The 144,179-nt window shown below is 50.1% G+C and overlaps 1 protein-coding gene across 6 annotated transcripts; it reads left to right on the top strand.

The window, feature by feature from the left end:
* The first annotated feature begins 58,482 nt into the window (after positions 1-58,482).
* LOC140393977 (uncharacterized) lies at positions 58,483-114,447 on the top strand. Of its 6 annotated transcripts, XM_072480690.1 has the most exons (7): positions 58,487-58,650; positions 58,747-59,396; positions 74,678-74,801; positions 86,241-87,798; positions 103,404-103,715; positions 104,784-105,305; positions 113,632-114,447. In XM_072480690.1, exons 4-7 carry the CDS (start codon positions 86,254-86,256, stop codon positions 114,004-114,006), a joined length of 2,754 nt encoding a protein of 917 aa, XP_072336791.1. In that variant the 5' UTR covers positions 58,487-58,650; positions 58,747-59,396; positions 74,678-74,801; positions 86,241-86,253; the 3' UTR covers positions 114,007-114,447. The 6 variants fall into 6 exon arrangements, with proteins under 6 accessions (XP_072336790.1, XP_072336791.1, XP_072336789.1 ...); XM_072480689.1 differs by lacking the exon at positions 74,678-74,801 and having other exon boundaries at positions 58,483-58,525; XM_072480688.1 differs by lacking the exon at positions 74,678-74,801.
* The last annotated feature ends 29,732 nt before the right edge of the window (positions 114,448-144,179 follow it).

Raw genomic sequence — 144,179 nt, 5'->3', positions numbered from 1 at the left:
CTGATGGACCGAAGGGCCTCTTCTGCACTGTTGTATTCTGTGATTCTGTGATATAATGCCTATGTCTGACTCTAGCCCACTGTCCCATTTTCGCCAACAATACTTTACCCGTGCAGTTCCTATCTTCTCTTTCTCTGTTTGCCTTGTTGAATTTCATTTGCTTTTCTTTTTCCGACCAGCATATCCTGCTGTTCTTTCTCATCTGCCCTTGCTCCAGAGTCTCCTGCCCTTCCTAACTTGCTGTCATCTGCAAGTGTAACTAATTGGCTTTCGGATCCAGACTCCAAGTCATTCATGTGAAATGGAAACAGTGGTGATGGGCGCTCGGGCGACAGAATCATATTTGCCGCTTCCCGTCCCAACCCCAAAGCGACTCCTCCAACCAAACACATTTCCTACCTTTCAGTTCTTCATTCTCCGCAACAAAGATTGGCTTCAATTGCAGCAACTTTGAAGTCAACTGAGAGCCGTCCTTGTGGATCTTTGACAAAGGCTTCATTCCAGTTGCCCAGTTGGGAGGCATAGTGGCCCACTGGTTAGCACTGCTGCCTCACAGCTCCAGGGACCCAGGTTCAATCACAACATCGGGTGTCAGTCTATGCGGAGCCTGCACCTTTTCCCCGTGCCTGCGTGGGTTTCCTCCGGGTGCTCCAGTTTTCTCCCACAGTCCAAAGGTGTGCAGGTTAGGTGGATTGGCCATGCTAAATTACCCATTAGTGTCCAAAAAGGTTAGGTGGGGTTACGGGGTTACAGGGATCGGGTGGAGGCGTGAGGCTTAAATAGGGTGCTCTTTCCAAGGTCCGGTGCTCTTTCCAAGGGCTGGTGCAGACTTGATGGGCCGAATGGCCTCCTCCTGCACTGTAAATTTTATGATCCTCAATTGGAAGAGACTGACGTAAAATCCCGCGCCGCACATTAATTTCATGGAAGCTCAACGGGGAGAATATCTTTGTGGCTTCAGACCGGCATAACAATCGTTCAGGCGAAGCAGGGCGAGAATCCGGAAGGAAATGGACGCACCAGTCTCTCCCCAGCACCCCCTCCCTTCCCTCCCCATCTCCACCCCCTCCCTTCCATCCCCATCTCCATCCTTTCCCCCCGGCCCCATCTCCACCCGCGTCCCTATCTCCACCCCCTTCACCCGTCCCCATCACCATTCCCTTCCCCCAACCACATCTCCACACCCTTCCCCCGTCCCCATCTCCATTCCCTTCCCCCAACCCCATCTCCACCCTCTTCTCCCGTCCCCACTCCCTGCCCCCATCCCCACCTCCACCCCGTCCCCATCTCCACCCCCTTCCCCCGTCCCCATCTCCACTCCCTTCCCCCATCCCCATCTCCACCCTCTTTGCCCGCCCCCATCCATTCCCTCTCCCCGTCCCCATCTCCATCCCCGCCACCCGTCCCCATCTCCACCCCCTCCCCCGTCCCCGTCTCTACACTCTTCCCCGTCCCCATCTCCACCCCCTTTCCTGGTCCCCATCTCCACCCTCTTCCCCTGTCCCCATCTCCATCCCCTTCCCCCGTCCCCATCTCCACCCCCTTCTCCCATCCTCATCTCCACCCCCGTCCCCATCTCCACCCCCTTCTCCGGTCCCCATCTCCACTCGCATCCCCCGTCCCAATCTCCAGCCTATTCCCCCGTCCCCATCTCCACCCACTTCCCCATCTCCACCCCCTTCCCCCGTCCCCATCACCACACCCTCCCCTGCCCCCATCTCCACCCCCGCACCCATCTCCACCCCCTTCCCCGGTCCCAATCTCCAGCCCTTTCCCCTGTCCCCATCTCCACCCCCTTCCCCCGTATCCATCTCCACCCCCTTCCCCCGTCCCCTTCTCCACACCCTTCCCCCATCCCCATCTCCACCCCTTCCCGATCTCCACCCCTTCCACCGTCCCCATCTCCACCTCCTTCCACATCTCCATCCCCTTCCCCTGTCCCCATCTCCACCCCCTGTCCCCACCTCCACCCCCTTCCCCTGTCCCCACCTCCACCCCCTTCCCCCGTCCCCATCTCCACCCCTTCCACCGTCCCCATCTCTACCCCCTGCTCCCATCCCCATCTCCACCCCCGTCCCCATCTCCGCCCCCTTCCCCGGTCCCCATCCCCACCCCCTTCCCCCGTCCCCATCTCCAGCACCTTCCCCCGTCCCCATCTCCACCCACTTCACCATCTCCACCCCCTTCCCCCCCCCCCCATCTCCACACCCTTCCCCCCTCCATCTCCACCCCTTCCCCCCCCCCCCAACTCCACACCCTCCCCCCCCCCCATCACAGAAGACCAGAAAATGCAGGTCCTGCATTCAAGGGTAAGCCTGGAAATTTACCCTCTCATAGAAGGCGCAGAGGATTTCCCGACGGCGCTCGCATTGCTGATGGGCATCTACATTCGGCCCATTAACCAGGTCTGCGCGCGCCACCAACTCGCGACGAGACGGCAAAGTCCCGGAGAATAGCTAGAGGAATTCTACTCCGCGCTGCTAATTTTGGGACGAGGCTGCAGCTGCCCACCGGTGAACGCGATCGAACACACGGACCTGCTAATTTGTGATGCATTTGTGGCAGGTATGAACTCTCCCCAAATCCGCCAAAGACTTTTGGAAAGAGAGTCGCTAGGACTCTCAGAGGCACGGGTCCTTGCAGCCTCCCTTGATGTGGCCTCGCAAAATGCCAGCGCCTACGGCCCCGACCGCGCGGCAGCCCCTTGGGCTCCGTGGACCCCCGTCGCGACAAACTTCTCCCCCCCCTCGCAAGCTTGCGCGCTTAAAGCGCCAGACCATCCCGGGGGGGCCCGCTGCTATTTCTGCGGACAAGCGAAACACCCCCGGCAACGCTGCCCAGCCCGCGCAGCTATTTGTAAAAGCTGCAGCAAAAAGGGCCATTACGCGGCAGTGTGCCGGTCCCGGGGGGTCGCCGCAATCCCCGGAGAAGAACGAGCCCAGCACATCCCAAACACCCCCCAACCCCCACAGCGCCCCATGTGCGACCCGCGGGCGCCGCCATTTTGGGTCCCGGGCACCATGAGGGGAGGATGGGCACCGCCATCTTGTGACCCCCCAGCCACGTGCTATTCATGGGGGCGGCCATTTTGTCCACCCCCGATCACGTGCGATCCATGGGGGTGGCCATTTTGTCCACCCCCGGCCGCGTGCGATTCATGGACACCACCATCTTGGTTGACAACAAAGGACCCCAGCATTGACAGCTCCACGGGGTCCGAAGAAGACGCCGCGACACTACTACCACGACTGGCTTCGGTGACACTGGATCAATCGCGGCCCCGGACGCTCCAGACGACGACAACAACGGTGCTGGTCAATGGATATGAGACGCCATGCCTGATCGACTCCAGGAGCACTGAAAGTTTTATTCACCCAGACACGGTAAGATGCTATTTTCTGACCATCCATCCAAGCACGCAAATGATTTCCCTAGCTGCAGGATCCCATTCCGTAGAGATCAAAGGGTTCTGCATCGCAAACCTAACGGTGCAAGGGAGGGAGTTTAAGAACTAGAGGCTCTATGTCCTTCCCCAACTCTGCGCGCCCACATTACTGGGATTAGATTTCCAGTGTAACCTGCAGAGCCTAACATTCCAATTCGGCGGGCCAATACCCCCACTCACTATCTGCGGCCTCGCAACTCTCAATGTTGAACCGCCGTCCTTGTTTGCAAACCTCACCCCGGATTGCAAACCCGTCACCACGAGGAGCAGATGGTACAGCGCCCAGGACCGGATATTTATTCGGTCTGAAGTCCAGCGGTTGCTGAAGGAAGGCATAATCCAGGCCAGCAATAGTCCCTGGAGAGCCCAGGTGGTAGTAGTAAAGACCGGGGAGAAGCAAAGGATGGCCGTAGACTATAGTCAGACCATCAACAGGTACACGCAGCTAGATGCGTACCCTCTCCCCCGCATATCCGACATGGTCAATCGGATTGCCCAGTATAAGGTCTTTTCCACCGTGAACTTCAAGTCCGCCTACCACCAGCTCCCCATCCGCCCAGGTGACCGCAAGTACACCGCCTTCGAGGCAGACGGGCGTCTATACCACTTCCTAAGGGTCCCATTTGGCGTCACGAACGGGGTCTCGGTCTTCCAACGGGAGATGGACCGAATAGTTGACCAGCACGGGTTGCAGGCCACGTTCCCGTATCTCGACAACATAACCATCTGCGGCCACGATCAGCAGGACCATGACGCCAACCTCCAAAAGTTCCACCAGACCGCTAACGCCCTGAACCTCACATATAACCAGGAAAAATGAGTTTTTAGCACAAACCGTTTGGCCTTCCTGGAATGCGTAGTGCGCAATGGAGTAATAGGCCCCGACCCCGAACGCATGCGCCCCCTTATGGAATTCCCCCTCCCCCACTGCTCCAAACCCTGAAACGTTGCCTGGGTTTCTTTTCATATTACGCCCAGTGGGTCCCCCAGTACGCAGACAAGGCCCGCCCGCTAATACAGTCCACTACCTTCCCCCTGTCGACAGAGGCTCGCCAGGCCTTCAGCCGCATCAAAGCGGATATCGCAAAGGCCACGATGCACGCCATCGACGAGTCCCTCCCTTTCCAGGTCGAGAGCGACGCATCCGACGTAGCTCTGGCGGCCACCCTTAACCAAGCGGGCAGACCCGTGGCCTTTTTCTCCCGGACCCTCCACGCCTCAGAAATCCGCCACTCCTCAGTGGAAAAGGAAGCCCAAGCCATAGTGGAAGCTGTGCGACATTGGAGGCATTACCTGGCCGGCAGGAGATTCACTCTCCTCACCGACCAACGGTCGGTAGCCTTCATGTACGATAATGCACAGCGGGGCAAAATTAAGAATGACAAGATCCTAAGGTGGAGGATCGAGCTCTCCACCTTCAACTATGAGATCTTGTATTGTCCCGGAAAGCTGAACGAGCCGTCCGATGCCCTATCCTGCGGCACATGTGCCAACGCACAAATAGACCGCCTCCAAGCCCTCCACGAGGACCTCTGCCAGCCGGGGGTCACTCGATTCTACCATTTCGTAAAGTCCCGCAACCTCCCCTACTCTGTGGAGGAGGTCCGTACAGTCACCAGGAACTGCCACATCTGCGCAGAGTGCAAACCGCACTTTTTCAGGCCAGATAGAGCGCACCTGATCAAGGCTTCCCGCCCCTTTGAACGCCTCAGTTTGGATTTCAAAGGGCCCCTCCCCTCCACCGACCGCAACGCATAGAACATAGAACATAGAACGATACAGCGCAGTACAGGCCCTTCGGCACACGATGTTGCACCGAAACAAAAGCTATCTAACCTACACTATGCCATTATCATCCATATGTTTATCCAATAAACTTTTAAATGCCCTCAATGTTGGCGAGTTCACTACTGTAGCAGGTAGGGCATTCCACGGCCTCACTACTCTTTGCGTAAAGAACCTACCTCTGACCTCTGTCCTATATCTATTACCCCTCAGTTTAAAGCTATGTCCACTCGTGCCAGCCATTTCCATCCGCGGGAGAAGGCTCTCACTGTCCACCCTATCTAACCCCCTGATCATTTTGTATGCCTCTATTAAGTCTCCTCTTAACCTTCTTCTCTCCAACGAAAACAACCTCAAGTCCATCAGCCTTTCCTCATAAGATTTTCCCTCCATACCAGGCAACATCCTGGTAAATCTCCTCTGCACCCGCTCCAAAGCCTCCACGTCCTTCCTATAATGCGGTGACCAGAACTGTACGCAATACTCCAAATGCGGCCGTACCAGAGTTCTGTACAGCTGCAACATGACCTCCTGACTCCGGAACTCAATCCCTCTACCAATAAAGGCCAACACTCCATAGGCCTTCTTCACAACCCTATCAACCTGGGTGGCAACTTTCAGGGATCTATGTACATGGACACCTAGATCCCTCTGCTCATCCACACTTCCAAGAACTTTACCATTAGCCAGATATTCCGCATTCCTGTTATTCCTTCCAAAGTGAATCACCTCACACTTCTCTACATTAAACTCCATTTGCCACTCTCAGCCCAACTCTGCAGCTTATCTATATCCCTCTGTAACCTGCGACATCCTTCCACACTATCGACAACACCACCGACTTTAGTATCGTCTGCAAATTTACTCACCCACCCTTCTGCGCCTTCCTCTAGGTCATTGATAAAAATGACAAACAGCAACGGCCCCAGAACAGATCCTTGTGGTACTCCACTTGTTCCTGAACTCCATTCTGAACATTTCCCATCAACCACCACCCTCTGTCTTCTTTCAGCTAGCCAATTTCTGATCCGCATACTTCCTGAACGTGGTGGACGAGTACTCTCGTTTCCCCTTCGCCATCCCCTGCCCCGACATGACAGCAGCCACAGTCATTAAAGCCCTTGGCACCATATTCACACTGTTTGGTTGCCCCGCGTATATCCATAGCGACAGGGGGTCCTCCTTCATGAGTGACGAGCTGCGCCAGTTCCTGCTCAGCAAGGGCATAGCCTCGAGCAGGACGACCAGCTACAACCCCCGGGGGAACGGGCAAGTAGAGAGGAAGAACGGCACGGTTTGGAAAACCGTCCTACTGGCCCTACGGTCCAAGGATCTCCCAGTTTCCCGGTGGCAGGAGGTCCTCCCGGACACTCTCCACTCCATCCGGTCGCTGCTTTGTACCACCACTAACCAAACGCCTCTAGAGCGCCTTCTTGTCTTCCCCAGGAAGTCCTCCTCCGGAACGTCGCTGCCGACCTGGCTGGCGGCCCCAGGAACCATCTTGCTCCGGAAACATGTGCGGGCGCACAAATCGGACCCGTTGGTCGAGAGGGTTCACCTTCTCCACGCGAACCCGCAGTACGCCTACGTGGCATACCCCGACGGCCGACAGGACACGGTCTCCCTGCGGGACCTGGCGCCCGCCGGAAACACACACACACCCCCGACACCGATCATCCCCTCCCTGCCACCGGCGCACCTCGCGACAGCCCCTTTCCCGGGGGGATCGGTCCCCCTCCCGTGCCCGCCCAGGAGTAAAACAGGATCAAACAGCGAAACGCTCCCAGAGACGACAACGCCCGAGCAAGCACCTGCACCACCACCGGGGCTGAGGCGATCGACGAGGAAGACCAGACCGCCCGCTCGACTCGGGGAATCCGCGTGACACCAAGAATGTTGTTGTAACAAAAAACATTTTTTTTGCTCATATTGTAAATAGTTCTCACAAACTTGTACATAGCCCAGTGTAGGGCTAAAGCTGTAGTAACACTGTCCGAAATTTGTTCCAGGGCCAGCCTTGTAAATCTCTACCATCATGCGAACCACCACCCCGTCGGGTTCCTTTTTAACAAGGGGTGAATGTGGTGGTATGTATTAGGGGTCATGTGGGACATGTGAAGCCGAGATGCTATTGGCTGACAGATCCCGGGTCCTGGTTGGATCTGCCGACTTCTGGCTCCGCCCTGAAGGCGGAGTATAAGAACCCGAGCTTCTCCCCGCAGCTTCATTCTGTTGCTGAGCTGCTGGGGACAAGCATCGCTTAATAAAGCCTGGATCGACTTCATCACTTCTCGTCTCTCGTAAGTCATTGTGCACTACACCCTCCCTATCACCCCATCCTCCCACCCCCATCTCCAGCCCCTCCCCATCAGCCCCTTCCCTGTCCCCCTCTCCAGCCCCTCCACATCACCTCCTTCTCCCGCTCCCATCTCCAGCCCCTTCCTATCACCCCTTCCTCCCGTCCCCGTCACCAGCCCCTCCCTACCACCCCTTTCTCCCGCCTCCAACTCCAGCCCCTCCTTATCACTCCATCCTCCCGTCCCCATCTCCAGCCCCTCCCGATCAGCTCCTTCCCTGTCCCCATCTCCAGCCCCTCCCCATCACCCCCTTCGCCCACGCCCATCTCCAGCCCTTCCCTATCACCCCTTCCTCCCATCCCCATCACCAGCCCCTCCCTACCACCCCTTCCTCCCACCCCCATCTCCAGACCCTCCCCATCAGCCCCTTCCCCGTCCCCCTCTCCAGCCCCTCCACATCACCTCCTTCTCCCGCTCCCTTCTCCAGCCCCTTCCTATCACCCCTTCCTCTCGTCCCCATCTCCAGCCCCTCCCTATCACCCCATCCTCCCATCCCCATCTCCAGCCCCTCCCCATCAGCCCCTTCCCTGTCCCCATCTCCAGCCCCTTCCCATCACCCCTTTCTCCCGCCTCCATCTCCAGCCCCTCCCTATCAGCCCCTACCCTGTCCCCATCTCCAGCCCCTTCCCATCACCCCCTTCTGCCGCCCCCACCTCCAGCCCCTCCCCACCACCCCTTCCTCCCGTCCCCATCACCAGCCCCTCCCCACCACCCCCTTCCCCCATCCCCATCTCCAGCCCCTTCCTCCCGTCCCCATCATGGGCCCCTCGCTCCCGTCCCCATCACCAGCCCCTCACCACCACCCCCTCCCTTCCATCCCCAACACCTGCCCCTCCCCCCCTCACACGCTCACTCCCGTCCCCATCACTAGTACGTCCCTACTCCCACCCCCGTCTCCATTACCACCCCCTCTCTTCCATCCCCATCCCCTGCCCCTCCCTCCCTCACACCCTCCCTCCCATCCCCCATCACTAGTACCTCCCTACTCCCACCCCCGTCTCCATCACCACCCCCTCTCTTCCATCCCCATCACCTGCTCCTCCCTCCCTCACACCCTACCTCCCGTCCCCATCTCCATCCCCTTCCCCATCTCCACCCCTTTCCCCGTCCCCATCTCCGCCCCCTTCCCCGGTTCCCATCTCCACCCCCTTCCCCCGTCCCCATCTCCACCCCCTTCTACCATCCCCATCTCCACCCCCTTCCCCCGTCTCCATCTCCACCCCCTTCCTCCGTCTCCATCTCCACCCCCTTCCTCCGTCTCCATCTCCACCCCCTTCCCCCGTCTCCATCTCCACCCCTTCCCCCATCCCCATCTCCACCCCCTTCCTCATCTCCACCCCCTTCCCCCGTCTCCATCTCTACCCCTTCCCCATCCCCATCTCCACCCACTTCCCCATCTCCACCCCCTTCCCCGTCCCCATCTCCACCCCCTTCCCCTGTCCCCATCTCCACCCCCTTCCCCCGTCCCCATCTCCACCCCCTTCTACCATCCCCATCTCCACCCCCTTCCCCCGTCTCCATCTCCACCCCCTTCCTCCGTCTCCATCTCCAACCCCTTCCCCCGTCTCCATCTCCACCCCCTTCCCCCATCCCCATCTCCTTCCCCCATCCCCATCTCCACCCCCTTCCTCATCTCCACCCCCTTCCCCCGTCTCTCTACCCCTTCCCCATCCCCATCTCCACCGACTTCCTCATCTCCACCCCCTTCCCCGTCCCCATCTCCACCCCCTTCCCCCGTCTCCATCTCCACCCCCTTCCTCCGTCTCCATCTCCACCTCCACCTCCTTCCCCCATCTCCATCTACACCCCCTTCCCCCATCCCCATCTCCACCCCCTTCCTCATCTCCACCCCCTTCCCCCGTCTCCATCTCTACCCCCTCTCTTCCATCCCCATCCCCTGCCCCTCCCTCCCTCACACCCTCCCTCCCGTCCCCCATCACTAGTACCTCCCTACTCCCACCCCCGTCTCCATCACCACCCCTTCTCTTCCATCCCCATCACCTGCTCCTCCCTCCCTCACACCCTACCTCCCGTCCCCATCTCCATCCCCTTCCCCATCTCCACCCCTTTCCCCGTCCCCATCTCCGCCCCCTTCCCCGGTTCCCATCTCCACCCCCTTCCCCCGTCCCCATCTCCACCCCCTTCTTCCATCCCCATCTCCACCCCCTTCCCCCGTCTCCATCTCCACCCCCTTCCTCCGTCTCCATCTCCACCCCCTTCCCCCGTCTCCATCTCCACCCCCTTCCCCCATCCCCATCTCCACCCCCTTCCTCATCTCCACCCCCTTCCCCCGTCTCCATCTCTACCCCTTCCCCATCCCCATCTCCACCCACTTCCCCATCTCCACCCCCTTCCCCGTCCCCATCTCCACCCCCTTCCCCTGTCCCCATCTCCACCCCCTTCCCCCGTCCCCATCTCCACCCCCTTCTACCATCCCCATCTCCACCCCCTTCCCCCGTCTCCATCTCCACCCCCTTCCTCCGTCTCCATCACCACCCCCTTCCCCCGTCTCCATCTCCACCCCCTTCCCCCATCCCCATCTCCTTCCCCCATCCCCATCTCCACCCCCTTCCTCATCTCCACCCCCTTCCCCCGTCTCTCTACCCCTTCCCCATCCCCATCTCCACCCACTTCCTCATCTCCACCCCCTTCCCCGTCCCCATCTCCACCCCCTTCCCCCGTCTCCATCTCCACCCCCTTCCTCCGTCTCCATCTCCACCTCCACCTCCTTCCCCCATCTCCATCTACACCCCCTTCCCCCATCCCCATCTCCACCCCCTTCCTCATCTCCACCCCCTTCCCCCGTCTCCATCTCTACCCCCTTCCCCTTCCCCATCTCCACCCACTTCCCCATCTCCACCCCCTTCCGCCGTCCCCATCTCCACCCCCTTCCCCCGTCCCCATCTCCACCCCCTTCCCCCGTCCCCATCTCCACCCACTCCCCCCGTCTCCATCTCCACCCCCTTCCCCCGTCTCCATCTCCACCCCCTTCCCCCGTTCCCATCTCCATCCCCTTCCTCATTTCCACCTCGTTCCCCCGTCTCCATCTCTACCCCCTTTCCCCATCCCCATCTCCACCCCCTTCCTAATCTCCACCCCTTTCCCCGTCCCCATCTCCAACCCCTTCCCCGGTTCCCATCTCCACCCCCTTCCCCCGTCACCAGCCCCTCCCCATCATCCCCTTCCCCCGTCCCCATCTCCACCCCCTTCTACCATCCCCATCTCCACCCCCTTCCCCCGTCTCCATCTCCACCCCCTTCCTCCGTCTCCATCTCCACCCCTTCCCCCGTCTCCATCTCCACCCCCTTCCCCCATCCCCATCTCCACCCCCTTCCTCATCTCCACCCCCTTCCCCTGTCTCCATCTCTACCCCTTCCCCATCCCCATCTCCACCCACTTCCCCATCTCCACCCCCTTCCCCGTCCCCATCTCCACCCCCTTCCCCTGTCCCCATCTCCACCCCCTTCCCCCGTCCCCATCTCCACCCCCTTCTACCATCCCCATCTCCACCCCCTTCCCCCGTCTCCATCTCCACCCCCTTGCTCCATCTCCATCACCACCCCTTCACCCGTCTCCATCTCCACCCCCTTCCCCCATCCCCATCTCCTTCCCCATCCCCATCTCCACCCCCTTCCTCATCTCCACCCCCTTCCCCCGTCTCTCTACCCCTTCCCCATCCCCATCTCCACCCACTTCCTCATCTCCACCCCCTTCCCCGTCCCCATCTCCACCCCCTTCCCCCGTCTCCATCTCCACCCCCTTCCTCCGTCTCCATCTCCACCTCCACCTCCTTCCCCCATCTCCATCTACACCCCCTTCCCCCATCCCCATCTCCACCCCTTCCTCATCTCCACCCCCTTCCCCCGTCTCCATCTCTACCCCCTTCCCCTTCCCCATCTCCACCCACTTCCCCATCTCCACCCCCTTCCGCCGTCCCCATCTCCACCCCCTTCCCCCGTCCCCATCTCCACCCCCTTCCCCCGTCCCCATCTCCACCCACTCCCCCCGTCTCCATCTCCACCCCCTTCCCCCGTCTCCATCTCCACCCCCTTCCCCCGTTCCCATCTCCATCCCCTTCCTCATTTCCACCTCGTTCCCCCGTCTCCATCTCTACCCCCTTTCCCCGTCCCCATCTCCACCCCCTTCCTAATCTCCACCCCTTTCCCCGTCCCCATCTCCACCCCCTTCCCCCGTCACCAGCCCCTCCCCATCATCCCCTTCCCCCGTCCCCATCTCCACCCCCTTGCCCCGTCCCCATCTCCACCCTCTTCCCCCATCCCCATCACCAGCCCCTCCCTACCACCCCCTTCCCCCATCCCTATCTCCAGCTCCTCCCTCCCGTCCACATCTCCAGCCCCTCCCTACCATCCCTTCCTTCCATCCCCATCACCAGCCCCTCCCCACCACCCCCTTCCCCCATCCCTATCTCCAGCTCCTCCCTCCCGTCCACATCTCCAGCCCCTCCCTATCACCCCTTCCTCCCGCCCCCATCTCCAGCCCCTCCCTATCACCCCTTTCTCCCATCCCCATCTCCAGCCCCGCCCCATCAGCCCCTTCCCCATCTCCAGCCCCTCCCCATCACCACCTTCTCCTGCCCCCATCTCCAGCCCCTCCCTATCACCCCTTCCTCCCGCCCCCATCTCCAGACCCTCCCCATCAGCTCCTTCCCCGTCCTCCTCTCCAGCCCCTCCCCACCACCCCTTTCTACGCCTCCATCTCCAGCCCCTCCCTATCACCCCATCCTCCCGTCCCCATCTCCAGCCCCTCCCCAACAGCCCATTCCATGTCCCCATGTCCAGCCCCTTCCCATCACCCCTTTCTCCCGCCTCCATCTCCAGCCCCTCCCTATCACCCCTTCCTCACGACCCCATCACCAGCCCCTTCCCATCAGCCCCTTCCCTGTCCCCACCTCCAGCCCCTTCCCATCACCCCCTCCTGCCGCCCCCACCTCCAGCCCTTCCCTATCACCCCATCCTCCCGTCCCCATCACCAGCCCCTCCCCACCACCCCTTCCTCCCGCCCCCATCTCCAGCCCCTCCCTATCACCCCTTCCTCCCCTCCCCATCACCAGCCCCTCCCCACCACCCCCTTCCCCCATCCCCATTTCCAGCCCCTTCCTCCCATCCCCATCACGGGCCCCTCGCTCCCGTCCCCATCACCAGCCCCTCCCCACCACCCCTCCCTTCATTCCCCATCACCTGCCCCTCCCTCCGTCACACACTCACTCCCGTCCCCATCACTAGTACCTCCCTACTCCCACCCCCGTCTCCATCACCACCCCCTCTCTTCCATCCCCATCCCCTGCCCCTCCCTCCCTCACACCCTCACTCCCGTCCCCCATCACTAGTACCTCCCAGCTCCCACCCCGTCTCCATCACCAGCCCGTCCCTCCCGTCCCCATCACCAGCCCCTCCCACTCCTTCCCTCCCCATTCCCTCCCCTAACCAGACTCTCACTCCCCCTCGCCAGCCACACCCTCTCTCTCCCTTCCCTCTCTCACCATCCCACCCCCTCATCACACGCTCCCTTCACCCCCTCATCACCCCGTGCCCCCTTCCCCTCACCAGCCCTTCCACCCCCTCACCAGCACCTCCCCAAAGCCCTCACCATCTCTCCCATCCCGCCTCTCCTTACCACCCCTTCCCCTACCCCCTCATCAACCTCACCCTACCCTTCTCCCTACAAACCCTCGCTCCCCCTCACTAACTCCACAGCATCCCTCACTCACCTCCAACCACTCACTACCCATTTGCACGCCCCCCCCTCAGTGTCACAAAACAGTGACACTGAACCAATTGACATCCCTAAGGGTCAATAACTTTATTTGACAAATGTATTCCATGGACTACACTGGAGGAATGTGACCACAAAATATCAAACGGTAAAGCATATCGAAATGCCCAAACTGACACAGATCCTGGCCAATGGGAAAGACATTAAGAACAATAATATATTACAAGGCGGGAATTAGAGGTAGAGAAACGGAGCATCTAAAGAATCTTGAAAGGGAGATCAAAATCAATACGTCAATGTTGTGCAATGTTCTAATGGGGAAGAGAGCAGCGTGTGCAGATTGAAAACTAATCATGTTGCTATTCTCAATGAAAATAACGTGGAAATGTCGAATAATTATTTTGTGCAAGTACTTACAACAGAGGTAAAGGATTATATGCCAGATATTTATGGGCAAATCATATTGAATCCTGGACAGGGATTTATCCAAATTATTATGAACAAAATAACAGTAATGCAGAAATGAATAGCGCTAAGTGGTATCAAATGCACAGTCTTCAAACAAAGGTTTTAAAGGAACGAGATGAGAACATTGCAGATGCCATAAATACAATGTCCCCTGAAGACCTCTCGATTTAATGAGCCATTCCTTTAGATCAAAATATCGCCATTTTAAATGTTGAGTAAGGACATCAGAGAATGATACACCGGTTAACCGAACTCCTCTATGGAAAATTACCAAAGGCTGTAATTAAAGTAACTGAATATGTTGAAACACTACAACTGATTAGAGAAGGTTCAAAACAGTAGTTGAGAGACGAATGTTTCTTATTTGTATTTCCAAAAGCCATTTGATAGTCCCTCATAAGAGAAATTTAGCTAACGCTGGTACCTATGGAATTGAAGGCTTGACTCAGCAGTACACAGAGTACGGATAATGGCAGGTATTATAATGACAGGGTGTGACTAGTGGTGTCTCACAGGGATCTGAATTTAAAGCTCAATTATTTGCTGTATAGGGTGATGGAGTAGAGAGCCACTCCGCCAAATATATTGATGACAAAATGTAGGCATCATTGTGCACAGTGTAGATGGAAGAATAAAATGATGACGTGAATGGTCCAAGCTGTGGCAAATTCCATTTTCGACATTGGCAAGTGTGAAGTCGCCCACTTGGGACCTAGAAAAGAGAACTCAGAGAACTTTCTTAAAGTTCAAAATCTAGAAGTGTCTAAGAGTCTCAGGGTCCATGTAGGTGAATCATTAAAATGTCACACACAGATATCTTTGCACACAGAGGAACAGAATACAAGGGGTAAGTATCATTGAAAGTACAGCGCAGGAGATCACTCATCCCACGGTGTCTGTGGGAGCTCCTCTGAAGTGCAGAGCAGTAAGTGCACCCATAGAATCACAGCAAGATTACAGTGCAGGAGGAGGCCATATGCCTTTTAAACCGTTTTCTCAATGTGCCCAGGCAAATCCAATCATTTGTGTATTTGTACCCTCAGGTCACTGTTCATATATCCCTTTAGAATTGCACCATTTATTTTAGATTGCCTTGTCTTGTTCTTCCTACCAAAATGTATTGCTTCGCACTCTTTGTAAAGTGTCCCTGGCAGGGGTCCACTCATCCGCCAGCCTGTCTATTGCTATGGGCCAGGGTTTAGAGAACAACAAAGTGTATCATGGAGTACACCTGACCCACAACTTTTACTAGATTGTGGTATGGGGAGCACACGACCCACTCTACAGGTGTGGTACAGCAGAAATGGAAAAGTATTTTTAAAGCAAAACAATGTTTATTCTATGAACTCAAGTTAACCTTATTAAAACATACAGTGAACATCTTAGCAACCATTAATTCAAATACAACCCCCAAAGACTACAACACTAAGTAAACCTTTAAGCTTTCCTTTTTAACACCCATGTGACTTTAAAACAAAACCTTTATCAGAAGTACATCAGGTTAAAATCACTACTGAAAACATTTCTAATTCTGAATTCACCAAATGATCAAGAGATAGTCTTTTGATGGCAGAGAGACCAGCAATACACCTGCTTGGTCTGGCTTCAACTCCAACACTGAAAACAAAACTAAAACACACCCTGCAGTAAGCTCAAAAGCAAAAGTAAAAAGCTGACAGACAGCCCAGCTCCACCCACTCTCTGACATCACTGCTGTAGTAAACACCCATTTCTTAAAGGTACTCTCACTACAGGTATTTATATACACACCCATTTATAAACACCCATTTCTTAAAGGTACTCTCACATGACACCTCCCCCCAAGGAAAAAAAAACCCATCAACTTCAAGATGGTTTCATTTTTCACCTTTTCACTATCCTTTAAGAAATGCACACAATAATATACTTTTCGTTTTAAAAAAAACACACGCAAAGGGGTATAATAATATAGTCCATTTTTTTTTCTTCCTCCTCCAACTGAAATCCTTCTCAATTGATAGTCTCTTTGAACAAGAAGATCTCTGCACGATCCGTCCATTTCTCTACGCTTTGGTTTTTCTCTTTAAAGTCAGGTACTTTAGTTCAATCTGATCACAGGATCCCTTGCAATTCTCCAACACAGGAGCATTGGTTTCAGGCCGTCAAATGCCTGTTGAAATTCCGCTATCCACTGAAATTTTTGATTTTGCTTCAGCAAGTCCATCAGTGGAGCAACCACGCTACAAAACGTTTGCACAAATGTTCGATCAAATCCACACATGCCAAGAAATTGCATTATTTCCCTTTGTCTCGAGGGTATTGGAAACTCCACAATAACTGTTGGTTTCTCATCCCGTGTGACCATTCGACCCTGTCCGATTGTATGGCCAAGAACAGTGACTTGGGCTTTTCCAAATTCTTTTGGCTAGGTTTACCACCAAACCCGCCTCCTGAAGTCGATCGAATAACTTCATCAGATGTTTTAAATGTTCTTTACATGTCTGGCTGAAATTACCAGACCGTCAATGTATACCGCACAATTGAGTAATCCTGAAATGACTTTGTTAGTTAACCGTTGAAATGTGGCTGGGGTGGTTTTCCTGCCAAATGGCATAAATTTGAATTGGTATATACCATCTGGAGTCACAAAACCTGAAATCTCCTTCGGCCTTTCAGATAAAGGTACCTGCCAGTAACCTTTAAGTCCATCCAGTTTGGAAATAAAAGCTGATTGTCCTACTTTCTCAATGCAATCCTCCTATGTGGGATAGGATAAGAGTCCGTTCTTGTAACTGCATTAACCTTTCTATAGTCCACACACAACCGTTGGGTACCGTCTGGGTTTGGTACCATCGCTATGAGTGAGCTCCATTGGCTGCAACCACTTAAATTATGCCATTTTTCAGTATACTCTCAATCTCTTTGTTAACCTATGCCAATTTTAAAGGGTTAAGTCTACATGGTTGTTTGATTGGAACAGCATTTCCCACATCTACATCATGTATAACCATTTTAGTACTTCCCAATTTATCTCTACAAACTTGCCCACGTGTTATCAATAACTCTTTCAGGACAGTCCGTTTTTCCTCTGGAAGGTAACTCAACAATTTATCCCAATTTTTAAGAACATCCCCATTTTCCAATTTAATTTGAGCTATGTCAAATTCACAGACATCTAGATTTGATTCGTCACTTTGAGTTAGAATCATTAAAACCGCCTCCTTTTTCTCTCCTTCCCTTTCTAAGTACCTTTTAAGCATATTCACATGACACACTCAGTGAGTTTTCCTTCTATCCGGCGTTTTTACCACATAATGCACCTCACTTAATTTCCTTTCAATCTGATAAGGGCCACAAAACCTTGCTTTTAAAGGTTCACCTACCACTGGTAACAACACTAAAACTTTATCTCCACTGGCAAAACTACGAACTGTGGATTTCTTGTTCGCTACCCATTTCATCACATTTTATGCAACTTTTAAATGTTGTCTAGCCAATTCACCCGATCTATTTAATCGTTCACTGAAATTTGACACGTAATCCAATAATGTAAGTTCTGATTTCTCACTCACCAATTTTTCCTTAATCAATTTAAGTGGTCCTCTTACCTCATGACCAAAGATTAGTTCAAAAGGACTAAATTTGGTTGACTCATTTGGTGCATCCCTAATTGCAAACAGTACGAATGGAATTCCTTTATCCCAATCCTCTGGATAATCTTGACAATAAGCACTCAACATTGGCTTTCATGTCTGATGCCATCTTTCTAACACTCCCTGCGATTCAGGATGGTACGCAGTTGATTTAAATTGTTTTATTGCTAAGCTATCCATAACTTCTTTGAATAACTATGAGGTAAAATTTGATCCTTGATCCGATTGTATTTCTGTGGGTAGTCCATATCGAGTAAAGAATTTCAGTAACTCCTCCACAATCTTTTTAGCTGCAATATTACGTACTGGAATGGTCGCTGGAAACCTAGTAGACACATCCATTATAGTCAAAAGATATTGATTCCCACTTTTTGTTTTAGGCAGCGGTCCTACGCAATCAATTAGGACCCTTCTAAAAGTTTCCTCAAATGCTGGAATGGGTATTAAGGGCGCTGGTTTTATCACTGCTTGAGGTTTCCCTATCACTTGACATGTGTGACATGATTGACAAAATTTAACTACATCTTTATGTAGTCAAGGCCAATAAAAATGTTTCTGGATTGAAGCTTGAGTTTTCCTTATTCCCAAATGACCTCCCACTGGTACCTCATGTGCAACTCGCAACACCTCCTTTCTATACTCTACCGGCAATACCACTTAATGAACTTCGGCCCACTTTTCATCCGCCTGCATATGTAAAGGTCTCCATTTTCTCATCAAGACATCACTTTTATGGTAATAACACTCTGGTATACACACAGATTCCTCTTCCGTGTATGCTTTCAGATACATCCGGTTTATTTCTACATCTTTTTGTTGTAACTCCGCCAATTTTTCTGAACTAAAAATATCCGCCTCATCCTCCACCTATTCTTTTCCAACCATTTGATCAAAAATCGTTTCTGATAATTGCACTTCACCTTTATCTTCACTCTCTGATTTCTCCTCTTGTTTTAACCTGTGACGTTGCGACCTTGTTACTACACAATCCGGAAAAATCCCAGGATATTCGTCCTTCAACACTTCAGATGTCTGATTTTCCACTGGCTTATCAATCACAGTAGGCATCACTCCCACCTGCGATCCAGCTACATCATTACCCAAGATAAACTGTATTCCTGGACAAGATAGTTTCTCTATTACTCCGACTAACACTTCACCACTCTTCACTGGACTTTCCAACCTTACCTTATATAATTAAACACTACTCCTCTAACCCTGAATTCCACATATTACCACCTTTTCTGGCAACATTCTTCCCAAACTGCATAACTCCTCATCTCTTACCATTAAAGATTGACTAGCTCCCATATCTCTTAAAATTGTGACTTCTTTACCTGCTCCTCCTGATACACATGATTAAACTTTACCCATCCAAGTAAATTCTGTAAAGGGATCTGGCACCTTCTTATCAATCACTTCTTGATCAGGCTGTACAATCTTTTGCACCTCCTTCGCTTCACTTGGGCTTTCCTTAACCACTTTAACAAACCCCACTGTCTTATCCGGTTTTACCACATCAGCCTTCCCAGTGCTTTTCTTCAACCACCAACACTGTGACTTTAACTGGTCTAGTTTATTACAGTGAAAACATTTGAAACTTTTCATTCCTTTTCCACCGTCCTGGATTTCTTTTTTAATCTGAGGTACACTATCCTTATTATCTCCCATCAGATCACCTTTGCCTCTACCACTTGAGTATTTCCATGTCCCCAGTTTCAATCCCTCACAGGCTGAAACTGTGTCGGAAACCAAGCTTTGATTTATGAACTAATTCATAATCATCTGCCATTTCTGCTGCTAATCTCGTAGTTTTAACCCTCTGTTCTTCCACATGAGTCCTCACTACATCAGGAATTGAATTTTTAAACTCCTCCAAAAGCATAATTTCTCTGAGAGCTTCTTACGTTTGGTCTATTTTCAAAGCCCTTATCCACCTATCAAAATTACTCTTTTTGAGCCTTTCAAACTCCATGTATGTTTGACCAAATTCTTTCCTTAAATTTCTAAACCTTTGTCTGTAGGCTTCAGGCACTAATTCATATGCACCTCAGATGGATTTTTTCACCTCCTCATACATCCCAGTTACCTCCTCCGGTAGTGATGCAAACACTTCACTAACCCTACCTACCAGCTTTGTTTGAATCAGTAATACCCACATGTCCTGTGGCCATTTCATTTGTTTAGCTACCTTCTCAAATGAAATGAAAAAGGCTTCTACCTCCTTCTCATCAAACCTTGGCAATGTTTGGACACATTTAAATAGATTCCCAGCAAGCCTTCGACTATGATGTTCTTTCTCACTATCCTAATCACTATCATCCAACTGTACGTTTCCCTTTACGTCTGCCAATTTTACCTTACTGTCATGTTTCATGGCCATTTTCTGAAGTTCAAACTCTCTCTCTTTATCTTTTTCCCTGATCTGTATCTCCCTTTATCTTTGTTCTTGTTCTGCTAGGGCTATTCTTTCTGTTTTCCTTTCTTCTCCCTCTTTTTCTTCTCTCTCTCTTTCTCTTTGTCTTTATATTTCCTCTCTCTCTCTTTCATGTTCAAGCTGCTTTAATTCTTTCTCATGTTCCATTTGTTTAATTTGCAACTGAATTTTTGCTATTTCGAATGAGTCAAACTGTATCTGAGGCAACTTAAAATGTTTAACCACTGCCATAATTACCTCATCTTTTTGCATTTTGTCAGGTAAAGTTAACTGCAATGTTTTTGCCAAATCTAACAGTCTGCTTTTAGTCTCTGTCCGTAAGGTACTGTGTGTGACCGTCTCCACACCAAAAACATCTGAGCCTCTGAAAGAGCCATTGTCCACAACTCACTGCCCACTTAAACTAGAATACCATACCTGAAAAGCAACCACAATATGCTCACCCCTCACTGTCTTTAAGTTCACTAAGCCAATCCAATCGATAGACTTTTATCCCGGACGAGCCCCCAATTTGTTATGGGCCAGGGTTTGGAGAATCCCAATGTGTATCATGGAGTTCACCTGACCCACAACTTTTACTAGATTGTGGTATGGGGAGCACACGGCCCACTCTACAGGTGTGGTACAGCAGAAATGGAAAAGTATTTTTTTAAAGCAAAACAATGTTTATTCTATGAACTCAAGTTAACCTTTTTAAAACATACAGTGAACATCTTAGCAACCATTAATTCAAATACAACCCCCAAAGACTACAACACTAAGTAAACCTTTAAGCTTTCCTTTTTAACATCCATACGACTTAAAATCAAAACCTTTATCAGAAGCACATCAGGTTAAAGTCACTACTGAAAACATTTATAATTCTGAATTCATCAAATGATCAAGAGATAGTCTTTTGATGGCAGAGAGAACAGCAGTACACCTGCTTGGCCTTGTAGCTGACTCCTGATTAGAATGGCCAAACCCCGATTTAAAATGGCAAACGGAAGAGGCTGATGGGAAAATCAGCCAACAGGACTCAAACGGACAGCGGCAGGTAAAACAGTGTATTCGCCTCTGGAGAAGCCAGACCAAACCAATACCTGCAGCCATCAACATAACAACACCCCAGCCATCTGCATACTAAGCAGCAATCCCCGGGAACAATTGATACAAAATAGACACACAAAGCCGACCCAGACCTTTCGGCGCCAGCAGGAGCTGACACAAAGAGAGGTAAACGACCACCCCTCGATCAAGGAATCGCTCCAGTATTGGAGAATATCGAACCAAGTGATTGGGACCAAGTCCAATCACTTGGAACCAGGTACAAGGTCCGCCCCGAGAGGCGGGAAGCCCCTGGGGACTATAAGAATAGGGGCCAAGTTCAAATCGACCCTTCTTCTCCTCTCCGCACCCTTCGAGACCCTTCTGCAAGAGAACGTAAGTTTTACTCCAACGATTGCTACCAGATAGACACTCCTGACTACCGACCTGTACCAGCTTTTGAATCCCGCAGGCTCAGAACCCATTCGAAAGGCCATTCATTTCCCTGACCTGGTGGGCCATTTGCAAAGTTAAGTATTGGACTGTTAGTGGTAGGAAGTAGTTTAGAAGTAGAATTATTGTATAAGTATTAATTGCTGTATATAATAAATGAGCATTGATTTAACTCTTACTAAGCGGTGTGTTGGATTATTAATCATTACTCGGACTTGAACCATGTGGCGGTATCAGAAAGATACCTGGCGACTCAAGAGCAAAGGTGACAGAATTAGAGTAAATAAACTAAGGCTAAAATGAGCAACAGCCTGGCTTCAGCTCCAACACTGAAAATGAAACTAAGACACACCCTGCAGCTTGCTCAAAATCGAAAGTAAAATACTGACAGACAGTCCAGCTCCACCCACTCTCTGACATCACTGCAGTAGTAAACACCCATTTCTTAAAGGTACTCTCACTACAGATAATTATATACACACGCATTTATAAACACCCATTGCTTAAAGGTACTCTCACATGACACTATGGCCACTTCAAATATAACACTATTCACCTCATCGTTCGCAGTACATTTTGGGGCAACTCCAATTTTGAAATAGAGCTCTGTGCACCCAGGTCTAGACCATGAATATATATATACGTCCAGGATACCAAGAAACAATCCTGGTAACAAACAATGAGAAATCTCATGTTCCACCTTTGTCCAGTCTGCAAAACATCCGCTGATTGCTGCTCTGTTTCCTATTACTCAGCATCCGTACTGCCAGCATCATTTTGGTGCATGAACTTCAGCTTTCATAGACTTTCATAGAATTTACAGTGCAGAAGGAGGCCATTCGGCCCATCGAGTCTGCACCAGCTCTTAGAAAGAGCACCCTACCCAAGGTCAACACCGCCACCCTATCCCCATAACCCCATAACCCAGTAACCCCATAACCCAGTAACCCCACCCAACACTAAGGGCAATTTTGGACACTAAGGGCAATTTATCATGGCCAACCCACCTAGCTGTGCTGCAAACCTGTCCTGTGACTATCAAATGCATTTTTGAAGCCCATGTACATCACTTCAATAACATTACTTTCAATTATCTGTCGCCTCAATAAAAACTTACTCGAATTAGTTAAATATGATTTGCTTCTAATAATTTTGTACTGACTTTCCTTAATTCATCTACACACGTCCCAAATAATGCTAATTGCGTCTACTGTGATGAATGTAATAAATTATTTTAGATTATATTTTGTTGTAGTAATGTTATTGAAAACCCTTGATTCAAATACAGACAGGCAGTATATCTACTAAAGCTGTAATCAAGCTGCCATAAAAGTGAAATGATCATTGATTATAACCATTTACTTGTTTACATATAGCTAGCTAATGGAATATTGTTTACAGAAAGGAGATTCCCTGTGGTGTGGATAATGTATGAGGTAGTGGTGTTTAGTGCTAGATAAGCAGCTCATGGGACTTCTTAGTGGGATACAGATTATGTAAATAATAGGAGCCAGATCTGTCTGTGGTTTTGGCAGTATGGATGTAGGATTTGAGTCTGACAAGATAGAGAGATTTTCAGGTTGTTCCTGAAAGGGTCTTTCTCCGAAGGTCTGCACAGAGAACAGCAAATAACCCTGATTGCTAACTTTATTTATGAGTGGATTATGAACTGAAAATCCAAAGAGCTTTTACAGATACATAAAGGGCAAAAGAGTGACTAGGGAGAGGGTAGGATGTCTTAAGGATAAACAAGGTCATCTATGTGTGGATTCACAAGGGATGGGAGAGGTCCTAAATTAATATTTCTCATCAGTATGTTGAAAAAGGCACTAATGTTAGGGAATTAAGTGATGTCTTGAGGAGTGTACATATATTATAGAGAAGGAGATGCTGGAGTTATTAAAGCGTACCAAGATAGATAAAACCCCTGACCTGATTAAATGTATCCCAGGGCATTGTGGGAGGCTAAGGAGGAAATTGACGGCCCCCTAGCTGAGATATTTCAATCATCGACAGCCTCAGGAGAGGTGCCTGAAGATTGAAGGGTAGCAAATGTTGTGTCCTTGTTTAAGACGGGCTGTAGGGATAAGCCTGAGAACTACAGAACGGCGAGCCATACTTTTGTAGTGGGTAAGTTGTTGGAAGATATTCTGAGGGACAGGATGTAAGGCATTTAGACAGGCAAGGACTGATTCGGGAAAATTAGCGTGGCTTTGTAAGGGGAAAGTCATGTCTGACGAATTTGATTGAGTTTTTTGAAGGGTAACCAAGCGGTTGATGAGGGCAGTGTGGTCAACGTTTTCTACATGGATTTTTGCCAGGTCTTTGACAAGGTACCGCATGGTAGGTGGTTGCAAAAGGTTAAATCTCATGGAATCCAGGGTGAGGTAGCCAATTGGATACAAAATTGGCTTGCGGACTGAAGCCAAAGGGTGGTTGTGCAGGGTTATTTTTCAAAATGGAGGCTCGTGACCAGTGGTGTGCCCTCAGGGATCGGTGCTGGGTCCATTGTTATTTATGATATATATATAAATGATTTGGATGAGAATGTAGGAGGCATGGTTATTAAGTTTGGAGATGACACCAGGATTAGTGGCATAGTGGATGGTGAAGAAGGTTATATAAGATTGCAACAGGATCTTGACCAATTGTGCCTGTGGGCCGATGAATGGCAGATGAAGTTTAATTTGGATAAATGTGACGTGATGCATTCTTGTAGATAAAATCAGGGCAGGACCTACTCAGTTAATGGTAGGGAGTTGGGGAGAGTTACAGAACAAATAGATCTAGGAGGACAGGTTCATAGCTCCTTGAAGGTGGAGTCGCAGGTAGAGAGGGTGGTGAAGAAGGCTTTCAGCATGCTAGGTTTCATTGGCCAGAATTTTGAATACAGGAGTTGGGATGTCTTGAAGTTGTACAAGACATTGATAAGACCACACATGGGATACTGTATTCAGTTCTGGTCACCCTATTATAGGAAGGATATTGTTAAACTAGAAAGAGTGCAGAAGAGATTTACGCGGATGTTACCAGGACTTGATGGTTTGAGTTATAAGGAGAGGCTGGATAGGCTGAAACTTTTTTCCCTGGAGTGAAGGAGATTTAGGGTTGATCTTATAGAGGTCTATAAAATAATGAGGAGCATAGATAAGGTAGATAGTTGACATATTTTCCCAAAGGTACAGGAGGCTAGAACTAGAGGGCATAGGTTTAAGCTGAGAGGGGAGAGATACAAAAGAGACCAGAGGGGAAATTTCTTCACTAAGAGGGTGGTGAGCATCTGGAATGGGCTGTCAGAGGCAGTGGTAGAGGCGGGTACAATTTTGTCCTTTAAAGAGCAGTGAACAGTTAAATGGGCAGTGTGGGTATAGCGGGATATGGGCCAAATGCGGGAAAGTGGGACTAGCTCAGTGATAGAAACTGGGCAGCATGAACAAGCTGGGCCGAAGGGCCTGTTTCCATGCTGTAAACATCTATGACTCCATGACTCTATGTATTGGGATGTTTTGTTTGAATATATATACTGGCAGGTGTAGATAGTGAGTTAAAGTGTTTCCTTTTATTTAAGAACTGTTTCACTGCTAATTGTAAAGCTATTTATTTGATGTGAACGTGGTTCATTCTGTGTTTAAATTCAAATAAGTTTCAACATGAAAGATACCCTCCTGGGGTGAAGTATCCTTTCCTCACAGTTTTACAAATTGCAAATTGCTTGGGATTCTCACCCGGTATTGGTCCGGTATCCTAACAGCATGATTATCGTTTCTAAAAATGTAGCGATCACAGAGTTTAAATGGACTGGTCTATTGTTACTAGATTTATCCTTATGCATGTTTTGGAACAACTGCAATTCTCCAGACTAGCACCACCCCTATTTTCATGGAAGGTTGGAATATTATGACTTGTGTCATAATTTCCTCCTTTACTTCCTCAATATCCTCAGGTGTGTTGCATCTGTTTCTGGTGACTTATCAACTTTTGAGACTTCCAGCCTCCTCTTTATCAATTTTCAGCTCAATGATTTAACTCTTTCACTTTATCTTCAGCATTGGGTTTTTTCTTTGGTAAGGACAGATGTAAATTGTTAATTCAGTGCTTCAGTTATAATAATAATCTTTATTGTCATAAGTAGGCTTACATTAACACTGCAATAACGTTATTGTGAAAATCCCCTAGTCGCCACACTCCGGCGCCTGTTCGGGTACACAGAGGGAGAATTCAGAGTGTCCAATTCACCTAACAAGCACGTCTTCCGGGGCTTGTGAGAGAAAACCAGAGCACCCGGAGGACAACCATGCAGACATGGGGAGAACGTGCAGACAGTGACCCAAGGCAGGAATCAAACCCGGGTCCCTGGCGCTGTGAAGCAATAGTGCTAACCACTGTGTTACCGTGCCACCCTCTGCCTCAATGCCATGATGCCCTCTGCCTCAATGCGTAGACTTCTTGGCCCTTTATCAGCTCCAGCCTTTATTTTCCCACCCTTGTACCATGTAAATGCCTGGGTAAGACTTGTCAATTCTCTTTGTGGCAACTGTTGGTGTATTCTCTCTGTCTCTCTGTTCGTGTTTTCTCTTGTCGTCTACAGTTCCTAAATTATTCCTGGTGCTGACTTGTACTCCATACTCTGCTCATTGGAATTGAGAAGAATGATAGGTGATTTCATTGAAACATCTTGGATTCTTAAGGAGCTTGATGAGGTAAATGCTGAGAGGATGTTTCCCCTCATGGGAGGACCAACGGGCAGAGTCTCAGAATAAAGGGGTGCCAATTCAAGACTGAGATGAAGAGGAATTTCTTCTCTCAGACGGTTGTAACTGTTCCATTACTGATGCCTGGTCCACGCACTTCCGCCACCGATCAGCCCGAGTCACAAGGGACCACGTGGTCTCCTCCTTGTTTCTATGTTTAACTGTCTTAACGTTCTAAGATGTTTGCCCTGCAGGCCGGGTTTGTGGTGAAATCAAATCTGTAAAACTCTGTTGCTTGTCTGATTCGATTATTCCTTTATAAAGGAGAATTAATTCACTACATTACAGGATGACCTGGAATTCGAACCCGCATTACTGTGACTAAAAAACGTAGCGACATTTAGACGCCTTTTCGTAGCAACAAAGTCAGTCACTGGCTGCAGCGCACCGAAATACTGCAATCACATAAATAACAACACCCGTTGGTGGAATGTTACCAGTAGCTGGTTACCTCTAGCTCCCACCAACACGATGTTTTTACTCATCTAGGTTTCATGTAGTGCTCCATGGTACTCACTACAGCTACTGAGTCAGGACTATCCCGATTTGAAACCAGGGCAACTTCGCCCCACGGGTGGTTGCTAGTTTCCGATTTGGTGACTGGTTCAGTGAACCCGGGCAGTCGGGAGCGTTCATTTCTAACGTTGCCCCTTATTAATAGAGGAGTCCGAAAGCAAAGCATCGTCATGTGGAACAGGAACAACTAGTGATCAATGCTAATTGATTGGACATGGATTCACACACAATATCATTGGCACTGGAATCACCATGATACACATTTCCGAAAAAAGCATAGGCAAGTTTACTGTAGATCTTGATGATGTGCCTGCCCTGGATTGGGCTGGTATGCGGTACTTCTATTTGAAAGATCTAGATTGAAGTTCAGCCATGATTGGTAGTTTAGAATCTCTCATTGGGCTAATGGGTCAATCTTGACGCAATGCCGGTAAGTAGAAAATGACAGCAACAGTTATTCAGGATTTAACAGGAGATTGGCGACTTTTTCCGGACAGCCAGGAAAGACGACTGAATTTTACACCCGAAACCAAAACAGTGCTGCATTATTAGGGGTCTACCTTTAAGGCAAGTGTTAAGAGACTTTGTTGGGCCGGAACCTGGTGACATTATTTTTCCAATTTCCTTGCCCAAATTCTGAACTTCCATCAAGGACAGACCATCTCCGGCCCATCGGCTGATGACTGACTGTCTGAACCCGTTAAATGGAAGAACATGCTGATCATCTACCACCAGAAGCAGTGGGCCGTTCATTTTTCAAGTCAAGTCGGCCTGATACCCCAGGGGCGTCCGAAGAGGAAAGAGAATTCCGAACGCGATACCCAAGCTTGGCTACAAGATTTCAATAATTAGTCAACATTTCGCTGAAGTGCCAGCTCTGCTAAAGCTGTTGCCTTTTGAAAGGGGAAGAAATTACCTCCACTGAGATAAATAACAATTTAAAACAATACTCCATGTATGCTGCAGCCGCTGGGTGGTTTGAATGGTGCCTTACGTCGCGCTGTGATTGGTTAGTGAGGGCGTTATGGCCGCCGCGATTCCGAGTCACTGGAGTAAGGCTGCCGATGAGTATACCCGACTTCTCCCTTACTTTAAAGGCTTTGTACAATCCGGCAGCAGAGATTATTTTCATAATGTCTGAAGGTCAGGTATCTTGGCCAGTTGAACTGTACGTAAACATATGTCGCTCCTGAAAAGATTCTGCGGGAGCGGCCATCTTGACTTTGCGATCACAGGTCATCGTTAATGCCCTTTTATGTCTCCAAAGATGCTCTCTGGTTCTGCTGACCTGCGGATCCTTCTGAATAACAAATATACGAGGGTGTGAATTAGGATCTGAAGCCGGCCATGTCTGATGTGATTGTAGTCTCAACTCAACATTCCCACTGTCCCCATCTACAAGGCACACGTCAGGAGTGTGATGGAGTCATCTCCACTTGCCTGGATGAATGCAGTTCCAACAACACTCGAGAAGCTCAGCACCATCCAGAACAAATCAGTCCACTTGATTGGCAGCCCAGCCACCACCTCCTACATTCACTCCCTTGGCGAACAGTTTGTACCAACTACAAGATGCAATGCAGTAACTCATCAAGGCTTCTTCAACAGCACCTTCCAAACCCATGACTATTACCATCTAGAAGGACAAGAGCCACAGATCCCTGGGAACCCCACCCACCTGGAGATTGCCCTCCAAGTCACTCACCATCCTGAGTTGGAAATATATCGCCATTCCTTCGCTGGGGCAACATCCTGCAACTCCCTGTCTAACAGCACTCATGGACTGCAGCGGTTCAAGAAGACAACTCACCACCACCTTCTCAAGAGCAATTAGGGATGGGCAATGAATGCTAACCTAGCCGGTGAAGCCAACATCATGTGAATGAATTTTTTAAAAAACTAATGAACTCTGCCTTAAAAAAACTGTTCACAGACTGTGCTTTCACCACCTTTTGAAGAAGAGGGGAAAATAAATCTCCTTATTCTCCTATTTCCAGCATATTATATATTTATTTCAGGTTTTCAACACCGTTGTATTTTCCTTTGAAGCGGATAGCGTAATCGGATTCGAGGAGAAATGATATAAATATGTAGGTCCTCACTGAAAAGAGAGGGTGAGATGGTGAGTGTTTTGGGGGGATTAGATAACATAGACCTTGGCAAACTACATCACCTTGTACAGCACATTAGAGCGAGAGGACAGGGTCTGCGCTGGAAGTGTTAAAGTCCAACTGAGTGTTTGAGCGAAGATTGCTTTTCTGATTGGAGGGCTGTGACTAGTGATGTTCTGCAGGGATCAGTGCTGTTCGTAGTATATATAAATAATTTGGAGGAAAATGTAACTGGTCTGATTAGTAAGTTTGCAGACGACACAGGTTGGTGGAATTGCGGATAGCGATGAGGACTGTCAGAGAATACAGCAAGATTAAGATCGTTTGGAGACTTGGGCAGAGAGATGGCAGATGGAGTTTAATCCAGACACCTCCAATGCATTTTGGAGGTCTAATACAGGTAGGGCATATACAATGAATGGTAGAACCCTCAAGCGTATTGACAGTCAGAGAGATCTAGGAGTACAGGTCCACAGGTCATTGAAAGGGGCAACACAGGTGGAGAAGGTAGGCAAGAAGGCATACAGCATGCTTGCCTTCATTGGCCGGGGCATTGAGTATAAGACTTGGCAAGTCATGTTGCAACTGTATAGAACCTTATTTAGGCCACACTTGGAGTATAGTGTTCAATTCTGGTCGCCACACTACCAGAAAGTTGTGGGGGCTTTAGAGAGGGTGCAGAAGAGATTTACCAGGATGTTGCCTGGTATGGAGGGCATTAGCTACGAGGAGAGGTTGAATAAACTCGGTTTTTCTCACTGGAACGACAGAGGTTGAGAGACGACCTGATAGAGGTCTACAAAATAATGAGGGGCATAGACAGGGTAGATAGTCAGAGACTTTTTCCAAGGGTAGAGGGGTCAATTACTAGGGGGCATAGGTTTAAGGTGCGGGGGCAAGGTTTAGAGGAGATGTGCGAGGTAAGTGTTTTACACAGAGGGTTGTGGGTGCCTGGAACTCGCTACCGGAGGAGGTGGTGGATGCAGGGACGATAGTGACATTTAAGGGGCATCTTGACAAATACATGAATAGGATGGGAATAGAGGAATACGGACCCTGGAAGTGTAGAAGATTTTAGTTTAGACGGGCAGCATGGTCGGTGCAGGTTTGGAGGGCCGAAGGGCCTGTTCCTGTGATGTACTTTGTACTTTTTTATTTTTTTATTTAAGGGTCCGGGTAGCTCTGCTCCAGAGTGGTATAGGGTAATGCCGATGGCGCAGATTGAAATTCCCAAACCGACTTCCGGAGCTGGCCAAAGTGAGTAGGGTGAGACTGATTCTGCTCCTAAAAGGATTGGGAATGATAGGGCACCGACTTGGAGGGATTTGAAACAGCGGGGTGGTTGCGATCTGGAATGCACTACTTGAAAATGCGTTGGCGGCAAGGATAGTGGGGGGGGGGGGGGGGGGGGGGGTTGCAGGAAGAATGGCATCAAGTCATATTTCTTCTTTGGGAAACCCGGGTAGACAGATGAGCCGAATGGCATATTCTGCACAGTAACATAGAACAGTACAGCACAGACCAGGCCCTTCGGCCCTCAAAGTTGTGCCGAGCATTGTCCGAAACCAAGATCAAGCTATCCCACTCCCTGTCATTCTGGTGTGCTCCATGTGCCTATCCAATAACCGCTTGAAAGTTCCTAAAGTGTCCGACTCCACTATCACAGCAGGCAGTTCATTCCACACCCTAACCACTCTCTGTGTAAAGAACCTACCTCGGACATCCCTCCTATATCTCCCACCCTGAATCTTATGCTTATGCCCCCTTCTAACAGCTACATCCACCCGAGGAAATAGTCTCTGAACGTCCACTCTATCTATCCTGCTCATTATCTTATAAACCTCTATTAAGTCGCCTCTCATCCTCCTCTGCTCCAAAGAGAAAAGCCCCAGCTCCCTCAACCTTTCCTCAGAAGACCTATCCTGCAAACCAGGCAGCATCCTGGTAAACCTCACATGCACCCTCTTCATTGCCTCCACATCCCTCCTACAATGAGGCGACCAGAACTGCACGGACCAACATGTGCGAGGTCATCGAATTAGATATTCAACCAAACCCGTCACCCTCACAACCTCCTCTCCGCTTGTCAGATTTCTAAAAATGCAGCTATTCCACACAATTCCTTAACCCTGGTGACAGTTGCATCTTCGTTTACGCCTCTATAAATAATTCGTGAAGTGTCTCGGGGTGTATATTTCTGTGCAGAAGTCACTGTATAAGTATGATACCTGTGTCCAGTGATGGAGAATACAAAAACAATGAGATGTCAATAAATTTGTACAAAACGTATATTTACAGAAATAAAATATAGAATTAGAAATAAGAAAGTTATCACAATAAATATTAAGTTCAATTTAATGTTATAACTAATATACTTTTCCTCAAAAAAGTACCAACGACAACTTAAATTTATCAAATTAGAAGCGGATTTAAAATGGAAATAGACCCTATTTCTGCCAATAAAGTAGTTATTATTTAAGAACTGACAAGATAGTCTGTAGTTAAAAAATAAATATTAGTGGGACTGTTTCTGTTTATCTTCAGAGAATTCGATTCGAACGTGTTCGTGTCATGTTCGTTTTCAACATTAAATGCCGAACATGACTTCACAATAAATATTAACTTGGTTCTTGAAGCTGCGAAAAAAAACCTTGTACAAAACCGTGATTCGGCTGCAGACGGAATGCGATTGTAGGCACCTCATGTTCAAAACTCCAAAAACAATGGTAACAGTGGGTTTCCAGAATATATCGGGGGTGGGCGGTGTCAGAATAAAAGCTAGTTTGAGAAGTTAGGGGATCCGGGTCCTGAAGCTGAGAAGGTTTAGAACCGAACAATACAAGTGGGGGAGGTGGAGGGGTGCAATTTTGTCTGATATTATTTGGCGTTCCATACAATGGTCATTTCTCCTGGTGACACTTTACCGGAAACAATGTAGATATAAATCTCCAATACAAGATGTCACTGAATGTCAAAAAGGGCCAAAGTGTCCTCTTAACGCCTCTCCACCTCCTCCAAAACAGTCTTAGGGAGATGGAACAGCAACAGGCAGGCACATTACTGAGAAATTAATAAATAATCATATAATCATGAATTCCCATTCGGATCCGCACCGACCCCCCGAAAGAGCACCCTACCAAGCCCACTCCCCCACTTTATCTATCCCTGTAACCCCACCTAACCTTTGGACACTAAGGGGCAAATTAGCATGGCTAATCCGCACACCCTTGGACTGTGGGAGGAACCCCTCGCACACCCACGGAAAGAAAGTGCAAACTCCATACAGTCACCGCAGGCTGGAATTGAACCCCGGGCGCTGAAAGGCAGCTGTGTTAGCCACTGTGCCACCGTGCAGCCCCCGCGGGGCAATACTGCAGCAATCGTCGGGGATTTCTATTACATAGTATTAACTGGAATGTAATCAGTGTAAATGGCACAGAGGGCGCAGCACTTGTGTTTAATGTGTGGAGGAGAGCGTTTTCAGCCCCTACCAAGCAAGCCAAGTAAGAGAAATGGCAGTTCTGGATTTCGTTTCAGGAAATAAAATTAGGCAGTGGGAAGGATTATCAGTGGAAGAGCATTTTGGTGGAGGTGATCAGCATTCAGTTAGATTTAGAGTAGGTTATAGAAAACGTGCAAAGGTAGACCGGCAGTAAATATTTTAAATTGGGGAAAAATCCGTTTTGCTAATCAGACAAGTGATTTCCCGAAATTGAATTGCAAACAACTACTTGAACGTAAGTCAGAGCAATGGGAGGCAGTCAAGGAAGAGAATTCGACTGCCCTGGATGTCAAACTGTGTGTGGAATAGGATTCGGCCAAAATATATCATGTCAAATACTGAAGGCGCAATAATGCACAAAGCCTGGAAGAGTATAGAATGTTCAGGGTGACATCAAAAAGGCAATTAGAAGAGCAAAGAGATTAAATCATTGGCGAGTAAATCAAGGGAAACGTATTCGTGTAAATACATGAAAAGCAAGAGCATTATTGAGGAAACAATCGTCTATTTGAAACCAAATGTGGAGCCTGTGTCCAGGCAGAAGACAAATATATGTTTCTCAATGAATTATTTTTATATGTTTATATGTTTTCATGAAAGAGGAGACATTCAGGGTAAGAAAGAGAAGTATGAAATGACGTGATTAGCTAAACATGGTGACAGAGAAGTGTTAGGGGGATTTACATATTTAAAAGCAAATGAAAAGTCAGACCCAGATAAAATCTGCTGAGGAAGCAAGGGAAGATATAGTGGAGACGTTTTACCATCGTTTTACAATCTTCTTTGACTACTGAAGTGGTGCCACGGAAGTGTTATAGGGACGGTTTAGCTCCGTTAGCTGGACGGAGCAAGGCCAGCGGCGCGGCTTCATATTCCTGGAGGATGAGGTTGCCTTCCCAACCTTGTCCCTCGCCTGAGGTGTGTTTCTCCTCAGGTTAAATCACCACCAGTCAGCTCTCCCGGGGGAGACTTTACTTTTACTTACTATTATACCATTGCTTAAAAAGAGAGGAAGGGTAGGTTGAGAAATTACATGCCAGTTAGCCTAATCTCATTAGCTAAATGAACCTTCTCTGCGTCCAATCGTAGTATATCTTTCTTTAGATAAGGGGACCAGAATTTTTCACAGTATCCCAGGTATAGTCTAACTAGTGCCTTGAATAGTTTCAGCAGGACTTCCCTATTTTATACTCAATCCCCTTTAAAAGGGAGTCCAACATTTCATTTGCCTTCCCAATTATCTGCTGAACTTGCATGCTAGCTTTTTGAGGTTTATGCACGAGGACCCGCAAATCTCTCTATGTTGCAGTTTCCTGCAGTCTTTGCCCTTTTCAATAATATTCAGCCCTTTTATTCTTCCTACTGTCATGTGAGAGTACCTTTAAGAAATGGATGTTTATAAATAGGTGTGTATATAAATATCTGTAGTGAGAGTACCTTTAAGAAATGGGTGTTTATTACTGCAGTGATGTCAGAGAATGGGTGGAGCTGGGCTGGCTGACAGCTTTTTACTTTCGTTTTAGGCTGTTTGCTGCAGGGTGTGTTTTAGTTTCATTTTCAGAGCTTGATAGCTGCAGTCACAGCCAGAAGGTGTATTAGAATCTCTCTCTGTAATCTAAAGACTGTAAATCGATCCTGGTGATTTAAAACTAATAACAGTAGTGACTTTAATCTGCTGTGCTTCTGATAAAAGGTGTTTTAAGTCTTATGGATGTTAAAAGGAAAGCTTAAAGGATTACTTAGTGTTGTGTTCTTTGGGGTTGTCTTTGAATTAATGGTTGCTAAGATGTTCACTGTATGTTTTAAAAAGATTAACTTGAGTTCATAGAATAAACATTGTTTTGCTTTAAAAAATACTTTTCCATTTCTGCTGTACCACCCCTGTAGAGTGGGCCGTGTGCTCCCCATACCACAATATATTAAAAGTTGTGGGTCAGGTGAATTCCATGATACACTTTGGGGTTCTCTAAACCTTGGCCCATAACACTACCAAAGTGCATAACTTCACATTTTCCTACATTATATTCCACCTGCTATTTTTTGCCTGTACACTTACCCTGTCTATATCCCTCTGTAGACTATTTGTGTCATCTTCACTACTTGGCTTCCCACCTACTTCTGTGGCATCCACAAATTTGTCAACAGTGCAATGATGCAATCTTGCCACTAACCATACCTGACTAACGTGCTGAAAATTTTGAGGAAGTAACAAAGAAGGCAAGTCATGTGATATGGTCTGCATAACAAGGCCCCGCCTAAATTACCAAGTAAAGAGCGAATTGGATATAAAATTTGCTGAATGTCAGGAACCAAAGAGCGCTGATCAATGGGGTGTTAAAGCTTTTCCCCGTGGAATTTAGTAGGGTTTAGTATTAGGTGCTTCCTATTCGTGGTATATATTGATGATTTCGACTTAAATGCAGGGTGACTGATTATAAAATGTCCAAATGATACAAAAATTGACTGCATGGGTGATGGTGTGGAAAAACGCTATGAATTCTAGCAAGGTTCAGTGGCTGGTCAGGTAGCCAGAAAAGTGGCAAAAGCAATTCTGACTCGAAAGGTGGAGGAGAACCAAAATGAAGGAACATACAATAGGACACTGAGAAATGTACAGGAAAAGAGGGAGCTTGCAGTGGACGGACACTGATCTAGGAAAGTAGCAAGATAAGTAGATGATATGGTTAAGATGGCATAGGCGGCTCCCCTTTATTGGCCAATACATTCTGGAGCAGAGAAAATATACTGTTTAAATCACGAGGTGGTTCACACTAGAATGCTGTGTACAGCTCTGATCACCACGTTACAGGTTAGATGGCCCAAGAGTCGGTGGAGAGGACATTCCATAGGATGTTGCCAAGAATGGAACATTTGTTTGTTAATTTAGTGTACCCAATTTTTTTTTCCAATTAAGGGGCAATTTAGCATGGGGGCGAAACCCGCGCAAACACGGGGAGAATGTGCAAAGTCCACACGGACAATGACCCAGAGCCGGAATCGAACCTGGGACCTCAGCGCCGTGAGACAGCAATGCTAACCACTGCGCCAATGTGCTGCCCCAGAATGGAATATTTAAACTGTGACAAAATCCACCTAACCTGTTAGGCTCAGATTGTTTTTTTAGTGCAGAGGAGACTGAGGAGAGATTTATGTGAGTTCTATAAAATTGAGAGGCCTAGGTAGATGGTTAGTAATTAGCTGGTTCTATTAGCAAATAGGTCAATAACCGGGAAGGGATGGGGACGGGAGGCGGGGAGAGGAATATGAATAGCTTTAGAGTAATTGGTAGAGGAATTAGAGATGAATTAAGGAGAGCGCTGGGAGATTGGAAATCAATGACCGTAGGCAGAAACCCAATCGCGTTTTAAAAATAAGCACTTGAATATCCAAATCAAGAGCTGGAAGGTGAGATTCGGCTGAATTTATTCTTTGCGGCTATCATGGACAGAATGTGCCGAATTCCACCACTCCATAATTCTACGATTCTAACTTAAACATGCAAATAAATAACTGTCTGTGAGTAGAACTTTATATTATCTCTCAAAGCATGCTCTCCGCATTGTTATACAATGACCAACATATTGGAACACTGGTGTGTGAAGGTGGCATAAATCAATTGATTTCCAGAAAAAAATCTTTGGTCACAAGAAGTAAAATTCTGCCACTCCTTCTTCCTACTGTTTTATGTAGCATTTTGCCATACATCCGAACCTCTCCTTCTGTTCTCATATTGTTTCTACCTCAAACATTTCTAATTTTCTCTCCCCGTTTAATTATCGGAGTATTGCTACAGTGCAGTAAGAGGCCATTCGACTCATCGAGTCTGCACCCTGACCCACCCTTCGAAAGAGCACCCTACCCAGGTGCAATCCCCGGCCCGATTCCCGTAACCCCAGCTAACCTTTGGATACTAAGGGGCAATTTAGCATGGTCAATCCACCTAACCTGCACATCTTTGGACTGCGGGGGGAAATAGGAGTACCCGGAGGAAGCCCACACAGAAAAGGGAGAACGTGCAAACTGCACACAGTCAACCAAGGCTGGAATTAAACCCAGGTCCCCGGCGCTGTGAGCCAGCGGTGCCTTTATTTTTTTTTAATTTTCTGTTTATCTGTAGTGCGTGCAAAGCACAATACCTGACGCTGATTCTACTCTGCTCCTTTTCCCTTGTTTAATAATCGTTATTACATTTTTTCTGCACCTATGTCCTCCCTGCATTTACTAGTTTAATGTCCTCGTGTCCACGCCTGTTATCCTTTCCGCAGACACCCGGTTCCCAGTCCAGTTCAGGTAGACCCCGCCCTGAATGGAGCAATTCCTTGTTCGTACCAGCATTGATTGGGACACCCCTTTCCCCTAACCCTTGAAAGGCTTCGCTATAAGTATCGGCAAGAGGTTAGGCGCTATTAACAGTCAGCAACGCCCCTTCATCTCAACAATTGGATTCTAGCTCCACAAAACATTATTTCGTCCGTTTAATGTAATGATTCTTTGCGGAATAAGTTTGGGGAATTTCCAAAAAAATCCTCGTGGGTCAAAGATCACAGGTCAGAAGTGCTCTCAATGTGACTAACTGGTAATCTCACTCTGCGTATCGTGAAGGTTCTATTCGGATAAAAATTAATTCGACAACGACAAATTAGATTTGCAAAAGATAGACCAGGCGGAATCTCGTGGAGAAAACGGGTCCTGGGCGGTGGCTGGAGAGAATCTTGCGCCACTCAGACACTTACTTGGCCAGCGACAAGCCTTCCTGAGGATCAAGGACCCCGAGGAGAGCTGCCAGCCAACCAGAGACCTTACTTGTCCTCAGTACTCCCATGGGGGAGGAATTGGACGTCACCTATTGGCTCGAACAGAGAGTCGGTAAGGTGGTTGGAGAAAGAATACGGCTAATGGGTATGTTCTCAGATTGGCAGGGTGTGAACCGTGATGTCCCCGAATTATGTGTTCGGTCGATGCAGCTTTTCACGGCATTTGAAAATGAAGTGAATGAAGAGTCTCTGAGCCTGGTGACGATAGTAAGTTACATAGCCCAGCATAAGTGGTTTTCTTCAGTACCCTAAATCTTTCTATGTTTCAAAGTCACAGAATTGCTGCAGCACAGAAGGAGGCCATTTGTCCCATCGTGTCTGTACTATTGCCCTAACCACTCAGCGCAAACATGCTTTGCCTCATGTTATGTTTTTTGCCAATCTCTATGTGGATGGGAACATAGGATATGTAGGTTAGGTGGATTGGCCATGCTAAAGGATGTACAGGTTAGGTGGGGTTACGGCATTAGGGTGGGGGAATGGGCCTTGGCGAGGTGCTCTTTCATTGGGTCGGTGTAGACTCGATGGGCTGAATGTCCTTCTTCTGCACTGTAGGATTTCTATGATTATATTCTATGATAACGTTGCAAAGGGATACAATGGATTCACCAAATGCTCGAAAAGGTGACAGATGGAATTCAAAGCGGGGAAATGTGAGCCTATCCATTTTAAATCTCGGAAGGATACTCTCCAAATGGTAAGAAGCTATGGATTGTCGATGAGCAGAAATATTTCGCGATACAAGCGCGAATTCACCAAAAACTGATGGTCAAGAGCAAAAACTAATTCAAAAGAGAAAAGGAATGTTGGCCTTAATTTCAAGAGGCCCAGCTCGACGTCAGCTCCCATCTGGATCCCATCTGCAATACTGGCGGCAGATTTGGGGATAATTGCCTTGGAGGAGGGACAGTGCAAGTTGGCAGGAAGATACCGGGGTTAAAAGGGTTAAATTAGGAGATGAGACTGCTGAGACTAGTTTGGTATCTCTTAGGATATAGAAGTGAAGTGGTGATCAAACAGTGATGTTTTAAATGATAAGGCAGCATAGGAACACATGACTGAGGAACCAGGAGGGGGTCATTCAGCCCTTCAAGCCATTCAATAAGATCATGGTTGTGTGTCAACTCCACCTCCCTGCCTGTCCCCCATAACCCCTGATTCCTTCGTCTATCAAAAATCTGTCTAACTCAGTTTTGAATATATTCAATGACCCAGCTTCCAATTCTCTTCGGGGAAGAGAAATCCACAAATTAACCCCTCTGAGAGAGAAAGTTAAACCCCCTCATCTTTGTCTTAAACAGCATTCTTATACTTTGCCTCCTGGTTCTAATCTGTCCCACAATTGGAAATATCCTATCTGCTCAACCTTTCCTCGTAAATTAAGCTCTCATCCCAGGAACCCGTGGACTGAACCGTCTCTGAACTGCTAACCAATTACGTATTTTTCAAAAGAGGCCAAAACAGCACACACTATTCCAGATCTGGTCTCATCAAGGCCCTGCACAGCTACAGTAAAACTTCCCGACATTTACATTCCACCCCCCTTGTAATAAACACCAACATTCAATGTGCCTCCCTAATCACTTGCTGCACCTGTATACTAACTTTGTGGTTCATGTACCAGGACACCCAGATCCTTCTGTACCTCAGAGTTCTGCAACCTTTCTCCATTTAAACAATATACTGATTTTTAGGATAGATGGACTGGAACGTTTCCCTCTGGTGGGAGAGTGCAGAACAAAGGGATAAAACTTTAACATTGGACCTCGGCTACTTGGATGGTGTCAGAAAGCATTTCTTCACTGAAAGAGTGCTGGAAATTGGGAAGCTCCACCCCCCGAAAGCTGTTGAGTCGCAGCCAATTGAAAATGTCAAACCTGCGATTGATATTGTTGGCTAGGTAACGGTATTATGCACAACGGGATTAAGGAGTTAAGATACATGCGAACTATGATCTATCGGAGGAGGGGAAACGGACTATTCGTGTTCCTATGTTCACATGTTTTATGAGCATGTTCATATAATTAAAGACGATGACAGTATCGAAGGAGCCCATTTGTTTCATTGTGTCACTGCTTGCCCTCTGTCCCATTACCCCGCCCATTCCTCATAACCACGCTGTTTATTGTCCTTTTGAAAGTTCCTGTCCCCATTTTCCTTTTCAGATCATAACTCGCTGCTTGAAAACTATTATCTTCATCTTAGCAGCACCCCCCCCCCCCCCCCCACCGACCCCCCGGCCCCCACCCTCCACCACCTCCATCTTTGACATTTAACTAACATCTGTGTTTCTGGTTATTACCCCTTCAGTGAGTCTCTTTGTCAAAACCCCTTATACTTTTGAACACCACATCTGTCTTCGCCTCCTCTGCTCCGAGCAGAACAAAACCCAGCTTCTCCAGTCTCTCGGTGGCACAATGGTTACCTCAAGGCGCCAGGTGAGATCGCAAGGTACTTGGAAGTGCATGGTAAAATAGGACTGAGTCAGCACGGCTTTGTCAAAGGGAGGTTGTATCTGACAAATCTGTTAGAGTTCTTTAACGATGTAGCAAGGAAGTTAAACAAAGAACGTAGAACATAGAACATACAGTGCAGAGGGAGGCCATTCGGCCCATCGAGTCTGCACCGACCCACTTAAGCCCTCACTTCCACCCTATCCCCGTAACCCAATAACCCCTCCTAACCTTTTTGGACACTAAGGGCAATTTAGGATGGCCAAACCACCTAACCTGCACGTCTCTGGACTGTGGGAGGAAACCGGAGCACCCGGAGGAAACCTATGCAGACACGGGGAGAACGTGCAGACTCCGCACAGACAGTGACCCAGCAGGGAATCCAACCTGGGACCCTGGAGCTGTGAAGCCACAATGCTATTCACTGTGCTACCATGCTGCCCCAAAGGAGAACCAGTGGACTTGATGTATTTCGATTTCCTGAAGGCCTTTAGCAAAGTGCCGCATAGGAGACTGTTAAATAAGTTAAAAGCCCATGGTGTTAAGGGTAAGATCCTGGCATGGCTAGAGGATTGGCTGACTGGCAGAGAGTTGGGATAAAGTGGTCTTTTTAGGATGGCAGCCGGTAACTAGTGGTGTTCCTCAGGGGTCTGTGCTGGGATCACAACTTTTCACAATATACATAAATGATCTGGAAGAAGGACCTGGAGGCACTGTTGCTAAGTTTGTAGATGGTACAAAGATCTGTAGAGGGACAGGTAGTATTGAGGAAGCAAGAGGGCTGCAGAAGGATTTGGACAAGCTAGGAGAGTGGGCAATGAAGTGACAAATGAAATACAATGGGGAAAAGTGTGAGGAGGAATTTAGGCATAGACTATTTTCTAAATGGCGAAATGCTTAGGAAATCAGAAGCACAAAGGGACTTGGGAGTCCTTGTTCACGATTCTCTTGAGGTTAATGTGCGGGTTCCGTTGGCAATTAAGAAGGCAAATGCAATGTTAGCATTCATGTCAAGAGGGCTAGAATACAAGACATGGGATGTACTTCTGAGGCTGTATAAGTCTCTGGCCAGGCCCCATTTGGAGTATTGTGAGCAGTTTTGGGCCCTTTTCTGAGGAAAGATGTGCTGGCCTTGGAAAGGGTCCAGAGGAGGTTCACAAGAATGATCCCTGGAATGAAGAACTTGTCCTATGAGGAACAGTTGAGGATTCTGGGTCTGTACTTGTTGGAGTTTAGAAGGATGAGGGGGTATCTTATTGAAACTTACAGGATACTGCGAGGCCTGGATAGAGTGGATGTGGAGAGGATGTTTCCCCTTGTCGGAAAAACTAGAACCAGAGGATACCATCTCAGACTAAAGGGACGATCCTTTAAAACTGAGATGAGGAGGAATTTCTTCAGCCAGAGGGTGGTGAATCTGTGGAACTCTTTACCGCAGAAGGCTGTGGAGGCCAAATCACTGAGTGCCTTTAAGACAGAGATAGATAGATAAGGGGATCAGGGGTTATGGGGAAAAGGCAGAAGAATGGGGATGAGAAAATATTAGCCATGATTGAATGGCGGAGCAGTCTTGATGGGCCAAGTGGCCTAATTCTGCTCCTATGTCTTATGGTCTTATGAGGCCCGGGTTCGATTCCGGCCTTGGGTGACTGTCTGTGTGGAGTTTGCACTTTCTCCCCGTGTCTGCGTGGGTTTCCTCCGGGTGCTCCGGTTTACTCACACAGTCCAAAGATGTGCAGGTTAGGTGGATTGCCCTCAATAAATTGCCGCTTATGTCCAGAGATGTACACATTAGATGAGGTTACAGGGATAGGACGGGAAGTGGTCCTTGGTCGGGTGTTCTTTCCGAGGGACGGCAGAGACTTGATGGGCCGAATGGTCTCCTTATGCACAGTAGTGATTCCATGATCAACAATAAGTGAAATTCCTTATTTCTCGTTCAACTGGCGAATATTCTTGTGACAGAATAGAAACAGCTTTATTTGGTAACCAAATCAGGTGACGCATGCGTGCAAGATATCAGTGAATAACATACATTTCAAAACAACCAGCAGAAATCTACTGAATTCTATTGCCTGTCGTGATTAAAAACTCCCGATTATTTTTGAGATTACTGTTTAAACTGTAAACATGTCCTGGAAGTCCATGAAAAATGAGATTCATTACAGTGACCCGTATACCATTCTAACTGATGTAAAAGGAAAATAATGCGGTGCTGGAATCTGAAATAAAAACTGGAAATGCTGGATAAACTCAGCAACTCTGGCAGCATCTGTGGAGAGAGAAACAGAGGTGACGTTTCGGAAGGGAATTAAAATTATCCTTTTACTGAGCTGATTAACCAACCGTGTCTCCTTGCTATGGGATACTGACTGCCCCCATAGGCTTCCTCGCACTCATCTCTGGGAGATGGACTGGCAGTTTGGTGCCCAGATGGGCTCTCAGTTTAGCGATTGAGCAATGGACGGGCCTAAACCCAATTTGGAGTTGATGCTCCCACACAGAAGAACCTGAGGAAGGAGCTGTGCTCCGAAAGCTAGTGATTTGAAACAAACCTTTTGGACTTTAACCTGGTGTTGTAAGAATTCTTACTGTGATAACCCAGGCGGCGGATGCGCATCTCTTCTCACATTTGCTGCCATCCATTTACTCATCCGCAAAAAAGTTACAAACGCTGCACACTAAAAGGTTGAAGGTCGCAATTTGTTTTGTTGCTTCTTGACTGATGTTGATATTTAGCCTGGGGGACTCTATTCACTGGTTAACTGAGAGCAAAACTTGCTCCTGACGATTGACCTGTTTGTCATATGAGATGTCCCCATTCTGTGAAATAGCTGTTACAGACCAAGGCTTTGCTTTGAACAATTCACTTTGTGGCGTATGGGGAGCGAAGGAGCTGCGATATCATTTGGAAAGTATCCCTAATTTATATTTTATATTTATATTATATACCCTAGCTTTGACAGTCAGTCAGACTGGAAACATTAGCTCCCTTCTCTCTCCACAGATGCTGGCAGACCTGCTGAGGCCAGTATTTTCTGGGGGGGGGGGGGGGGGGGGGGGGTCAGATTCCAGCATCCGCACTCATTTGCTGTTACATAAATTTATATTGCCGTTCCAAATACTTCCTGTTAAAACGTGTCACACATTGCACTCATCTCCGTTACATTTCATGTGTGTAACCCGGTCTATTTCCTGAAGTCTCCTCGTTGCTCAAAACATTTTTGAGATCCCTGTCATGAACAGTCTCGATCTTCTCAATTTCCTTCCTGAATTTCCACTTTATCAATTCTAAAGTATCCGGTTTAAGCTTAAAGTCTGAAATTAATTAAAATCCAACCATACAGCACTAAAGTATCTGAAGAAGCTGTGTTAGGATCTGAAATCTAGTGGAAACGAGCCAGCAACTCTTAATAACTAGAGACTCGGGTTTCCAAGATGTAATGGGACACTGGGGAGTTTTACATATTATCTTTTCATTTAGCACTATTATTACAGTTAATTTGAAGATTATGCTTGGGACTTTCATTTGTAAACTATCTAAGGGTCAGAATTCTTGTTTCCGTGTTGACGTGTCGCTCTGCGCTCATCTGTGAATGTACTGATAGAGGGGGGGGGGAGGGGGGGATTTGGGGAAGAGCATGGGAGAGATTAATTGAATAGTTCTTTCAAAGAGTCAGCATTATTTCGATGGGCTGAATGGTCTCCTTTTTTAAAATTTGGAGTATGCAATTATTTTTTCCCCAATGAATGGGCAGTTTAACATGGCCAATCCACCTAACTTGGACACCTTTGGGTTTTGGGTGTGACACGGGGGAATGTGCAAACTCCACACGGATACTGACCCGGGGCCGGGATCGAACCCGGGTTCTCAACGCCGTGAGGCAGCAGTGCTAACCACTGCGCCGCCGTGCCGCCCTAGAATGGTTTCCTTTTATGCTGTATCACTCGATGAGTCCACGGAATCGCTAGTGGTTCATCCAAACTAAAATCATGGAAGCGCGTTCTTTTCGGTGTACTTTTAATTATGAAGTTCTGATCCGAGGACTGAACTTAAACTTTACAACCGTCCAGCCTGTTCCCATATCACCCCGGGTTCTGCAGTACAGAAATTAAGCTGGTGAGTGACCGAAGCAGAATGGGATCACAGTGAGGTAGCATCACTAAATTTCACTTTCCTCACATTACGCTCGCGCCTAACACGAAACCGCTGAGATTGATGTTAATTGAAACTAGATTTTATTAAACGGCTAGTAAATAACTACAATTCGAACTTGATAGTTGACCAATAATGCCCCAAGCAGCAGACGTTCCTCGCCACCCTTACTCATTAGCTTGACGGAGATGAATGTTCCTTGTCTTTGGAAATAAGAGTGAAGCGTGAAATATTCTCCTGGTCGAACATCACTCGGGGCCAGAGAAAGGGAGCTCAAGTCAAATACCCAATTTGCGCTAATGCAACATATTTCTTTTCAACAAGCAGCAAAGCAGTAATGTGTGGTACATTTCAAATGTACACCGAGGACACCCAGACCTACCTCACCGGTATCCCTCTCTACATTTTTCCAATTGTCAGACTGCTTATCCGAAACCCAATACTGGATGAGCAGAAATCCATAAAGTCACTGCTTATGATCACGGGCTATAATGACGTTCACCGGCCTCTGAATGCACCTATCTCTCTGGCGATTGTCTGAGGCTCAACTAGACATTTTTCAACTTTGATGTCTTACTTGACCCAGAAGTTAGCTCCTGACCAATTATCATGCCATCGCATTGACTATCTAGCCAAGTCTATCACATGGCTCAACTCTACAGCTACTTCCACTCATCTGCAGCCGAACCCCACAAGTAATGCCTTTCTTACCTCTAGACTTAACTCTCCCTACACACTCATGGTTAGACTCCCATCTTCAACCCCCGCCCCCCCCCCCCCCCCCCCCCATCCCCCATCACCCGAGTGCTCGCTGACCTATGACCCGAGTGCTCGCTCACCTTTCACCCGAGTGCTCGCTGGCCTTTCACCCGAGTGCTCCCTGACCTATCACCCGAGTGCTCACTGACCTATCACCCGAGTGCTCTCTGACCTATCAGCCGAGTGCTCCCTGACCTATCACCGCAGTGCTCGCTGATCCACGTTGACTCTGGCTTGAGCAACACCACAATTTTAAAATCTCATCTCTGTTTTCAAATCCCTCCTCGGCCTCGCCTCACCCTAACTCTAGCCCTCCAACTTTCTTTCTTTTAAATAAATTTACAGCACCAATTATTTTTTTCCCAATTAAGAGGCAATTTAGCGTGGCCAATCCACCTACTTTACACACCTTTGGGTTGTGTGGGTGAGTCCCACACAGCCAAGGGGAGAAAGTGCAAACTCCACACGGACAGTGACCGGGGCCCGGATCAAAGCCGGGTCCTCAGCGTCGTGAGGCAGCAGTGCTAACCACTGCGCCACCGTTCAACTTTCTGACTTATCCACCTTCCTCCATATTAGCATGTTAGGCCTCTTGCATATTTTTCATTTTAATGATCCCACGATTTGCAGCCAGGCCTCCATCTACCAAGAACTCAATCGCTGGAATTCCTTTCCTAAACCACTCTGCCACTCTTCCACTTTTATCCTCCTCTGAGACACTCCTTAACAATCTACTTCTTTGACCAAGAGTTGAGTTATCCATTTTATTGTCACTATTCCGAATTACAAAAGGTTAGTCTGCAGGTACAACAATGATTAGTAAGGAAAGTGGAATATTGTTTATTGCAAAGGGAAAGGAATACAAAGGTCGGGATATTTTACTCCATTTGTGCAGGACGGTACTGAGACCACATCTGGAGTGCTGTGTGACGTCCTGGTCTTGTTATTTAAGAAAGCATATAACTGCGTTATAAGCAGTTCAGAGGAGGTGCAGTCGACTGACAGATGGAATGGGGAAGGGACTTATCTTATGAGGAAAGTACAGGTCGGACCTGTATCCGTTGGAGTTAGAAGAATGAGAGGTGATCTTATTGATCCTGATGGGGTATTGACAGGGTGGATGATGAAAGTATGCTTGCCCTTGTGGCACAATCTAAAACCAGGGGTTCCCATTTAAGACAGAGTTGTGAAGATTTTATTTCTCTCAGAGGGTCACCAGATTTTGGAACTCTGCCTCAGAGAGCGGGAGTGGCATGGTCAGTGAATACTTTTTAAGGCAGAGCTAGATAGATACCCGATTAACAAAGGATTCAAAGGTTATGGGGGGGGGGGGGGGGGGCGGTTGTAGATGGAATGTGGGATTCAGGCCACAAGTGATCAGCATGACCTTATTGAATGATGGAGAAGGAAGGCGCACGGTGGATACTCTTGCTCCTGATTCATATCTCCTCGTGCGACTCGGTGCCAGCCTTTGTTTGATAACGCTCGTCCTCCCTTGTTACTACACTAAAGTCGCTATATAAATGCAAAGTTTTTTAATAAGGAATCGGTGCGACCGTTCAAGGTGTCTAAATGCTATGCTTAAAGGAGGGAAGGGAATAAAGGTGGGCCTAGAAATAGACTTAACAATTCTGATTGACGGACTGGAGAAAACATTTAATATTAAAGAGATCAAGGTCACGTATGTATAGATACCGCATCTCTGCTGTTCGTATAAACATATTTAATAAAGGGTGGCAAAGTGTAATATAACTTAGCACTTGTATTATTAAAATCGTCAATCTAAGCAACTAAATCCGATCAAATATTGGACGCACTCTCGTTTACGACATCAGTTGCAAAATATAAATATAATGCTCGAGTTCTGAAGTAGACGCGTGATGTATAAGTCCAAAGGCAGATTCTGCTGATTCTTTGTAAAATATTAGTTAGATCACATGTGGAATGCTGGATCTATTTGCCTCCGAAATGCCATAAGATGTATTTAGATAGATTCAAATAGAGCAATAATGTAAACCCACCTTTTTATTGAAAATCGGAATTGAAGCATCAGGGAACCTGAACATAAAATGAGAAAGGCGCCAAAACTATCAACACGTGGAATCCCCTTCAAACTCCGAGACCGGAACTTACAGACTACATTATTGCCTCGTCTAGCCTGCTGACATTCAGGACCGAATCAGATCAATTCATCCTTCAACGCGGAGCAAAGGAAATGGATATTAAAAGCACAACGTATTCCTTCAAAAAGTGAGCGAGAGGTGATTCGAATTTCCTCTGTTAAAAACAGGGGATTTTTTTTTGAAATGACGAAAGGGAATTAGTGATTTGAGTTCGAAGGTTTCGTCCAGAACAGGACTAACTGTGGGGACATCAGAAAACTGACAGAAAGACATACAGGCACAAGAGAAGGTGCAAAATGAAATACAAGAATGATAGCAGAAATGAGAGCTTCTACCTATCAGAAAAGATTGAACAAATTATGTTTTTCTCTCTAGATTGATAGGATGAGAAATTGTCTGTTAAAGGTCTCTAATATTATAAAGGTGTTAGGGGCTGGTTTAACACAGGGCTAAATAGCTAGATTTTAAAGCAGACCAAGGCAGGCCAGCAGCACGGTTCAATTCCCGTATCAGCCTCCCCAAACAGGCGCCGGAATGTGGCAATTAGGGGCTTTTCACAGTAACTTCATTTGAAGCCTATTTGTAACAATAAGCGATTTTCATTTCATTAGAGCAATATAGAGAAGAGATTTTTTACATATGGGGCAGTCCAAAATTAAGGACCAAAACAGAAGATAGCGATTAAAAAATCCAATAAGATATTTATTCACCCAAGATGTGATTAGGGAGTGAAGTTTCCGGCCAGGTAGAATAGGTGAATAATATAGATATGTTTAAGTATTGCTGAAAAAACAATTGGCAGTTAACTGTCAGTCACTATCAACTGGTGCATTCTACATGGCAATCCCTCTACCAATCAGAGTCGCTTTTACCCAATCAGCACCACCTTCTCATACAACATAGAACATAGAACATTACAGCGCAGTACAGGCCCTTCAGCCCTCGATGTTGCGCCGACCTGTGAAACCACTCTAAAGCCCATTTACACTATTCCCTTATCGTCCATATGTCTATCCAATGACTATTTGAATACCCTTAGTGTTGGCGAGTCCACTACTGTTGCAGGCAGGGCATTCCACACCCTTACTACTCTCTGAGTAAAGAAACTACCTCTGACGTCTGTCTTATATCTATCTCCCTCAATTTAAAGCTATGTCCCCTCGTGCTAGACATCACCATACGAGGAAAAAGGTTCTCACTGTCCATCCTATCCAATCCTCTGATCATCTTGTATGCCTCAATTAAGTCATCTCTTAACCTTCTTCTCTCTAACGAAAACAGCCTCAAGTCCCTCAGCCTTTCCTCATAAGATCTTGCCTCCATACCAGGCAACATTCTGGTGAATCTCCTCTGCACCCTTTCCAATGCTTCCACATCCTTCCTATAATGCGGTGACCAGAATTGCACACAATACTCTAAATGCGGCCGCACCAGAGTTTTGTACAGCTGCAACATGACCTCATGGCTCCGAAACTCAATCCCTCTACTAATAAAAGCTAACACACCGTACGCCTTCTTAACAACCCTCTCAACCTGAGTGGCAACTTTCAGGGATCTATGTACATGGACACCGAGATCTCTCTGCTCATCCACACTGCCAAGAATCTTACCATTAGCCCAGCACTCTGTCTTCCTGTTATTCCTTCCAAAATGAATCACCTCACACTTTTCTGCATTAAACTCCATTTGCCACCTCTCAGCCCAGCGCTGCAGCTTATCTATGTCCCTCTGTAACTTGTAACATCCTTCCGCACTGTCCACAACTCCACCAACTTTAGTGTCATCTGCAAATTTACTCATCCATCCTTCTACGCCCAGGTCATTTATAAAAATGACAAACAGCAGTGGCCCCAAAACAGATCCTTGTGGTAGACCACTAGTAACTGGACTCCAGTCTGAACACTTCCCATCAACCACCACCCTTTGTCTTCTTCCAGCTAGCCAATTTCTGATCCAAACTGCTAAATCTCCCTGAATCCCATGCTTCCATATTTTCTGCAGTAGCCTACCGTGGGGAACCTTATCAAAGGCTTTACTGAAATCCATATACACCACATCAACTGCTTTACCCTCATCCACCTGTTTGGACACCTTCTCAAAGAACTCAATAAGGTTTGTGAGGCACGACCTACTCTTCACGAAACCGTGTTGACTATCTCTAATCAAATTATTCCTTTCCAGGTGATCATATACCCTATCTCTTATAAACCTTTCAAGATTTTGCCCACTACAGAAGTAAGGCTCACTGGTCTATAGTTACCGGGGTTGTCTCTACTCCCCTTCATGAACGAGGGGACAACATTTGCTATCCTCCAGTCTTCTGGCACTATTCCTGTTGACAAAGATGACTTAAAGATCAAAGCCAAAGGCTCAGCAATCGCCTCCCTAGCTTCCCAAAGAATCCTAGGATAAATCCCATCCAGCCCAGGGGACTTATCTATTTTCACCCTTTCCTTTATACTCATACAAGTATAAGTTTGTTGATTTCCCTTACATTGTATTCTTGCCGAGTCACCTGATGAGTGCAAGACGAAAAGCTTCAATAAGAATGTCTCATTTTTCAGCCACAGACCTGTACTACCGATCGACTATATGTATTTTTAAGAGGAAACTACGTAAGTATATGATGGAAAAAGGAATACAAAGCTGTGTTGGTAGTGGAGTAAAATACGATGAGGTTCGTGTGGTTCATAAACACCGGTATCGGGCAGTGGAGCAGAGTTTCCTGTCTCTGTGATGCAAATTCCAAATAACTAGAGGTTGTGACTCTGATGAAGATCTGGAGATTTCACACTGTAAGGAACTAGAATAAATAGACACTCTCACCTGCTGATTTGAAGGAAATACCACGATGCTACAACGAGGAACCATCTGTTAAGGTTGGGTTAAAGCCCATTGTCACTGCAAAGCAGCGGAGTTTCAAGCTGCAGGAAATTAGGTTGTGGTAAGTTGATATAAGAAATAGGAACAGGAGTAGGCCATTCGGCCCCTGCAGCCTGCCCCACCATTCAATAAGATCATGGTTGATGGTTGATTGGACATTCCTCACGTCCACTTTCCTGCCCTTTCCCATAACCCTCGATTACCTTATTCATCAAGAATCTATCTCAGCCTTAAATATACACAAAGGGCTGGATTCTCCATTTCAGAGACTAATGGAGAATCCGTGGACCTTTACGACAGGAAAATCGGCACTGCACCTGCACCGATAAGGGGCTAGGAGCGGTACCGCGTGGAACCCCATCGAAATCCATGAAAAATGGTGCGGGATTGGCATCCATGATCGACGCGCTCAGGGATGACAAGCTGCAGATGCACACTCCCCACACACATATATATGGAAGCTAAAAAGATGGGACAGGTTGTGTTGGAGCGTCCATGCAGCAGATGGGTTGGCTGGGGCCAGAGGGCCCGAGGGGATCACCTATTCGACCCAGGGCACCAGGTTTAAAGCGACTGTCAGCGGCATGCACAGCGGCATGGTTGCTTTGCCGGCTACGGTAATGATGTTGCATACCTGTCCACCCCGACCCTACAGCCCACCTTCTGGCCACCCCTCACTACTCTGCACCCCCCCCCCCCCCTCTGGCAGATGCCCCCTGGCCAGTGCATGACTATCTGCGAACTATGGCGGTGTTGGACGCTGTCTGTATGCTCTCTCTCTCTCAGCAGCCACCATGACAGGTTCACAATTTCTGAGAGCACATGTGGACCGCATCATCGGGAACTTGGCCCATCAGAGGTGGAGAATCACGGATGGCCCACTAATGATATGCGACGTGAAGAGATGGAGCATTGCAATTTGGCGTCAAACCGCCGCCTAACGCGATTTTGGCATTGGAAGCTATTCTCCACCCGATTGCACACCCGGGCTGAATTCTCCGATTCTGGGGTTATGACCCATGCCATCATGGGAACGGTGGCATTTTCCGCCAGAAAACTTCCACAAATCGGCCACCGATTCCATGTTTTGCTGGGGGCTAGTAGGACGGCGTCGCAGAGCATCTGGCTCTAGCTGTCGATAGTCCCTGGAGAACGGCTGGGGCCATGGCCCGCCTGCGCATGGTGGCCGCTGATCGTGGACTTGGCCCATGAAATAGTCCCCCCCTATGGCCGGTTTGCGTGCCCCGGAATGCCCCACCCCAGTGCCCCTAGCCCCGAATATGTCCCCCCCTGCCCACGGATTGGCCCTCCCCCAACTGTGACAGTGCTGGACTGAGGCTGCAGCTGTCACGCCACAGCCAGGTTTCTGACGGGTGAGACCATACGCGACCCATGCCGTCTCAGCCGGTCAAGGGCAGAGCATCGGGGGCAGACCGCAGGCAATGTCCTGAGGTCATCGATACATGGCGCGCCCTACTCGCAGAGAACACTGCTTTGGAGGGGGCAGAGCATCGTGAAAGCGGCACTGCTCCCAATTTGGTCAGGAACTTGGATTCTCCCGTCGTTCGGCGAACGCAATTTCAGTGTCGTCGACCGGAGAATCCAGCCCCTCAATTTTGGCATTGGCTAATGGAGAATCCTACCCTAAGTGTTGACGCTGGGACAGAATCAGTGGACTTCTACGACAGCAAAATTGGCGGTGGTCCTGAGCAATTCGGGAACCGTTAATGGGCTAGCTCTGGCACTACTAGAACATGAGTGATTCCAATGAAAAACGGTGTCTGATTCACCGTAGTCGGGATTAGCACTCCAGGCTGACAAGCTGCAGCCTCATTTTAACACTCCACTCCCCACATACACTCATTATAGCCAACAAGATGGCACTGGTTGTGCTGGAGTGTGCCCATCCCATTGATGGGTCGGCTGGAGCCAGAGGACACCTAGGCAGTGGCCTGGGGGGACACCCATACCAGCCATGGCACTAAGTTCACAGTGGGCAGTCAGTGGCATGTGCAGCCACATGGCTGCATGCAGGCTGTGACAATGGTTTTCCAGGCTCGTCCACCCTGACCCCACCTCCTGGCTGCACCCTGCAACTTCCCAGCCCTGGCAGAAGCACCCGCCTCCATGCCAGCAGCGCAACTGTCAGCACACTATAACGATGTTGGATGCTTTTGGTACCCCCTCTCTCTCCCTCAGCAGCCACGGCGCCTGTTTTCTGATTTTTAAAACCACAAGTGAAACTCACTGTCAGTAATGAGGCAGAGAATCGTTTCCAGATTCTGAAGCCGGCTGACAGAGAATGCCGCCCAAGGAACTGTTCCCCACAGCTCTCTGTGGCAAGGAATTCCAAAGACACAATCTTCTGAGAGACGAAATTCCTCCTCAGCTTAGTCTTAGCTTGGCACCCTTTAGTCTGAGACTATACCCTCTAGTCCTAGACTTTTCATGAGGGGAAACACCTCTCAGCATTTAGCCTGTCAAGCCCCTTAAAAATCCGAGATGTTTCAATGATATCACCGCTCATTCTTCTCTAATTCCAATGAGGAGATCCCAACTTGTTTAACTTTTGTTGATAAGACAATCCCTCCATAGGGATCATCCTAGTGAGTCTTCCCTGAACTGACTCCAATGAAATAATATCTTCCCTTAAATAAGGGGACCAAAACAGATCACAGTACTCCAAATGTGGTCTCGCCAGTACCTTATACAGTTACAGCAAGACTTCCCTACTCATACACCAGCCCCCTTGAAATAAGGTCCAATATTCCATTGGCCTTCCTGACTACCTGCTGCTGCAGTGTGCTAGCTTTATGTGTTTCGTGCACAAGCCCCTCCAAGTCCCTTTGCGTTGCAGCTTTCTGCAGCATTTCTCCATTTAACCTGGGGACCTTGACGCTGAAAGAGGTGTCCGATATCGGACGTATTCCGTTCGCTAACATGTTTCACCTTAATAACGAATACAACCAGCCCCAACCCCCCTCCCTACCTCCACACCCCCTCTCCCTCGTGCGCCCCTCCCTCCCCCGTGTCCCCCGGCCCAATCCCTGAGCAGCACTCGCAGTGCAGGATATCTGTGGAGAATCAATTTGCCGATTATCTCCGCAAAGTGCAACTGAACGACATCCCCTTCCGCCAGTTTGAATTCAAACCGGGGCAATTTACCTTTAGCTTGGTGGAGGATACCAACGTGGACAGTCAATTGAACCTCCTAGGGATGGTTAGAAACTAAAAAAAAAACTATTTCAAGGAAGTGAGCGGTGCATTCTACCAGGATTTAAAATAGGCAATACTGTGTGCACACCTCTCACGGATCCTGTAAGATTTGCTTTCACCTTAGCTCCATCAACTTTATTGAAGGCTTCAATCATCCAAGGCTATGGGTCAAGTGCTGGTAAATGGGCTCAGGTAGGTGGGCCAGGTGTTTTTCACACGTCGGTGCAGACTCGATGGGCCGAATGGCCTCCTCTGCACTATGTGATTCTGCGCTGTGTGATTCTGAGTTAAAGTTGACAGACGCATGGAGGTTGTGGTAAAACTTCAGAAAACACTGGCTCGGCCTCAGCAGTATTGGACTCAGTTCGGGACACTATACTTCAGGAAGAATGCCAGCAGCTTTGAGAGAGTCCAGAAGAGATTTATTAGATTGACACCACGAATGGGGGAACTTGGTGGAAAGACTGGAGAAGCTGGGTTGCCCTCCCTTGAGAAAGAGAAGGGAAAGAGATTTGTTAGAGGTGTTAAAAACATGAATGGTTTGGGTAGAATCTCTAAGGAAAACCTATTCCTCGTGGAAAAAATGTTGGTGACCAGAGGACACAGATTGAAGGCGATTGGTAAAAAAGCAGAATCAACGCGAGGAAACATTCTTCTCCATAGCAAGTTGTTATGAGCTGGAATGCGGCGCCTAAAATGGAGCTGGAAACAGAATAGAATAAATACTTGGAAACATTTGCAGGCCAACGAGGGAAGGGATAGGAGGGGCAAATTGGCCAACTCGAACCCGGTGTTGTACAGTCACCAAGGCCAGGTTATCTCCTTTTGTGCCGCATCGTCACAGAATTCTATACACGTAATTCCTTCTGTGAGAAACGCTGAAGGCTTCAGAGTTCCATATCTGCAAGATGGCTGCTGTTTTTTTTAAGCCAGTCTGGGTGAGTCAGCATTTAGCAGAGGCTGGGTCAGCGCGAGTCAGTGTGTAGAGAGTGACACATCAACAGAAACCAAGTGCTTAACAGGAAATGGACGAACCAGCCCTCAGTTCTTTCCCCGTGGCCTGGGGGCTCCATCAGATTTTCCATTATAAGGTGTAATGTACCGGCCCGGTCCCTCCCTTGTGTGTGTGTGTGTGTGTCTTTTACAAACACTGAGCACCTTAATCCGAATCACTCTGCCTATCATAGTTCGGTGAATTACGTCAAATTTGTTTATTTTAAAGATAAAAATGAGAAAACAAGAACCGAGAGAAATGAGTTCAGTTTATTTCACCCTGATGTTCCCCGTACACAACCCGCTCAGACGTGACCTTATTCAGTTTACTTCCGTCTTCACACAAGCACCAGGCCGAGACAAAGCCTGCGGGCAAAATTAGCTTCGATAGGAAATCTAGGTAACGTTCCAGCCACGAATGCAAAATCTATGCAAATGCGGTGGTGTGATTGTGACACAGGATTTCCTGCCGCCTACACACAGCGCCCTCTGATCAGCCAGCCGCCTCGTCATCGGCAAGTCAGAAATGGTTTACTTTCCAAACCCGTCACTGCAATCCTTTCAATAGACCCGAGCAGCATTACCTTGCGAATTGTTCTGAAGTTGCACAGCCCACTTCAAGACAACATCAGTAACAAGAATCTCGGAAAAATAATAACAATGAGGGAAGGGATATTTGTTTGTTCGTGGGGTGGGCGTACACTCGCAAAACCTGAGGAGGCATTTGGCCACATGAACAGAGAACAACCGGCTGAAATCGAGTTTGTGGAAGAAAATAACAGGGTCTATTTGTAATTAAAGAAACGTCCTTCCCACAACACTTTTCGAGGATGCCAACTGACAGAAAAAGAGTATTAGCCCCAAGTAGGCCATTCATCAGAGATCAAATTCACAGGGACAGGACAAAACCTACCCGCACACATACGGAGGCAACACCACACACGGCGAAAACACACACAGGCGGAAGATCAGAAAACATACGGGGGTCAAATCCACTTAAACACACAGGGGCAAAAATCATTAATAGACCAAGGTGAAACACACTTACAAACTGGGGCAAAGAGTCCTTATGGACAGAGGCAAACCCCCTAACCCACTGACACACACAGACACAGGAGTAACACACACACATGGAAAATATACACAGAGGTCAAACCCATAGGTGCTCGCACAGGGAGAGTACTAAATCAGATGTAAATCACACGCTGGGCAAAGCGCAACTGCATACGGGCAGAATATACACATGGAGTAAAATACATAAAAACACCCAACACACAGGGCAATCGCCCTTACCTGGACACAATTCACACAGGGATAAAACATACATACACAGGATAAAAACAAACACGGCACACAAGAGTAAATGACACAGACAGGGTAAACACATAGACATAGGCCAAAGCACACATACGCAGGACTGAATACGTGTGCACATACATAGGGGTGAATACATGTGCACATACACAGGGGTGGACACTTGTACACATACACAGGGGTGAATACGTGTGCACATACACAGGGTGAATACATGTGCACATACACAGGGTGAATAAGAATGCACATACATAGGGGTTAATACGCATGCACATAAACGGGGTGAATATGTGTGCACATACACAGGGGTGAATGTGTGTGCACATACACAGGTGAATGTGTGTGCACATACACAGGAGTAAAAACATGTGCACATTCACAGGGGTGAATACGCGTGCACACTCACAGGGGTGGATACATGTGGACATACACAGGGGTGAATACGTGTGCACATACACAGGGGTGAATACATGTGCACATACACAGAGGTAAATACGTGTGCACATACACAGGGGTGAATACGTGTGCACATACACAAGGGTGAATACATGTGTACATACACAGGGGTGAATACATGTGCGCAAATACAGGGACAAAGCACACGGCAACATGTGGCAAAACAAACAAAATCGGGAACGCGCCCACACTGAGTCAAAGTATGAACAGCGACAGAATATATCCAGGGACAAACACTCATATCCAGGGAGATGAACTGCACATACATACCAAGGGACAAAAGAGACAGCCACAAAGGGTCAAATCGCCCACACACACGGGTAACACACAGACTCAAAACACAACATTCGGCATGGTGGGGAGGGGTGTATGATTATACACAGACGTGGGTAAAACACACACATACATACAGAGGAAACATACAATCACACACACACACACCAATTGTACTACAGGTGGTCTTGTAGAAGTGAACTAAACTAGGACCGCTACTTTTCTGCTTGTGTGTGGAGAGGAGATCGATAGAAATCTGGCGCGATTACTTCTTAAATTCAAACGGTGTCTTCGGCCACTAGCAGAGTCACTGGGGTAGTTCTGGTTCGGAACACACGAGAGCGTCAGCGGGCAGTAACCTACAAGGCCAGTTCCCCTGACCTCCGTACACTGGCGGCTGAAATACAAACGGGATAAAGCTGCTGTGAAACAAGTAGTCGGTTCAGGCGACCGCTTGGAAACTTGCAGAACGCTAGAGTGAAATTATTCGACCGCCAACCTAGCTCCCGCCCTTGACAGCACAGGCGGGTGAGTAGCTGCCAGTGAGAAACACTCGGCCAGATAATCATGGCGGCCGCATTCGCTCACACACAAGAGGGGCGGAGCGCTGAGCGTTAAGCTACTGTTTCGGATCATTAAAAAGAGCAACTTTGAAAAAGCACCGATAGAAGGTGGAAATCGCACGATTTTTCGGAAATGTGTTCTTCTTATTATTTATTGTGGCAACCTGTGTGAGAAATGCAAAGGCTAAACTTCCGGGTCCTGTTTGTAAATAACTGCGGAAACGAACCGTCTGTGTGCAGCAGAGTTGGCACACTGCTGAAACATGCTTTGGAAATGCTACAAACACACCGCCTCGGCAGGCTGCGTATTGGCGACAGGAAATGCGACGATACGCGAACTATTTCCTGTAGAATTGAGAAGCAACTGGGAATGCAGTTGAATCTGAATATATTTGAGTCGCCAGCTTTCACCAACAACACACTCATGTTGAAATCTGTCTATGTCACTGATCATTGCTCTATGAGTTCATGTGGACTCCGTCTGAGTTTGAAACAATTGCAAATCGCGAGGCGCGGGGAAAACACGCAGCATGTCTTGTACAGTGGAGACAAATGTGCGAAAAAATATAAATTGAAATCAATACAGTTCACTGCTAACCTCGGAGATTGGAGTAAGGAATGATTCCAGCTCTCCTGCTGGACCTGCAGAGCTGAGTTGTTGTTGGCTGAGGGAATTGGCAGCCGCCAGCTCTCTTGTCAGAGCTGAGTGTGAGCAGTGTTGTTAGAGTGTGAGTGCTGGGGTGCGGGAATTGGCAGCTCTTCATCCCGCCCCCTACCCTCAACTCTACACCCCACCCGCTCCCCAAAACCAACCGCCCCGCTCCCCTACACCCCCCGCTACCCTACATTCCCTCCCACTCCCCTACAGCCCCCTTGCTCCTAACACCCACCTCCCTCCCCTACACCCCCCGCTCCCCTCCCACTCCCCGACAGCCCCCCCCCGCTCCTAACACCCACCTCCCTCCCCTACACCCCCCGCTCCCCTACATTCCCTCCCACTGCCCGACACCCCCCCCGCTCCCCTACCCCCCCCCCCCCACACACCCCGCGCCCCCAACCTCCCTCCCCTACACCCCCGCTCCCCTCCCCCACACCCCCACCCGCTCCCCAACACCCCCCACGCTCCCCTACACCCCCTCCCTACACCCCGCTCCCCAACACCCCCTCCCCTACACCCACCCCGCTCCCATACACCCCCGTGCCGCTCTCCAACACCCCGCTCCCCACCCCTACCCCCCTCCCCCCCGCTCCCCTACACCACCCCCCCCCGCTCCCCTCCCCAACACCACCCTGCTCCCCAACAGCCCCCCTCCACTCTCGAGCCTCCACCCCATCATTCTCTAGACCCTCCCCCCCCTGCACTCTAATCCCTCCAAACACTCTCAGCTCCCATCCCTCATTCTCCCACTCTCCAGCCCTCCCCGGTCTCTAGACCCCGGGTTGCTATCCCCCCCTTCTCGCTCTCTAGCCACCCGATGTTTAGTCCCCTACTCTTCAGCGCCACCCCCACTCTTTAGCCATCCCTCCCTTTCTAGCCGCTCCAGCTGCCCCCCCCCACTCTCTAGCCAGACCCGCTCTCTAACCTCCCCTCTCTAGCCCCCGCGCGCTCTCATCCTCCCTCAAATCTCCAACCCTCGTCTACCCTCCCCACCTCTCATCTAACCTATCCCCCACCCTCCTCCCCATCTCTCGTCTAACCTATCCCCCACCCTCCTCCCCATCTCTCGTCTAACACCCCCTCCTCTCGTCTACCCCCCACACACACTTCTCGTCTAACTTCCACCCCTCTCGTCTAACCTCCCCGCAACCTCTCGTCTAACCTCCTCCCCCAACCTCTCATCTAACCTCCCCCCACCTCTCGTCTAACCTCCCCCCTCGCCTAACCTCCCCGCCCTCGTCTAACCTCTCCCCTCTCGTCTAACCTCACCCCCCTCTCGTCTAACCTCCCCCGTCTCGTCTAACCCCACCTCTCATCTAACCTCCCCACCCCCTCATCTAACCTCCCCCACCCCCTCATCTAACCTCCCCCACCGCGTCGCCGCCGTTCTCTAACTCCTCCGCCCGCCGCTGCTCTCTAAGTTCCCCCTCCACCCAGAGGTCCAGCCCCCGCGCTCTCGGTGTCCAGCCCTCTCTCCCAGGACATGTCACCAGAGCAGGAGCGCCGGGGTGATTTCTGATTGGCGGTAGCTGGCGGTCAGGGTTCACCCAGAGCCCAATCAGTGCAGGCAGAGCGCGCGTGCGTGGCTGCGTCGTGCCCGTGTTGGCTCCTTTGCGTGGAGACGCCGGCCGTTGGATGGAGGCTGGGGGTAAACCGCACTTTTCCAACTCCCGCTTTAGCGCCGCCTCACCTTGCAGCACGCAACTTTTTTTGATTGAAACGTGTCCACCCGCCGCCACTCTCCGACGTTAAATCAATCAAGTTTATTTTTGTGTAAGTGTACTGCACTCTGATGGCTGTCAGATTGTGCAGTGTCTTGGCCTCGCCTCCCTGTTAACCAGCCGTCTTGATTTTGTTTTTCTTTTACAGGGTGGAACGCTCCAGTCTCCTGAGCTTCGCGACTTGGTTCTTGTTCAGGCTCCACTCGCCCACCCCGCGCCATTTCTTACTGCCTGGTTCTGCTGAGGATTGTGGGAGTCAGGTGCGGTTGGGGCCGCCGCCGCCGAGTGGCGCTGCCGAGCCAACCGCGCTACAACAACAACCGGACGAGGAGTGGAGAAAGGAGCGAGAATGAAACTGCGGATATAGGAGCGAGGAGGATACAGGAGCGGGGGGAAACTGCAGATACAGGAGCGGCAGGGAACTGTGGATACAGGAGCGGGGGGGAAACTGCGGGCACAGGAGCGAGGAGGAAACTGGGGATACAGGAACGAGGAGGGGGAAGGGAACTGCGGGTACAGGAGAGAAGGAACCTGAGGAAAGAGGAACCTGCGGATACAGGAGCTAGGCGGAATTGCGTTTCCGGAAGCGAGTGGATACAGAAGGAGACGGAAACTGGATATAGGAGGTGAACTGTAGGCACAGGATTCGATACAGCAGTGGTTGGAGTTGGAGCGGACAAGGGTACAGTTGGTCACATAGACTGCGGGCGAACAAGCAGGGCGCTTCTCAGCCACCACCATGAATAACTTCCCGCCCCTGGTTTTACATGATGCAGATAGTTCGGGCAATATACAGTGGTAAGTAATTATACTCATTTAAAACTGGCACTCCGGTCTTTAGTTTTCTACCTGTTTCTATTGCGATTCACAAACAACATAGCCGCCTACTGGGCAATGTCAGAATTCACGGGTCGAGTTATTGACAACCGTTTAGCTTGCAGCAGGGTACAGTAAACAGCGCCGTGTAAATCACTTTGACAGTCAAAGCTGGTGTGCTTCTGGTTTAGATACCCTTCTGTTTAATCTCCTCCAATGCATGACTGATTGGAGAGTTGCATCGAAATGTACTTTAATAAGAGCCAACTATTAACTTGGCAAAGTGAGAGTGAAGTTCAGGTTGCTACTGAGTGTTTGTGACGGGGCAGATTGAGGAGGGGGGAGGGGGGGGGGGCAAAGTGACGGGGGCAGCTTGCTATTATAGATGTAACAATGAGGGGAGGGGAGTGTGTGACCCTCACCCCCCCAAACCCCAAAATCACTTCAGCAACAGATGTTTGTAGCGTCACTTGACGGCGAGAGACGCCCTGCAACACGAGGCGACCAAAGCCAGTGACTGTACCCTCCTCCCTCGCGGTCTCAGATGAATCCCGTCACTGCCGCTGCCTGCGGGAAGTGCCCGTGTAGGACACACAGCCGCTGGCTGAGGGCCGAACTTTGGTACGGGATCGAGCAGGGCCCGCAGGGCTCCGGGATTCCCGCCGGCCGGGCTCTGGAATTCTTCCGGTCTGGTTCCGGGATTCCAGGATTCCCGCCAGTCGGTTTACGGGACTCCCGCCCGCCATGTTACAGAATTGCCGCCGTCAGGGTTGCGGGATTCTTGTCGGGCTCCGGGCCTCCCGGTTGCCACCTCTGGCCGCGGGGGGGCGCTGTCATGGAATGTTTGACGACACTGGGTTGGCATCATCACGTTGGAGCTCAGCCATTGGCTCCTTCTTAGCGGTTGCGTCTTTCAACCAATGGGGGAGGAGCGTGTGTGCTGAGGCCGGTCGCTGATTGGCGGGCAAGGTGTTTCCGGTGGGCACGGTGTTTCCGGTGGGATGTGCCGGAAGCAGAGGCGGGACATTGCCACCGGGTGAAGCAGGAGGTAGACCCCAGCTTTTCCGGACACTAATGGTGATCTTCCAGTCAGCCGCATTGCATTGAGGTGCTGTTAGATAGGGCATCAGAAGGTAGTTGTTCTTTTATTTAATGAACTTTAGGATGAGCTCTCGGAGGCACCAAGATGATGCATTCTGTGGCGGAAAAGCGGGCTGGGACAACGTGTGGTGGCTGAAGCCGCTGTGGGAGAGCTTAGAAAAAAGCTGGTTATCATCTGGATTGTAAATCATTCCGACCCGGAGACTCCTGTACCAGATTGCACACTGGAATGCAGGAGACTTTCACTTGTAATTTTGTACGAGCTACAGGGCCTGGGTTTAGACTCGATGTTAATAGGGATTTTCCACCACACGTGGATCGGTTAAAGTGATGATATTTTGTGCCATATGTTCCGGTTGGAAATGCATTAAGGCATTTCCACTTCTGCAGAGTTCCGGAGGGTGTGATATATGTGACATATCTTCCACAGACTAATATTCGGAGCCTGATCAAAGATTGCACTTTATTGGTCTAGTATTGCGCTTTGTTTGAGTAAATAAACATTAGCAACGGTGCAATTTAACTGCAGGGCACTGGTTTCAATCACTCGTTGAGGTCAGTATAAACTGTGGAAATAATTGAATAGAATGTGTATAGCTTTTGAGAGTAGTGATGAGTGAGACCTTTGATCACTGAAACGGTCCATCGGTTTAAACTGAAACTGTTCTCTATCGCAGCACTGTCCGTGCTTCCGAGGTAACAGGCGTATCATACTTTTCACCCATTGCTGAGTTTAGAAGCCAGATTGTATCGGGGTCTGGGGAAGGGCGGTAACTGGATAGCTGGGGTTCCATACCCGACATTGAGCAGCACTTGGAGACCTGCGGCAGCAGTGAGAGCTGTTCGCCATTCAAAGAGTCTCGGATAGATGTCAAATTCCATCCAACCTCCCAGTCACACTTCTCCCCGCCGGTTGATACTTAGACGTTGTTCCTGGGTTTTGAGCCAAACATAAAACCCCAAAACAAAATGCCCAGAGGGAATTGGACGATTCTTTGATCTGTTGCGATGAAGGGCTTTAGTTTAAGCGCAGGAGCTGTTACTAATGGGGAAAGATTAGAGTGGCACTGGTTCGCACTGCTGCCTCAGCACCAGGGACCCGGGTTTGATTCCGGCCTCAAATGACTGTGTGGGTTCCTCTGGGTGCTCCGGCTTCCTCCCACAATCCGAATTGCCTCCTGCGATTCGTGAATAAACCCGCGTTAAGGAAAATATTGTCTCCAGGTTCCTTCCTCAATGAATGGCTCTCAAATATTTCAAACCCACATAAAGTCTTGGCCTGATCTGTGAACCCGACCCTTTAACTGTGAAAGCTACTCGTAACCATGGAGGTATTCCTTGACCTGGATGTACATGTGCCAGTAAAGATCCGGGTCCACGGCATTTTTGTACATTTAAACTCTCCCAAATTAACTACTAGATCCCAAATGCAGGATTGAGGAGGTCGTGATCGCTTTGATTGTCCATTTGCGATGTTTGTCTTTACCCAGCCAGTCTGGGTGATTTGCTGAGCAATGTGCTTGGTCCCAGAACCCCATGTGGTTCAGTAACCATTACAATGGCGGCTGATATGATGGCCAGATGCTGACATGTCCTTGGATTCACCGCCTGGGGATTAAGGTGCTGGAGGACGCACATCCTGACAGCTGTTTGGCTGTCACATCTTGTTCAGTGGGCGGATTGGTCAATTCCGGTGGTGATTTGTCAAACGGGGCTGGCCAAGTGGCTCAATTCCAGACCGTCGACTAAATGAAATCTGGGATTACAGGCCGTACTCCACAGATCAGTGTGTGGAAATGGTTGCTTGCCCGTCGAGCTGGCTGAATGGGCATGTGGACAGCCTCGGGATTTGGAATGCAGTCTTTGAATCGCCACGTGGATTGGGATTGTTGAAATCGGAGCTTGTTGATTCAGATCAGTGGAGTCTCAGACCCAGGGGTGGGGTATGGCTGCATAGCTGAGGGGGAAGGGCTCCCGGTCCGTGTCCCCTGCCTGAATGTTCCCGGAAAATTTGAACGGTCGATCATGCTGGAAAAGAGAGCGTTTGTTGAGGGATTGATGAGCTACCTGATCTGTGCTCAGGGCAGAATTCTGCAGTCAGTCAGCAGCGTGCTTAGAGATTGTTGGTGTGATCCGAGAGGCAGTTCCTCTCTCGGTCCACTTGGGGACCTCCGGATGTGGGCATTTCGCTTGGTTTCTTGATGTTAAGGATGCGGAGACAATTTGAGTTAACACTTCCTTCTCATTTTTGCCGATAGCGACATTTCTGCGAATTTCTTTTACCCTGTAGTTTATTACTATAACCTTGCAGTTTATTACGATACACCCCTATTTATTACACATCTTTGTTTATTACTATACTCTGCTGTTATTAATCCCTGCTGATTTATTAATCTGCACTGCTGTTTATTACTGTACCCTGCTGTTTATTATTAATACCCGCTCATTTATTCCTGTACCCTGCTGTTTATTATTAAACCCTGCTTGCTGTTTATTACTAACCCTGCTGTTTATTATTGTACCCTGCCTATTTATTAATCTACACTGCTGTTTATTCCTGTACCCTGCTGTTTATTATTAATACCCGCTCATTTATTCCTGTACCCTGCTGTTTATTATTAAACCCTGCTGTTTATTATTGTACCTTGCCTATTTATTAATCTACACTGCTGTTTATTCCTGTACCCTGCTGTTTATTATTAATACCCGCTCATTTATTCCTGTACCCTGCTGTTTATTACTAACCCTGCTGTTTATTATTGTACCCTGCCTATTTATTAATCTACACTGCTGTTTATTATTGTACCTTGCTGTTTATTATTAATCCCTGCTGATTTATTCCTGTTACCTGCTATTTATTATTAAACCCTGCTGTTTATTACTAAGCCTTCTCTTTATTACTAAGCCTTCTCTTTATTACTAAGCCTTCTGTTTATTACTGTACCCTGCTTATTTATTAATCTACACTGCTGTTTATTATTAAACCCTGCTGATTTATTCCTGTACCCTGCTGTTTATTATTAAACCCTTCTGTTTATTACTCACCCTTCTGTTTATTGCTAACCCTTCTGATTATTATACCCTGATTATTTATTAATCTACATTAGTTTATTAATCTACATTACTGTTTATTATTAAACCCTGCTGTTTATTATTACTAACTCTTCTGTTTATTACTAACCCTGCTGTTTATTATTATACCCTGCTTATTTATTATTCTACACTGCTGTTTATTACTGTACCTTGCTGTTTATTATTAATCCCGGCTGATTTATTCCTATACCCTGCTGTTTATTGCTAACCCTTCTGTTTATTGCTAACCCTTCTGTTTATTATTATTCCCTGCTGATTTATTAATCTCTACTGATTTCATAATCTACAATGCTGTTTATTACTGTACACTGCTGCTTATTATTATACCCTGCTAATTTATTATTCTACACTGCTGTTTATTACTGTACACTGCTGCTTATTATTATACCCTGCTAATTTAATCTTGCTGATTATTACTGTGCCCTGCTGTTTATTACAATGCCCTGCTGTTTAGTGCTATACCCTGCAGTTTTATTATACCTTGCTGCGTTTTACTGTACCCTGCTGTTTTTTACTATAATCTGCCGTTTAGTCCTATACCCTGCCGGTTTATTGCTATACCCTGCTGGTTTAGTATTATACCCAGCTGGTTTAGTATTCTACCTTGCTGTTTGTATTATTATACCCTAATATACTGTGCCCTGCTGGTTTATTGCTACACCCTGCTGGTTTATTTTTATTTATTTTTTTAAATTTAGAATACCCAATTAATTTTTTTCCAATTCAGGGGCAATTTAGCATGGCCAATCCACCTACCCTGCACATCTTTGGGTTGCGGAGGTGAACCCCCCGCAAACACAGGGAGAATGTGCAAACTCGACACGGACAGTGACCCAGAGCCGGGATCGAACCTGCGACCTCGGCACCGTGAGGCCGCAGGGCTAACCCACTGCTCCACCGTGCTGGTTTATTACTACGCCCTGATGCTTTATTACATACACCCTGCTGCTTTATTACTACGCCCTGCGGCTTTATTACTTTATCACGCTGGTTTATTATTTTACCACACTTTCATTATAGCCTGCTGTATATTACTATTCCCTGCTGTTTTATTATGTCCCCTCTCCTTTCTGTTGATGTCTTCATTTATTCGGATAATTGTTAAACTTGATTTTCCTGAGGGTATTTTTAAATTCAATTTCGTCAATCGGTTTTACAATTTCGGGTTGAAATCAGACTGGGAATTAACCCTATAGATTAGTATCAGACGTCACCATCTTTTAAACCATTCATTTGGGTGACAACTGAGTTCACAACCGCACACAGCCAAGCAAGATTTTATGAATTGTCCATCTAACTGTTCTCAAATTGTACAAACCGTCTCAATAACGAGTTTTAACCCCGGCAGAGAAACCGTGGGCTCCTGACCACCTCCAGCTGACAGGCCAATGTAATCCACAGGGCTTCATGAACATTATAATCCTCTTCCCATTGCAATGGGACGACGCAAAGAGCTGAAACCCATACCTGGGATAACCCAGGAAATCTGATCGGTCTCTGCACACTGTGAGAGTAGTTTAATCATTGATGCGTTCCAGTTTTGTATGGCTGCACACTAACGGCATTGAAATTTGTGATGAATAATTGCCTGAGTTTAAACATACCTGAACAATTAATCTGGCACAGAATGGGATAAACATTGCAGCTAACTGCCTAGTTGACACGCTAAGGTGAACCGTTTAAACCTTTGCTTTAAATTTAAACCCGTTGAACAACTTCCTGATTTTTATATCTATAATCAATCAATTTGGTTAGAACTTTTTATACTGGCATATAAATGGCAGCAGTTATTGAAGCCTGATTGCTGGACTACAGGCTGACATTGAGCAGTATGTTCCTTGCCTGATGATTGTCAGGCTACCGGTTCCAATTAACAGAACGGAATATGCATTGTACCGTATAAGGCCCTTATCATTTGTCTTCCACATTTTCAACATAGCTCACAGTATATGTGGGAAAAGCCTTTTACCAGGTACATCCATCATATACCAGGCATGTCCTGGTGTTACATTTTTTTCAAATCCATACAGGAAAGTGTAGAAGATTGTAGTTTAGTCGGGCAGCATGGTCGGCACGGGCTTGGAGGGCCGAAGGGCCTGTTCCTGTGCTGTACATTTCTTTGTTCTTTGTTGTTCTTTGAAAGGGTGGTTTCTGACCTGAAATTCTAATTGGAGGAGGATGTAGCACAGAAGGACTCCATTCACCCCATCACACCCATGTTGACCCTTCTGTAGAACTATCCAATTAGCCCATGCTTAATATCTCGGGATCTGTTTTCCTTTCAAAATATTAATCTGATTACCTTTTGAAAAGTTAGTTTTGAAACTGCTTTCATCACCTCCCCGGCCACCATTCTTAGCAGTGAATTCCAGATTCTCATAACTGGCTGCCTGAACGGTTTTCTGTCTTTGTACTTCCTGGTTCTAATGGTGAGACACACAATTTTGTGTTCTCGTGTTACTGATCCTCTCCTTATTTACTCAATCAAATAATTTGTTGTTTTTGGACATCTCTTCTGAATCTCTTGGGTGACTCTGCCTTAAGAAGAAGAACCCCAGCTTCTCTAGTGTCTCCACATAACTGAAGTGTCTCATTTGTGGCACCATTGTAATGAATCTTTTCGCTGTTCCTGCTTCTCATTTAAAACGGTATCCTTTAGTTTATAATGCCTCTCCCTATTCTTCCTCACTATCATCACACTCCTCTGCATTAAGTATTATCAGCCATGTCTCTGTCTATGTCACCAGTCTATTGCTTCCTCATTGTTCCCTATATGTCGGAGTTTTGTGGTAATTTGCCTTGTATGCTCAAGTCCAGCGCACTCTTATATGCAGCAAAAGGAACTCTGGTCCGAATACCAGCTCCTGAGAAACATCACTGCATACTTGCCTCTAGTCTGGAAAAAACAACTGTTCAGCACATCTCTCTCTTTCCTACCCCTTGGCCAATTTTGTATCCTCACTGCTCCTTTGCTGACAATACCTGGGGAGGTTTCAATGAAACCAGCACACACACAGGTCGCTTAGGGGTTGGTGTAGTGGTAATGTCAGTGGGCTATTAATCCAAAGACCCAGGTTAATGCTCCGGCAGTCACGGGTTCAAATCCCACCATGGCAACTGGTGGAGTTTAAATGCTGGAATTGAAAGCTGATGGTACATGAAATCATCGATAGTTCTAAGAACACTTTAAGGAAGGACATTTGCTATCCTTACCTTGGAATGTGTGATGCCTTAACTGCCCAGCAATTGCAGAGAGGCAACAAATGTTGGCTTTGCAAACGATGCCCACATCCCAGCCATCACCTTTTTTGAAGGTCCATATTCATCAATATCCACCACACAACCCAAATCAACTATTTCATTGCTTGTCATAGAACTCAAAATGCGTTCAAAAGGCATCTCAACAAATACATGGATAGGATGGGTATAGACGGATATGACACTAGGAAGTGCTGAGAGTGGTATCATGACCAGTAAAGACTTGGAGGGTCGAAATGCCTGTTCCTGTGCTGTATTGTTCTTTGTTCAATCAAATTAACCAAGCATTGTTTGCCTTCAACAAAACTGTGCTTACTTAGGATTTGTTAGCCTAAACTTTTCCAACACCTGTTTAGTTTTCAAAATATTGCCTTCATTAGATTGACTGGCCTGCAATTGACAGGTTTACTCATTTTTTAAACATGGCTGTAATGTTTATTGCTCTCCAGTCTTCATCCTTATTTCTCTGTGACCGAGGATGCTCCTGTGACTTCCAGTGTTTACAACCTTGTTTCCCGCCTTTACCTGATCCAATATTACTACAATCGCTTTTGCATTGGCAGCTTCTTCTCTAATGAAGACCACATACTCATTTCATACCTCAACCGGTGCTCCTGCCTCCACAAGAAGGTCGATTCATTCCTAGTTGGCCACGCCCTTTCTTTGACTATTTACTGTTTACATTTCAAGCAGATGCTTTGTTCTTTTATGCGAGCTGCTCATTTATTATTTCTTTGATCCCTTATTCAATTTTAGATTGTCTCATTGGTGCTCCACTGTACTATGGCATTTAGGGATGGTTGCAAAGCAGGGAGTCAAGATGACCTGGAATACACTGTGTGAAAGTGTGGCAGAGTCTGAAAACAGTAATTTCAAAAGGAAAGTGAATAAATTCTTGAAAAGGAAAATCTTTTCTGCGCTACTGGGAAAAACCTGGAGCAGTGGGATTAACAGAACAAGCAAAGGCACAATGCGCTGAATGGCCTCCTCCTGTGCTTTTGTGATTCTATTGTTCTGCTTCATTTTGATCTCCCTCGGAATCTGTCTAATTGACCCTAACCTCTTGAAGGCCTCTTTCAGTACATTCAATTATAATTGTGTTTGATTGCAACTGCAATGGTTTGACTAAAAGGAAAACCCCTTGCATTTCCTGACCTGAGACATCCCAAAGCGCATTATAACAAATGACATGCTGTTGAAGTGTAGCCACTATTGTAATGCAGGAAACATGCAGCCAATTTGTGCGCAGCCAGCTCCCTCAAACAGCAATGTGACTGACCAGACACAACTCCCCTACTCTTTGACAAAATAGCATCATAAGCACTTTTATGTCCACCAGTCGGGTCTCAGTTTAACATCCCATCCAAGAAACATTACCTGTGACAGTGCAGCACTCCCACAGCACAACACCAGGAGTGTCAATCTAGATTTTTGTGATCAAATCTTTGGAATGGTGCTGCCAACTGAGCCATGGCTGACACACCCAATGTCTACTCGTAGAAGCTTTAAGGCAAATGCTCTAAATACTCCAAATTGTTCCAATGCAACAGGAAAGTGCTTATTCTTGAAAATCTTGTTTGTGATTTATAGCCATCATTTTATAGCTTTATTCTTTATTAGTTGTAGCAGCTAAAAGGAAGTAGTTCAATTTGGACTACGGTTGATGAGAACGGGGGAATCCAACGCCTCCTTCCTGGTGAATTTAAAGAATGAACAAACAGCGGTTTCTCTACGAGAGAATCAATTTCATCAAAGTTGCAAAGCAGGCAGACTTTAAACCCAGTCCTTATTATTTTCCCTTTTCACCCCTTCCTGGATTTTTTCATATAATCTATATAATTTCATCAAAAGATGCTTGTTGTCTGTTCTGGGCTTCCTTTACTTCACCACATGAGAGGTGCTGCCCCAAGGCAATGTGCCAATCTTTGTCCTGCTCCATTCTGTGAGGAGTGTTAGATACTGGAACTGCTTCATCCCACCCAGGATGACTCCAACCATTATTTTAGAGTAGTACTTTTAGTAGGGTTTACCTCAAAAAAAAAAAAAATTTAATCCAACCATTTTCACTAATATTTTGGAAAAGGCTATCCATTATTTAATCCTTTTCAGATGATTTGTTCCCCTTCTTTAATGATGTCAACAGGATTGTTTTCTATTGTTGCACATTTTAGATTGTAAATTTAATTTAATTTTGCCAGACTCTCATTCCCCCTTCCAGCCCCATTCTCTGTCTATGTCACCAGTCTATTGCTTCCTCATTGTTCCCTATATGTCGGAGTTTTGTGGTAATTTGCCTTGTATGCTCAAGTCCAGCGCACTCTTATATGCAGCAAAAGGAACTCTGGTCCGAATACCAGCTCCTGAGAAACATCACTGCATACTTGCCTCTAGTCTGGATCTCACTGAATCCCAACCGAAGACCCCTTGCTCCTTCTCTGACCCTAATCTTAACACTCCTCCCTCCACCTAAAAGGCCCAGTTGACTGGTTCATCCAAAGAGATATTCCAGGCTTTGGTTTCTGCTTTATCTCCTTTTTAATTAATTCATGGATGTGGGCATTGCTGGCAAAGCCAGCATTTTTACCCATCCCTAATTGTCTTTTTGTGCTGTAGCTGTTCTGAATTTGGTCTCTGCATTCACCACAATGAAGCGCCTTCTAATCCAGGATAACAGCCTCTGAGCTCAGCCAGTAATTCTCTCTCTCAACACTAGGCCCCTTCCTCCCATTTGAAAGGAGCACATTCATTGGGACACAGCCTCAGGCACTCACTGCATTCTTACACAGCTGATTAGTGTTAACCAGAGAAGCAAGTTAGCGATGAGATTCGTAGCTATGAAATAGCATGCACAACATCACAAGACATCTATCAGAGATGTTTTTGAAGACAGTCCATTTAGGGGGCCATTATTATGTTTACTTACAATCATTCCTTCTAATGATCTCTGGATTCAGCTAATCCTCCTGAGTAAAGGAGTGAACATGGTCCATTTGCAAAAACAACTGACTGCAATCAGGGCTGAAACTGTTGGTTAAAGGAACCCGACTGGTGAAGGTTTCTAGAGACCAGTGAGCCACTGTTGATGTGCAGTCTCTGGAGTTCGACTAGTTTCAGTGATTGCACTTTTGCCTCTGACCAAAAGGTTGTGAATTCAGGTCCTACTCCAGAGACCTGAACACAATCTAGGCTATCATTCCAATGACAGAATGCTGAAATGTTGGAGTTACTATCTGCCATTTCGCAAAGATGTAAAAGATCACACAGCACTATTTTGAAGACTCATCGTGGAGTTTACCCCGATTGTCCCAGCCAATGTTTATCCCTCAATCAGTATTGTTTAAACAGATCATCTGGCCCTTATCAGCTTGCTATGTCCAAAATGGCTGTTGTCTTTCTTACATCACAAGTCACTACACTTCAAACAAAACACTCATTGGCTGTAAAGCATGTTAGGATGGCCTCAGGTTGTGAAAGGTGTCTATCAATACAAGTCTTTTTACTGGTTTACAGGTTGTATGTACTGGGGGGTTCTCCAGTTCTATGAAGGAGCCTTGTTGCAGAAAGCTGTGGGAGTGGCAACATGAATGGATACGATTTGTGGAGATTCTAGAGTAGCATATCTGAAAAATGATGATGTACAAGCTTCTAAGCAAGAGATGATTTGCTGTGCAGCCTTTGGAAGAGTGGAGAGGGTAATGCAGAGATCACTTTTTGGAAATGTACTGTAGATTACTGAGGTAGTGGATTTACAGGCTCTGAGATTTAAGAGCAGTGTGGAAGAAGACTGATTACAATGTCTTTGACATTCTGGGAAGGTATGTAGTCATGTTGAAATATTGCAAAAGTTTGCAGTACTGGTGTACAGGATTATAGAATGACAGACATATATCGGTGGTGGTGATCTAAAATGGTGAATACTGTTGAATCTAAAAGCATGGAGAAGTTGCATTGGTGAATAGATTAGCATATGTTTATTTCAAATACAGCAGGTTAAACCATGATAGCACTTAGGATGTGGAATACTGAGATAGTTGAATTCTGCTGATGTATCAATTTTGGAGCAGCCAGTTTGATAACATATCTACTGTTCCAATAGGCCACAGCATTTAATCTCCCAAAGATTGTCTGTCTCCTCCCCTTCCTCATCCATCTGCTGCTAAATCCACTTGCAAGTTTTTCTTACCTCTAGATTCAAGTTGCACTGCGCCAACCTCCTATCTTTTGTACTCCATAAACTGGAGCTCTTTTGAAAGTGCTGCCTGTACCCTAACTTGCACCAAGTCGAGTTCACCATTGCCTTTGTGCTCGTTGACCTACATTGCAACACATCAAATTTTAAATTCTCATCCTTGTGTTCAAATCCTTTCATGGCCTCAGCCCATCTAATCTTTTTAGCCATCTCCAACTCTACAACCATTCTAAATTTTTATGTTCTTCCAATTCTGGCCTCTTGTCCATCCCTGATTTCCATCGCCCTACTATTAACAACGATCCTTGGGCCTAAGTTCGGAAATTGCCCCCCTAAACATCTTGTCTACCTATCCACCTCATTTACCTGCTTTAAAACATTTTGCAAAGCTTATCTCTTTGACCATGCTTTTGGTCACCTATCCAAATACTTCATTGTGGTGTCCGTTTCAAATTTTATAAGATAATGTTCCAGTAAATATCTTGAGGTACTTTACTATGTTTAATAAATACAGGTTGTTGTTATAAGGCCGTAAGTAGTTTGAACTTCTCATAATGTCCCATGGTGAAATGCTATTGGTTTGTAAGTTTTTAATATATTTTTAGGGGATGTGGTCGTCGCTGGCTAGACCAGCATTTATTGCCCATCCCTAGTTGCCCTTGAGAAGGTGGTGGTTAGCTGCCTTCTTGAATTGCTGCAGTCGCTGGGGTGTAGGTACAACACTGTGCTGTTAGGGAGAGAATACTAGAATTTTGACCCAGCGACATTGAAGGAACAGTGATATATTTCCAGTCAAGGTGGTGAGTGCCATGGAGGGGAACTCCAGATGGTGGTGTTCCCAGGTACCTGTTGCTGTTGTCCTTCTAGATAGTAGTGTTCGTGGGTTTGGAAGATGCTGCCTAAGGAACCTTGGCGAGTTCCTGCAGTGCATCTTGTAGATGGTACACACGCCTGCTACTGTTCATTGGTGGTAGAGGAAGTGAATGATTGTAGATGGTGTAGCAATCAAGTGGGCTGCTTTGTACTGGATGGTGTCAGGCTTCTTGAGTGTTGTTGGAGCTGCAGTCATCCAGGCGAGTGGGGAGTATTCCATCAACTCCTGATTTGTGCCTTGCATATGGTGGACAGGCTTTGGGGAGGCAACCCTCAGGACGTTGAGAGTGGGGGTTTCAGTGATGGTAATGCCATTGAATGTCAAGGGGTGATGGTTAGATCCTCTCTTGGAGATAGTCATTGCCTGTGCGTCGTGAATGTTACTTGTCAGCCCAGGCCTGGATATGTCCAGGCGTTGTTGCATTTCATGTGGACTGCTTCAGTATCCGAGGAGTCACAAATTATACTGAACATTGTGCAGTCATCAGCGAATATCCCCACTTCTGACCTTCTTATGGAAGGACGGTCAGTGATGAAGCTGCTGAAGATGGTTGGGCCTAGGATACTGCCCCCCTACAGTGATGTCCTGGAGCAATCACAACAACTATCTTCCTTTGTGCCAGATACGACTCCAACCAGCGGAGTTTTCCCCGATTCCCATTGACACTTATTTTGCTGGGGGTCCTTGATGCCAAACTCAGTTAAATGTTCCCTTGATGTCAAGGGCAGTCGCTCTCATCTCAAGTAGTCCTGTGCAGATTCACCAAAAGTTGACTGACACCTCATTTTTAGGTATGCTCAATGTTGCTCCTCCTTCACTCTTCATTGAAACAGGGTTGCTCCCGTGGCTTGGTGGTAATGGGAGAGTGGGGGATATGCTGGTTTAATCTGAACTACCAAAGAGCTTTGGGCATGAGTGGATAATGTAAATACTGTGAGACATGAATGAAGTATTAGTGCACAGGTCATGCAATCACTGACTGTACTGATGACGAGACCTATTGAGATAAGACATGTAGTGGGTGCCTGGAACTTACTACCGGAGGAGGTAGTGGAGGCAGGGACGATAGGGACATTTAAGGGGCATCTTGACAAATATATGAATAGGATGGGAATAGAAGGATACGGACCCAGGAAGTGTAGAAGATTGTAGTTTAGTCGGGCAGTATGGTCGGCACGGGCTTGGAGGGCCGAAGGGCCTGTTCCTGTGCTGTACATTTCTTTGTTCTTTGTTCTTAATGCAGAAAACTGTGACCAATTTTCTAACAACATGGTCTTACAAACAGCAATTCGCTGATCAGATCATCTGCATTTTTGCTATTGGTTGAGGAATATTGGTCAGGACACTGGGCAGAACTCCCCTGTGTACTAAAGCAATGACTGAAATTGAAGAACATTTGGTACAGTTCTGAATGTGATGCTCGCTACACTGGAAAGTAGAATAATCGATTTTGACCATTTGGGTTGGAAAGAATGGGTTGGAGAAATCTGGGATTAATATATGGTCCAGATTAAGAACAGGAGAATGCTGTTGGTTACAAAATTGAGGAATTAGATTGATGTAAAAGATTCTTGAGTTCAAAGATAGAAGAACCATTGCAGTACATTAGTTCACAAGTTATAGAATTGAGGAATCCTCCCAATGATTTCCTATAAGTGGTTTGTGGAGAACATTGTCCATTGGATTAGATATTTGAGACCCTTTACTGATGTACTAATTGTAGAGTTGAGGAAATGCATCGTGAATTTGAAGAACCCTGGGCGTGATTCTCCACTCCCACGCCGGTTGGGAGAATCGCCTGGGCCGCCAAAATTTCTGGGGACGCCGGTCTGACGCCATCCCGCGATTCTCCCAAGCGGCGGGAACGGCCCGGTCGAGTTTCGCGGGCCGGAGAATCGCCGGAGACACCGAAAATGGCGATTCTCCAGCACCCCCGCTATTCTGAGGCCCGGATGGGCCGAGCGGCCAGGCCAAAACGGCGGGTTCCCCCCGGCGCCATCCACACCTGGCCGCTGCACTTGTGAGCGGTGCGTGAACGCTGGGGGGTCGGCCTGTGGGGGGGCAACGGGGGATCCTGCACCGGGCTTCACCTGGAATGTGGGGTGGCCCGCGATCGGTGCCCATCGATCATCGGGCCGTCCTTTCTGAAGGAGGACCTCCTTCCTTCCACGGCCCCGCAAGATCCGTCCCCCATCTTCTTGTGGGGCGGACTTAGAGAGGACGGCAACCACGCATGCGCGGGTTGGCACCGGCCAACCCGCGCATGCTCGGATGACGTCTGTTATGCGGCGCCGCTTTTACGCGGGCGACAAGGCCTGGCGCGTGTAGATGACGCGGCCCCGATACTGGCCCATTGTCAGGGCCTGAATCGGTCGGGGCCGTTCCGCGCCGTCGTGAACCTCAACGCCGTTCACGGCAGCGCGGCCACTTCGGCGCGGGAGTGGAGAATCCCGCCCCCTATATTGCATTGGATGTGGAATGAGAAAGCCTGTGGTGTAATTGTCTGGAAGAACTCTGCTGGAGCATTTCTCTGCTGGAGTTGGAGAATTGAGGATCCGTATTGTATTATTGGGTGTGAATTTGAGGAAGCTGTTTGGGTGTGTGAACTATGATCTGTAGACACTATTTTCCCACGGAGCTCAAAAATACTATTGGTACATGGGACAGGGAGTTTGGATTGCTGCGCAATTCAGTGCCCAGGTTGTGGATAGATCCTCAAATGTCCGTGTTTGTTTTCTGAGTGCACAGGATGAACAAACTCGTTGATGAAACTCTGGATTATTTTCGCTACTGACGTTGGTATGGATTACATGGCAGTTGCAGAGAGTGAGCGGCAACAATAACCTGTACTCGGCGCCCATTTATTTCTAAGGTGAATGGCCTTTTCTATGTCCGACAGCTCGAGCTCAACGGGGGGGGCGGGGCCGCGCGCGGTATGGGGCGGGGCCTGCTTGCGGCGGGGTGAGGCTCTGTGGTGACTCGGAAAGCGGTTCGAACCCCAAAACCGTTGGGATTTAAAATCCTCAACGTTCTATTCAGGTGCAGGGAGGCTTGGCACATTTATCATTGTGGGCATGTTATCGTGTGGCTCCTTCGGGCTCCGCGCTCCCCTCCTCCCTTTCACCTGTGCTTTTTACCATGTCCGAGCGTGAGCTTCTCCATCTCGGCATCGTCCCTAGCTCCCAGCAGAATGAGTCACCGTGCTGCTCCTCAAAGGTCGTGCGGTTCATCTTGGGAGGAGCCGGCAGTGGGCAGGCGCCCTGCGTGTTTCCTCATACTAATTGGGCTGGCAGTGGGCAGTCTGTCTCCGGTTTAGCTGGTACTGATTAGGTTGGCAGTGGACAGACTCTCTGGGTTAGGGCTAGTATTTATTGGGCTGGCAGTGGGCAGAGTCTCTGGGTTAGCTGGTAAAGTCGCCATAATCCCGGATGACCAGAGGCTGCTTTCTCCTTTGACAGGAAAGCTGACAGGTTATAGTTTAACTAGAGTATCACCACACCTTAGTCGGGTGGCAAGGCTGAGAAGATGGGCCTTCATGAATACTGATTGGGCTGGCAGCGGGCAGGCCCTTTCTCAGTTAACTGGTACTGATTGGGCTGCAATGGCAGGTACTCTCTTATCTCTTCCTGATTGGGCTGGCAGTGGACAGGATCCCTCTGGATGAGCGCCAGTATTTAATGGCTGCCAGTGGAAAGACTATCTAGGTTTGCTGGTAGTGATTAGTTTGGCAGTGAGCAGGCTAAACCGGGTTAGCAGGCATTGATTGGGCTGGCATGTGGGTTCTCTCTGGGTTATTTTGCTTTTAATTGCGCTGGCAGTGGACAGGCTTTCTCTGGGACTTGTATTGATTTGGTTGGCAGTGGGCAGGCTCTCTCTGGGTTTGCTGGTATTTATTAGGCTGGCATTAGGCAGGCGCTTGCCAAGTTAGCTGGTATTGACTGGACTGGCGGTGTGCAGGATTTCTCTGGGTTTGCTGGTATTAGGCAGGCAGTGGGTAGACTCTGAGTTAGCTGGTATTGATTGGGCTGGTAGTGTGCAGGCACTCTCTGGGTCAGTACGAGTATTGTTTGGCTGGCAGTGAGCCGGTTCTCTGGGTTAGGTGATGCAGATTGGGCTGACAGTTGCCTGTCTCTGGGCTAGCTGGTATTGATTGGGTTGGAGTGGGCAGCCTCTGGGTTAGCTGATACAGATTGCGCTGGCAGTCAGCAGGTTCTCTGGGTTAGCTGATATAGATTGGGCTGGAAGTTGGCAGCCTCTCTGGATTAGCTGATACAGATTGGGCTGGCAGTGGGCAGGCACTTTCTGGGTTAGCTGGTATTGATTGGGTTGATAGTGGGCACTCTGGGTTAGCAGATACAGATTGGGCTGGCGGTGAGCAGGTTCTCTGGGTTAGCTGGTATTGATTGGGTTGGGAGTGGGCATGCTCTGCGTTAGCTGATACAGATTGGGCTGGCAGTGGGCAGGCTCCCACCAGGTTAGCTGGTGCTAATTAGGATGACAGTGGACAGGCTCTCTAGAGTTTAGCTTTTATTGACTGGGCTAGCAGTGCGCAGGCTGTCTCTGGGTTAGCTGGTGCTGACTGGGCTGGAAGTAGACATGCTCTCTCCGGTTTAACTGGTTTTGATTGGGCTGACAGTGGGCAGGCGCTCTCCAGTCTAGCAGGTCTTGATTGGGCTGGCAGTGGGCAGGGTTCTACCCAGGTTAGCTGGTATTGAATGGGCTGGCAGTGGACCGGCTCTCTCCGGGTTAGCAGGTTATGATTGGGCTGGGAGTGGACTGGCTCTCTCCAGGTAAGCTGGTTATGGTTGGGCTGGCAGTAGACTGGCTCTCTCCAGGTAAGCTGGTTATGGTTGGGCTGGCAGTGGACCGGCTCTCTCTCCGGGTAAGCTCGTTATGATTGGGTTGACAATGGACCGGCTCTCTCTCCAGGTAAGCTGGTTATGATTGTGCTGGCAGTGGACCGGCTCTCTCCGGGTAAGCTGGGCTGGCAGTGGACTGTCTCTCTCTGAGTAAGCTGGTTTTGAATGGGCTGGCAGTGGACCGGCTCTCTCCGGGTAAGCTGGGCTGGCAGTGGACCGTCTCTCTCCGAGTAAGCTGGTTTTGAATGGGCTGGCAGTGGACCGGCTCTCTCCGGGTAAGCTGGGCTGGCAGTGGACCGTCTCTCTCCGAGTAAGCTGGTTTTGAATGGGCTGGCAGTGGACCGGCTCTCTCCGGGTAAGCTGGGCTGGCAGTGGACCGTCTCTCTCCGAGTAAGCTGGTTTTGAATGGGCTCGCAGTGGACCGGCTCTCTCCGGGTAAGCTGGCTATGATTGGGCTGGCAGTGGACCGGCTCTCTCTCCGGGTAAGCTGGTTATGGTTGGGCTGGCAGTGGACAGGCTTTCTCCGGGCAAGCTGGTTATGATTGGGCTGGCAATGGACTGGCTCTTGCTGGGTAAGCTCGTTATGATTGGGCTGGCAGTGAACCTGCTCTCTCCGGGTAAGCTGGTTATGATTGGGCTGGCAGTGGACTGGCTCTCTCCAGGTAAGCTGGTTATGATTGGGCTGGCAGTGGACAGGCTCTCTCCGGGCAAGCTGGTTATGATTGGGCTGGCAGTGGACTGGCTCTCGCTGGGTTAGCGCTAGTATTTATTGGGCTGGCTGTGAAAGACTCTGGGTTAGCCGGTACTGATTGGGCTGGCAGTGGATTGGCTCTCTCTGGGTTAGCGCTGGTATTTAATTGGCTGCCAGTGGAAAGTCTCTGGGTTTGCTGGTATTTATTGGGCTGGCAGAGGGCAGGCTGTCTCTGGGTTAGCGCTGGTATTTAATGGGTTGCTGCTGGTATTTATTGGGCAGGCAGAGAACAGACTCTCACTGGCTTAGCGCTGGTACTTATTGGGCTGGCAGTGGATAGATTCTCTCTCTGGGTTTGCTGGTAATGATTAGACTAACAGTGGGCAGGCTATCTCCGGGTTAGCTGCCATTGATTGAGCTGACAGTGGGCAGGCTCGCTCCAAGTTGGCCGATAATGATTGGGCTGGCAGTAGCTAGCTCTCTCTGGGTCAGTTGGTATTGCAGCGGGCAGCCGGTCCATAGGTTACCTGGTACTGATTGGGCTGGCAGTGCGCAGGCTCTCTCTTGGTTAGCTAATATTAATTAGGTTGGCATTGGGCAGGCACTATTGGGTTAGCTGGTATTGGTTAGGCTGGCAGTGTGAAGGCTCTCTCAGTTACCTGGTACTGATTGGGCTGGCACTGGGCAGGCTCTCTTACTTAGCTGGTATTGATTGGGCTGGCAGTGGGCAGGCTAACTCCGGGATAGCTGATTGGGTTAGCATTTGGCTGGCTCTCTCTGGCTTAGCTGGTTTTGATTAGGCTGGCAGAGGGCATGCTCACTCTGGGTTAGCTGTTAGTGCGCTGGCTCTCTTAGTTAGCTGGTACTGACTGGACTGTGGGTAAGCTCTCTCTGGGTTAGCTGGTATTGATTAGGCTGGCAGGAAGAGGTTCTGACAGGGGTCACTGGTAATGGACAGTTGCTCTATCGGTTAACTGGTACTGATTGGGCTGGCAGTATGCAGATTCTGGGTTTTCTGGTACTGATTACACTGGCAGTGGGCAGACAATCTCCAGGTTAGCTGGCATTAATTGGGCTGACAGTGGGCAGTCTCGCTCCAGATTAGCCGATATTTATTGGGCTGACAGTGGCTAGATCTCTCTGCGTTAGCTGGTGTTCATTTGACTGGCAGTGTGCAGGCTCTCTGGGTTAGCTGGTATTGATTGGGCTGGCAGTGGGCAGGTTCTCTGGGTTAGCTGGCATTGATTGGGCTGGCAGTGAGCAGGCTCTCCCTTTGCTATTACTGATTGGACTGGCAGTGGGCAGGCTAACAGCTGGTACTGATTAGGCTGGCAGTGGACAGGCTCGCTCCAGTTTACCTGGTGCTGATTGGGCTGGCAGTGGGCCGGCTCTCTTGGTTAACTGGTACTGATTGGGCTGGCAGTGGTCAGGCTATCCCTCAGACGCTGGTACTCATTGGGCTGGCAGTGCCCAGGCTCCCTCTGGGTTAGCTGGTATTGATTGAGCTGGCAGTGCCCAGGCTCCCTCTGGGTTAGCTGGTATTAATTGGGCTGGCAGTGGGAAGGTTCTCACAGGGTTCGCTGGCTCTGTTTGGGCTGGCAGTGGGTAGGCACCTTGCAAGGTAGGTGGTATTTATTGGGCTGGCAGTGGGTAGGCTCTCTGTGGTTTAGCTAGTACTAATTGGGCTGGCAGTGGGCAGATTCACCAGGTTTGCTGGTTATGATTGGGCTGGCAGTGAACAGGCTCTCACTGGATTAGCTGGTATTAATTGGGCTGGCAGTGGGCAGGCTCTCTATAGCTTGCTATGATTGCGCTGGGCTGGTTTAGCACAGGGCTAAATCGCTGGCTTAGAAAGCTGACCAAGGCAGCAGCACGGTTCAATTCCCGTACCAGCCTCCCCGAACAGGCGCCTGAATGTGGCGACTAGGGGCTTCTCACGGTAACTTCATTTGAAGCCTACTTGTGACAATAAGCGATTTTCATTTCATTCATTTCAGTGGGCTGGGTTAGCTGGCAGGGGGCAGATTCTCTCTGGATTAGTGCTAGTATTTATTGGGCTGGCTGCAGAAAGACGCTATCTGGTTTAGGTGATGCTGATTGGCATGGCAGTGGACAGGCTCTCTCTGCTTTAGCTGGTATTGATTAAGCTGGCTGTGAGCAGTGTCTCTCCAGGTTAGCTGGTACTGATATGGCTGGGAAAACTCTCTCCAGGTAGGCTGGTTTTGATTTGGCCGGCAGTGGACAGGCTCTCACTGGGTTAGCTGGTATTAAATGCGTTTGAAGTGGGCAGGCCCTCACTTGGTTAGCTGGTACTCATTGGGCTGGCAGAGGGTAAGCTCTCTCTGGGTTAGCTGGCACTGGTTGCGCTGGCAGTGGGCAGCCTCTGGGTTAGCTGGCATTAATTGGGCCGGCAGTGGGCAGGCTCTCTGGGTTGGCTTGTGCTGAATGGATTTGGCAGTGCGTTATTACTTGGTTTGTGGCTGCATGCTAACCACAAGTTAGCACAGTCAAATATGTTCCAGAACCATTCTAAACCTCAGATGCCAGTTCTGGCTTCGCTGTCGCACTCTTAATTCCAAATGTTGGCTTCGAGTTCAAGGGCTCCGGGGAAGAAAATCTATCCTGACAGACAGGCAGTACTGAAGAATTGCTGCACTTTTGGCGGTACCGTCTTTCCGAATGAGACATTAAGCCCTGTTCAGGTGGATGTAAACAGTCCGTGGGCATTATATGGAAGAGCAAAGGATGTTTTTTTTTTTCTCTCCAGTGTCCTATCTCCTATTTACTCTTCAATGTAACAAAATCTGGCCATTATCACATTGCTGTTTCTGGGACTTTGTTGAGTGTAATTTGGCTGTCGGTTCTTCTCCATTACAGTAGTAACTACACTCTAAAAATGATTTCATTGGCTGTAAAGCACTTTGAGGCTTTAAAAAAGTGGTACATAATTCAAGCCTGTTTTTGAAAAGATGACCATGGTCTAATGAAGCTGTGGATTTGCCCACGTGGCACACTTTCTCTTGACTGGCTTGAACAGTGTCCACAATTTGAGGCCTCGTCTTACTACCACAACTTTCAAATTGGTTACTTTTTCCTTTTGATATTTTGCTGGGACATCATATGCCCTCCATATCCATTAATATTGGCGTCAATTGGTTCTTGAAATGCCTCTACGCTTGTGATGACTGAATTTCTTGAGTGCCTTTGCAGAAATGAAGCACATGTGAGCATGCCTCATCTGTTTCTGCATCTGCGCCAGGTAGGGTTGAGTGCTGCACTTGGAGGCCATTGTCCAACAAAGACACAGGATGGCGCAGTGGTTAGCACTGGGACTACAGCGCTGAGGACCCGGGTTCGAATCCCCTCCCTGGGTCACTGTCCGTGTGGAGTTTGTACATTCTCCATGTGTCTGTGTGGGTTTCACCCCCACAACCCAAAAGATGTGCAGGTTTGGTGGATTGGCCAGGTTAAATTGCCCCTTAATTGGAAATAAAAATTTGATACTCTAAATTTATTTTTAAAAATAAAAAATAAACATACACAGGATTAAACTCGGGTATGTTAGGTGGATTGTGGTGTTATAGTCATCTAACTGGTGAAAAACTAGGAACAGTGATGTCCAAAAAGATTTGTGGTTCATGTACACAGATCACTAGAATATAGCAGTCAGAGATAAAAATAATGCAAAGGGCTCATGGAAATGTATAGAGCAGTAGAATGTGAAGGGGAGTCCTGTGGTGGTACTCAATAAGCTTGTTGCCTATTTAGTTTGCGAGATAAAATTATTCTTGGCTGTTATAAGAACATGAGAAATAGGAAGAGGGTAGGCCAATTATGCCACAAGCCATTCAATAATATTGGGGCTGATCCTGTACCTCAGTCACATCCTCCTATAGTATCCCCATATCCCTCAGTATCCAGGCATCTATAGATATCAACCTTCAACGTACTCGATGATTGAACATCAACAGCTCTCTGGGGTAGAACATCCCAAAGGTATACAACCCTCTTTTAGAATCATAGAATTTAGAGTGCAGAAGGAGGCCATTTGGCCCATTGGGTCTGCACCGGCCCTTGGAAAGAGCACCCTACGCCTCCACCCTATCCCCGTAACCCCACCTAACCTTTTTTGAATGCCAAAGGCAATTTATCACGGCCAATCCACCCAACACGCACGTCTTTGGTCTGTGGGAGGGAAATGAAGCATCCGGAGGAAACCCACGCAGACACGGGAAGAACGTGCAGACTTCGCACAGTGACCCAAACTGGGAATCGAACCTGGGACCCTGGAGTTGTGAAGCAACTGTGCTGCCCAATTTTTTACAGGTCTGCAGCTCCCTGAGAGAGCTCCGCAGCGGTTGTCTCCCATGAGGGAGCTCATTAAAAGCACCAGCCCGTACCCTCCCTGTTCTTAGTGCATGCCTTCTTCCTATCCTTCCTGAGAGGACTTAGCATTTCTCAGTACGCATTTCACATTGGCTCCCTGTCAATTGACCAGCAAGCATAAAATCATATATAGTGAAGAAATGTTCTTATTGACCTCTGAAACTGTGACCCCCAGCTCTAAACAACTTAGACAGGGGATACATCCTCTCAGTATCTACCCTGTCAACGCCTTTAAGAAATGTATGTTTCAAGAGATCACCGCTCATCTAAACTAAGAAGTATAGGCATAGTCTGCTCAATTTCTCCACATAGTACAATCCACACCTCCCATCCATCCAATCCCCGGAATCAATCTTAGTATTGATATGCCATCAATTAAGACGGAAAACGCAGAGCGAATTAAATTATGGCTTTAATTGAGTTACAACAGAGCTGGCAGTGTGCCCCAGAATGAGGCAGTGTGAGAGGTCGGCAGTTTATATACCCAGGCCCCAGGGGGAGGAGCCACAGGCAGAACCAAAACCGTACAACATGTAATATAGTGGCAATACTGTACAACATGTAATTCTGTGGCAGCACAATAAAACACAGTGGTTTCACCACATTCACTGCCTGCTTAAAAAAAAAAGAGAAGTCCGGCGGGGTGAAGTGAACAAGTTGCATCAGAGATTGAGTCTGACGGGGGCTTTGATTGTCTCGCGTGACCGCCTCAGGTTCGGCTGTGGTGTGGGTATTGTAGTCTGCTGAAGCGTTGAGGCCTGCGTGTCCGGGAGCCAGACAGCTTCTGTGTTCTCAGGCGGGTGGGCAGCAATGGGGGAAGGGGGTATAGGGTCGGGTCGAGTAGTAGTAGAGAGGGGAGGAATAGAGTCAGGAGTGCCGGTGACAGTCGCTGGGGAACCTGCGGGTGCCAAATCCCGAAGGGAGACTGTGTCCTCCTGCTCGTCATGGTGAGCCACATAGGCGTACTGGGGATTTGCATGGAGGAAAAGGACCCTCTCGACCAGAGGATCCGACTTATGAGTCCTCACATGTCGTCGTCGGAGGACGGGCCCTGGAACCGTCAGCCAGGTCGGGAGCGAGACCCCTGAGGTATCCTTCTGAGGAAGGCAAACATCCTCTCGTGGGGGGTCACATTAGTAGCGGTGGATTTGATGAGTGGGCGGGCCTTGTCCGCATAATTGGGGACCCACTGGGCATAGTACGAAAAGAACCCCAGGCATCTCTTCAGGGCCTTGGGGCAGTGGGGGAGGGGGAGTTGCAGGAGGGGGCGCATGCGGTCGGGGTCGGGCCCTAGGGCTCCGTTTTCCACGACGTAGCCAAGGATGGCTAGTCGGGCTGTGCGGAAAACGCATCTCTCCTTATTGTATGTCAGATTAAGGAGCTGGGCAGTGTGGAGGAATTTCTTGAGGTTGGCGTCGTGGTCCTGCTGATCATGGCCGCAGATGGTGACATCATCTAGATACGGGACCGTGGCCCGCAGCCCGTACTGGTCAACCATTCGGTCCATCGCTCGCTGGAAGACCGAGACCCCATTGGTGGCGCCGAAGGGAACCCGGAGAAAGTGGTAGAGGCAGCCAGCTGCCTCGAAGGCAGTGTACTGGCGGTCCTCCGGGCGGATAGGGAGCTGGTGGTACACGGACTTCAGGTCCACGGTGGAGAAGACCTGGTACTGCGCAATCTGATTGACCATGTCAGATATGTGGGGAAGTGGGTACGCATCGAGCTGCGTGTACCGGTTGATGGTCTGACTAGTCGATGACCATCAGATGCTTCTCCCCAGTCTTGACGACCACCACTTGAGCTCTCCAGGGGCTGTTACTGGCCTCTATGATCCCTTCCCGCAGGAGCCGCTGAACCTCCGATCTGATGAAGGTCATGTCCCGAGCACTGTATCGTCTGCTGTTAGTGGTGACGGGCTTACAGTCTGGGGTGAGGTTGGCGAAGAGCAAGGGAGGGGCGACCTTAAGGGTCGAGAGGCTACAGACGGTGAGTGGGGGCAGGGGTCCATCTAACTTCAGGGTGATACTCTGGAGGTTGCACTGGAAGTCGAGACCCAGACGAACGTCCATGCAGAGGTGTGGGAGGACGTAGAGCCTAAAATTTTTGAAATCTACACCCCGTACCGTGAGAGTCACGACACAGTACCCACGGATTTGCACGGTATGCGACCCAGAGGCCAGGCAGATTCTCTGGGCTGTGGGTAAAACGGGAACGGAGTAGCGCCATACCGTGTCCGGGTGTATGAAGCTGGCTGTGCCCCCGGAGTCAAAAAGGCAGACTGTCTCGTGGCCGTTGATCTGGACCGCCATCATAGATTTTGCTAGGTGACGAGGCCGAGACTGGCCTAGGGTGATGGAGGCGGCCACGGGATGGCTTCGGACGGCGGACGGGCCGGTCGAGAATAGCAGAGGCCAGCTGATGGACGGGCGAGCCGGGGTTCCGTGAGGCGGCGGTGGACTCCAAAAATGGCGTCGAAGGAGCGGCGGTGGACTTCAAAAATGGTGTCGGAGATGCGGCGGGAGACTTAAAAAATGGCGCCGGAGATGCGGTGGTGGACTTGAAAAATGGCGTCGGAGATGGCTGCCCCCGTGGGTGGCGGGTGGCGTCGGCTGATTGGGGGTCTATCTGCAGGAGGTCTGGTTTGAGGCCCAGATCCATGTTAAACAGCTCTTTAATTTATTGTCAGTCAATTAAATTGATATGCCATCAATTGAGACGGAAAACGCAGAGCGAATTAAACTATGGCTTTAATTGACTTGCAACAGAGCTGGCAGTGTGTCCCAGAATGACGCACTGTGAGAGGTCGGCAGCTTATATACCCAGGCCCTAGGGGGAGGAGCTACGGGCAGAGCCAAAACCGTACAACATGTAATATAGTGGTAATACTGTACAACACGTAATACTGTGGCAGCACAATACAACACAGTGGTTTCACCACAAGTATTTGTTGCATTCTTTCCAAGTTTCCTTTCTTGGTTAAAATGACCATCCAAGACTGTACACTGTGCTCCAGGTATGTTCTCACTGATGTTGTGTTAAGATTTCTCTACTCTTGTACTCAATTCTCTCTCGGCAACATATATATTATTTGCTCCTTTCTAAGTCCTTTTGCAACCTATTTGCATTCTCCGCACAGCTTAGTTTCACACCTATCTTTACATCATCGGCAAACTTAGATACAAACTCTTGTTACCCACATCTAGATCATTAGTATTGTTTGTAAATAGCAATAGCCCAAGCATTTATCCTTGCTACGCCCCACTGGTTACAATCTGGTAAGTTGAAAATGATCCTCTTATTCCTACATGCTGTTTTCTATCCACTAACCAATTTGCATGGATAATATTAGCATATTATTCATGCTAATATGTTATCCCCAATCTCCTGAGCCCTAATTTTGTGCAATAAACTCTTTGGCTTTTCTGTGGTTTTTTGAAAATCCAAATACACGACACCCACATGTTCACCTTTATCCATCCTCCTTGTCAAATCTTAAAAAACCTCTAATAGGTTTGTCAAACATGTTTCCCCTTTCATCAATCTGTGTTGACTTTCCCAGTTATATTTATGATTTTCTAAGCTTCCCATTGGCACATTCCTAATAATAGGTTATAGCTTTTTCTCTACTAATGGCAGGATAACTGGCCTACAGTTCTCTGTTTCTTCTCGTCTTTCTTTCTTGAATAGTAGGGTTGCATTTGCTACCTATGAATCCACGGACTTGTTCTTCGTTGTAGCTTTAGTTTCATCATGCAGTCTCCTACTTCAGCTTCTCCTTTCCTGGGACTTCAAATTGTGAACTATCTGTTCCCTCAGCCCTTTTCCCTTCAGGTTGTGAAAGTTCAAACCTGATCACCTAGGGGCTAGTTTAGCACCGTGGGCTAAACAGCTGGCTTGGAATGCAGCGTGGGTTCGTACCGGCCTCCCCGCGCCGGAATGTGGAGACTAGGGGCTTTTCACAGTAACTTCATTGAAGCCTACTTGTGACAATAAGCGATTTTCATTTTAATTTCACCTAACAAATTCTGTCTTCTACTGTTTTCAACCTTTTCAGTTTGATTACTTGCAGGGGAACACAGGCAATAGGGAAACTACGCTATACATGGAATTTGTAATTATTGTGGCAAAAGCCTATTTTAAAAATATTACTCCACTTCAGGGATGGGAAATTATATAATAGTGTTCTGTTGTATGTATGAGGGTTTTTTTTTTCAGAAAAACCATCATTTTCTCACAGTTCAGTTAAGATAGAATCATTACTTATGCGATCAGAATTATTGCTATTAACACAATAAATGGACAGAATTTGCTGAAACTTGGTTATGGGTACTGTAATCTGCCTGTATCACTTAAAACTTTTTGATGTCTCTCCTAGCAATTCAGGATGCATGTACCGGATTGTGCAGACTACGAGTCTGGATGGGAAGAATCTCCTGAAATTAATTCCACTTTCCAGCATCCCCGGACACTACATTCCCGTTTCCACCGGTAGTACCTCTTCCAAAGTAAATGTGTCAACCGTGTTCCAGGTTGCAACGCCACCTAAAACGACAGCGTGCTGTGCTCCAACAGCATGTTTTCCTGTGTTGCAGCACACCAACACAGCAAGGTTTCTAATAACATCATTTGAAGGATCAACCAGCCAAAGTGTGACAACCCCTGTCAATCCGTCACAGGACAACATATTTACAGCATCAGCAGTTGCATCTTTGCAATGTCCTAGCCTAACTACGCTTACTTTGCCTGGTCTACCTGTGCAAAAATCCCAAACAACTCCAAGTTTAAATACGGAGCAAAAATCTTATAAGTTAAGAACAGTTGCTTTGCACGATCCAACTGTACAAAAAACCCGACCATCATCTACTCTGCCAGCAGACCAAAATTCATATAATCTAAGAACAGTTACTTTGCCTAGTGCACCAGTGCAGAGAGCCCAAGCATCTCCCACTTTGGCTCCCGATCAAATGGCTTATAATCTAACGGCAGTTACTTTAGCTGGTCCAGCTGTACAGAATGCCCAAGCATCTTGCACTTCAGCCATGGACCAGAACACGTACATGCTTTTAAAGTCTCCAGTATTGCCTGCTGGCCATCATCTTCAGATCCCTGCAAATGCAGAAGTCAAATCTGTTCCCGCATCTTCACTTCCCCTTGCTATCCAGCAGAAAATTTTGTCTACTGCAGCATCGAGTCTCACTAACACAACCGAATTCACAAAGTCATCTCCGACTGTCATTTATGTTTGCCCAGTGAACACCGTGAAGACGGTGCAGAAGCGCCTCCCGAACATTCGCCCCAAGAGCATTTTGAACCTGTCCACAACCCTCCTCACAAGTGATGCCTCTTTTCCAAGCCCAACTGCACCTGCTACCTTTGCCTGCGGTGGAGTAGTTTCAAATGAGCAAATCCTGTCCAAGGATAGTCCAATGAAATGGGTGGTGCAGAAGAATCCGCAAACTTTAGCACACTGCCTTATTCCAGTTAAATCTTCTAATAACTTGGCCTCGAAGATCTTGAAAAGCTTGGCTGATCAGCAACACACAGAAAGCAGCAACACCAACCTGGCACCATCGCCATTAACTACACCTGCACAAACAGCGGCAGACCTATTTTCTCCATTCAAGGAAAATGCCCTAGTTATGTACAATGGTAAAGTCTACCTAGTCGTACAAAAGAATGGTGGATTGCCTAGTCCGTGCCCCAAGAGTGTTCCCGCTTCCATGAATCATGCTGAGAAAGAGAATGCTGGAACTGCTATTTTACCGCAGATTGATTTACTGACCAAAATCAAAGAGGAACCAGAGGATCCTCAACCTGTTGAACAGAAGATACAATTTTTAAGCCAACTCACAGATTACTGTAGAACGGCAGTCAGTGTCCAAAGTATCCATGACCAGCACAGAGCTCAAGATATACCAGGCACGCTGCACGAGGTAAGTCTTTTCATAGTTTTACATTTAATAATAACCTTTATTAGTGTCGCAAGTAGCTTAACACTGCAATGAAGTTACTATGAAAATCCCTTGGTCGCCACACTCCGGCACCTGTTCTGGTACACTGAGGGAGAATTCAGAATGTCCAATTCACCTAACAAGCACGTCTTTTGGGACTTGTGGGAGGAAACCGGAGGAAACCCATGCAAACACGGGGAGAACATGCAGACTCTGCCCAGAAAGTGACCCGAGCCGGGAATCAAGCCTGGGTCCCTGGCGCTGTGAACTAACAGTGCTAACCACTGTGCTACTCTGTCGCCCATAGTTGGATAGAATGAAGAAACGTTTGTGCTCTAATTGTGCTGCACTTCACGCTGTTAAATAATACTTTGCAGATTGTCTGCTGATTGTTGTAATACTCAACTACACAGAAGTATTTTGTTTTGGACACCAGCAAGACTTCCTTTTTTTTTTGTGGAACTGAGTTTTTTTTAAACTTCTGTTTGTATGTCCCAGATGTCGTTTAGAACAAAGAACAATACAGCACAGGGACAGGCTCTTCGGCCCTCCAAGCCTGTACCGCTCATGATACCAACCTTTGCCAAAACCCTCAGCATTTACTTGTGCCGTATCCCTCTTTACCCATCCTATCCATGTTTTGTCAAGATACCTTTTGAACACCGTTAATGTATCTGCTTCCACAACCTCCCCTGGCAACGTGTTCCAGGCACTCCACCCTCTGCGTAACAAACCTACCTCGCACATCTCCTCTAAACGTTGCCCCACAGATCTTAAACCTATGCCCCCTTGTGACTGACCCCTCCACCCTGGGTAAGGGTGCCTGCCCATCCACTCTAGCCATGCCCCTCATAATCTTGTAGACCTCTATCAGGTCACCCCTCAATCTCCGTCTTTCAAATGAAAACAGTCCAAATCTATTCAGCCTCTCCACATAGCTAACACCCTCCAGACCCGACAACATCCTGGTAAACCTCCTCTGCACCCTCTCCAAAGCCTTCACATCCTTCTGATAGTGGCGACCAGAATTGTGCGCAATATTCCAAGTGCGGCCTTACCAAGGTTATATACAACTGTAGCATGACTTGCCAGTTTTTATACTCGATGCCCCTTCCAATGTAGGCAAACATTCCACATGCTTTCGTGACCACCTTGTCCACTTGTGTTGTCACCTTCAAAGATCTGTGGACCTGCACGCCCAGATTCTCTCTGACTTTCTCTATTCCTAAGAGTTTTACCATTCACAGAATATTTCCCCTCTATATTACACCTACCAAAATGCATTACCTCACATTTAAAAAAATATATATTTTTATTCTCCTTTTTCACATTTTCTCCCACATTTACACTCATCAACAATAATCAGCAACAGATATGTCAATCCCCATAACAATAACAACGATCCCATCCGCCCACCAACGCCCGAACATCAACCCGCATGTTTACATAAACAAATGACAAAAAGGAATCGGGGATTACCCATAGTCAACCCTTAATATACACAGCCCCCCAAACTAATGTTCGATGTTATCCAGTTCTTGAAAGTACATAATAAATAGTGCCCATGACTTGTCGAACCCCTCCGAGTTTCTCCTCAGTTCGAACTTAGCCTTCTCAAGGGTCAAGTATTCCAACAGGTCCCCCCGCCACGCCAGGGCGCAAGGTGGAGAGGCTGCTCTCCATCCCAGCAGGATCCGCCTTTGGGCGATCAACGAGGCGAAGGCTATGATATTTGCCTCCGCACCCGTTTCCAACCCTGGCTGGTCCGACACCCCGAATATGGCCTCGTGGGGACCCGGGTCCAGTTTCACACGCACCACCTTGGAAACTACCCTAAACACCTCCTTCCAGCACTCCCCTAGATTTGGACAGGACCAAAACATATGAACGTGATTAGTGCCCCCCCCCCCCCCCCCGCAACGCTCACACACATCCTCTACTCCTTCAAAAAATCGGCTCATCCTCACCCTCGTGAGGTGCGCTCTATATACCACCTTCAGCTGTATCAGCCCCAACCTCGCACATGAGGTGGAGGCATTCACTCTCCGGAGCACCTCACACCAGACCCCCTCTATAGCCTCTCCCAGCTCTTCCTCCCACTTTGCTTTGATCCCTTCCAGTGGTGCCTTATCCTCTTCCAAAATAGCTCCATACACTGCTGACACTGCCCCCTTCTCCAGTCCCCTTGTCGGCAGCACCTCCTCCAATAATGTGGAGGCTGGTTCCTCTGGGAAGCTCTGTATCTGCTTCCTGGCAAAATCCCGAACCTGCATGTACCTAAACACTTCTTCCTGCTGCAGCCTATACTTCGCTTCCAGCTCCCTCAATCCTGCAAACCGACCCCAAAGAAACAAATTGTTTAGTGTCTTAATCCCCTTCTCTTCCCATTTCCGAAAACTTCCATCCCACCTCCCTGGCTCAAATCTGTGGTTCCCCCGAATCAGCATTTCCCTTGACCCTACCCCCAACCCGAAGTGTTGGCAAAACTGCCTCCAGATTTTCAATGAAGCTATTATTACCGGACTCTGAGTATTTTCCCGGAGCTATCTGGAGCGGTGCTGTTGCTAGTGCTTTCAGCCCCGACCCCCTGCACAAACTCTCCTCCATTCTGATCCATTGGGAATCAACCCCTCTGACCCAGCTTCGCACCTTCTCTACATTCGCCGCCCAGTAGTAGTAAAACAGGTTCGGGAGACCCAAACCCCCTGCCGGCCTTCCCCTCTGTAGCAGCACCTTTCTCACTCTGGCCACCTTCCCTCCCCATATGAACGAGGTAATCCATCCCTCAATCTCCCTGACAAAAGACTTTGGCAGGAAAATCGGTAGGCATTGAAAGAGAAACAGAAATCGCGGCAACACATTCATTTTAACCGCCTGTACCTGACCCGCCAGTGACAGAGGAAGGCCATCACACCTTGCCAGATTGGCTTTCACTCTCCCCACCAAACTAGTGATGTTGTACCTGCGAAGCCTCCCCCACACCCGGGCAACCTGCGCCCCCAGATACCTAAAGTGAGTCCCTGCCCTACGGAATGGCAGCCCCCCCCCAACCCCCACCCCCGGCCGAGACACCACAAAATACTCACTCTTGTCCAGGTTCAGCTTGTACCCCGAGAAAGACCCAAATACCCACAGTAGCTCCAATATTCCTCCTATCAACGAACTCGGTTCCGACACGTACAGCAGCAAGTCGTCGGTATATAAGGACACCCTATGCTCTATCCTCCCCCGCACTATACCTTTCCATGCTCCCGAACTTCTCAATGCGATGTCCAACGGCTCAATCACAAGTGCAAACAGCAGGAGGGCATAGGACATCCCTGTCTCGCCCCACGGTGGAGAGAAAAGTATCTCAAACTGATATTGTTTGTGCGGACACTCTCCTTCGGCTTATATAATAGCTTTACCCAGTTCACAAATCTTGGTCCAATCCCAAACCGTTCCAGCACTGCCATCAGGTACCCCCATTCTACCCGTTCAAACGCCTTCTCGGCGTCCAATGCCACAACTACCTCTGTTTCCTTCCCTTCCACCGGTGCCATAACGAAGTTCAAAACCCTCCTAATGTTCGAAAACAGCTGCCTCCCTTTCACGAACCCCGTCTGATCCTCCCCTATCACCTTCGGGAGGCACTCCTCCAGCCTACCCGCCAGTACCTTCGCCAATACTTTTGCGTCCACATTCAGAAGTGATATGGGCTGATACGACCCACACTCCGTCGGATCCTTATCTTTTTTTAGCAACAGTGAAATCGATGCCTGCCCCAAGGTTTGCTGCAACACCCCCTTCTCTATCGCCTCTTCAAACATCCCCACCGTCAGGGGTGCCAGCTTATCCTTAAATTTTTAATAATATTCCACCGGAAACCCATCCGGCCCTGCCACCTTCCCCGACTGCATCCTCCCAATCGCATCCTTTATCTCCTGCTCCACTATTGCTCCTTCTAATGTAGCCCTGTCCCCCTCCCCTAGCCTCGGGTACTCCAACCCATCTACAAATTCCTGCATCTCACGGTCTCCCCCGGGTGGCTCTGACTTGTACAACCTCTCATAAAACTCCTCACAAGCCTTGTTAATCAGCACTGGAGCCACCACCAACATCCCTGCCCTATCCCTCACCTGAAGAATTTCTCTTGCCGCTGCCTCCCTCCGGAGCTGACCTGCTAACAGCCTTATCTCCATGTTCATAAACTTCACTCCTTGCTCGTCTCAGTTGGCGCACCGCCTTCTTGGTGGACAGTCGGTCGAAGCTCGCCTGTAGTTCCTTCCTCTTTTCCAGCTTCGCTGGGTCCCCATCTTCTGCATACCTCCTATCTACCTCCAACATCTCATCTATTACCCTCTGCCTCTCCAACCTCTCCTCTTTGTCCAGCCTGGCCTTAAACGATATTACCTCACCCCTCACCGCCACTTTTAGAGCCTCCCAGACGACTGCCTTCGACACCTCACCCGTACAATTAAAACCTACATATTCCTTAATTACTTTTTCAATTTTCTCACAGAACACGTGGTTCCCCAAAAGCCCCACATCCAGTTTCCACCCCGGTCTCTGCGCTACCCCCTTCTCCAGCACCATATCCACCCAATACAGAGCATTATCTGACACTGCAATTGCAGAGTATTCCGACTCCTTGACTCCAGCCAGCAAAGCCTTTCCCACCACAAAAAAGTTGATCCGCGAGTATACCTTATGGACTGCTGAGAAAAACGAGTACTCCCGTTCCCTTGGGTGCAGGAACCTCCAAGGGTCCACCCCTCCCATTTCCACCATGAGCCCAGCCAGCGCCTTTGCGCCCCCTGATGGGACCAGCGAGCGTAGCCGTGATCTGTCCAACCTTGGCTCCTGCACCAAGCTCCAGTCCCCCCCCCCCGCCAAGACATCTCACCCCCTTCCACCCAGTCCCAGAGAAAGAAACACCAAATAAACCCAACAATCCAACCCCTACAATTCACTAACATAACATTTAACCGTCGCAACACAGGATGCCAATTATCTTGAACTCTGTAACAATGCAAAGAGAAGTAAATTGCAATACAAATCAGTAAAAAGAAAGTTGTAACATTTATACATTTTCCAGCTGCTCAAACACAGTCCACAGTCTCTCTTCCAGTTCCGCTCTTCATGTCTGTCCCAAGCCTTCTGCCCTCACGAACGCCTCAGCCGCCTCCGCTGTCTCAAAATAAAAGTCTTTGGCGTTATATGTTACTCTCAACTTCGCCGGGTACACAATACCAAATCGCACCTCCTTCTTGTACAAAGCCGCCTTCACTCGCCCAAACGCCGCTCGTCTTTTTGCCAACTCCACCGTCAAGTCCTGGTAGAGCCGAACCGCAGTACCATCCCACAGCACCTCACGCTTCTGCTTCGCCCAGCTTAATACCTTCTCCTTCATGCAAAACTTATGGAAGCAGATAATTACTGCCCTTGGCGGCTCGTTCACTTTGGGCTTCGGCCTTAATGACCGATGAGCTCAGTCTAGCTCGTACAGGGTGGGGCTCTCACCCTCTCCCATCAGCTCCGCCAACTTCTTAGCGAAGTACTCTGTTGGCCTTGGGCCCTCTGTCCCTTCGGGCAAGCCCACAATTCTCAAATTGTGCTGCCTTGACCGGTTTTCCAAGTCTTCCAGCTTTGCTCGGAGTCCTCTGTTAACTTCCACCTCCCTCCGCAGCTCGTCCCCCATCGAGGTGACCTGGTCGCTGTGTTGTGACATGGCCTCCTCCACTTCCTTCATCTTCTCTCACCTCGGCCGATGCCTTTGCCACCGCCACCCTCACCGGGCCGATTGCCTCTTCCACCAATGACTTCAACGCGACCGCCGTCTCCTTCCTCAAGGCCTCCATGTGCCTCGCAAACTGTTTTTCCAGCTCCACCGCCATCACCTCGGTCATCTTCTCCACCGTAAGTAGTGCAACCTCGCCTTGCAGTTCGGCTTCCGCCATACTGTCAACACTTTTGCTCGTCTTCTCCTTCAGCGGCGAACCCGCGTTTCCTCCTTTCTTTGACGCTGCTCTTCGCATCCTTTAGCGGCTTATTGTTTTTTATCTTCTTTCTCTTCTCCTCTCTCCCCCTTCACCCTCCTGTCCTTCATCAATCTGACTTTTTTTTTTCAAAAAAAGAATGAGAGAAGAAAAAAAGACTTTTACCAAACTTTCTTAAACCTTCTTTCATTCTCCCCTGCATTCACCCAGAGCACCCGTGGGACCAGGCTTCAGCCTTCTTTCTTCCTCCTAGGTGGGAGCCATCCGACGTGGAGCACTCTCCCTACATAGTGCTCTGGCCTGCCGCCTCGGCCTCCTCGTAGCTCTGCCCCCGCTGCTCTGACCTTGATGCCGCACTGGGCCCAGCGCCTCAGCTCCCGACACCCGCTCAGGGTTCTTTGCCGGTTTTTAAACCGGCCCCGCTGGCTGCTCGTGATGGCCCCAAAGGCCGACGATAGTCGAGGGGTACGCGAAGACTCGGGGATTCCCCTGAAATCGCCGCGAATCGCGACCACCGGCGGGAGCTCTTGTTGCTGCGGCCGCCCTGCTCGCCCATGCCACCGGAAGTCGCATTACCTGACATTCGTCCGGATTAAACTCCACTTGCCATTTCTCTGCCCAAGTCTCCAACCTATCTATGTCCTGCTGTATCTTTTGACAATCCTCAACACTATCTGCCACTCCGCCAACCTTGGTGTCATCCGCGAACTTACTGATCAGACCAGCTATGTTTTCCTCCAAATCGTTTATGTACACTACAGACAACAGAGGCACCAGCACAGATCCCTTTGGAACACCATTAGTCACAACCTTCCATTCAGAAAAACACCCTCCACTGCTACCCTTTGCTTTCTGTGACCGAGCCAATCTGTATCCATTTTACCACCTCACCTCTGATCCCGTGTGACTTCACCTTTTGTATCAGTCTGCCATGAGGAACCTATGTTTATTACTTTAACATTACACAGAAAATATGGGGCTGGATTCTCGTGTCCCGTCGCGCCACATTTCTGTTTCACACCTCCGGAGGGATGTTCCATTATGCCGACCAGTCAATGGGATTTCCCATTGTGGGGCAGCTCCATGGCTGCCGGCAAAACGGAGCATTCCACCGGCGGAGAAACCAGCCCATCGTCCCTGGCTTGATCACCCAGTAAAAATCTCTGGCCTGAATTACGTCAAAGCAATTTTCCAATCAGTTAATGGCGGAGGGGATAAACACTCAAATATTCAGCTAAAAGCAAACGTGCTATTTACTCAACTGTCTGCTTGACAATTAGTTAAATTTATGCTCAGATGGAGCAGCAAACTGATTTTGAGAATGAAATTACTTTTATAGCTGTAGAGAATTAATCAATGTATGTGAGTAGCAGTTATGTTTCTGTCTCTACTTTAGTATTAGATACCTATAGATTCAGATGAGGTACACATTTAACTAGCAGTTTTGTGCTACTCTTGGTGAGCCCATTGTACCAGGCAGCATGTTACCTTTTGGTATTTTGCTTGGAGTTATGTACAAAGACGTACAGAAATCCAAGGGGTGCAGTCTGCTGCTTTTGTGCCCAAACATCTGAAGGTTAGTGGATAGTGATTAGATGTGGGACTACTGCTGATTTTCTCCTACCTCAGGCTGCTGAGGCAAACTGGAGAACCCCTACTGCCAACTTAACATAAACATCTTGACTTTGGTGCTCTGTGTTTCAGTCAACTTCAAGTCTATAAATTATTTTTTATGAGAATTTACTGGCAATTTGGATAATGTGCATTTTGTGTGTCTATTGAGTATGTAATATTTACAAATGAAAACTTTCATACTTTTATTATTGATTCTCATTTAGTAACCCACAACTCATTCCAGAGAACATCATATAAAGTATCAGTCTTTGCACTTGTCTTATGAACTATTAATGATTAGAAACCGGTTGGGTGTTATATCAGGCTTGCATTATTGAACTGACTGTTCAATATGCTTCCTTGAAATGCACCTTCAGTCATTTAGTTCTCTTGTTTTTATCCAACTGAGATTGTCTATTCTATAGCATCAACTCAGCGCTTTAGTGTGCAAGAGCTGTACTATTTCTTAGGTTACCAGCAGTGGCATGCGCTGCATACCATTTGTTACTGAAATCATGGGGCATTTGAGTCATTTTGATGTGATGCCATTTAGCTTTCACTATGTCATGATCGCATTGCTTCAGAAAAAAGTATGTTTGGTGGCTTAAATGTGGTTTTTGTTGTGCATGGGTCACACCATAACATTGCCAAATTAACAGTGCTAAAGAGACTCCAGCTGAAGGCACTGTTGCTAAGTTTGCAGATGATACAAAGATCTGTATAGGGACAGGTAGTATTGAGGAAGCAGGAGGGCTGAAGAAGGATTTGGACAGGCTAGGAGAGTCGGCAATGAAGTAGCAGATGAAATACAATGTGAAAAAGTGTCAGGTTATGCACTTTGGAAGGAGGAATGGAGGCATAGACTATTTTCTAAATGGAGAAATGCTTAGGAAATCAGAAGCACATAGGGTCCTGGGAGTCCTTATTCAAGATTTTCTTAAGGTTAACATGCAGGTTCAGTCGGCAGTTAGGAAGGCAAATGCAATGTTAGCATTCACATCAAGAGGGCTAGAATACAAGGGCAAGGATGTACTGTTGAGGCTGTATAAGGCTCTGGTCAGACCCCATTTGGAGTATTGTGAACAGTTTTGGGCCCTGTATCTAAGGAAGGATGTGCTGGCCTTGGAAAGGATCCAGAGGAGGTTCACAAGAATGATCCCTGGAATGAAGAGCTTGTCGTATGAGGAATGGTTGAAGACTTTGGGTCTGTACTGGAGTTTAGAAGGGGGATCTTATTAAAACTTACAGGACACTGCGAGGTCAGAATAGAGTGGATGTGGATAGGATGTTTCCACTTGTAGTAAAAACTAGAACCAGAGGACACAATCTCAGACTAAAGGGGCAATCCTTTAAAACAGAGATAAGGAGGAATTTCTTCAGCCAGAGGGTGGTGAATCTGTGGAACACTTTGCCGCAGTGGAGGTCAAATCACTTCTTTAAGACAGAGGTAGATAGGTTCATGATTAATATGGGGATCAGGGGTTATGGAGAGAAGGCAGGAGAATGGGGATGAGAAAAATATCAGCCATGATTGAATGGCAGAGCAGACTCGATGGGCCGAGTGGCCTAATTCTGCTCCTATGGTTTTATGGGGTAGAAAAAGAAAGATTGTCTCATTGATGCTGCTTTTGTTGATGGAAGCTGAGGTGTGTTGGTAACTAGAGCTTTATTCTCTCTCCAATCATGTATCTAATTTGTAAGTGCTTGATGTTAACACAAGTTGTAAGTGGAAGGTGTTCCATTCCACCCCACATCCTAGCCTTCTGCTCCATGAAAATCTATCATTAAGGGAGCAACTCTTTTTTGTTCAGGAAGAGATTGGTCACTCCCAAGGTGCAGACAGACAGGTGGGTGACTGCTAGAAAGGACAAGCAGTCAGTGCAGGAATCCCCTGTGGCTGTCCCCCTCTCTAACAAGGATGCCGTTTTGGATGCTGTTTGGGGGGTGGGTGGCCAATTGGGGGCAAACAACAGCAGCGGCCAGAGCAGTGGCACCACGGCTGGCTCGGTTGTTCAGCAGGGAGGGTCAGAGCACAGAAGACTACTAATCATAGAGACTCCACGGTCAAGGGTACAGATGGGCGCTTCTGTGATTGAGAGAAAGACTCCAGGATGGTGTGTTGCCTCCCTGGTGGCTGGGTCTGGGATTTCACTGAACAGCTGCAAGGTATCCTGTAGGGGCAGAATGATCAGGCAGAGATCATGGTACATGTTGGTACCAATGACATAGGTAGAAAGAGGAATGAGGTCTTGCATCAAGAATTCAGGGTGTTAGGCAATAGATTAAAGAGCAGGACCTCTCTGGTTGTAATCTCTGGATTACTCCCGAGTGCCACGTGCTAGTGAATACAGGAATAGGAGAATAGCATAGATGAATATGTGGCTTAAGAGTTGGTGCAGGGTGGAGGGTTTTAGATTCCTGGACCATTGGGACAATTTTTGGTGAAGGTGGGACCTGTACAAGCGGGAGGGTCTACATCTAAACCTGAGTGGGACTAACATCCTTGCTGTGGATTTGCTTGTGCTGTTGGGAAAAGTTTAAACTAGTTTGGCAAGGAGAGGGGACGCAGACTGATAGCAGAATAGGGACACAGTACAATGTAGAAAAGCAATCAGGTCAGATGGAATACAGCGGTAGTAGGTTTCAAGAGAGTAAGACAAGTCTGGATGGCCTCTACTTTAATGCCAGGAGTATTAAAGGTGAAACGGATGAGTTGAAGGCAATGATTGACATGTGTAATTATGATATAATAGCTATCACAGAGACATGGTTGAGTGAGGGGCAGGATTGGCTACTCAACATCCCAGGATATAGAATCTTCAGGCAAGACTTAAGAGGAGGAGGTAAAAGAGGACAAGGCATTGTAGTTACTGAAGTAAGGAGAGATGATATTTTGGAGGGAGCATCAAATAAAGCTCTGTGGATAGAGCTGAGGAAACAAAAAGGACAGCTACGTTGCTAGGTGTTTATTATAGACCCCTAGATAGTCAGCGGGAAATTAAGGAGCAAACACGTGCGCAATTCGTGGAGGAGTGTAAAAATAATGAGGGTAATTATTTTGGGTGATTTCAACTTTCCCTAAATTAATTGGGATAGCCATCATATTAAGGACTTAGATGGAGTAGAGTTCTTAAAATGTATACAGGAGAACTCTTTAGCTCAATAAGGATCCAACAAGGGATGGTGCAGTACTGGACCTAATTCTGGGGAATGAAGCCGGACAGGTGGTTGATGTGTTAGGGGGGAAGCATTTTAGTAAAAGCAACCACGACATGAACATAGAATATACAGTGCAGAGTCTGCACTGACCCGCTTAAACCCTCACTTCCACCCTATCCCCGTTACCCAATAGAACATAGAGCATAGAAAAATACAGCACAGAACAGGCCCTTCGGCCCACGATGTTGTGCTGAACTTTTGTCCTAGATTAAGAACTAATTAATCTACACCCCATTATTCTACCGTAATCCATGTACCTATCCAATAGCCGTTTGAAGGTTCTAATGTTTCCGACTCAACTACTTCCACAGGCAGTGCATTCCATGCCCCCACTACTCTCTGGGTAAAGAACCTACCTCTGGCATCCCCCCTATATCTTCCACCATTCACCTTAAATTTATGTCCCCTTGTAATGGTTTGTTCCACCCGGGGAAAAAAGTCTCTGACTGTCTACTCTATCGATTCCCCTGATCATCTGAAAAACCTCTATCAAGTCGCCCCTCATCCTTCTCCGTTCTAATGAGAAAAGGCCTAACACCCTCAACCTTTCCTCGTAAAACCTACTCTTCATTCCAGGCAACATCCTGGTAAATCTCCTTTGCATCTTTTCCAAAGCTTCTACATCCTTCCTAAAATGAGGTTGTTAGCCTTGTGTATTTTCGGGAGGCAGTAGAGATCTCCAACTCAGCCTTTCTCCAGTGCCGTGTATTTCTTACTCTTACTTTCTTATTTCTTGAGCTCTCCCCGTTAAGGAGCACATGAAATGAAATGAAAATCGCTTATTGTCACAAGTAGGCTTCAATTAAGTTACTGTGAAAAGCCCCTAGTCGCCACATTCCGGCGCCTGTTCGGGGAGGCTGTTACGGGAATTGAACCGTGCTGCTGGCCTGCCTCGGTCTGCTTTCAAAGCCAGCGATTTAGCCCTGTGCTAAACAGCCCCTTTGCATTAGAAGCGTTAGTACATTAGAAGCGCCGTCCTGCGCACGCACTCTTTTCTCTGCACCCATCCACTTCCCCCCCCCCCCCCCCTCCCTGGCAAGACTGAGCCTTTCCCAGCGCATGTTTGATGCTGGCTGCCTGTTAATTGGCCAGCCAGCGTGAAACCATGTTCCGTGGTCGAGCGCAGCCGGAAACGTGTTCCGTGCCCGCTTCCAGGATCGCCGGGTACCGTGCCCGACGGGCGTAAAATCCAGGCTGTGTAATCAAGAGGCTATCACAGGTGCACCATCACCGGTTAATGAACATGAAAATCAAGGCTGATGCTCACAGTATGGAGGATGACCCCTCCTAACCTTTTTGGTCACTAAAGGCAATTTATCATGGCCAATCCACCTAACCTGCACGTCTGTGGACTGTGGGAGGAAACCGGAGCACCCAGAGGAAACCCACACAGACACTGGGAGAACGTGCAGATTCCGCACAGACAGTGACCCAGCGGGGAATTGAACCTGGGACCCTGGCACTGTGAAGCCACAGTGCTATCCACTTATGCTACCGTGCTGCCCAAATTGACATGGTTCAATTTAAATTTGTTATGGTCAAAGAGATAGACAAGTTGCAAAAAAAATGTTTTGGATTGGGGGGAGAATAGATTTTAATAAAATAAAGCAAGATCTGACCAAGGTAGACTGGAAAGAGTTACTTGTGGAGAAACCTACAGAAGAATAGTGTTGGGGGGGGGGGGTGGCATTCAGAGATGAGAGATGAATGGGGAGGGTACTGGCCCAATACATTCCCTCTCGGATAATAGGAAGCTTTAACAAACCCAGAGAACCAAGGATGACCAGTGACATTCAGGGTACGATGAGAAGGAAAAAGTATGAGGGAAGCCTGCAGAGGTATTAGTGGACTACAGAAAGTGCAGGATGGAACTGAAGAAATCAATTAAGAGAGCAAAGAGGGGATATGAGAAAGCCCTGGTTGGTAAAAGTAGGGAAAATCCCAAGATATTCTATAAGTATCAATGGGAAGAGGATAACCAGGGAAAGAGTAAGGCCCATTAAGGGCCAATGGGGATATCTGTGGGTGGAGCCAGGGGACATTGGTATGGTGTTCAACGAATATGTCACATCAGTCTTCACCCAAGAGAATCAGGAGGTATTTATGGAATTCGGGGAGAGAGACTGTGAGGTTCTTGAGCAAATTGTCATAGGGAAAGACAAGGTATTGGAGGAATTGGCGGGCTTAAAAGTGGACAAATCTCCAGGTCCGAATGAACTGTGTCCCAGGCTGCTGTGGTAGGTGAGGGAGGCGAGTGCCAGGGCTCTGATCCAAATTTTTAATTCCTCTCTAGCCACAGGGGAGGTGCCAGAGGACTGGAGAACAGCTTATGTGGTCCCACTATTTCAGAACGGTTGTAGAGTCAAGCCAGAGAACTACAGACCAGTCAGTCTCACATCAATGGTTGGGAAAGTACTGGAGAAGATTCTGAAGGAGAGAATCTATCTCCACTTCAGGAGGCAAGGCTTGATTAGGGATAGTCAGCATGGCTTTGTCAGAGGGAGGCCATGCTTAACAAATTTGATTGAATTGTTTGAGCATGTAACCAAGTGTATAGATGAGGGTAGTGCAATTGATGTAGTTTACATGGATTTCAGCAAAGCCTTTGACAAGGTCTCACATGGGAGACTTATTAAGAAGGCAAATGCACATGGGATACAGGGTGATTTGATAAGAGGATTCATAATTATCTTGGTGGCCGGAGACAGAGAGGGGTGACAGACGGCTGCTTTAGTGTCAGGAAGCCAGTGACCAGTGGCATACCACAGGAATCTGTGCTGGGCCCCCTATTGTTTATTATTTATTTAAATTACATCAATGACAATGTGAGGGCTAGGATCAGTAAGTTTGCGAATGACGGGTGGTTGACCGTGAAGTTGAGTGTCTTGGGTTACAGGAAGATATAGACGGGATGGTCAAATGGCGGATAAGAGGCAGATCGAGCTGTACAGAACTTTGGTGAGGCCACAACTGGAGTGCTGAGTGCAATTCATGGTCATGGCATTATAGAAAGGATGTAATTGCACTGGAGGGGGTGCAGAGGAGATTCACCAGAATGTTGCTTGGGATGGAACATTTAAGTTATAAAGAGAGGTTGGATAGGCTTTGGTTGTTTTCTCTGGAGCAGAGAAGACTGAGGGGTGATCTGATTGAAGGGTACCAGATTATGAGGGGCATGGGCAGGGTGGATAGGGAGCAGCTGTTCCATTAGTTGAAGGGTCAGTTACGAGGGGACACAAGTTCAAAGTGAGGGGTAGGAGAATGAGGGGGGATTTGAGGAAAACCTTTTTTACCCGGAGAGTGGTGACGGTCTGGAATGCACTGACTGGGAGGGTGGTAGAGGCGGGATGCCTGACATCCTTTAAAAAGTACCTGGATGAGTACTTGGCACGCCATAACATTCAAGGCTATGGACCAAGAGCTGGCAAGTGGGATTAGGTGGGCAGGTCAGGGCCTTTCATGCATAAGTGCAGATTCAATGGGCTGAAGGGCCTCTTCTGTACTGTAATATTCTGTGAAGAGTTCAATTAATTGCAATGAGTCGATTAGTCCAATGTGACCCATGAATCATAGAATCCCGACAGTGCAGGAGGAGGCCTCCGGCCCTCTAAAAGAGTACCCTACCAAGGTCCAATTAATAATAATCTTTATTATTGTCACAAGTAGGCTTACATTAACACTGCAATGCCCCACTCTATCCCCGTAACCCCACCTAACTGTTGGACACTAAGGGCCAATTTAGCATGGCCAATTCACCTAACCTACACATCTTTGGATTGTGGAGGAAACCCACGCAGACATTGGGAGAACTTGCAAACAGACAGTCACCCCAGGTCGGAATCAAGCCCTGGTCCTTGGTACTGTGATGCAGTAGTGCTAACCACTGTGCAACAGTGCCGCCCCGTCATACTTTATCTGCTGCTAATGGCATGGAGTGTACATTTTTTAAAATAAATTTTAGAGTACCCAATTCATTTTTTCCAATTAAGGGGCAATTTTAGCGTGACCAATCTACCTACTGTGCACATCTTTGGGTTGTGGGGGTGAAACCCACGCAAGCACTGGGAGAATGTGCAAACTCCACACGGACAGTGACCAAAAGCTGGGATCGAACCTGGGACCTCGGCGCTGTGAGACAACAGGGCTAACTCACTGTGCCACCATGTTGCCCTTAGCATGGATTGTACATGACTGTAACCCAATGGACAGAATCATATCAGACACCTTAAAGTTTTTTTTCAGGAAGTAGAGGGAGGAGGGGGAGGGGGGGAGGGAGGGGGAGGGGGGAGGGAGGGGGGGAGGGAGGGGGGGAGGGAGGGAGGGGGGAGGGAGGGAGGGGAGGGAGGGAGGGGGGGAGGGGGAGGGGGGAGGGAGGGGGGTGAGGGAGGTAGGGGGGGTGAGGGAGGGAGGGGGGGTGAGGGAGGGAGGGGGGGTGAGGGAGGGAGGGGGGGTGAGGGAGGGAGGGAGGGAGGGGGAGGGAGGGAGGGGGGGGGAGGGAGAGTGTGAGTTATTTGCAGTGTAAATTGTAGGCCATTTAAGCCACCACAGTTGTGAATCAAAAGTATTGGATATTATATCATTGACATGATGATAATTGTGCTTTAAGTTGTCATCTCTTATATTAAAATGTATCTAGTTTTAAATTCCAGCAGGCAGTTCAGTTTGTGAGTACTGCAATCTAAGTTTATTCAGCTTTATCTGCCAAAATATGTTTGTATTCATTTCATGGTTAAAAACGTTCTTCCTCCTGTTTTCCTTGTTCCCACTTCACGACAGCATTCAAAGTGGATTTGTGGTACTGCTAGAGAGGAAACCGATGAGCAGTTACTGAAGAAGGCAGGAATTCACACCAATCTCCGAATCTGTCTCACTCGAATATCCCCAAAACAGCTGGAACAGTGGGAAAAGAGCAATTCACCCACAACCTCTGACCCACTAGAGTTATCTTCTCATCTATCCAGGAAAATGGATAACGTAAAGACTGAGGCAGTTAGTAAAGAGATACAAATGAATTTGGTGCTTCCAGCTATTAAAAGAGAGGAACCTACAGAGACAGAATATTATGCATACCATACAAAGAATATTGAGGTATATATATCTTGATTTCAGTAGCACTGTTATTTGTTAAGTTGTTTGTGTGGGGTTGTGCGATTCTTTGGGACAGAGATCTTAAGTCCTGCTGTCAAATTACCATCCGTCGTATTTGACCTTAAAATGGGAATTTAGCACCTGTTTGACTGGAAATCAGAGCAGAATCCAATCCTGTTCCTGGTTGATGTTGAAACTTTTTCCAACAGGAGTCACTGGATCGCCATCAGGAACATAAATCCTGCCAAAAATATTTCCCTCCTCTTAGTCTAGACCAACTGAAGCCAATTATACCATACTGGTGCCTAGGCACGTCTCAAACCAGACACTTTCTAGTATAAGTGTCTTTGTGTTAAGCCAAATAGTACCCTTTATCGATCAGGAACTGCTAAAGCTCCCCTTTATGTAACATTTTTTGTTTAAGATAATAAGATTTAATATTGGAATCATTAGAAAGAAAGAGCTTGCCTCTAACAGAACCTTTCACATCTTCTGCACTTCACATTCAATTAAGTATTTTTAAAGTGCAGTCTCTATAGGAATGCAGCGATACAGCCAATTTGCAACTAGCAAACCTCTACAAACTGAGGACCATCTTTGGAGAGATTAATATTGGCCAGGGCACAAGGCCTAAACACCCCTCAACTTTCCATTGTGTCACGGTAACATTTGAATCCACTTGTGATGGCAGTCAGGGCACTTCTATTTAACATCCTATGTGGAAGGCAGCAGCATATCTGACAATGCAGCACTTTCTCTACCACACTAAAGTGCCAGCCCAGATTATCTGCTCAAGTCTCTGGAACGGGACTTGAACACAACTTCTGACTCAGACGTGAGTCTGCTATCAACTGAGCTAATGCTGGTATCAGCAGAATAAGGTATCTTAAAACTCCTTTCCCAGGTTTAAAATAAATTTGGCTGAATTTGAATGGAAAATTCAAGGCGTGTTCTTTAAACATGTCAATCTATGCTTAAAGAAAGTCTCATGACTTTATATGACCATGAATTTGAAATCTTTGATGCATATGTGCTAATTTTGTTTTTAAATTGTGTTTCCTATTTTAGATTAAGCTTGAGCCCAAATCACCAGTGAAAAGAAAAGCAGAAAGAATCCATTGCCCAGTGTCAGAAAAGAAACAATGTCTAAAACGGTTCATTCCAAACTGGGAATCTGAGCATGCTTACAGCTGCCTTCCCGTATACAATGCAGAAACACCTTCCCACAATACAGAGGCAACCTCTCGCATCGACTCTCACTGTGGACCGGAGGTGTTCACCAGTTCTGCTCAGGCTATCTCCGTGCTGGAGGATAACATGACAATGGAATCCTTCCCCATGACGACTTTCAGTACTGGGACAGATAGTGTACCCAACCCCTCGACTGACTCCACAAATCCTGTTTCTGAGCCCAGCACCTCAACTCCCTCAATGGAATGCTCCCCTACGACTGACATCAGTGCAGCATGCAGTTACTCTTCTCCCCCTTCCTCAAGTATTGACGAAACTACACGAGATGAGAAAATCAAGCGGCTGAAGGCGATTCTGAAGGAGAAGGAGGTCGCGTTGGAGGCAATACGAAAGAAAATGGTTTTGACACCTTTATAAAGTTCTTGATCAAAATTAAGATTTTGTGTCCTTGCTGTACTATTTATCTGAAGACCTACATGATCACCATTCTGTGTGATCTCAGTCTCTCTTGATAAGTTTAAGATGACAAATATTCAAAGCGCTTGTCCTTAAAATGTTTCTTTTGCTACATTATTGAGCCGCTACTTTTGACTATCAATATTTGTCATTTTAAATTGTAGCAAGTTTGATTTATAATTAGGCCGGTGGTTGCATTATATTGTACAATGTAAGGGACAAATATATGGTAGCATAACTCTATTTTAATGTATTTAATATATGTTTGACCTAATGATTTTCTTCTGTGTGTTGCTCATTTGGAGAGCTGCGTAGACAGGACAGGGTGAATGGCCAACTCCTGTGCTGTAACTATTCTGTGATTCTGTATTTCTGGGTTCCCAGTTGTACCTACTACGCTGTGCTGAGTTTGAAAGACCTGTGTCCCATGCCGTAGATTTCTTCTGCACTTTCAGATCTATCTAATTTTCATTGATTCAGGGAATGTGAACGTCACAGGCAAAGTCAGCATTTATTGTCCATGAGAAGATGACGGTGAACTGCTTCCTTTGTTGCTGTCCAGCTGTTGATAATACTTGCACGTCCCTGTTAGGGAGTGAATCCCAGACGTGGCAAGTTGAGGCAATACATCTTTTATATGGTACACACTATAGCCACAATATGCCACTGATGGAGGGAGTGAATGTTTTAAGGTGGCGGATTGGATGCCAATCGAGCAGGCTGCTTTGATCTATTTCTTGTCAAGTTTCATGCATGTTGTTAGAGCTTCGCTTTATCTAGGAGGGTTGAGTCTTTTAGATGGTGGAAAGATTTTGGGAAGTCAGTAGATGAATCACTCATTCTGGAACACCCAGCTTCTGTCATGCTGTCACTGTATTTATATGGCTATTCCAGTTAGGGTTTCTAGTGGATGGTGAACCCAATATGTGAATGGTAGGGTATATAATGATGATAATACCATTAAATGTCATGGGGCAGGTTGTTAGACTGTCTTCAGTTGGAGATGAGTCATTGCTGGCACTTGTGTGGTGCAAATGATACTTTCCACTTATTAAGCCAAGTCTGAATGTTATCCAAGACTTGCTGAATGTGGACACTGATTGCTCCATTATCTGAGGAATTGCAAGTGGAAATGAACATCAGCAGATCGCTCCACTTCAAACCTCATTAATGAAGCAGCTGAAGATGATTGGGCCTAGGAAACTGCCCTGTGGAACCCCAGCAGCAGCAATGTACTGGGGCTGGGATGGTTGGTCTCCCTCAATCATCTTCCGTTGTGCTACCTATGGCTCCAGCCAGTGGAGAGTTTTTCCCTTGTTTTCCATGGACTTCAATTTTACTAGGCCGCCTTGTTGCCAACCTGCAGTGTCATTTAACTTTTTTTCTATCTGTCACTTTAATAGGGTTTATTAAGATTTATTCCCTGGTAAATAGGAAATTTGGGGAATGTATGGAACTTTTTCTCTTTGAGTGCATTTTAAGTTGTTTCTGTGTTTTGAGAATCCCAATATGTTAGTCTTTCTTAAAGCTTGATTTTTTTAAAGAGCTCAAGACTGCTTTCTTGTGCTATAGAATGGCACTTTGTGAATCTGTTCTTGTTGTAGGATTAGTAGATTTTTTTAGAGAGGTGTATGATATTCACTATGTCATTTCCACTTGGGTGGTACTAGCTGTTATTTATTTCTTCAGTTCACTTGTACTCTTTTAAATGTTAGAAACTTCCAAAATGTTGATGGGGTTGTAGGGTGCTCCTCTATTTTACCCTGGCAACTCAAGACTGGTAACTGTCTGTCTTCCAAATGTGAAATCTTTATTTCTTCAGTTTGCCTGAATTGTCTTATCAACCTGATGAGCCTTCAATAGAACACTGGAATATCATCTTTGACATTGAAGTCAAGAAGTTGGGATCCAGATGTAGAAGTGGTTCGGTGTTCACACTAGTGGCTAGTGTATGTCGAGCTACTGATCAGTGTACTCCTTAGGTGTTGCATTGCTTAGGTCTTGGGTGCAAAGGGCTACTGATGCACTGTTTGTTTATTTGAGCCTGACCATTAGATGTGTCAAAGCTCCAATTGAATATTTCACTCCGCTTTGTGGTTGGGCCTACAGATCCAAAATAACTATCAAAAATACTGCTGATTGATTTCCAGCTTGCCTGCTCATGCCTTTTGACAAGCAACGATGCAGTAAACACCTTTTTACAGAGATACTTCAGATTCTAATTAAGGTTTAGACCCTGTAACTTTAGAAAAAATATACTTGGTGAACTTGTATACATGTGGGCAGAACTGACCTTTGCTTCAACTAGGCAAGTCAGTGATATCGAGGAGAGATGTTGAGTCATGCTGAGTCCCTACTTAAGTTCCAGAATTTCAACCTTTAGAAATTGCAATTACAATTTGATCTCCTGCATTGGAATAGAACATATATTTACTATGAGGGTGAATAAGAGTCCCACCTCTATTTACAGGTGCCACTAATTATTAAATAAAACATATGAACAGCCCTATCCACATCGTGCAACATTTATCAACTTGTATGTGGGAAACCGTTGGGTAATGTCAATGGTAATTTGAATTGGCTTGTGTACAACTTGGCAAGATTGTACTTGGAATATTCTTTATACTTCAGCACATGAAAAATTAGACAAGAATTGCCAGAAATGATAAAACAGCTGTAAGAAAGGAAATTGGCTTATTAGAATAAAATCCCCCACGATTTAAAGCAATGCTTCTCTGATTATTAATTCTGTTAAGTACTTTATGTGAATATAACCAAAGGTAAACACTTGTTGGTCGGCAAATGATTGACCATGAACTAAATAATTTGCAAGTTCTAGCACGAACCATTCTGCCATCCATGTTATGACAATCTACCAAGTTAAAAATAACTTGCTCTGATATCTTATTGCTGAGGATACCGGCTGAAGAAATGCTTCATTTGGTGGAACAGAAAGTGTACATTCTGAAACCTTGCAGCTTTAGCTGCCTTTAAACAAACTGATTGGTAGACTTTGTGTGTACACTGATTCTGAAAGGACTAATAACTAATGAACTGCTAGTTCCAAATGACCAATGGATTCAATATAAAATATATCTCTGCATCGTTACAAAGAAAGGTGAGATCATATTTCATAAAACTAGTAATCTGTATGAACACAAACCTGGACTGGACAAAGTGAAACGTGCTAGCAGGGGTCCCCCAGACGTGTACCTGGTCTAATATCTATGGAAGAGATCACTTTAGACTAGAGGATAAGCTCCTGACAATAACCAGTCTTAAAGATTCAAAGGAGGTTCCAAAAGTATTGAGGACAGTTCGACGCCATCTAAGATAAGGTCAGCTATAGGAAATTGCCATTCAACAAACAAAAGTATCTCAACATGCATGGACTAATTACTGCTCTGAAGTACATTTCCTTTAAAGGATGAATAAGATATCTTTAGATCTGAGATTTTTGATAAAGGTCTCTAATATAACATCCAGTGAAATGAATTGCAGCTGGTTGCAAAATTGCAATTTGGAACACGTTCAAGTGCCTTCTAAATGTCCAATTTGATTGAGGTGGAGGTGTAAAAGTAAGGCTCGACTTCCTTGCATTAAAGAGTCCCTCTTAAGATTCATAAGATTCACCTGGAACAAAAGGATGCTTGGCTTTCAGAGATGACACCAGAGAAAACCTGGTGGTTTAGCAGCAATTGGATTAAATGCTGCAACGGAAAATTTCGCCTTATACCAAAAAGACCAGAAAGCCCCTGGAATTAGAACCCTAGTACTAAAGTCAGCATGCTTCGGTAAAAAGGCAACAAAAAAACAACTGTCTCATTTTTCACCTGGGTGGCTAAGTATGCTCAGAAGGGATCTTGATTTTCTGGTCAAGGACTGTCTTACTAGTTATCTGAAGTTTTGGTTGCATTTATCCCACTGCACGCAAACCCATTGTGTATGAAGTAATGGTGACCATTGATTAGAACCAACTTGTGCTTTATGCAGATGAATAGAGCTTTAAAATAATTATCCAAAACTAGGCAGCACGGTAGCACATTGGTTAGCACAGTTGCTTCACGGCTCCAGGGTCCCAGGTTCGATTCCCGGCTTGGGACACTGTCTGTGCGGAGTCTGCACGTTCTCTCCATGACAGCATGGGTTTCCTCCGGGTGCTCCGGTTTCCTCCCACAGTCCAAAGATGTGCAGGTTAGGGGGATTGGTCATGCTAAATTGCCCGTAGTGTCCAAAAAAAAGGTTAGGTGGGGTTACGGGGAATAGGTTGGAAGTGTGGGCTCAAATGGCGTGATCTTTCCAAGGGCCTGTGCAGACTCGATGGGCCAAATGGCCTCCTTCTGCACTCTAAATTCTATGATAGTTCTAGCCAGCTACTGCATCTGTGTAAATTACCTACTTTCTTCATGATGGATGTGGATAAGCTCCATTGGAGCTAGATTAACAACTTTGGATGTAGGTAGCATATGCTTTCAGTTTGAGTTGAGTCGGGAATAGTTAAGATGGGAATCTGATGGAGGCATGTGGAACTACAGTGAATTGTATAGATGTAAAACTTAAATATTTAAATAATTGCACCAGATAAAGATATCTATATATTGTTCATCCTTGGCGCATAAATCAACCTCTGGGTGACCTTGGATCTGAGTGGCAAGAGGATTTGTGAGGGACTTACTGAATCTAAATGTTCAGACTTCTATGCATATGGTATTTCTGAATGCCTTCTTTCTAGTCTAGTCCAACCCTCAATGTAGACTTTGCTGATTGTTAGAACAAACAATCCAAGAGGCAGATAGATTTCCATTAGCTTTGAAATGTGATTCACAAAATTTCTACTGTGGTCTTAAATAGTAGCATAGGAGGATTTTCTTTGAAGTGTTTTTTTTCATAACTGAGTACAGATGGGTGAGTGAGAAAACTGGGTCCTCGTGATCGCAAGCATTAAACATTGCTGTCAGCACAAAACTGCTCAAGGCACTTCATGCCTGAAAGGAGATGTTGCCTTGTTAACTGCTGTGGCAATGTTATTGCTAAATCTCCATTGGGAATTAGTTTTCCATTTAATCTGTTGGTTTGTTATATAGTCAGCTGCAAGTTGGAGTGATTCTTGCTCAGTTCTGTCAAATCAATGTTTCATTAATGGCTCAGACTGATTTTGAATGTCAAGTAGTGTCAGGTTTTATATTCAAAATATTGCCCATTACAGAAGGAATTTAGGTCCACATGCATCAACTTTGTGCAAGCATAACTTTAGTAGGTGCCAGTAGGGACGGCACGGTGGCATAGTAGTTAGCACTGCTGCCTCACAGCACTAGAGACCCAGATTTGATTCTGACCTCTGGTGACTGTGGAGTTTGCACATTCTCCCCGTGTCTGCGTGGATTTCCTTTTGGTTCACCGGTTCCCTCCCTCAGTCCAAAAATGTGCAGGTTAACTGAATTGTCCATGCTAAATTGCCCCTTAGGGTGGGGGTGCAGAAATAGTTTTGGGAATTTATCCTAGGTAGGGTGGTCTTTTGAAGGGTCGGTGCAGATTCAATGAGCCGAATGGCCTCCTTCTGCACTGTAGGGATTCTGTGATTCTAGCCATAGCTCAGTTGGTACCACTTTCAGCGGAGGTGCATTTTTCAGGTGAGACATTTAACCGAGGCCCTATTAGGCCGTCTGCTCTCTAAGGTGGATGTAAAAGATTCCATGGCACTATATTGAAGATATTCTTGGTCTTTTTCTCAACGTTTAGCAATCAAAATCTCAAAACAAATACTTGGTCACTATCACATTGCTGTTTGTGGGTGCTAGCTGTTTGCCCTGTTTCCTACAACAGTGACTACACTTTAAAATATCTTAATCAGTTCCAAAGTGTTTTGGGATATCGTGAGGTCGTTAAAGAAGCTATAGAATTTAGAGTCTGACTGTCTTTCCAGATCATCATCAGCATGATGCATACATTGACGTGGAGTGCATCAAATGCATTTTCCATTTTACCTTGCAACCAGAAATAATCAAATAACCACCTCTGCAATAAATGTAATTATACCTCTTTGATCTGTAATTCAATAAGTTAGAATCAAGTAAATATACTTGTCCCATGCATACAAACTGACTTGCTAATGCTACAACTAGTTGCAAGCCTACACATGTTGCTGGCATGACCAAGAATACTCAGTTGACTTTAGCAGCATTTCAGAATTCCAACTTTCAGTCTCTCTTTGACCTGGATATTAGAATTAAAATAAAGTCCATTGGTTTAGGGTAAATTCAAGCCAGCTACTCAATTCTGAGTAGTTAAACCATGATAACGGTGAGAGAGGATCAAGAGTTAGACAATGTGTTAATCTTTCCACTCATATTTTGGCTAAAAGTTGTTCACTTGGATTTGTGGTCTCTGTTCACAAGGTCACCCCGATAAAGCTGGGAAAAATCCATTCAACCTGCCTTAACTCACCCATTCAGAAAGACCTGACACTATCCAATTGCTTCTTAGGGAGGGAAAACGCGGAATTAGCTACGTAAAATTCCATCTTTGAAAAGAAACTTCCTGAGTTTAGTCCTAAATTAGCCTTTTTTGTGTTCAGGAAAAGTAATGTCCCTGTTGTACTACTTCTATAACGTGATGTGGAGATGCCGGCGTTGGACTGGGGTGAGATCAGTAAGAAGTCTTACAACACCCAGTTAAAGTCCAACAGGTTTGTTTCGATGTCACTAGCTTTCGGAGCGCAGCTCCTTCCTCAGGATTCACCTGAGGAAGGAGCAGCGCTCCGAAAGCTAGTGACATCGAAACAAACCTGTTGGACTTTAACCTGGTGTTGTAAGACTTCTTACTTCCGTAACAATTTCTATTTTGTATCTTTCTATAAAGTACTTAATTTTGCCTCCGTTTGTGTAACCTCAACTTTCGAAGCATATTTAATCCCCATTAATTGCCTTCGGGCTTGAATCTGGTGCAGTGCTCTGAAATGGACACGATACTCAAATTGGCGCCTGATTTGCCTTCATTGTTCTGACCAGAATGTTCAGCATTCCACTTGCGTTACTGCTCTGGAGTGCTTGGACATATTGACTACCGATTCTATTAAAACTCACAGTTCTCTTTCAACTCGATCCTGAGGGAGACAGAAATGCTGCAATTATGACCTGCCCTGTTACATTTGGTGGGCCGTGGACTTGGTGCTCTGTATATATATTTCTTGTCTAATCATTTGGTTGTATAGCTGCCTCTGAAACCTCACTTCTGAGTTTCGAAATACCAGTTGTTAATACGAATGAGAAAGAGTGGGAAGTCCCGGCGCCCTTGATTTAATGTGCCCTACAAGATATTTGTTTAGCTCTTTCCAAAACTGACCTTGGATTCAAGCTCCTTTCGTTAAGAGCTGAACCGTTTTAGGGTTGGGCATGTTGATTGCTATTTGGTTGGCTTTTATGTAAGGTGTTCTAGCTCAAGTCTGATAAATCACCAGCTATTTGATGCAATAAATAACAGAAGAACAGCCCTCCAGCCTGCGCGGCCATTCAGTGAAATGTTGGCTATTCTGGCCTTCTGGCCTGGGCTTCAACTCCCACCTTCCTGCGTCCCTCTGACACTTTGACTACCTGAGTGTTAAGACAGCACACGCTTCATACCCTTGAATATATTCAGCGACCTAGCGACGTCGGCGTTCTGTGGTCAATTATCTGGGTTATAACACACCCCAGTTGCTTCGATTTATATGACCCATGCCAGAGCCCCTGTGTGCAAAACTCATCAGGGTGTGCTCAAACTTCGAAACACATCAATAAGAATTAGACAATGCATAAATGATAGTTCTTTTTGACCATCGGGTCTTTGTGCACGATGGAGCGGAGGTTAGCAAAGAGACGATGGGCGAAAACCACAACCCTCACTGCGGGGGGCGGAGGGAGGAGAGACAAAGAATCTCTCTATGCGAGACCATTCAGCCCTTCCACCCGGGCAGTGCTGGCTCCAGCCCAACTACACATGCTTAATGTAAACACAAGAGGGCCACGTCTTTGCTTTATGTCTTTGGCATAGAAGGGAAGGGAGGGCTGGCGTAGGCTGTGATGAATAATGGTTTAAGCAATGCATTGCATGAAACGTGTGAATTACTCGCTTTAAGAAAGTCACTGGGCCCATCTACACCTGGTAGCACCAATCTCAGATGGCAATGTTCAACCTGGAACACACACACATCATTTTCCAGGACCTCGGGTGACAATTATAGAAGCAAACAAATGCAAATCTCATGCTAATGTTCTGATTCTATTCGTTTCAGATCAAGACCAAAGCGGCTGAGAAGAGGAAGGCAGGAAAAAGCAAATGCCCGTCGACCAGCAAGAAACAGCGTTGTAAAAAGTGGGTCTTGAACAGGGAATCGGAACACGCCTACAGCTGTCTCCCAGGACAGGAGACTGGGGGAGAGGCCCACATGGGCACTCGCTATGGTCACGACAGGCTCAGTGGCTCAGCGCCAGCACACACAAGGCAAACAGAACCCTGCACCCGGGAGAACTTTCCTCCCGTCCAAACCCTTCCTCCGGGAGACAAGACCCCACGCGATGAGAAAATAAAACTACTGAAGGAGATCCTGAAAGAAAAGGAAGCCGCATTGGAGTCAATTCGGAGGAAAAAGATCTCGACGCCTTCATAAATACTGGACGAAAACTACACGGCCGCGTCCTTACCTTGATGTGAATAGTTAATGAACTAGTGGCCCCCGTTTTATGTGATCTCAGTCTCCCTTGAAGATTTTCGATCACATCTATTTGAAGTGTTTAACTTTGTAATGTTATTTTTACCGCATATTTGAGCAGTTATTTTGTTGACTTTTAGTATTTGCTATCTCGCACTGCAGTGGAGTTGATAGTTTGTAATTAGGATGACGATCTCATTATATTGTACAATGAAAGGGTTTTTTTAAAACCCGGATCGGTTTGTTTAGTCAGTCGTAACGTTTCTGTAAAATTTTAAAATATGCATTCAATCAGAAGATGCATTTTATTCTTCTTTATAGTATTGCGAAAGTTCTGAGTTGATAATTTACAGATATGTGCACTTTTTCTAAGCATTAAACCCGACCACTTTGCTCTTTTGCATTGTTCTGGGATCTTGTTTTGTGGTTTGACTTGAGCTAGCCCACACTAACCTCGCCGTGTTAACTGCTCCCTCCTTGGACTTTGCCAACAACACGGACCTGAGCGCTCCCTGGATGTCGCAGTCACGGTCGGTGTGTCCAACCTATCTACCGGCTCGTGGGGGGATGATGTAAAAGAAACACAGATCCCGCGGCCGCCACTTCGAAGAAGAGCAGGAGGGATTATCCCTCAATCAACGTCACAGAAAGATTCTCACATTGCAGTTTGTGGAATCTTGCTGTGTGTAAATTGGCTGCTGCCAGTAATCACACCAGTAACGCAGTGCCTGCACTTCAGAAAGTGCATCATTGGCTGGAAAGCCATTTTGAGACGTTCAATGGAAAAGGAGCAGCTAAATGGAAGTATTTCCTTTTTATTTGCCAGCTCAGCACTAGTTAGTTGGGTTCTGTGTGTTTTTCACTCACCCTTTACCATGTTAGGAATCCCAGAAACTATATTTTCTTTGCTTCATGGCCTATGAACCTGGTGTGGTCACCACCTGTCAGCGCTCTCTCTCACAGGAACAGCATCCTCTGGGACTATGGCGACCTTTTCTTTGCATATTTAGGGAAAGGACTATTTTCCTTATTGGACGGTGTTGTTGGCAAAGTCCAGGAGGGAGCGTTAACTCAATGAAAAGTTTAAAACAAATCCTCAGATTGATTATAGGTTGAAACCTCTCCTAATGTGACAGTCTTTCTAAAGGCTGTGTGAATGGGAGAGGTCAAAGTGTTGTGTGCCCAAGCATGGATTTCCCATTAATATGAGAACCCGTGGTTGGAATCAATACACACACAGAATTGCATGTTCTAAATCACAAGTGCATCATCAAACACCCATCGCAGATATCGATGGGAGGATTTCTGTCGAGGTGAACAATTTAGAATCAACAGTACAGTAACTTTCGGCCATTAGCGATGCCTCTGTCTCCAAATAGAAAATGAAATGATGAGCACGGGCCTATCTTCTGCATTAATATCGAGGCCGAGACCCCAAAAGCCCCATTCAAGTTTCCGTTATGTCCCCAATCACCGTCCCTGGAGAGACATCAGTCACATAAGCTAAAGAGCAAGAGTCAATCCTTAGACCTCAGTGCCCGTTTGGAAGAGGTCACCCAAAATGCTATCTAGATTTCCTGTATTTTGAAAAGTCTCCTTGGGAAAGTTCCAGTATCATGTAGGGAGTGCACAGACTAGATTCCTTCCTGTACATGCAGTTAATGAAAACTTTGTGATTAATTTCACATATTCGCTCGGGTCGCAGAAGCAGGAGTGGAAATAACATAACGCTTGCAAACTGCACATGCCAACCCTCGCATGAAAGAATTAAAGATCCTTTCAGTAATGCGAGCACTCGACGAGAACTGCAACAAACTTATAAATAATTAGTTTCAAAATTTCAAAGATTTTTTTAAACATGTTCCAAATGTTTTTGTAATATAATAACATTCTAATCATTTATGGTATATGTTTAAAGATTAATATCTTTGATATTTTGAAACTAATTTGAGAACAAATTATCGGTCAGACTCGAGTTAAACTAAAGGCCAGAGTTTTCACCGGTTTAAACGCCCCAGTACATATCTTCGAAAGTTAAATGAAGAGGACATTTGAAGTATGTGAGAATTGGTTCTACTGCATTCTTCATGAAGACATTTCAGAATGTCAGCAATAGGGCTGTTAAAGCACACTTGCCCACCTTAGAAATGCATCTCCCAAGTCCCTATAAGAAGATGGACTGTAAATGACGGTGGGCGGTGTGGTTCCCGTTTATCAACCTGCTCCATCAGATTCAATGGCCCAGTTCCCTCAATAGGACCAGACCCTAACAACATGGCGAAGATGGTATTTTACACTGGACAACACGCATGTAGTCTGCAGAAGGATTTTAGCAACCAGCACATTGTCCCTCTACTTCTCTGATATCAATCTGTGGAACATTTTCTCCACCTGAAGTACTTGTAATGAATGAACAGTTTAACTCTGCTACTGCAGGCTACTGCTTTCGATTTTGTCAGATTAACTTCTCAACGAAGGATTCCTCCTTCAGTAGTTCACGAAAATGGCATTACTGTACAAGAACAAGCAGCGTGCATTTATTTCTCCGTGTTCAAGGGATGGACATCATTAGCAATCTAACAATTCCTTCTCCACCAGTAACTATGAGAAGGTGGTGGCGAGCTTCATTTTTGGTGTAGGTACACCTACCGTGTCGTTAGGGAGGGAGTTCCAGGTTTTAGACCTCGCGAAGAGGGACGTTGCCGAGTCAGGCTGATGAGCGGAACTTGCACAGGGCAGTATACCTATTCGCCCGCTGCCCTTACATAAGCGCGTCTAATGCAATGAACCCCATGGCTCTTCCTGGGATCGCTATCAAACACAATTTGGCACCAGCCACACGAGACAGGTGACCAGGCAGGACGATTTGGGGAGGGAATTCTAAAGTGTAGGTAATGGTCAGACAGGTCGCCAACTCAGAGAATTGAGAACGCGCAAGATAGGGGGAGTGGTTTGAAGTCCGGTCTGAAGAATGTGACTGAAATCTCCGTCTGTCTTCCACACCAGAGATACCCAACTGATAGTCTGACATGTCTCTCAGTCCTGTTCACCTCATTGGGCTGTTTCATTGGAAAATAATAGGTCGAATTCCTATTGTCCGAACTTCTCAGGATACATGGTCCGCATTTGGAGCTCCAAATATAGCACATAACTAGAATGGTTCCAATGTGTGTCCGAATATAAGTCTGGGTTTTGCACACTCTAAATCTTTAACATAGTTAGACCACAAAACTTGAAGTATGTGCTATGAGAGTTCCTATTAAGAGATACGTGCAACAAATTGCAAATCCACCTCAAGCACGTTCTAGGGTAATCCTGACAAGGTGTAATCTATCGAATCTCCAGCAATAAGTATGAAGCTCCCTTGGTTAAATTCTCTTCTTCAAATTGACCTCTGCTGTAGAATTTGGGAATACCCAAAAGTTGCAAATGATGTCATATCAAACCATCCATTCCGCGTACACACAGGTCCATTCTTGTTGAATACTTACTCCGAAATACTGGCTTCCAAGGTGGACATGTCCAACAGAAGCCATGTGGTCACATTCATTTTATTTGACACCAGAATCTATCCATACACTAAAATAAATTCCAAGTAAGTTGGGATGATCTCAAAACATCAGTTCAACACAAAGCAACCCATCCCAGGTATTACCATAAACTATTAAAATATATTATTGGGCAAAATATTACTGGGTGTTGCTTGAATCCAGAAGTGTATCCTCAGGAATACAAGGATCCCGATTTCTCACCGTGGTGACCCCTGTCCCAGCGAAACTCACTATCTGTGCTTTTTCTTTCTTTAGTCGTTCATGGGATGTGGGCATCGCTGGCTGAGCATATATTGCCCACCCCTCAGGGCATTTAAGAGTCGATCACATTGCTGTGGAGTTCCGGCACCTCCTCTGCAGGAGTCACCGGCACAGGCCCCATCGCCTCCTCCACTTCCATCGAGGTGCCCGATGGGCCCCTGGCTACTCCATGGGACAGAGGGTGAGTGGAGCTATTCCCTGAGGCTCCCCCACAACCTGGCGTGCCAGTCCTGGACGTCCGCTCTCGTCTCAGCCAGGGTCTGCATGCTTGCAGCCATGAAGCACAGGGAGTGGATCACCTCTCTGTGACTGCACCACATCACGCTGCGACTGTGCCACCACCCTGTGGGTCTGTGCAACATCAGCCATTGACTATGCCACCACCTTCTGGGTCTGTGCCACATCAACTAGTGACCACGGCATCTCCCACTGGGTCTGGGCCACCACCCATTGCATCTGTGCCATGTCGGACCACCTGGGCAATGCCACCGATGATTGGGTCACGCTCAGCAGTGCTGCAGCAATGCCCAGGTGGTTCTGACACATGGCTGCCTGTGATAGGACAGCCCTGTCCTGGCCCTCGGCCACCACGAGCACAGGTTGCCCCAGACATTGGACATGCTGATCCATAGCCGCAATACTCGTCCCCAAGGCCTCCACAGCAGACGTCATCTGTGTGGTGTTGGCCTGGGTGGAACATGGCTGGCACCACCTCCAGCTCCTGCATGCGATTGGAGTCATCCACCTGCGCCTGCAAGTGCTGGATGCTCACTGAAAACCCCTCATGTAGTCCTGGCCCTGAGTGACTGCATCTCCACAATAGATGGTCCAGAAATCCGAAACATGTCTGGAAGGCAGCTAGTACCCGGGGCTGGCCCGCCCTCCAACTGTCCACCCCCTCGGGAGTTCCTATCTCTACCTGATGTACTGGAGCATCTGTGTGGTAAGCACCAGAGTGTGTCCCAGGAGCCTCTTCACTAAAGTGCCCAACAAAGTGAGTGTCTCTGGGACGGTGGAGGGTGTTGGAGATATCTGTGATGGGAAGTCAGTGTGATGCTTGGACTCGAGCTCCGGGGTTTCCTGGGTCTCAGGCATATGGGTCCCCTCCTTGTCAGTGTCATAATCGTGCTTGGCTCATGGGAGGGGTTCTGATTGTGGCTGGGGGGGGGGGGGGGGGGGGGGGGTGGGGGGGGGGATACCAGAAGGACCTGCCTCATCACCAGCAGCTCCTGCAAGACACAAGATAAGACACATGGTTAGTAGTGTGGGGGTAAGTGTGGTGTGTTGTGGGATGAGGGTAGTGTGGGGGTGAGGGTGGTGTGAGGCTGAGGGTGGTGTTTTGGGGGGGGGGGGGGGGGGTTGACACACTTGTCATAGGGAATCGCAACTGAGCTGGGTCTCAGTTCCGCACCCGAAGCTGATCTCCAACCCGGCGACTTCCCTTTCCTCGGCCCACCGAGCACATCCAGACCCATTCCTCTGCCACGGTGAAGGTCCCCTTCCAGTGTTCTCTCGCTCCCGGCAGTTATGGGTAGCCTTCTCCTTGAGCGGGGAAACAGAAAATGCACAGTTAGAAAGTCCGGCCAACACATGGAGCCCAGGGGGTGGGTAGCTGATGGCTTCAGTGGCCATGGCAACCGGTATGGGTTCCGGCATGTGGTGCGGGGCCGGGGTTCTACTGCCCTCCTGGCTGGGAGAGTGGGGTAATGGATGTGTGGGGCGGGGGATGGTGCCAGGGGCACAGTGCTGCCTCCTCACCCTGGCTGCCCTGAGGAGGTTGTGCAGTTTCTTCCGGCTTTGCAGGCTGGTCTGTACGGCGTTGCTGGTTGCGCCGACGGCTTCTGCCACCTGAGCCCAGGCATGCCGAACTGCAGCGGCTCGAAGCCTCCTTCCCAGGCTGGGGTACAGGGTAGCTTGCTTTTCCTCCACGGCATCCCGGAGGGTCTCGACCTCAGCATCTGTAAATCTCGGGGCCGCTCTCCCGCAGTCCAGACTCGCCCCCCCTCTCACTGGACAGTGAGAGACTCCCGCAGACCAGAATATCCTCCCTCTCACTGGACAGTGAGAGACTCACCGCAGTCCAGAATCCCGCCCCCCCTTTCACTGGACAGTGAGAGACTCCCGCAGTCCACAATCCGCCCCCCCCCCCTCACTGGACAGTGAGAGCCTTCCGCAGTCCACAATCCGCCCCCCCTCCCTCACTAGACAGTGAGAGACTCCCGCAGACCCAGAATCCCCCCCTCTCTCTGGACAGTGAGAGACTCCCGCACTCCAGAATCACCCCCCCCCCAACCCCCACAGGAGAGTGAGATACCTCCCGCAGTCCAGAATCCCCCCCCCCCCCTCTAACTGGACAGTGAGAGACTCCCGCAGTCCAGAGTCCCCCCCCCCCCCCCCCCTCTCCCTGGACTTGAGAGACTCCCGCAGTACAGAATCTCCCCCCCTGTCCCTGAATCCCCCCCCCTCCCTCCTCACTGGACAGTGAGAGACTCCCGCAGTCCACAATCCGCCCCCCCCCCTCTCACTGGACAGTGAGAGACTCCCCGCATTCCACAATCACCCCCACCCCATCCTCTCACTGGACAGTGAGAGACTCCTGCAGTCTAGAATCTGCCCCTCTGACTAGACAGTGAAAGACTCCCGCAGTTCATAATCTCCCCCCTCTCCCTGGGCAGTGAGAGACTCCCGCAGACCAGAATCCACTCCCCCCCCCCCCCCGACTGGACAGTGAGTGTCTCCCGCAGTCCAGAATCCCCCTCCCCCCACCCTCTCACTGGACAGTGAGAGACTCCCGCAGTCTAGAATCTGCCCCTCTGACTAGACAGTGGGAGACTCCCGCAGTCCAGAATCCCCCCCTCTCTCTGGACAGTGAGAGACTCCCGCACTCCAGAATCACCCCCCCCACCCCCACAGGAGAGTGAGATACTCCCGCAGTCCAGAATCCCCCCCCCCTCTAACTGGACAGTGAGAGACTCCCGCAGTCCAGAGTCCCCCCCCCCCCCTCTCCCTGGACTTGAGAGACTCCCGCAGTACAGAATCTGCCCCCTGTCCCTGAATCCCCCCCTCCCTCCTCACTGGACAGTGAGAGACTCCCGCAGTCCACAATCCGCCCCCCCCCCCTCTCACTGGACAGTGAGAGACTCCCGCATTCCACAATACGCCCCCCTCCTCACTGCAGAGTGAGAGACTCCCGCAGTCCATAATCCGCCCCCCCCCCTCACTGGACAGTAAGAGGCTCCCGCAGTCCACAATCTCCCTCCCGAACCCCTCACTTGGGAGTGAGAGACTCCCGCAGTCCAGAATCTCCCCCCTATCCCTGGACAGTGAGAGACTCCCGCAGTCCAGAATCACCCCCCCCCCCTCACTGGACAGTGAGACACTCCCGCAGTCCGTAATCCCCCCCCCCCCCGCCCCCCTCACTGGACAGTGAGAGACTCCCGCAGTCCAGAATATCCTCCCTCTCACTGGACAGTGAGAGACTCCCGCAGTCCAGCATCGCCCCCCCCCCTCACTGGACAGTGAGACACTCCCGCAGTCCGTAATCCCCCCCCCCGCCCCCCTCACTGGACAGTGAGAGACTCCCGCAGTCCAGAATATCCTCCCTCTCACTGGACAGTGAGAGACTCCCGCAGTCCAGCATCGCCCCCCCCCCACCCCCCTCACTGGACTGTGAGAGACTCCCGCAGTCCAGAATCCACACACCCCCTCTCACTGGAGAGTGAGAGACACCCGCAGTCCAGACTCTCCCCCCTTTCCCTGGACAGTGAAAGACTGCCGCAGTCCACAATCCGCCCCCACCCCCCTACTGGACAGTGAGCGACTCCCGCAGTCCAGAATCTCCCCCCGCCCCCCTCACTGGACAGTGAGAGACTCCCGCAGTTCAGATTTCACACACCCCCTCTTACTGGACAGTGAGAGATTCCCGCAGTCCACAATCTACACCCCCTCTCCCTGGACAGTAAGAGACTCCCGCAGTCCAGAATCCCGCCCCCCTTTCACTGGACAGTGAGAGACTCCCGCAGTCCACAATCCGCCCCCCCCCTCACTGGACAGTGAGAGACTTCCGCACTCCACAATCCGCCCCCCTCCCTCACTGGACAGTAAGAGACTCCCGCAGTCCACAATCTCCCTTGCGAACCCCTCACTTGGTAGTGAGAGACTCCCGCAGTCCAGAATCTCCCCCCTATCCCTGGACAGTGAGAGACTCCTGCAGTCCAGAATCACCCCCCCCCCCTCACTGGACAGTGAGAGACTCCCGCAGTCCAGAATATCCTCCCTCTCACTGGACAGTGAGAGACTCCCGCAGTCCAGATTCCCGCCCCCCTTTCACTGGACAGTGAGAGACTCCCGCAGTCCACAATCCGCCCCCCCGCTCACTGGACAGTGAGAGCCTTCCGCACTCCACAATCCGCCCCCCTCCCTCACTCGACAGTGAGAGACTCCCGCAGACCAGAATCACCCCCTCCCCCCCTCACGGGACAGTGAGACACTCCCGCAGTCCAGAATCGCCCCCCTCTCACTGGACAGTGAGAGACTACCGCAGACCAGAATCTCGCCCCCCCCCCTCACTGGACAGTGAGAGACTCCCGCAGTCCAGAATCTCCCCCCCCCCCTCTCACTAGACAGTGAGAGACACCCGCAGTCCAGAGTCCCCCCCCCCCCCTCTCACTAGACAGTGAGAGACTCGCGCAGTTCATAATCTCCCCCCTCTCACTGGACAGTGAGAGACTCCCGCAGACCAGAATCCTCCCCCCCCCCCCCCCCGACTGGACAGTGAGTGTCTCCCGCAGTCCAGAATCCCTCTCCCCCCTCACAGGAGAGTGAGATACTCCCGCAGTCCAGAATCACCCCCCCCCACCTCTCACTAGACAGTGAGAGACTCCCGCAGTCCAGAGTCCCCCCCCCCCCCCCTCTCCCTGGACTTGAGAGACTCCCGCAGTACAGAATCTCCCCCCTGTCCCTGAATCCCCCCCCCTCTCCTCACTGGACAGTGAGAGACTTCCGCATTCCACAATCCGCCCCCCTCCCTCACTGGACAGTGAGAGACTCCCGCAGTCCACAATCCGCCCCCCTCACTGGACAGTAAGAGACTCCCGCAGTCCACAATCTCCCTCCCGAACCCCTCACTTGGGAGTGAGAGACTCCCGCAGTCTAGAATCTCCCCCCCCCCTATCCCTGGACAGTGAGAGACTCCCGCAGTCCAGAATCACCCCCACCCCGCCCCCCTCACTGGACAGTGAGACACTCCCGCAGTCCAGAATATCCTCCCTCTCACTGGAGAGTGAGAGACTCCCGCAGGCCAGCATCGCCCCCCCGCCCCCCCCCCCCCCCTCCTCACTGGACTGTGAGCGACTCCCGCAGTCCAGAATCCACACACCCCCTCTCACTGGAGAGTGAGAGACACCCGCAGTCCAGAATCTCCCCCCTTTCCCTGGACAGTGAAAGACTGCCGCAGTCCACAATCCGCCCCCACCCCCCTACTGGACAGTGAGCGACTCCCGCAGTCCAGAATCTCCCCCCGCCCCCCTCACTGGACAGTGAGAGACTCCCGCAGTCCAGAATTCACACACCCCCTCTTACTGGACAGTGAGAGATTCCCGCAGTCCACAATCTCCCCCCTCTCCCTGGACAGTAAGAGACTCCCGCAGTCCAGAATCCCGCCCCCCTTTCACTGGACAGTGAGAGACTCCCGCAGTCCACAATCCGACCCCCCCCCCCCCTCACTGGACAGTGAGAGACTTCCGCATTCCACAATCCGCCCCCCTCCCTCACTGGACAGTGAGAGACTCCCGCAGTCCACAATCCGCCCCCCTCCCTCACTGGACAGTAAGAGACTCCCGCAGTCCACAATCTCCCTTGCGAACCCCTCACTTGGTAGTGAGAGACTACCGCAGTTCAGAATCTCCCCCCTATCCCTGGACAGTGAGAGACTCCCGCAGTCCAGAATCACCCCCCCGCCCCCTCACTGGACAGTGAGAGACTCCCGCAGTCCAGAATATCCTCCCCTTCGCTGGACAGTGAGACTCCCGCAGTCCAGATTCCCGCCCCCCTTTCACTGGACAGTGAGAGACTCCCGCAGTCCACAATCCGCCCCCCTCCCTCACTAGACAGTGAGAGACACCCGCAGACCAGAATCCCCCCCTCTCTCTGGACAGTGAGAGACACCCGCAGTCCAGAATCCCCCCCCCCCCCCTCACAGGACAGTGAGACACTCCCGCAGTCCAGAATCGCCCCCCTCTCACTGGACAGTGAGAGACTCCCGCAGACCAGATACTCCCCCCCGCCCCTCTCACTGGACAGTGAGAGACCCCCGCAGTCCAGAATCTCCCCCCTATCCCTGGACAGTGAGAGACTCCCGCAGTCCAGAATCACCGCCCCCCCCTCACTGGACAGGGAGACACTCCCGCAGTCCTCAATCACCCCCCCCCCCAGTCCAGAATGTCCTCCCTCTCACTGGACAGTGAGAGACTCCCGTAGGCCAGCATCGTGTCCCCCCCCCCCCCCTCCCCCCCCGCCCTCCTCACTGGACTGTGAGAGACTCGCGCAGTCCAGAATCCACACACCCCCTCTCACTGGAGAGTGAGAGACACCCGCAGTCCAGAATCTCCCCCCTTTCCCTGGACAGTGAAAGACTGCCGCAGGCCAGCATCGCCCCCCCCCCCCCGCCCCCCTCCTCACTGGACTGTGAGAGACTCCCGCAGTCCAGAATCCACACACCCCATCTCACTGGAGAGTGAGAGACACCCGCAGTCCAGAATCTCCCCCCTTTCCCTGGACAGTGAAAGACTGCCGCAGTCCACAATCCGCCCCCAACCCCCTACTGGACAGTGAGCGACTCCCGCAGTCCAGAATCTCCCCCCGCCCCCCTCACTGGACAGTGAGAGACTCCTGCAGTCCAGAATTCACACACCCCCTCTCACTGGACAGTGAGAGACTCCCGCAGTCCAGAATCCCGCCCCCCTTTCACTGGACAGTGAGAGACTTCCGCATTCCACAATCCGCCCCCCTCCCTCACTGGACAGTGAGAGACTCCCGCAGTCCACAATCCGCCCCCCCCCCCCTCACTGGACAGTAAGAGACTCCCGCAGTCCACAATCTCCCTTGCGAACCCCTCACTTGGTAGTGAGAGACTCCCGCAGTCCAGAATCTCCCCCCTATCCCTGGACAGTGAGAGACTCCCGCAGTCCAGAATCACCGCCCCCCCCTCACTGGACAGTGAGACACTCCCGCAGTCCGTAATCACCCCCCCCCCCCCTCACTGGACAGTGAGAGACTCCCGCAGCCCAGAATATCCTCCCCTTCACTGGACAGTGAGAGACTCCCGCAGTCCACAATCCGCACCCCCCCCCCTCACTGGACAGTGAGAGACTTCCGCAGTCCACAATACGCCCCCCCCCTCACTGGACAGTGAGAGACTTCCGCAGACCACAATCCGGCCCCCTCCCTCACTAGACAGTGAGAGACACCCGCAGACCAGAATCCCCCCCACTCTCTGGACAGTGAGAGACACCAGCAGTCCACAATCACCCCCCCCCCCTCCCCTCCTCACCGGACAGTGAGACACTCCCGCAGTCCAGAATCGCCCCCCTCTCACTGGACAGTGAGAGACTCCCGCAGACCAGATACTCCCCCCCCGCCCCCCTCACTGGACAGTGAGAGACTCCCGCAGTCCAGAATCTCCCCCTATCCCTGGACAGTGAGAGACTCCCGCAGTCCAGAATCACCCCCCCCCCCTCACTGGACAGTGAGACACTCCCGCAGTCCGTAATCACCACCCCCCCACCCCCCTCACTGGACAATGAGAGACTCCCGCAGTCCAGAATATCCTCCCTCTCACTGGACAGTGAGAGACTCCCGCAGTCCACAATCCGCCCCCCCCTCACTGGACAGTGAGAGCCTTCCGCAGTCCACAATCCGCCCCCCTCCCTCACCAGACAGTAAGAGACTCCCGCAGACCAGAATCCCCCCCTCACTCTGGACAGTGAGAGACACCCGCAGTCCAGAATCACCCCCCGCCCCCTCACAGGACAGTGAGACACTCCCGCAGACCAGAATCTCGCCCCCCCCCCCCCTCACTGGACTGTGAGAGACACCCGCAGTCCAGATTCTCCCCCCCCCTCTCACTGGACAGTGAGAGACACCCGCAGTTCAGAGTCCCCCCCCCCCCTCTCACTAGACAGTGAGAGACTCGCGCAGTCCAGAATCCTCCCCCCCCCTCACTGACAGTGAGAGACCTCCGCAGTCCAGAATCCCCCCCCTCCCCCTCTCACTGGACAATGAGAGACTCTCGCAGTCCACAATCTCCCGCCCCGCCCTCCCCCCTCTCTGGACAGTGAGTGTCTCCCGCAGTCCAGAATCCCCACCCCCACCCCACCCTCTCACTGGACAGTGAGAGACTCCCGCAGTCTAGAATCTGCCCCTCTGACTAGACAGTGAGAGACTCCGCAGTCCAGAATCCCCCCCTCTCTCTGGACAGTGAGAGACTCCCGCACTCCAGAATCACCCCCCCCCCCCCCCTCACAGGAGAGTGAGATACTCCCGCAGTCCAGAATCCGCCCCCCCCTCTCACTAGACAGTGAGAGACTCCCGCAGTCCAGAGTCCCCCCCCCCCTCTCCCTGGACTTGAGAGACTCCCGCAGTACAGAATCTCCCCCCTGTCCCTGGATCCCCCCCCCCCCCCCCTCCTCACTGGTCAGTGAGAGACTCCCGCAGTCCAGAATCCGCCCCCCGCCCCTGACTGGACAGTGAGCGACTCCCGCAGTCCAGAATCCACACACCCCCTCTTACTGGACAGTGAGAAATTCCCGCAGTCCACAATCTCCCCCCTCTCCCTGGACAGTGAGAGACTCCCGCAGTCCAGAATCCCGCCCCCTTTCACTGGACAGTGAGAGACTCCCGCAGTCCACAATCCGCGCCCCCCGCCCTCACTGGACAGTGAGAGACTTCCGCAGTCCACAATCCGCCCCCCTCCCTCACTGGACAGTGAGAGACTCCCGCAGTCCACATTCGCCCCCCCCCCCCCTCTCACTGGACAGTAAGAGACTCCCGCAGTCCACAATGTCCCTCGCGAACCCCTCACTGGACAGTGAGAGACTCCCGCAGTCCAGAATCTCCGGACTCTCCCTGGACAGTGAGAAACTCCCACAGTCCAGAATCCCCCCCTCCCCCCTCACTGGACAGTGAGAGACTCCCGCAGTCCAGAATCTCCCCCCTCTCCCTGGACAGTGAGAGACTCCCGCAGTACAGAATCTCCGGCATCTCCCTGGACAGTGAGAGACTCCCGCAGACCAGAATCACGCCCCCCCCCTCACAGGACAGTGAGAGACTCTCGCAGTCCAGAATCACCACCCCCCCCCCCCTCTCACTGGACAGTGAGACACTCCCGCAGTCCAGAATCATCACCAACCCCTCCCTGGACAGTGAGAGACTGCCGCAGTCCAGAATCCAGCCTCCTCCCCACCACCCTCTCACTGGACAATGAAAGACTCACGCAGTCCACAATCTCCCCCACCCCCTCACTGGAAAGTGAGTGTCTCCCGCAGTCCAGAATCCCCCCCCCCCCCCCCCCCACCCTCTCACCAGACAGTGAGAGACTCACGCAGTCCAGCATCCCCCCGTCTCACTAGACAGCGAGAGACTCCCGCAGTCCAGAATCTCCCCCATCTCCCTGGACAGTTAGAGACTCCCGTAGACCAGAACACCCCCGCCCCCCCCGCACCCCCGACATGACAGTGAGGTATTCCCTCAGTCCAGAACCACCCCCTGCCCCTCACTGGACAGTGAGAGTCTCCCGCAGTCCAGAACCCCCCCCCCCCCTCACTGGACAGTGAGAGACTCCTGCTGTCTACAATCCGCCCCCCCCCCCCCACCCCTCTCCCTGGACAGTGAGAGGAGTCTCCCGCAGTACCGAATCTCCCCCCTCCCTCTCCCTGGACAGCGAGAGACTCCCGCAGTCCAGAATCTCCCACGTCCCTCTCCCTGGTCAGTGAGAGACTCCCGCAGTCCAGAATCTCCCACGTCCCTCTCCCTGGTCAGTGAGAGACTCCCGCAGTCCAGAATCTCCCCCCTCTCCCTGGACTTGAGAGACTCCCGCAGTACAGAATCTCCCCCCTCTCCCTGGACAGTGAGAGACTCCCGCATTTCAGAATCTCCCCCCGTCCCTGGACTGTGAGAGACTCCCGCAGTCCAGAATCCACCCCCCCCCCCCCTCACTGGACAGCGAGAGACTCCCGCAGTCCAGAATCCGCCCCCCCCCCTCACTGGACAGTGAGCGACTCCCGCAGTCCAGAATCCCCCCCCCTCACTGGACAGTGGGAGACTCCCGCAGTCCACAATCTCCCCCCGCCTCTCACTGGACAGTGAGAGACTACCGCAGTCCAGGACGCCCACCCTCACTGGACGGTGAGAGACTCGCGCAGCCCAGAATCCCCCCTCCCCCCTAACTGGACAGTGAGAGACTTCCGCAGTCCATAATCTCCCCCCCCCCCCTCTCCCTGGACAGTGAGAGACTCCCGCAGTCCAGAATCTTCCCCCTCTCCCTGGACAGTGAGAGACTCCCGCATTACAGAATCTCCCCCCTGTCCCTGGACTGTGAGAGACTCCCGCAGTCCAGAATCCGCCCCCCCCCCCTCACTGGACAGTGAGCGACTCCCGCAGTCCAGAATCCCCCCCCTCACTGGACAGTGGGAGACTCCCGCAGTCCACAATCTCCCCCCGCCTCTCACTGGACAGTGAGAGACTACCGCAGTCCAGGACGCCCACCCTCACTGGACGGTGAGAGACTCGCGCAACCCAGAATCCCCCCTCCCCCCTAACTGGACAGTGAGAGACTTCCGCAATCCATAATCTCCCCCCCCCCACCCCTCTCCCTGGACAGTGAGAGACTCCCGCAGTCCAGAATCTTCCCCCTCTCCCTGGACAGTGAGAGACTCCCGCATTACAGAATCTCCCCCCTGTCCCTGGACAGTGAGAGACTCCCGCAGTCCAGAATCCACCCCCACCCCTCTCACTGGACAGTGGGAGACTCCCGCAGGCAAGCATCTCCCCTCTCACTGGACAGTGAGAGACTCCCGCAGTTCAGAATCTCGCCCCCCCCCCCCACCCTCCCTCACTGGACCGTGAGATACTCCCGCAGTCCACAATCCCCCCCCCCCCAACCCCCGCCCCTCAGTACACAGTGAGAGACTCCCGCAGTTCAGAATCTCCCCCCCCCCCCCCGCCCCCACCTCCCCTCACTGGACAGTGAGAGACTCCCGCAGTCCACAATCCGCCCATTCCCCTCACTGGACCGTGAGACACTCCCGCAGTCCACAATCTCCTCCCCCCCCCCCGCCCCTCAGTGGACAGTGAGATAGTCCCGCAGTCCAGAATCTCCCGTCCCCCTCTCCCTGGACAGTGAGAGACTCCTGCAGTCCAGAACACCCCCCGCCCTCTCCCTGGACAGTGAGAGGCTCCTGCTGGCAAAAATCCCCCCCCCCCCATCTCTCCCTGGACAGTGAGAGACTCCCGCAGAACAGAATCTCTCCCCCTCCCTGGACAGTGAGAGACTCCCGCAGTCCAGAATCCACCGCACCCCCCCCCCCCCCGCCCTCACTGGACAGTGAGAGACTCCCGCAGACTAGAATTCCCCACTCCCCCCTGACTGGACAGTGAGAGACTCTCTCAGTCCAGAATCTCCCCCCCCCCACCCCCCTCTCACTGGACATTGAGAGACTCCCGCAGTCCAGAATCTCCCCCCTTTCCCTGGACAGTGAGAGACTCCCGCAGTCCGCAATCTACCCTCCCCCCCCCCCCGCCCCCCCCCTCACTGGACAGTGAGAGACTCTCGCAGTCCAGAATCTCCCTCCTCTACCGGGACTGTGAGAGACTCCCGCAGTCCACAATCCGCCCCCTCCCGACACTGGACAGTGAGAGACTATCGCAGTCCAAAATCTCCCCCCTCTCCCCGGACAGTGAGCGACTCCCGCAGACCAGAATACACCCCGCTCCCCTCACTGGACAGTGAGAGACTCCCGCAGTCCAGAATCACCCCCCCCCCCCCGCCCCCCTCACTGGACAGTGAGACACTCCCGCAGTCCAGAATATCCTCCCTCTCACTGGAGAGTGAGAGACTCCCGCAGGCCAGCATCGCCCCCCCCCCCCCTCCTCACTGGACTGTGAGCGACTCCCGCAGTCCAGAATCCACACACCCCCTCTCACTGGAGAGTGAGAGACACCCGCAGTCCAGAATCTCCCCCCTTTCCCTGGACAGTGAAAGACTGCCGCAGTCCACAATCCGCCCCCACCCCCCTACTGGACAGTGAGCGACTCCCGCAGTCCAGAATCTCCCCCCGCCCCCCTCACTGGACAGTGAGAGACTCCCGCAGTCCAGAATTCACACACCCCCTCTTACTGGACAGTGAGAGATTCCCGCAGTCCACAATCTCCCCCCCCCTCTCCCTGGACAGTAAGAGACTCCCGCAGTCCAGAATCCCGCCCCCCTTTCACTGGACAGTGAGAGACTCCCGCAGTCCACAATCCGAACCCCCCCCCCCCCCTCACTGGACAGTGAGAGACTTCCGCATTCCACAATCCGCCCCCCTCCCTCACTGGACAGTGAGAGACTCCCGCAGTCCACAATCCGCCCCCCCCGCTTCACTGGACAGTAAGAGACTCCCGCAGTCCACAATCTCCCTTGCGAACCCCTCACTTGGTAGTGAGAGACTACCGCAGTCCAGAATCTCCCCCCTATCCCTGGGCAGTGAGAGACTCCCGCAGTCCAGAATCACCCCCCCCCCCCCTCACTGGACAGTGAGAGACTCCCGCAGTCCAGAATATCCTCCCCTTCACTGGACAGTGAGACTCCCGCAGTCCAGATTCCCGCCCCCCTTTCACTGGACAGTGAGAGACTCCCGCAGTCCACAATCCGCCCCCCTCCCTCACTAGACAGTGAGAGACACCCGCAGACCAGAATCCCCCCCTCTCTCTGGACAGTGAGAGACACCCGCAGTCCAGAATCACCCAGCCCCCCTCACAGGACAGTGAGACACTCCCGCAGTCCAGAATCGCCCCCCTCTCACTGGACAGTGAGAGACTCCCGCAGACCAGATACTCCCCCCCCCCCCGCCCCCCTCACTGGACAGTGAGAGACTCCCGCAGTCCAGAATCTCCCCCCTATCCCTAGACAGTGAGAGACTCCCGCAGTCCAGAATCACCCCCCCCCCCCCGCCCCCTCACTGGACAGTGAGACACTCCCGCAGTCCTCAATCACCCCCCCCCCCCCTCACTGGACAGTGAGAGACTCCCGCAGTCCAGAATATCCTCCCTCTCACTGGACAGTGAGAGACTCCCGCAGGCCAGCATCGCCCCACCCCCCCCCCCCCCCCTCCTCACTGGACTGTGAGAGACTCGCGCAGTCCAGAATCCACACACCCCCTCTCACTGGAGAGTGAGAGACACCCGCAGTCCAGAATCTCCCCCCTTTCCCTGGACAGTGAAAGACTGCCGCAGGCCAGCATCGCCCCCCCACCCCCCCTCCTCACTGGACTGTGAGAGACTCCCGCAGTCCAGAATCCACACACCCCCTCTCACTGGAGAGTGAGAGACACCCGCAGTCCAGAATCTCCCCCCTTTCCCTGGACAGTGAAAGACTGCCGCAGTCCACAATCCGCCCCCACCCCCCTACTGGACAGTGAGCGACTCCCGCAGTCCAGAATCTCCCCCCGCCCCCCTCACTGGACAGTGAGAGACTCCCGCAGTCCAGAATTCACACACCCCCTCTCACTGGACAGTGAGAGACTCCCGCAGTCCAGAATCCCGCCCCCCTTTCACTGGACAGTGAGAGACTTCCGCATTCCACAATCCGCCCCCCTCCCTCACTGGACAGTGAGAGACTCCCGCAGTCCACAGTCCGCCGCCCCCCCTCACTGGACAGTAAGAGACTCCCGCAGTCCACAATCTCCCTTGCGGACCCCTCACTTGGTAGTGAGAGACTCCCGCAGTCCAGAATATCCTCCCCTTCACTGGACAGTGCGAGACTCCCGCAGTCCACAATCCGCCCCCCCCCCTCACTGGACAGTGAGAGACTTCCGCAGTCCACCATCCGCCCCCCCCCCCCCCTCACTGGACAGTGAGAGACTTCCGCAGTCCACAATCCGCCCCCCTCCCTCACTAGACAGTGAGAGACACCCGCAGACCAGAATCCCCCCCACTCTCTGGACAGTGAGAGACACCCGCAGTCCACAATCACCCCCCCCCCCCCTCCTCACAGGACAGTGAGACACTCCCGCAGTCCAGAATCGCCCCCCTCTCACTGGACAGTGAGAGACTCCCGCAGACCAGATACTCCCCCCCGCCCCCCTCACTGGACAGTGAGAGACTCCCGCAGTCCAGAATCTCCCCCCTATCCCTGGACAGTGAGAGACTCCCGCAGTCCAGAATCACCCCCACCCCCCTCACTGGACAGTGAGACACTCCCGCAGTCCGTAATCACCCCCCCCCCCCCCCTCACTGGACAATGAGAGACTCCCGCAGTCCAGAATATCCTCCCTCTCACTGGACAGTGAGAGACTCCCGCAGTCCACAATCCGCACCCCCCCCCCCCCTCACTGGACAGTGAGAGCCTTCCGCAGTCCACAATCCGCCCCCCTCCCTCACTAGACAGTAAGAGACTCCCGCAGACCAGAATCCCCCCCTCACTCTGGACAGTGAGAGACACCCGCAGTCCAGAATCACCCCCCCCCCCTCACAGGACAGTGAGACACTCCCGCAGACGAGAATCTCGCCCCCCCCCCCCACTCACTGGACAGTGAGAGACTCCCGCAGACCAGAATCTCGCCCCCCCCTCACTGGACAGTGAGAGACACCCGCAGTCCAGATTCTCCCCCCCCCCCTCTCACTAGACAGTGAGAGACACCCGCAGTTCAGAGTCCCCCCCCCCTCTTACTAGACAGTGAGAGATTCGCGCAGTCCAGAATCCCCCCCCCCCTCACTGACAGTGAGAGACCTCCGCAGTCCAGAATCCCCCCCTCCCCCTCTCACTGGACAATGAGAGACTCTCGCAGTCCACAATCTCCCGCCCCGCCCTCCCCCTCTCTGGACAGTGAGTGTCTCCCGCAGTCCAGAATCCCCACCCCCACCCCACCCTCTCACTGGACAGTGAGAGACTCCCGCAGTCTAGAATCTGCCCCTCTGACTAGACAGTGAGAGACTCCCGCAGTCCAGAATCCCCCCTCTCTCTGGACAGTGAGAGACTCCCGCACTCCAGAATCACCCCCCCCCCCCCCTCACAGGAGAGTGAGATACTCCCGCAGTCCAGAATCCCGCCCCCCTCTCACTAGACAGTGAGAGACTCCCGCAGTCCAGAGTCCCCCCCCCCCCCCCCCTCTCCCTGGACTTGAGAGACTCCCGCAGTACAGAATCTCCCCCCTGTCCCTGGATCCCCCCCCCCTCCTCACTGGACAGTGAGAGACTCCCGCAGTCCAGAATCCGCCCCCCGCCCCTCACTGGACAGTGAGCGACTCCCGCAGTCCAGAATCCACACACCCCCTCTTACTGGACAGTGAGAAATTCCCGCAGTCCACAATCTCCCCCCTCTCCCTGGACAGTGAGAGACTCCCGCAGTCCAGAATCCCGCTCCCTTTCACTGGACAGTGAGAGACTCCCGCAGTCCACAATCCGCGCCCCCCCCCCCCCCCTCACTGGACAGTGAGAGACTTCCGCAGTCCACAATCCGCCCCCTCCCTCACTGGACAGTGAGAGACTCCCGCAGTCCACAATCGCCCCCCCACCCCCTCACTGGACAGTAAGAGGCTCCCGCAGTCCACAATCTCCCTCCCGAACCCTTCACTGGACAGTGAGAGACTCCCGCAGTCCAGAATCTCCGGCCTCTCCCTGGACAGTGAGAAACTCCCGCAGTCCAGAATCCCCCCCTCCCCCCTCACTGGACAGTGAGAAACTCCCACAGTCCAGAATGCCCCCCTCCCCCCTCACTGGACAGTGAGAAATTCCCGCAGTCCAGAATCTCCCTGGACAGTGAGAGACTCCCGCAGTACAGAATCTCCGGCATCTCCCTGGACAGTGAGAGACTCCCGCAGACTAGAATCACGACCCCCCCCCCCCTCACAGGACAGTGAGAGACTCTCGCAGTCCAGAATCACCCCCCCCCCCCCCTCTCACTGGACAGTGAGACACTCCCGCAGTCCAGAATCACCACCAACCCCTCCCTGGACAGTGAGAGACTGCCGCAGTCCAGAATCCAGCCACCCCCCCACCCCCCTCTCACTGGACAATGAGAGACTCACGCAGTCCACAATCTCCCCCACCCCCTCACTGGACAGTGAGTGTCTCCCGCAGTCCAGAATCCCCCCCCCCCCCACCCTCTCACTAGACAGTGAGAGACTCACGCAGTCCAGCATCCCCCCGTCTCACTAGACAGCGAGAGACTCCCGCAGTCCAGAATCTCCCCCATCTCCCTGGACAGTTAGAGACTCCCGTAGACCAGAACCCCCCCCCCACCCCCGACATGACAGTGAGATATTCCCTCAGTCCAGAACCACCCCCTGCCCCTTACTGGACAGTGAGAGTCTCCCGCAGTCCAGAACCCACCCCCCCCCCCCCCCTCACTGGACAGTGAGAGACTCCTGCTGTCTACAATCCGCCCCCCCACCCCTCTCCCTGGACAGTGAGAGTCTCCCGCAGTACCGAATCTCCCCCCTCCCTCTCCCTGGACAGCGAGAGACTCCCGCAGTCCAGAATCTCCCACGTCCCTCTCCCTGGTCAGTGAGAGACTCCCGCAGTCCAGAATCTCCCACGTCCCTCTCCCTGGTCAGTGAGAGACTCCCGCAGTCCAGAATCTCCCCCTCTCCCTGGACTTGAGAGACTCCCGCAGTACAGAATCTCCCCCCTCTCCCTGGACAGTGAGAGACTCCCGCATTTCAGAATCTCCCCCCGTCCCTGGACTGTGAGAGACTCCCGCAGTCCAGAATCCACCCCCACCCCCCTCACTGGACAGCGAGGGACTCCCGCAGTCCAGAATCCGCCCCCCCCCTCACTGGACAGTGAGCGACTCCCGCAGTCCAGAATCCCCCCCCCCTCACTGGACAGTGGGAGACTCCCGCAGTCCACAATCTCCCCCCGCCTCTCACTGGACAGTGAGAGACTACCGCAGTCCAGGACGCCCACCCTCACTGGACGGTGAGAGACTCGCGCAGCCCAGAATCCCCCCTTCCCCCTAACTGGACAGTGAGAGACTTCCGAGTCCATAATCTCCCCCCCCCCCCCTCTCCCTGGACAGTGAGAGACTCCCGCAGTCCAGAATCTTCCCCCTCTCCCTGGACAGTGAGAGACTCCCGCATTACAGAATCTCCCCCCTGTCCCTGGACTGTGAGAGACTCCCGCAGTCCAGAATCCCCCCCCCCCCCCTCACTGGACAGCGAGAGACTCCCGCAGTCCAGAATACGCCCCCCCCCCCCCCTCACTGGACAGTGAGCGACTCCCGCAGTCCAGAATCTTCCCCCTCTCCCTGGACAGTGAGAGACTCCCGCAGTCCAGAATCCACCCCCACCCCTCTCACTGGACAGTGGGAGACTCCCGCAGTCAAGCATCTCCCCCCTCCCCTCTCACTGGACAGTGAGAGACTCCAGCAGTTCAGAATCTCCCCCCCCCACCCACCCTCACTGGACCGTGAGATACGCCCGCAGTCCACAATCTCCCCCCCCCCCCAACCCCCGCCCCTCAGTACACAGTGAGAGACTCCCGCAGTTCAGAATCTCCCCCCCCCCGCCCCCACCTCCCCTCACTGGACAGTGAGAGACTCCCGCAGTCCACAATCCGCCCATTCCCTGGACAGTGAGAGGCTCCTGCTGGCAAAAATACCCCCCCCCCCCCATCTCTCCCTGGACAGTGAGAGACTCCCGCAGAACAGAATCTCTCCCCCTCCCTGGACAGTGAGAGACTCCCGCAGTCCAGAATCCACCGCAACCCCCCCCCCCCCCCGCCCTCACTGGACAGTGAGAGACTCCCGCAGACTAGAATTCCCCACTCCCCCCTGACTGGACAGTGAGAGACTCTCTCAGTCCAGAATCTCCCCCCCCCCCCCCCCTCTCACTAGACATTGAGAGACTCCCGCAGTCCAGAATCTCCCCCCCCTTCCCTGGACAGTGAGAGACTCCCGCAGTCCGCAATCTACCCTCCCCCCCCCCCCCCCCCCCCACTGGACAGTGAGAGACTCTCGCAGTCCAGAATCTCCCTCCTCTACCGGGACTGTGAGAGACTCCCGCAGTCCACAATCCGCCCCCTCCCGACACTGGACAATGAGAGACTCTCGCAGTCCAAAATCTCCCCCCTCTCCCCGGACAGTGAGCGACTCCCGCAGACCAGAATACCCCCCGCCCCCCTCACTGGACAGTGAGAGACTCCCGCAGTCCAGACTCCCCCCCCCCACCCACCCCCTTCACTGCACAGTGAGAGACTCCTGCATTACCGACTCTCTCCCCCACTCCCTGCACAGTGAGAGACTCCCGCAGTCCAGAATCCACCCCCGCCCCCACACTCAGTGGACAGTGGGAGACTCTCGCAGTCCAGCATTCCGCCCCCCCCCCCTCTCACTGGACAGTGAGAGACTCCCGCAGTTCAGAATCTCCCCCCCTCCCACCCACCTCCCCTCACTGGACAGTGAGATACTCCCGCAGACCACAATCCGCCCCCTCCCCTCACTGGACCGTGACAGAATCCCACAGTCCAGAATCTCCCCCCCCCCTACACCCCGCCCCTCAGTGGACAGTGAGATACTCCCGCAGTCCAGAATCTCCCCCCCTCTCCCTGGACAGTGAGAGATTCCCGCAGTCCACAATCTCCCGTCCCCCTCTCACTGGACAGTGAGAGACTCCTGCAGTCCAGAACCACCCCCCCCCCCCTCTCCCTGGACAGTGAGAGGCTCCTGCTGGCAAAAATCCCCCCACCCCCCTCTCTCCCTGGACAGTGAGAGACTCACGCAGAACAGAATCTCTCCCCTCTCCCTGGACAGTGAGAGACTCCCGCATTACAGAATCTCCCCCCTGTCCCTGGAAGTGAGAGACTCCCGCAGTCCACAATCCGCCCCCTCCCCTCACTGGACAGTGAGAGACTCCCGCAGTCCACAATCTCCAACCCTCCCCCCTCACTGGACTCTGAGAGACTCCCGCAGTCCAAAATCCCGCCCCCCTCTCACTGGACAGTGAGAGACTCCCGCAGACCAGGACGCCCACCCTCACTGGACGGTGAGAGACTCGCGCAGCCCAGAATCCCCCCTCCCCCCTAACTGGACAGTGAGAGACTTCCGCAGTCCATAATCTCCCCCCCCCCCCTCTTCCTGGACAGTGAGAGACTCCCGCAGTCCAGAATCTTCCCCCTCTCCCTGGACAGTGAAAGACTCCCGCATTACAGAATCTCCCCCCGTCCCTGGACTGTGAGAGACTCCCGCAGTCCAGAATCCCCCCCCCCCCCTCACTGGACAGCGAGAGACTCCCGCAGTCCAGAATCCGCCCCCCCCCCTCACTGGACAGTGAGCGACTCCCGCAGTCCAGAATCCCCCCCCCCCCCCCCTCACTGGACAGTGGGAGACTCCCGCAGTCCACAATCTCCCCCCGCCTCTCACTGGACAGTGAGAGACTACCGCAGTCCAGAACGCCCACCCTCACTGGACCGTGAGAGACTCGCGCAGCCCAGAATCCCCCCTCCCCCCTAACTGGACAGTGAGAGACTTCCGCAATCCATAATCTCCCCCCCAGCCCTCTCCCTGGACAGTGAGAGACTCCCGCATTACAGAATCTCCCCCCGTCCCTGGACAGTGAGAGACTCTCGCAGTCCAGAATCCACCCCCACCCCTCTCACTGGACAGTGGGAGACTCCAGCAGTCAAGCATCTCCCCCCTCCCCTCTCACTGGACAGTGAGAGACTCCCGCAGTTCAGAATCTCCCCCCCCCCCCCACCCACCCTCACTGGACCGTGAGATACTCCCGCAGTCCAGGCTCCCCCCCCCCCACCTCACTGGACAGTGAGACACTCCCGCTGTCCAGAATCTCCCCCCTCTCCCTGGACTTGAGAGACTCCCGCAGTACAGAATCTCCCCACTCTCCCTGGACAGTGAGAGACTCCCGCAGTCCAGAATCCCTCCCCCCCTCACTGGACAGTGGGAGACTCCCGCAGTACACAATCTCCCCCGCCCCTCACTGGACAGTGAGAGACTACCGCAGTTCAGGACGCCCACCCTCACTGGACGGTGAGAGACTCGCGCAGCCCAGATTCCCCCTCCCCACTAACTGGACAGTGAGAGACTTCCGCAGTCCAGAATCTTCCCCCTCTCCCTGGACAGTGAGAGACTCCCGCATTACAGAATCTCCCCCCCGTCCCTGGACAGTGAGAGACTCCCGCAGTTCAGAATCTCCCCCCCCCCCCCACCCTCACTGGACAGTGAGAGACTCCCGCAGTCCACAATCCGGCCCCTCCCCTCACTGGACCGTGAGACACTCCCGCAGTCCACAATATCCCCCCCCCCCAACCCCCGCCCCTCAGTAAACAGTGAGAGACTCCCGCAGTCCAGAATCTCCCTCCTCTCCCTGGACAGTGAGAGACTCCCGCATTACAGAATCTCCCCCCTGTCCCCGGACAGTGAGAGACTCCCGCAGTCCAGAATCCACAGCCCTCCCCCCCCCCCCCCCCTCACTGGACAGTGAGAGACTCCCTCAGACTAGAATTCCCCACTCCCCCCTGACTGGACAGTGAGAGACTCTCTCAGTCCAGAATCCCCCGCCCCCCCCCCTCTCCCTGGACTTGAGAGACTCCCGCAGTACAGAATCTCCCCCCTCTCCCTGGACAGTGAGAGACTCCCGCAGTCCAGAATCCCTCCCCCCCTCACTGGACAGTGGGAGACTCCCGCAGTACACAATCTCCCCCCGCCCCTCACTGGACAGTGAGAGACTACCGCAGTCCAGGACGCCCACCCTCACTGGACGGTGAGAGACTCGCGCAGCCCAGAATCCCCCTCCCCCCTAACTGGACAGTGAGAGACTTCCGCAGTCCAGAATCTTCCCCCTCTCCCTGGACAGTGAGAGACTCCCGCATTACAGAATCTCCCCCCTGTCCCTGGACAGTGTGAGACTCCCGCAGTCCGAATCCACCCCCACCCCTCTCACTAGACAGTGGGAGACTCCCGCAGTCAAGCATCTCCCCCCTCCCCTCTCACTGACAGTGAGAGACTCCCGCAGTTCAGAATCTCCCCCCCCCCCACCCTCACTGGACAGTGAGAGACTCCCGCAGTCCACAATCCGCCCCCTCCCCTCACTGGACCGTGAGACACTCCCGCAGTCCACAATATCCCCCCCCCCCCCAACCCCCGCCCCTCAGTAAACAGTGAGAGACTCCCGCAGTCCAGAATCTTTCTCCTCTCCCTGGACAGTGAGAGACTCCCGCATTACAGAATCTCCCCCCTGTCCCCGGACAGTGAGAGACTCCCGCAGTCCCAGAATCCACCGCCCTCCCCCCACCCCCCCCCCCCCCCGCCCTCCCCGTCACTGGACAGTGAGAGACTCCCGCAGACTAGAATTCCCGACTCCCCCCTGACTGGACAGTGAGAGACTCTCTCAGTCCAGAATCCCCCGCCCCCCCCCCTCTCACTGGACATTGAGAGACTCCCGCAGTCCAGAATCTCCCCCCTTTCCCTGGACAGTGAGAGACTCCCGCAGTCCGCAATCTACCCTCCACCACCCCCCCTCCTCACTGGACATTGAGAGACTCTCGCAGTCCAGAATCTCCCCTCCTCTACCGGGACTGTGAGAGACGCCCGCAGTCCACAATCCGCCCCCTCCCGACACTGGACAGTGAGAGACTCTCGCAGTCCAAAATCTCCCCCCTCTCCTGGACAGTGAGAGACACCCGCAGACCAGAATACCCCACCCCTCACTGGACAGTGAGAGCCTCCCGCAGTCCACAAACCGCCCCCTCCCCTCACTGGACCGTGACAGACTCCCACAGTCCACATTCTCCCCCTCCCCCCCCCCCACCCCCCGCCCCCTCAGTGGACAGTGAGATACTCCGCAGTCCAGAATCTCTCCCCCTCTACCTGGACAGTGAGAGATTCCCGCAGTCCACAATACGCTCCTTCCCCTCACTGGACAGTGAGAGACTCCAGCAGTCCAGAATCTCCCCCCCCCCCCACACCCCTCACTGGACAGTGAGATACTCCCGCAGACCACAATCCGCCCCCTCCCCTCACTGGACCGTGACAGAATCCCACAGTCCAGAATCTCCCCCCCCCTACACCCCGCCCCTCAGTGGACAGTGAGATACTCCCGCAGTCCAGAATCTCTCCCCCTCTACCTGGACAGTGAGAGATTCCCGCAGTCCACAATCTCCCGCCCCCCTCTCACTGGACAGTGAGAGACTCCTGCAGTCCAGAACCCCCCCCCCCGCCCCCCCCCTCTCCCTGGACAGTGAGAGGCTCCTGCTTGCAAAAATCCCCCCCTCTCCCCCTGGACAGTGAGAGACTCCCGCAGAACACAAGCTCCGCCCTCACCCTGGACAGTGAGAGACTCCCGCATTACAGTATCTCCCCCCCTGTCCCTGGACAGTGAGAGACTCCCGCAGTCCAGAATCCACAGCCCTCCCCCCCCCCCCCCCCTCACTGGACAGTGAGAGACTCCCGCAGACTAGAATTCCCCACTCCCCCCCTGACTGGACAGTGAGAGACTCTCTCATTCCAGAATCCCCCGCCCCCCCCCCTCTCCCTGGACTTGAGAGACTCCCGCAGTACAGAATCTCCCCCCTCTCCCTGGACAGTGAGAGACTCCCGCAGTCCAGAATCCCTCCCCCCCTCACTGGACAGTGGGAGACTCCCCGCAGTACACAATCTCCCCCCGCCCCTCACTGGACAGTGAGAGACTACCGCAGTCCAGGACGCCCACCCTCACTGGACGGTGAGAGACTCGCGCAGCCCAGAATCCCCCCTCCCCCCTAACTGGACAGTGAGAGACTTCCGCAGTCCAGAATCTTCCCCCCTCTCCCTGGACAGTGAGAGACTCCCGCATTACAGAATCTCCCCCTGTCCCTGGACAGTGAGAGCCTCCCGCAGTCCAGACACCCCCCCCCTCCCTTTCACTGTACAGTGAGAGACTCCTGCATTACCGACTCTCTCCCCCACTCCCTGCACAGTGGGAGACTCCCGCAGTCCAGAATCCACCCCCCCCCCCCACTCACTGGACAGTGGGAGACTCTCGCAGTCCAGCATCCCCCCCCCCCTCTCACTGGACAGCGAGTGACTCCCGCAGTTCAGAATCTCCCCCCCCCGACCTCCCCTCACTGGACAGTGAGAGACTCCGCAGTCCACAAACCGCCCCCCTCCCCTCACTGGACCGTGACAGACTCCCACAGTCCACATTCTCCCCCTCCCCCCCCCCCACCCCCCGCCCCTCAGTGGACAGTGAGATACTCCCGCAGTCCAGAATCTCTCCCCCTCTACCTGGACAGTGAGAGATTCCCGCAGTCCACAATACGCTCCTTCCCCTCACTGGACAGTGAGAGACTCCAGCAGTCCAGAATCTCCCCCCCCCCCCCCCCCCACACCCCTCACTGGACAGTGAGATACTCCCGCAGACCACAATCCGCCCCCTCCCCTCACTGGACCGTGACAGAATCCCACAGTCCAGAATCTCCCCCCCCCCCCTACACCCCGCCCCTCAGTGGACAGTGAGATACTCCCGCAGTCCAGAATCTCTCCCCCTCTACCTGGACAGTGAGAGATTCCCGCAGTCCACAATCTCCCCGCCCCCCTCTCACTGGACAGTGAGAGACTCCTGCAGTCCAGAACCCCCCCCCCCCCCTCTCCCTGGACAGTGAGAGGCTCCTGCTTGCAAAAATCCCCCCCTCTCCCCCTGGACAGTGAGAGACTCCCGCAGAACACAAGCTCCGCCCTCTCCCTGGACAGTGAGAGACTCCCGCATTACAGTATCTCCCCCCTGTCCCTGGATAGTGAGAGACTCCCGCAGTCCAGAATCCACCGCCCCCATCTCCGGATTGGACAGTGAGAGACTCCCGCAGTCCACAATCCGCCCCCCTCCCCTCACTGGACAGTGAGAGACTCCCGCAGTCCACAATCTCCAACCCTCCCCCCCTCACTGGACTGTCAGGGACTCCCGCAAGACCAAAAATCCCGCCCCCCTCTCACTGGACAGTGAGAGACTCCCCGCAGTCCAGAATCCCGTCCCCCTCTCACTGGACAGTGAGAGACTCCAGCAGTCCAGAATCTCCCCCCCCCCCCCCACACCCCTCACTGGACAGTGAGAGACTCCCGCAGTCCAGAATCTCCCCCCTCTCGGGACAGCTGGAGACTCCCGCAGACCAGTTTCAACCCCCCCCCCCCCGCCCCCGACAGGACAGTGAGAGACTTTCTCAGTCCAGCCCCCCCCCCTCCTCACTGGACAGTGAGAGATTCCTGCAGTCTAGAATCCGCCCCCCCCCCCCCCCCCGTCTCCCTGGAAAGTGAGAGACTCGCGCAGTACCGAATCTCCCCCCCTCTCCCTGGACAGTGAGAGGCTCCCCGCAGTACAGCATCTTCCCCCTCTCCTGGACAGTGAGAGACTCCCGCAGTCCAGAATCCACCGCCCACCCCCCCCCCCCCCACTCCCGACAGGACAGTGAGAGACTTTCTCAGTCCAGAACCCCCCCCCCCTCCTCACTGGACAGTGAGAGATTCCTGCAGTCTAGAATCCGCCCCCCCCCCCCCTCCCCTCTCCCTGGACAGTGAGAGACTCGCGCAGTACCGAATCTCCCCCCCTCTCCCTGGACAGTGAGAGGCTCCCGCAGTACAGCATCTTCCCCCTCTCCTGGAGAGTGAGAGACTCCCGCGGTCCAGAATCCACCGCCCCCCCCCCCCCCCACCCCTCACTGGACAGTGAGAGACTCCCGCAGACTAGAATCCCCACCTCCCCCCTGACTGGACATTGAGAGACTCCCGCAGTCCAGAGTCCACCCCCCACCCCTGCCCCGCCCTCACTGGACAGTGAGAGACTCCCGCAGTCCAGAGTCCACCCCCCCCCCTCTCAGTAGACAGTGAGAGACTCCCGCAGTCCAGAATCCCCCTCCCACTCTCACTGGACAATGAGAGACTCTCGCAGTCCACCATCTCCCCCCCCCCCCCCCCTCACTGGACAGTGAGAGACTCCCGCAGACCAGAATCACACCACCCACTCCCTGGACAGTGAGAGAATCCCGCAGTCCAGAATCCCCCTCCCCCCTCCCTCACTTTACAGTGAGAGACTCCCGAAGTCAAGAATCCCCCCCCCCGCTCTCACTGGACAGTGAGAGACTCCCGCAGTCCAGAGTCCACCCCCCCCCCCCCCTTCTCACTAGACAGTGAGAGAATCCCGCAGTCCAGAAATGCCCCCCTCCCCTCTCACACTGGACAATGAGAGACTCTCGCAGTCCACAATTCCCCCCCCCCCCACCCCCCACGCCTCACTGGACAGTGAGTGTCTCCAAAGTCCAGAACCCCCCCCCCTCTCCCTGTACAGTGAGAGACTCCCGCAGTACAGAATCTCCACTCTCTCCTGGACAGTGAGAGACTCGTCCAGTACAGAATCTCTACCCTCTCCCTGGACAGTGAGAGACTCCCGCAGTCCAGAATCTCCCCCCTCTCCCTGGACAGTGAGAGACTCCCGCAGTACAGAATCTCCCCCCCTCCTCCCTGGACAGTGAGAGACTCCCGCAGTCCAGAATCCCCCCCCCCCCTCCTGAACAGTGAGAGACTCCCGCAGTCCAGAAGCCCCCCCCCCCCCACCCCCCGCACTGGACAGTGAGAGACTCCCACAGTACAGAATCTCCGGCCTCTCCCTGGACAGTGAGAAACTCAGCCAGTCCAGAATCCCCCAACCCCCCCTCACTGGACAGTGAGAGACTCGCGCAGTCCAGAATCTCCCCCCTCTCCCTGAACAGTGAGAGACTCCCGCAGTCCAGAAGCCCCACCCCCCCCCCCTTGCCGCCCCCCCCCATCACTGAACAGTGAGAGACTCCCGCAGTACAGAAACTCCCCCCTCTCCCTGGACAGTGAGAGACTGCCGCAGTACAGAATCTCCGGCCTCTCCATGGACAGTGAGAAACTCCCGCAGTCCAGAATCCCTACCCCCCCTCACTGGACAATGAGAGACTCCCGCAGTCCAGAAGCCCCCCCCCCCCCCACAAGCCCACCCCCCTCTCTGGACAGTGAGAGACTCCAGCAGTCCAGAATCTCCTCCCCCTCACTGTACAGTGAGAGACTCCCGCAGACCAGAATCCCCCCCCCCTCACTGGACATTGAGAGACTCCCGCAGTCCA

The sequence above is a fragment of the Scyliorhinus torazame genome, chromosome 17, assembly GCF_047496885.1.
Source record: "Scyliorhinus torazame isolate Kashiwa2021f chromosome 17, sScyTor2.1, whole genome shotgun sequence".
Taxonomy (NCBI): Eukaryota; Metazoa; Chordata; class Chondrichthyes; order Carcharhiniformes; family Scyliorhinidae; genus Scyliorhinus; species Scyliorhinus torazame.
The sequence above is the reverse complement of the archived record's forward strand: the minus strand, read 5'-3'. Positions and strand labels throughout refer to the sequence as shown.

Bases quoted from the DNA above. Each gene is read 5' to 3' on its own strand.
- LOC140393977 (XM_072480687.1), top strand. From the start codon at position 59,959: ATGAATCCCGTCACTGCCGCTGCCTGCGGGAAGTGCCCGTGTAGGACA. The intron at 60,036-86,240 runs GTACGGGATCGA...TGTCTCTCCTAG, and splicing joins TGGCTGAGGGCCGAACTTTG to CAATTCAGGATGCATGTACC. The intron at 87,799-103,403 runs GTAAGTCTTTTC...ACTTCACGACAG, and splicing joins TACCAGGCACGCTGCACGAG to CATTCAAAGTGGATTTGTGG.